Source organism: Magnolia sinica, chromosome 11 (genome assembly GCF_029962835.1).
Source record: "Magnolia sinica isolate HGM2019 chromosome 11, MsV1, whole genome shotgun sequence".
NCBI classification, from domain to species: Eukaryota; Viridiplantae; Streptophyta; class Magnoliopsida; order Magnoliales; family Magnoliaceae; genus Magnolia; species Magnolia sinica.
In genome coordinates, this window is record NC_080583.1 from 58,189,566 (window position 1) to 58,333,744 (window position 144,179).

The 144,179-nt window shown below is 39.2% G+C and overlaps 2 protein-coding genes, 2 long non-coding RNA genes and 3 other non-coding genes across 8 annotated transcripts; 3 read left to right on the forward strand and 4 right to left on the reverse strand.

Annotated features, from left to right (window-relative positions):
* Positions 1 to 12,479: 12,479 nt before the first annotated feature.
* LOC131219191 (uncharacterized) lies at positions 12,480 to 109,069 on the forward strand. 2 transcript variants are annotated; one of them, XR_009158039.1, is made up of 4 exons: positions 12,480 to 12,633; positions 108,106 to 108,198; positions 108,281 to 108,388; positions 108,475 to 109,069. It is a non-coding gene; the product is annotated as an uncharacterized LOC131219191 (long non-coding RNA). The 2 variants fall into 2 exon arrangements; XR_009158040.1 differs by lacking the exon at positions 12,480 to 12,633 and adding an exon at positions 107,503 to 107,718 and having other exon boundaries at positions 107,823 to 108,198.
* Positions 24,215 to 25,294, reverse strand: LOC131219190 (nodulin-related protein 1-like). The gene is made up of 2 exons (XM_058214201.1): positions 24,684 to 25,294; positions 24,215 to 24,631 (listed from the first exon to the last, which is right to left on the reverse strand). Exon 1 carries the CDS (start codon positions 25,133 to 25,135, stop codon positions 24,689 to 24,691), a length of 447 nt encoding a protein of 148 aa, XP_058070184.1. The 5' UTR covers positions 25,136 to 25,294; the 3' UTR covers positions 24,215 to 24,631; positions 24,684 to 24,688.
* LOC131219655 (small nucleolar RNA R71) lies at positions 69,217 to 69,323 on the forward strand. Its single transcript, XR_009158302.1, has one exon. It is a non-coding gene; the product is annotated as a small nucleolar RNA R71 (small nucleolar RNA).
* On the reverse strand, positions 87,944 to 89,633 carry LOC131219192 (uncharacterized). The gene is made up of 5 exons (XR_009158041.1): positions 89,599 to 89,633; positions 89,021 to 89,205; positions 88,747 to 88,822; positions 88,097 to 88,364; positions 87,944 to 88,008 (listed from the first exon to the last, which is right to left on the reverse strand). It is a non-coding gene; the product is annotated as an uncharacterized LOC131219192 (long non-coding RNA).
* Positions 109,070 to 117,003: 7,934 nt separating the features above from the next.
* LOC131219193 (nodulin-related protein 1-like) lies at positions 117,004 to 117,776 on the reverse strand. The gene has a single exon (XM_058214202.1). It carries the CDS (start codon positions 117,633 to 117,635, stop codon positions 117,189 to 117,191), a length of 447 nt encoding a protein of 148 aa, XP_058070185.1. The 5' UTR covers positions 117,636 to 117,776; the 3' UTR covers positions 117,004 to 117,188.
* A 20,032-nt stretch (positions 117,777 to 137,808) lies between these two features.
* LOC131219678 (small nucleolar RNA R71) lies at positions 137,809 to 137,915 on the forward strand. Its single transcript, XR_009158324.1, has one exon. It is a non-coding gene; the product is annotated as a small nucleolar RNA R71 (small nucleolar RNA).
* Positions 137,916 to 141,790: 3,875 nt separating this feature from the next.
* On the reverse strand, positions 141,791 to 141,897 carry LOC131219756 (small nucleolar RNA R71). The gene has a single exon (XR_009158401.1). It is a non-coding gene; the product is annotated as a small nucleolar RNA R71 (small nucleolar RNA).
* Positions 141,898 to 144,179: the final 2,282 nt, after the last annotated feature.

The window sequence follows — 144,179 nt, forward strand, 5'->3', positions numbered from 1 at the left end:
TTATAGGACCTGACCCATTGAAAACCTAATTTTAGTTATGTAATTACCTTAAACATATAAAGGAGGATTGCATGATCTCCATATAACATCACGTGAAATCTCTATCCAATATTCCCTCATCATCTCCTTCCTTTTAAAACCGTTGCAAATATCTTCATGCACATCTCATATGGTTATACTTTAACGATCAAGCAACAAAAAGAATTCACTTAAAAATCTTTGTATAATGTTTTTTAATAGAAGATAAGCAAAACTCTTTATTTCCAAAGAATGAGATCATTTTATAGAATCATCCAAAAATGATCTCGAAAAATAGATAATTCTATCCAAAGAACGAGATCATTCTATTTTTAAGCTCTTGGCCCACCTAAGTCATGGATTGACTTTCTCCATACCGTTCAATGCTTTTCTTGGATCGTTTTAAGATATTAACCAAAAAATGGGGTGGGTCCAAAGCTTAAGTGGACTACAAAGTAGGGATTGAACGTCCACCATTAAAAATAACATTCATAGAAGTGTTGGATCAAGCTGATGTTTGTGTTTCTCTTCATTTATATCTTTTTGATATTATGAACATGTTGGATGTCAAATAAACATTAATGTGGACCCAAGGAAGGTATCAACGGTGGAAATCATTATTCAACACTGTTTCGCGTGGCATGGTAACTTGAGTTTTGGATTTACCGAAAATTTAAGATCAACCCACACCGTTCATCCATTTTTCGAGATAATTTTAGAGAATTATCCAAAAAAATGAATCATATCCAAAGATTAAATGGACCACACCACAAATAAGGGGAATGGATTGGCTACTCCCCTTGACACCATCCAATGGCTGGTGGTTGGTGCTCTGTGGGCCCTACCATGATGTATGTGTTTAATCCATGTTGTCTATCTATTTTTAAAGATCATCTTATGGCATAAGATAAAAAATGAGGCACATCCCAATATGAAATGGACCACATTGCAGGAAACAGTGTTGAATGAGCGTTAACCATTTAAAACATTTTGGGGGCCATAACAGTTTTAGATCGAGATGATTTTTGTTTTTCCCGTTCATCTAGGCCTGTATGACCTAATAAATAAATTGGTTGTCAAATAAACAGTACAATGCATTTGATGGGTCCCCTTCAAATTATGGAAAAGGTTCTATACGTCGAGCTCATGAGAACTCCCAATGTGGTTGAGCTATGTGGGCCCCACCATAATGTGTGTCAAACATCAACACCATGCATTTAATGGGTCCCCTTTAAATTATGAGATATCCAAAAAATCAACCATGCACTTGGTGGGGCCCCACCTGAAATTTGGATGCGTCTAAAACTTGGTATGACCCCTCATCCAAGTGGCACACACATAATCCATGGGCTGGATATGTGAACTACATCTATGTGGGCCCAAAAAATAATTATGAATGTTTTAATGGAGGGTAACCCCTCTCAACTTTTGTATGTGGTGTGGCCCACACAAGTCATAGATTGATTTGATTTTTAATCCTTGGGCCCACCATGGGATGGTGCATCTGACTGATGGGTTAGATGTTTGACACGCATCATGGTGGGGCCCACAGAGCCATACTAGATCCATGCCTAAAATTGGGCGGGCGCTCAAAACAGAGCTGCGCCCAAAAATCCCAAAATTTCTCTATTTCTCTCTCTCTCCTCTCTCTCTCTCTCTCTCTCTCTCTCTCTCTCTCTCTTTGTTCCCTAATCCTATCTCTCTTCCGATCTTGCTCCAGCTCTCTCATCTTCCTCCCTCTCTCTATTCGTTCCCCAATCTCTCTCTCTCTCTCTCTCTCTCTCTCTCTCTCTCTCTCTCTCTGTGTGTTCCCCAATCTCGTGCACCATCTCTCTTTGTTTCTTATTCCATCTCCCTCTTCGTCTCATGCTACCTCTCCCTCTCTATCTCCCTCTCCCTGTCTCATGCTAGCTCTCCCTCTCCATCTCCCTCTCCCTGTGTCGTGCTACCTCTCCCTCTCCCTCTCCCTCTTGGCGCATTGTCTCCATTGCCACCATCATTGTCTCCAAATCTGGTGCGGCCAGCAGCTCCCGCCCTTCACATCTTCCCCGACAGGTACTCATTTATCTCAAATAGAGATTTAGATTTATTTATTTTTTGTTTATAGATCTACAAATCCATAGATTATAGAGAAACAATATTAGAATTAGGTTTTTTGCTATATAATAGTAGAAAATAGTTGTTTTGTTACCCTTTTTCTTTGAGAAATTGGTGCCAGCATATGTGAACACACACACACACATGCGCCAGTAGGTGTTTGTGTACATAGGTCACATATACGTGTATGTATGTATATCCGTGTGTGTATGTATGTTGTCCAAGCACATGAGTGCAAAAGGGAGACATCTTCATGGTACACCATGTGCCAAGGTGGCAGACTTGTTTGATATCCAGTCAATCTGGGTGAGTCCCAAGTCCTAACTTGTAGATGAACTATCTTAAAAATCAGGTCAGTCCACCCATCAAACAGCCCCTACAAGCAAAAGGATAGCTAAGAAAAATCAGGTCATTTGCAGTTTTGTAAAGGGTAGCCCAACTGATCTTGATTTTTGGTCAAGGACACTTCCATGGTGGGACCATCTGATGGATGGTCTGGATGTTGTACACATGAGGTGGCATGTATCTAGGCTCCATCGTACACAAGTGTGGTCTTAACAAATCTCATACACTACATACATATATGCACAGGTGCACACATACATGCACACATGCACATGTATATATGCATGCAGTAGCATAGATTATAATTTACACTATTTTATCACAATATGCCCCTATATGTTTTACATGTGTGATTCATGTCATGCTTTATAATCTAGTTTTAGTGGACATTTTGAGTATATATTCTTGATTCATGTCCTTTCCCCCTTCCATGTGGTTTTACATTATTTAGAAAAATTAATAATAATAAACAAAGTCTTTATTAGTTCCCTCTATTTTAGAACTACTATAGGCCTCCAAATTTCTATTTGCTAGAAGTACTTATCTTTACTGTAGTGTGCTCATCATTACCACCTCATATGGCTTAGTCTTTTGAATTGAAAACTCTTTATAGATTTTTTGAAATGATCACCAGTTGACTATTATTTTCCAAATCAATGCCAAATCCTTTAATTTACTCCCACAGGTCAGTTTACTTTTTTCAGAAAACTCTGCCATAGAGTCCCTGACTTGCTTGATTGACTATATTCCTAATTCAAAAATGGTCGCTAGTCTGTTGACTTGTATGTAAACAATGGGCAAATGATCTCATGTGTGCGTACATGTGAGCTATACCATAGTGGAAATGATGCTAACTTTCGCTGACTTGATCCACATGCTAACCACCTTTTTAGAAAAACTTATTTCATTGCCTTCTGTTGCCTAAAATTGTCCTTGCAAACCTTAATGAGCTTGTATATTACATTTTTTTGTCTTAAATTATTATTGTGATTAGTTAGTTTATAGTTGTGACTTATAATTGTGATTTGTAAGTTAGATAATTAGTTACCCGTTTGAGGGTTTCTATAGGGTCATACATAGATATGGTGTGTTTTTGGTGGCATAGAAATTGCTCAAATTGTCCCATTTTGGACAGTTCAAGGTTAGATGGATAGTATGCTTTCATATAACTTATTTAAATGTTCATGCCTGATCTGCGGTCCATCTCCTCATTTCTCTCTAGATTTTTTTCTTCCGTTCTGTATTCAATGCCGAATATCTTCACATTGTTTTAGATATTTAACATCGGAATGTAACATAAAATCAACTTATCTGGAAAGGCATGGGGAGATACTGTCGGATTTTCGGTGTAGACTAACAAATGAAAATATGAAAGTATTACAATCTATCCAACCTTTGATGGGTAACTAATTTAGGATTTAATTGAGCGTGGGTCCTTGGAAGGTGGGAACCACTGTTATGACCATGATGAGTAGCTGTTCATTTCCTATGGATAGCAATATGGGTGGCTTGGCCATTTGGACAGGCCCGTGTTTATGTATTAGCTCAAAATTGGTGGAGCAGACCCGAATGTATGTCAGAGCTATCCGGATGCTGAGAGGGGGTCTCTGGAAGGTGGAAACCGCTGTTATGACCATGATGAAGCTGTCCATTTTCTATTGTCAGTATTGGAGTGACCTGTTCATTTGGACAGACCCTATTTATGTATTTGCTCGAAATTGATGGAGCAGACCCAGATGTGCGTTGGAGCTATCCAGATGTTGAGCGGGGGTCCTAAAAAGATGGAAACCACTATTATGACTATAATGAAGCTGTCCATTTCCTACAGATAGCATTAGAGGGCCTAGCATTTTGGATAGGCCATATTTATGTATTAGCTCGAAATTGTTGGAGCAGAACCTAGTATAACCCTAAACCTAAACCTATAACCTAAACCTAAACCTTAACCTAAAAATTAAACCTTAACCTATAACCTATAACCTAAACTCAATTCCTTAAACCTTAACCTATAACCTAACTTAAACCTAAACCTATAACCTAAACCTAAACCTATAACCTTAACATAAACGTAAAACCTAAACCTAAACTTAAAACTTAAATGTATTCTTAAATACCTAAACCTATAACCTATAACCTACAACATTAACATAAACTTATAACCTACAACATTAACCTAAACCTATACTTATAACTTAAACTTATTCTCAAATCCCAAAACCTATAACCTAAACCTAAACCTAAACCTTAACCTAAACCTAAACCTAAACCATAACCTAAAACCTAAACCTTGACCTATAACCTATAACCTATAACCTAAACTCAATTCCCTAAACCTTAACCTATAACCTAACCTAAACCTAAACCTATAACCTAAACCTGTAACCTTAACCTAAACGTAAAACTTAAACCTAAACCTAAAACCTAAATGTATTCTCAAATCCCAAAACCTAAACCTAAACCTATAACCTACAACACTAACATAAACTTATAACCTAAACCTATTACGTACAACATTAACCTAAACCTATACTTATAACCTAAACCTATTCTCAAATCCCAAAACCTATAACCTTAACCTAAACCTAAACCATAACCATAACCTAAACCTAAACCTAAACCTTAACCTATAACCTAAACCTTAACCTATAACCTATAATCTAAACCTATAACCTATAACCTAAACTCAATTCCCTAAACCATAACCTATAACCTAACCTAAACCTAAACCTATAACCTACACTTATAACCTAAACCTATAACCTAAACCTAAACCTAAAACCTAAATGTATTCTCAAATCCATAAACCTAAACCTACACCTAATCCTAATCTCAACTCCCTAACCAAAACCTAAACCTAAACTTGAAAACTAAAACTTAAACCCGATCCCAAACCCGAACCCGATTTCCTAAACCTAAACCTTAACCTATTCTCAACTCCCTAAAGCTATAAGTTATAACCTATAACCTATAACCTATAACCTATAACCTAAATGTATTCTCAAATCCCTAAACCTAAACCTTAACCTAAACTTGAAAACCCAAACCTAAACCCGATCTCGAACTCAAACTCGATTTCCTAAACCTAAACATTAACCTATTCTCAATTCCCTAAAGCTATAACCTATAACCTAAACTTAAACCTAACCTAAACCTTAACCTAAACCTAAAACCTAAATTTAAACCTATTCTCAAATCCCAAAACCTATAACCTATAACCTAAACCTTAACCTATAAACCTATAACCTAAACCTATAAGCTATAACCTAAACCTAAACCTAAACCTATAACCTAAACATAAAACCTAAACCTAAACCTAAACCTAAACTATAAATGTATTCTCAATTCCCTATTATAACCTACAACATTAACCTAAACCTATACTTATAACCTAAACCTATTCTCAAATCCCAAAACCTATAACCTTAACCTAAACCTAAACCTTAACCTATAACCTATAACCTATAACCTATAATCTAAACTCAAATCCCTAAACCTTAACCTATAACCTAACCTAAACCTAAACTTATAACCTACACTTATAACCTAAACCTATAACCTAAACCTAAACCTAAATCCTAAATGTATTCTTAAATCCCTAAACGTAAACCTACACCAAATCCTAATCTTAACTCCCTAACCTAAACCTAAACATAAACTTGAAAACCCAAACCTAAACCCGATCCCGAACTCGAACCCGATTTCCTAAACTAAACATTAACCTATTCTCAACTCCCTAAAGCTATAACCTATAACCTATAACCTATAACCTAAACTTAAATCTAACCTAAACCTTAACCTAAACCTATAACCTTAACCTAAACCTAAAACCTAAAACCTAAAACCTAAACCTATTCTCAAATCCCAAAACTTATAACCTATAACCTAAACCTTAACCTATAAACCTATAAACTAAACCTTAACCAATAACCTAAACCTAAACCTATAACCTATAACCTTAACCTAAACCTAAACCTATAACCGAAGCATAAAAAATAAAACCTAAACCTAAACCTAAACCATAAATGTATTCTCAATTCCCTACTATAACCTACAATATTAACCTAAACCTATTCTCAAATCCCAAAACCTATAACCTAACCTAAACCTTAACCTAAACTTAAACCTATAACCTAAACCTATAACCTAAACCTAAACCCAAAACCTAAACCTACACTTATAACCTATCACCTAAACCTAAACCTAAAACCCATACGTAAACCCGATCCCGAAACTGAACCCGATTTCCTATACCTAAACTTATAACCTTAACCTATACCTATTCTCAAATCCGAAAACCTATAAGCTAAACCTAAACCTTAACCTATAACCTAAACTTATAACCTTAACCTAAGCCTATTCTCAAATCCCAAAACCTATACTTATAACCTATAACCTAAACCTAAACCTTAACCTATAACTTAAACTTATAACCTTAACCTAAACCTATTCTAAAATCCCAAAACCTATACTTATAACCTAAACCTAAACCTTAACCTAAACTTAAACCTTAACCTATAACCTAAACCTTAACCTATAACCTAGAACCTAAACCTATAACTTATAACCTAAACTCAACTCCCTAAACCTTAACCTAAACCTAAACCTAACCTACACTTATAACCTAGCTATAACCTAAACCTAAACCTAAACCTAAACCTAAAACCCAAACGTAAACTCGATCCTAAACCCGAACTCGATTTCCTAAACTTAAACCTTAACGTATTCTCAAATCTCTAAACCTAAACCTAAACCTACACCTAATCCTAATCTCAACTCCCTAATCTAAACCTAAACCTAAACTTATACCTATTCTCAATTCCCTAAACCTAAACAAATAACCTAAACCTATAACCTAGCCTAATCTGAAACCTATTTCCATAAACTGACTCTAGTCTTTTCATTGTAGAGATAGATAAGAGTTAGATGCGAGCTAAGAATAGGTTTGGCCCAGAGTATAAACAAGGGGTTCAAGAGTTCATGAAATTTGTGCAAAATTGGACAGATTTAAGGAATAGGATTAGGTGTCCATTCAAAAATGTAAGAATATGATATATAAGACTTTAGACAAAGTAGAGGACGATTTGTTCATAGTTGGGATTGACCAGGGTTACACTTGGTGGATCTATCACGGTGAAGATATCCGTCATAGAGTTGAGGCCACTGAAGTCTTTACTGACCCAATTATGTCGAATGACAAGGATGAAGACGTTAACGAAATACAAGATATCATAGGGGATGTGTTCAAGGGAACAATTGTGGATATTGATTTTACAGTGACAAGCAATAGCCAAGATATTCCTACTATGAGTGATGTCGAGTCAGAAAAGTTTAGTAGGTTGTTGAGGGATACGCAACGTCCACTTTATTTAGGGTGTGAGAACTTCTCAAAGTTGAATTTTCTTACAAAGTTACTTCATTTGAAGACAATAAATCGTTGAAGTTATAAATCGTTTGACATGTTGCTCACCTTATTGAAAGAAGCATTACGAAAGAAGCATTACCAGATGGTGAGACATTGCCTAAGTCTCATTACGAGGTAAAATCCTTGATGCAAGACTTGGGCCTTGGTTACATCCCCATATATGCATGTATAAATGATTATTTATTGTATTGGAAAGAGCATGAAAATGTTGAAGAGTGCCCAGAATGTAGATAGTCTAGGTAGAAGTATGAGAAAGCCAAGCGTAATAAAATTCCGCAAAAGGTGTTAAGGTACTTCCCATTAAAACCCAGGTTGCAAAGATTATTTATGCCCTATAAGACGGCTAAAGATATGAGGTGGCATAAGGAGAAACGCATTCATGATGATAGTAACTGAGGCACCCTGCGAACTCTGAAGTCTGGCAAAATTTTTGACAAGCAATATGACTGGTTTGCAGAGGATTCTCACAATGTTTAAATAGGTCTTGCAAATGATAGTTTTAATCCATTTGGTAATATAAGTAGCTCATACAGTATGTGGCCAGTGGTACTTATGCCCTACAATTTACCTCCTTAGTTATGTATGAAGGAGTCATTTTTCATGATGTCATTGCTTATTCCTGGACCCAGGTCACCTGGGAATGACATTGATATGTATTTGCAACCGTTAGTAGATGAGTTAAACGAGTTGTGGAGTCAAGGTGTACAAACGCATGACACATTTGTAAGACAGATATTTCGAATGCATGTAGCGGTCATGTGGACAATAAATACTTCCCCGCGTATGGGAATTTGTCTAGGTGGAGCACGAAGGAAAAGTTGACTTGTCTTACATGTGGTATTGAGACTTGTTCATTGTCATTGAAGTATGGTAGAAAAAATGTGTTATATAGGCCATCGTCGCTTCCTTCCGAGCGATCATAGTTGGTCAGAAGACGATCTTTGATGGCAAACAAGATCATAAGTCACCCCTGAAAGAGCTAGCTGGAGAAGATGTAATACAACAACTAAGTAACATTGGAGAAGTTAGATTTGGAAAGGCATCGCACTTGAAGAAGAGGAAATGTACAGTATTGGGTTATAACTGGAGTAAGAATAACATTTTTTTAGTTGCCCTATTGGAGTGATTTGAAATTGTGACACAACTTGGATGTCATACATATTGAGAAAAATATATGTGACAATCTCTTCAGAACATTGATGAACATAGAGAAGAAAACAAAGGACAGTTTCAAGGCTCGATTGGATCTACAAGCAATGGGTTTAAGGAAAGAGTTGCACTTGCAACCATATGAAAATTTATATACAATACCAGCAGCCTGCTACATACAAAACTAGAGAAAAACGTTTATGTGAATGGTTGAGATCAGTGAAGTTTTCTGATGGGTATACGTCAAACATATCTCAGCGCGTAAACGTTACGGACTATAAGTTAACAGGAATGAAAAGTCATGATTGTCACATCCTTCTACAACACCTATTATCGGTTACGATTCGTGGATTCCTGAGCAAGGATATCAGTGTGGCGCTGATTGAGTTGGGGATATTCTTTAAGAATTTATATTTGAAATCGTTGAATGTAGATGTTATTAAATGACTGGAGAAGGACATTGTCGTAATCCTTTGTAAAATTGAAAGAATATTTTCACCCGCATTTTTCGATGTCATGGTACACCTAGTGATTCACTTACCGCATGAGGTAAAACTTGCAGGCCTAATACAATATCGTTGGATGTATCCGATCGAAAGGTGGTAGAACCTATTGAAATTTTTATTCATTCCATAAACTACATATATCCATGTTTTCATACATATAACATAGTAGTTTTGTGTACAGATACCTTCACACACTAAAATGATTTGTGAGGAATAAGGCACGACCGGAGGGATTCATTGCAGAAGCGTACATTGATAATGAGTGCCTGACATTTTGCTCCATGTATCTCTGTGGCATAAAGACTAAATTTAACCGAGAAGATCGAAATGTCGATGAAGGGTAGGAGCATGAACAAGGACTCATATCTGTATTTGCACATAACGTTCATCCTTTAGGATTCCCGACGTTTTAAGATATGGACCATGGGGATCTACCAAAGGCGTAGTGTTGCATAATTGTGAGGAAATAGAGTCGTACTTAGAGTAAGTCTTCCCTCGATTATTGTTTTCTCTACATATGATGATCATAATGTTTCTTGCTGATAACGTGCTATTTATGTGTAGCGAACACATCGACGAGATGAAGTCCCAATTCTCGACAAATTATGATCGAATGCATCAGGATCAGTTTTCAGAATGGTTCGCAAAATGTGTAACATTTCACATTGTATCTCACCACCCTTAGAATTTTCATTGTATTGCACATTATTTGAACATAAGAAAATCCTTAAACAATTACATTCTATACATGATAATAGATGAAGACGTTGCGCACTAGTAACTCCGCGGATACGTCTGATGCACTATACTCAGTGTTGTGTGGCCCTGATAGACATGTATCTAGATATACAAGTTCTATTATAAATGGGATTTAGTTCCACACCAAAGAACGTGAGAAGTGTAGGACCACACAAAATAGTGGGGTGGTTGTGAAGGGAATGCATGAGGAGGTAGAAATTGACTTTTATGGTGTTTTGATGGATATTATTGAGCTGAGTTATTGTATGAGAAAGCAGGTGTACTTATTTAAATGTGATTGGTGGGACATTGGAAATAAGTTTGGAATACAGACTAACAACTACTTTATGAGCATAAATTTATCTCAGAAGTGGTTTAAGGACGACCCATTTCTCCTCACCAGCCAAGCCGAACAAGTATTTTACCTCGCTGACACCAAGTTAGGCGGCTCTTGGCACATGGTGTAGAGAATAAAGCCCAGGAACGTATTTGAAGTTCCCGTACTAGAAGTTGAAGATAGCAAGGACAAGGAAAATGAAACGTCTAGGGTTGAACAAGCATATCAAGAAGACATGCCATCTGGGCATATAGGGACTGATTCAAGTGTTAATATTGATGTGGTGCAATTGGACAGAGATGATGTGCCACCTAATCATGTTGATGCCTCAATAATACATGACATTGTTAGAGATGATAGCGGTTTCATTGATGATGACGTTGCAGACGATGAAGAGGAAATACTGATCAGCGATAGTGATGGTGAAGAAGAAATAGTCCTAAGCGATAGTGATACAGACGACGATTATTAAATGTACACATGATTTACATGTCATTTTTCAATTCGAATAATATATGTATTCCATGTATACGTGAAAATTAGAAGTCATGATCTATTCCTTTAATTGACTTGTTTATAATTCACATTTTCAGTAGAGTCAATTTCTGATCATGTCCTCCTCAAACCAGAGCGTAGCAGAAACACGCAACATACTTCATCAGTTGTTGCAAATGGACGTTATGGTCTTATCTTCTTCTGGTAGGGCCAAAGAGATGCCCGATCTGGTCGATGAGTGTACCACGGAATATATCGACAATGACTCATATGAAAGATTATACCATCTCAAAGGAATTCCAGAGCTGATGGAGATATGGAAGATCCGATTCTGTCACTTGCACATCTGAATGGAGTCCCAAGAGACCAGATTTCTCCTATTATGACTGGCATGTTGGTTGTAAAAATGTCGAGTGTTTCACACAACATGACATATGCTTTTGAAGCATACGATAACTTACGCAGGGAGTACTTCGGATAGTTTACCTCAAAGTTGTTTCGTATTACAACGAAATATATGTATTTAATATAGAATGACAATGTGTAATGGAATTTTTTCAAGGGTTATAGATTAAAGTTTACAATTTTATTATATTCTGCTTGCATTATAGTGTAATAATCTAATCACATTTTAATCATCTCTCTAAGCATAAGCACAAATGCATTGTACCATCAACACTACTTGTATAATATTTTAGTATATTCCACTTGTATTGACATTATTTAAATTTATAAGTTCGTAGTTCGAATATATTCAGTGATGGCACCAGGTGGGAGACCACGTTGTTCGCACACTGGATCTACCCCTTCTACCCGTGATGCGATGGAGACAGCATCACCGTCACATGTTACATTGCAGGCATCTAATGCCTCAGTCGCGCATACACCGGGTACTGCATGTAAGTCTAGACATATATTTCTTTTAATAACTTCTATTTATGTTTAGACTTACTTACATATTTCTTTTGCAACAGCATCGTCGACCAGCCAACGAGGACGTGGACCCACGCATAGGTTGCTTTTAGAGCGACTTATGCCTAAGGGTAGGGTAACGGTAGAGTTCCCACAGGACTGCATTAGACCTGTTGGGAACAATGCCAGGTTGTTTACGTCAGAGGTTGGTGTCTTATGCCGATCTCTAATCTCCCCCACCACCTCCCATTGGGCAGATGTGATAGATAATGTACGGCAGCTCATCCGTCAGTGCCTTCAGGTAAATGTTAGCAAATTAAAATTTATTTTACAAAAGTTTATTTACGGTTAAGTTATTTTCTTAATAAGTTTATTACTTTAATCTATTATTTACGAAACTGCAGGATAGATTTGACTTGGATTTGAGTGTTTCGCACATTTTCTATGCCGTCGACGACATGATCAAGGAGCGGTTCAAGGAATACCACAGTAAGTTACACAAGCGGTACAAGCAGTACATGAGCCATGAGGAGGGCGCATTGTCCGCACCGCCTCACGTGACCCATGACGACTGACGGATACTCTGTGATAGAATTTTGTCTGATTCTTTTCAGGTAATATTTACATATTTATGATATCTTAAAGTAACAATTAAATTCACAATTAATAATAATGTATTATGAATAATGTGTTTAGAAGAGGAGCAAAATAAATTCTGACAATAGGGGAAAGTTAGAAGTGAACCACGTAGCTGGTTCAGAGTCATTTATACAACTTCGTCACGACATGGTAAGAAATTAATGGTAATTATTTAGTTGATATATTCTTTCCATGCATTTATATTAACTCTATTATCCTTTTAATTGCACAGTGAGATTCCGTCACTGGCTAGGAGCCCGGACAAGTAGACCTCTACAGAGGGACTCACATCGGCAAGCGACGGGATCTTGAGTACATCCTAGAGCTAGTGAGATTTGGGTAAAAATCCTTACATTGTAAAATTTAATTGCATTGAATTATAATAATATCATTTGTTATGAAAATTCATACGTTTTTATTACAGGCGGCGATGGACACCTTACGTAGTCAGCTCACTCCCGATGGTACTCAGCGGAGTGAGCCAGAGATTCTGAGTGAGGTGCTTGGCACCCGTTCTGGATATGTGCGTGGGCTTGGCCATGGTACCAAGGTCATGGCACCCGCTAGAGTTGCCTCCACCTGATCCATCATCGCTGGCGAGAGCGTCATACGCCGAGCTGATATCGCAGAGAGAGAGGTTCAGCAGCTACAGATCGTCGTCCATGACATTAGAGAGCAGCTGAAGAGGCAAAGTGAGCAGCTGGAGAGGCAGAGGGAGGAGCAGAAGAGGAGGATGGAGGAGCTGGCGAGGCAGAGGGAGGAGTAAGAGAGGAGGATGGAGGAGTAGGCGAGGCAGAGGGAGGAGCAATAGAGGAGGATGGAGGAGATGCTGGTGGAGCATGAGCAACGGATGATGGAGATGTTTCAGGCTCTCACTATACACTTACCCACCGATGCCCCACCACCTCCACATTCATATTTGTGATTTTTTTTAATGATGTTAAACTTATATGTATTTATGCATGAATGAATGTGATGTGGATAAAAATAGTTTATGTTTGGATCGATGTATTTTATGTTTGGATGGATTTACGTACTTTGGGTTTAAATGGATGTGAATGTGAATATGATGAAATATATTACATAACAGGTGTATATCAGGAAGAATATGATAAAATATATTGTAATATCAGGATTTTGTGCTGGAAAATTGAAAAAAAAAAGACACTTTTACCTATGAAACTTTTTGTTGGTAAAAGTCTCATCCATGTTTTTACCTATGAAACTTTTCGTAAGTAAAAGTTTTGTAAATATTTTTACCTACGAAGCTATTCATAGGTAAAAGTTTCATAAAAGTTTTGTAAATATTTTTACCTACGAAAATATTCGTAGGTAAACGTTTTGTAAATATTCTTAGCTACGAAAATATTCGTAGGTATAAGTTTTGTAAATATTTTTGCCTATGAAATATTTGTAGGTAAAAGTTTTGTAAATATTTTTATCTACGAAAATATTTGTAGGTATAAGTTTTGTAAATATTTTTCCCTACAAAAATATTCGTAGGTAAAATTTTTGTAAATATTTTTACCTACGAATATATTCGTATGTAAAAGTTTCTTAAATATGTTTAGCTACGAAAATATTCGTAGGTAAAAGTTTTGTAAATATTTTTACCTACGAAAAAAAGCGTCGGTAAAAGTTTTTACTGACAAAAAAATTTGTCAGTAAAAGTCTTAACTTTGCCGATGAAAATTTATTTTCGTCGGTAAAAGTTTTTTCCGTCAATCTTTTACCGACGAATTTACCGACAAAAATTTTCGTTGGTAAAAGTTTTTACCTACGAAAAAAAAGCTTTTAGCAACGAAAATTTTTATCAGTAAAAGTGGGTTTTGTTGTAGTACTGGTTTGAGGTAAACTTAATCTGAAACCTCTGTTAGTGAAATCCGGTACACTCAAGGGTTGAGTGCGTCCGTCGGGAGTGGAGTAGGCATATACCCAAACGACTATAAAACGACTGTGTTTGATATTGTTATTTGCATATTCTTTTATTGTGTACATTGAGCACATGATGCATGATTATTTAAAACTGATAAGTATCACATCTCACACAGTCACTCAATGCATCCATCATAAACTAAATTTATATATTGTTTAAATATTGAATAGTCTTGTGATTAGATCCTCTATTTGGCTTGGAAGCCATTAGAGTTAAGTTGAAGATATCTTGATAAATTGTTATATTAGATCAAGATAATAGTAATAGGATTTTAAATTGTCATAAAATTTTATAAAGTCCTATTCACCCCCCTCTAGGACACTTTAACCTATTCCTACTTCTATTAGAGCAGTCATTACCTCAATTTTAAATGATACAAAAGGGGCTCAATCTGACAAGTTGTCAAGTGTTAGAGTCCAAATACTCTTTTTCCTTGTGTAGGATTGACGGTAAGAGTTTGTAACCTAAACTCAATTAGGTTCTTGTATAGGACCTTGGCTCTTGTATAGGGCCTAAATCCACATTCTTTTGTAGAACTGAGGTTGTTAGTTAGCCTAAGGAAAACGAACTAAAGTCTCTTGAGGGAGCCACTGGCAGGAGCGTACGTTAGTAGGTTTTTGTGTAGGAACAAGGTTTGTGGCGAGCCTATAGATAACCACGAAAATTACTTTACAGGATCTGGTCCTTGTATATCATTGTAAATGTTAGATGTAATACTGATTAAAGACCTCCGATAGTGAAATCTAACATACTCATGAGTTGAGTGCATCCACTGGGAGTGGAGTAGGGAAACCGAACCATTATACATGCTTGTGTTTCGGATTGTATTTGAGCACTTGTTTAATTATCCTTATGTGGTGAATGTTTTAATATATGTATGCATGATTAGATGAATACTAGGAGTTGATAGTTAGCACATCTCACACATACACACACATGTACATTATCATGTTATATAATAGTTGCTTATTGGCATATCCTTTGCTGTCTAGGTGATTGGACTAGATCCTACAAAGGAATTTTTGTGTCAAAATGAGTACACTAACAAAAATAACTTTGTTGGTATGGTCCTTACACATGCGACCCCCTCTACCCTTACAAAGGTTACCTCAGGAGGACCCACCTACATTCAATTTCACCCAACCCAGGGTTGGCTGGGACCACTTAATAATTTCGATAACATTTTCACCCTTATTATTGCTGATCTGGAGGCTAATTAACTGTAAACAAATCTTCTCAATAAAAGAGTTGCTACCTTCATTTTGTAGACATAACCCCATCTCCTTAAGCCACCTAGAGTCCTTGGTGATGATTGCACCCACCAACACCCTTCTTCTATCCATAACTCCCAAATAATAAAACACGAGATCATTCCATGGAATAAGGACTAAATAATATTTTTGCCTTTTAAAGCAAAATTGCCTAACTTAAAATAATATACATCTTAAACTAATCAAGGCAATTAACTTGAAAGCTTCCAAGCCATTAGAGGGTCCAATCACATAGACAACAAAGGATATGCCAATAAGCATCTATTATATAACATGATAATGTACATATGTGTGTAAATATTAGATGTTTGCAGGATTTGGTCCTTGTGTATCATTGTAAATGTTAGATGTAAAACTGATTAAAGACCTCCGATAGTGAAATTCAATATACTCATGAGTTGAGTGCATCCACCGAGAGTAGAGTAGGGAAATCGAACCACTATACATGCTTGTGTTTCGGATTGTATTTGAGCACTTATTTAATTATGCTTATGTGGTGAATGTTTTAATATATGTATGCATGATTAGATGAATGCTAGGAGTTGATAATTAGCACATATCACACACACATGTACATTATTATGTTATATAATAGTTGCTTATTGGCATATCCTTTGTTGTCTATGTGATTAGACCCACTAATGGCTTGGAAGCTTTAAAGTTAATTGCCTTGATTAGTTTAAGATGTGTATTATTTTAGGTTAGGCAATTTTGCACCCCCCCCAAAGGACATAGCCATCATTCCATGGAATGACCCCGTGTTTTATTATTTGGGAGTTATGGTTAGGGTGAAATGCTTACAAATTGGATAGAAGAAGGGTGTTGGCAGGTGCAATCATCACCAAGGACTCTAGGTGGCTTAAGGGGATGGGGTTATGTCTACAAAATGAAGGTAGCAACTCTTTTATTAAGAAGATTGGTTTGCAGTTAATTAGCCTCCATATTAGCAATAACAAGGGTGGAAATGTTATCGAAATTATTAAGTGGTCCCAGCCAACCCTGGGTTGGGTGAAATTGAATGTAGGTGGGTCCTCCTGAGGTAACCTTTGTAAGGGTAGAGGGGGTCGCATGTGTAAGGACCATACCAGCAAAGTTATTTTTGTTAATGTACTCATTTTTACACCTTGGTTTGTCAATCATGTTAGCCGTTATTTCTGTAGTTGGTTAAGCCTTTGAAAAGTGAAGATTAAAGACACAAGCAGGGTAGAAGCATCAAGGAGCATGTACAGGTAAAAGAAATGCCTTGGTGATCCGAACCCTTAACCAAAACAACCCTATAACCTCTAGATGACCTCTAGATGATCTTATCTCAAATAGGAATATAAAATTGACCATCCCTCAACCTTAAGAGACTAAGAAAAATATGTTAAACAAGACTACAAGAGGTGCGAATCTACTATGTAAAAGATAAGCCCAAACAGTTGAATTCGATTGATGCTCGATGGCATTGAGCTGGCATCGAACAGTCTTCGATGGCATCAAAGACCTACTCACCGACATCGATCAAGAGTTAGAGATGTCCAACAACCTACTAGATTTCCTTCTGAAATTCTCAATGACATCGAGGTCCCTTCGATGACATTGAAACTTGACATCAAAGCCTCCTCGATGACATCAATTGAGAGTCAGAAAATGTCCACCAATCAAACTAGATTTCTCCCTGGAATTCTCGATGACATCGAGCTCCCTTCGATGAAATCGAAACATATGTTTTGATGGCATCGAAGACCTCTCGATGGCATCGATTGAGATTTATACTCTTCGATGACATCGAAGCTTGATGTTTGATGCAATCGAAGGACAGTTCGATGACATCGAAACTAGTCTAGATCTGTCTAGCAAGAAAGTACCATATTTGTCTGGATTGTTCGATGAATCAAGGAACCCTTCAATGACATTGAAGGTTTCTTCGATGACATCAAAAGGCCTTCAATGTCATCGACAAAGCTATTTTTTGTCCATTTTTTTTTATCATTAGAGCTCGAACTATTTATAAAGGGCATTCAGTTCTTAGGCTTTTTGATAGGTTTTTGGAGCAACCAGATGTAAGGTGATCCAATAGACAAATCCTTTGCCCTATGCCTCTATTCTTATAGTTTCAAGCAATCTTCCTTGCGATTTCACCTCTAACGAGGATTCTAACCTCACCATTGGAGATGTGCATGAACTCCTCCATTTCCTAGAGATCAGACTTAAACATCTTAGTAAATCATTATCTAGATCTTCTAGAAGACCCATCTAGTTGAATCCCCTAGGAAATTAACTACATATTATTTGTTGGAGATTCAACCCACTCCTATCACCTTAAGCATATCAAAGGAGCATCTTAAGCAAGGTAATTGATCGTGAAGCTAAAGTCATGGCAAAGATGTAGTAACATGATCGGGGGAGCATCAGGGAGCTGATTGAAGCACAGGAGAGCAGAGAATAAGTAATCCACAATGCGCGACAAGCGAGGCTCAATCAGACAAGTGATTTTTCATTTTTAGAGTCTATTATTGTATTCCTTCCTTGTGAAGGTTGGAGTACAAGAGTTTGTGTTCAAACTCACCTAGGTTCTCTCATAGGACATTAGCTCTTCCATGTGGCATAAATCCCGTGGTTCTTATATAGGACCAAGGTTGTTAGTTAGCCTAAGGAGAAAGTAACCCAAGTCCTTTTCTAGGCTTCCAATAGGAGTAACGTGTCGGGTTTGGGATTAGGACCTTTGTCCTTGTTTAAGGCATAAACCTCGGGTTCTTCTATAGGACCTTGGCCTATGTGGCCTAAATTGTCTAGGTTCTTGTGTAGGACCTTTCCTCTTGCATAAGGCATAAAGTCTAGGTTCTTACGTAGAACCGTTGCTCGTGTAGGGCATAAATTGTAAAGTCCTTGTGTAGGGCTTTAAAGGTTTGAGGTGAACCTGATTTAAAACCTCCGATAGTGAAATCCGGTACACTCATGGTTTGAGTGCATCCGTCGGGAGTGGAGTAGGCATGTAGTCGAATCACTATATATGATCGTGTTTGGGATTTTCATTTACACAATTGTTTAATTACGCTTATGGTTTTGAATGTTAACATTATGTTAGCATGATTAGATAAATGCTTAATGATTGATAGTTAACACATCTCACATACTCATATACACTATCTTATATACATTAGTTGCTTATCTTGCATATCTAGTGTAGCCTATATGATTGGACCCTCTAATGGTTTGGAAGTCTTAAAGTTATATTACCTTACTTAGTTTAATTGCAAATTAGTTTAAGTTAGGCAATTAATGTTCTTTAATGGGTGTAATTGTTAATCGGTCCTAATCACCCCCTGTAGGTCTTAGTCAACATTCTATAGCTCCACCAAAATCTGTACTTAAACGCATTGAGGCCATCCAGTGCAATTTCAATATATTTTTATTCTTTTGCATTCCATCATTTCCATCGTAAATTTTTCAATACAATTGTTGAAATATAGACATTTCTAAATGGGATTAAGCTCTATTGCAAGTTGGGATTATCTAATGTCATTGTGAAGTCTAACTATCACATTATGTTAAGGCAACCTCTAATCTCTTGACCCAAATCACTTAGAGCATTTGGTACTATTTGCAGGCCATAAATCATTAATCTTAGTTGTCTCTGAATTTTAAGACCTCTTATATCTTACTAGAAGGCAAGTACATTGCATATTTCCTAGCGAGGTTGGGTAGTAGCAGATATCTAAATCAGTATTTAGTAAAGTAGATATTCAGTAGGACATCTAGTGTAACGCCCCAAATTTTGAGGGTCGAGCAAAGCTTGACTCCCGAGATTCCGGACATCACTTATGCTTTGCGAAAGCTAGTTTCTCAATTACTTCTACATTAGGCAATTAAGCATGTATAAGATTATACTAAATAATGTATCATACTCCGGAATAAACATAATTAAAGTAGAAGATTAAATTGAAATGCATGTAGTATGATTATCCAAAGTATAGGTTCAGCTGGGTCCAATATACAATTCCAAAATCAACAAAAATGTGAAAAGCTGCCTTCTAACTAAGCCTGATCGCTCGACTCTCCCTGTCGAGAAGTGCACAGCCTACATCAGCCTATCGAAAAGCTGGAAGTAAGAGAACTCCTCCTCATCCATGCCCACCGGGTCCAATGCATCGGCCTCGGTAGTCCCTGTATCTATATAAGCATCTGATTAATGTTTTAAAACACCGTCCCAGAGTGGGAGTGAGTGATTAACTCAGTGGTTCCATAAAGCATGGGTTACACATGTTATCAAGTCTATCAGCATAGGAATGATAAAGCAATGTAAAACAATCACTTCCTAATTATTCTTATTAATGTAAATAATGGAGTTTATGAAATGATGCATGTTCTCACCAATCAACACTCCCTCAACACGCGACTCCGACCACCTACTTCGCAAATGCTAACACTTCCTCAATATACGACTTCAATGCCTGTTTCACCACATTCTAAACTAATGCGATGCGGTGAATGATCATGTTAGCCGAGTAGTTAATTATGCCTATTCATCCAGTAGTTTGAGGAAGCAAGGCACTTCCCTTTTAATCATCGGTCTCAACTGAATTACTAGGTGTGGGATGACCACAACGGTCCTATGCTTGCAATTCTTGATCCGTCTGGGTTCGTCACTCCCAATTGAATACATACAAAATGCAAGTTGTAAAAGTCAAGCTCGAAGTCACTACGAGGAGGCTTGTCACCCCAGTGTAGGCCGACAGCACAGACACGGTGTCCCATACCACCATGCCCAGCTCACGAGTCTTGAGGATCGCGACGGTAATGGTTAATAGTAGACCTTTACAAATGGTAAGGGGGTGTCCCAAATTTAAACAGTTGTAATCATACATGGTGAACATATATAGGGTTAGCTGATTTTTTTGAAAAATTTCGGTTGATACGGGAGAACACAGGCATATCTGAAATAGAGTGTGTAAGCACCCCGCGTGGCCCAACCACTGTCGGCCGTCCGTGTTCGACTTGAATTGATTGAACTTGCCTAAGGTGGCCAAACTAATTTGGTTAACCCATATTCAAAAATTTACCGACTAATCAGACTACTCTTATAATTCTACTTCTTAATCTAATCAAGTCAATGAACATTAAAGATTATTAGATTTACATTTAATCATTAAAATCAATAATCTACTCATTCAAGCTTTTCATCGAACACGCAGGTGTCACTACCTTAAGATTTGTAAATCATGGACTGAAATCAAAATACACATAGCTTATCATGCAAATTCTAAGTTGACAATCATAAATCATTCACTGAATAGTAAAATTAATAAACCGCAACCTAAACATTAATGGTCCGCACCTTAAGAGGGGATTTTTAATATTTGAGCTCCTAAGATTGAAATTTTGGGAAAATTCACTAATTCCTAATGTAAATGAATGAAGTATTGTTAATCATAAGTAAAGTAGGTATAAGTTATGAAATCAAATGGTTGAAGGTAAGTCTTACCTCCACTTGCAAGTGGCGGTAGGTTCGACAAAGGAATCGATAAGTTAAAGGGTTTGATCGATGAACTACTAACCCCCAAGCACTAAGGTCATTCCCTCTCTTTCACAATCTCTCTTCCTCTTTCTCTTCTTCTCTTTCTTATTTTTCTTTTTCTCTCTCTCATAAGGTATGAAATTCGTATGGGAGCAAAGGAGGCCCCCAAATGCCCTATTTATAGCACTAGATTTTGTACATATGGCCCTAATGGCCCTTTATTCATTATACTAACCCTTGAGGGGGTTGTTTATAACATTTGGCACCCACTATGGGGTGTAGGGGTTGATATACACCGTATGATAGTTAGCCATAATGATGATCTACGTATACATATGATCAACCCATCATTTGGATGCACTAATCGACAGATATAATTAAAAGTTTATTCAACGGTCATCGATGGTCAATCGTGGCCGCGGTTATATGGATATGTTTGGAGAAATATCTTTAGTTGGTACCCTGATTTTGGCTATGAAATGACGATCTGAAAGTTACAACCTCGTGAAAGAGCAATGGGTTAGTTTCACTTAAGTTCCAGATTTTCATATAAGATATTCGCACAACCTAAGCACTCGTCTTGCGAGTCCAAGTTTAACAATTCGAGACCCGATCTCGGCTTGATGTTCTGTGATGGACGTGAAGCCCACTAAGACGAACATATTTCTATAGTCTCGGGTATAGTGGCTCGCTAATGAGCAATCTAGAGCTTGTTTGGATAATCAAGGTATTTTCGGAATGCACTGGGTATGGAGATTTCTTATGCACAATTATTAGGATTTGGATTAGCTAAGTTCATAGTGTGTCCTATTCGTAACTAGCGGAAATAATAATTCAAATATAATCACCCTAAACCGTTATTCTTAGGTTAAAATGATACTGGGTCAGTTTGGTTTGTTAATTAAGATTCGACCCTTAGTTGTCTCGACTTTGAGTAGATCTTTGATTTAGTCATGGTCTTCTTGATTAGTCAATGATAGGTCGACTAGATTTGGGCCCTATGTGAACAAATCACGAGACTAAACTCAATGCTTAAGTGATTGGGCGGATTCGTTGTCTTTCTACGGTTGATTAATCAAATTTGTGCAGTTCTTTATGGTACCGCCTACATATAAGCTCACCACAAGCATTAAGGGTCGGTTGGTGACAATGCGAGCTAATTATATCGAAAAATTTTCAAGGGTTTTTAGAATTCCAAACAGTGAAAATTCAGGACGTTACATCTAGATATTGTGGTCTTAAACATGAAGGTTTGGGGGCCATTAGGAAAATAATAAACAAAAATTTAAAATTAGAAATTAAATAAACAAAGAAAATAAAATAAACTAAGATTAACTTATTGTTTTAAATCAAGGCATGACTGAGTCACTCCGCTTGAAACCAAATTTGCCCTCCTTTGACCGCGTCCCAAGTGCAACGGGAATCACAAATGCACTCGTCTACACGGGGTTGAACCAGCTACAAAGTTTTAACCAAAGTGAGTTGACTTGATGGGAAACTCAATTTACAAACAACCCAGAGATGGTTTTGAAGAAGTAGAGAAAAAAAAAAAGATTTTTTTTAAATAAATAAATCAGATTAGAGTAGATCTTTTTATAGACCTTGATTAGGTGCTTAAAGCACCATTTTAAATAGGTAAGATCATTGAGTTTAAACTCAACTGCTATGACTATCCAAAGAGATGCATCATTAGTCTAAAAATTCATGCAAAACCAAAGTTGCGAGTATATTCTAGGAGCTAAACCGTTAAGGTGAGTGTACTCTCAATCTACATATAGATAGAACCTCACCCCAACGAGCTAAACCGTTAAGGTGAGTGTAGTCTTAAGTCTGCATATAGATACAAACTCACCCCCAACGAACATCATACGAACACAGTTCGACATGCACTAGTGTGATCCAAAGCATAGATTAGGACTAATTGCATAGGCCCCCACATGACCAAATTCACAGTACTCCTGAAAGGGGCTCAAGCCTTATACAAAAAACCCTTCTTATATACATGAAAATTTCTATAGTCATTTACGACATGGTACAAGAAAAGTCATTAAAAAACAAAACAACTTTTCCAAATTCACACACACACACACACACACACACATATATATAATGGGGAAAATTTTTAAAACACCAATTTAATTTTTAAATAAATAAATAAATTCCTTTTAAATACAAAAACATTCCTCCAAGCAAGGATTGAAAGAGAGACGGGGGCATTAAAAATCTTTCACTAGAAGCTGTTTGTTTTGTTCTCCTTTAGGTTTGGCTTTTCTTAAACTGTGTAATACATGGGGCAAGTTGTGGTTTAGTTCATGTAATAGGCATGGCCCTTTTCTTTTCGTGGGGCTGTTAGAGGTGCCCTTCCACCTTTTTGGAAAGAAAAAATAATTGCCTTCCATACCAACAATCTGAGAGAGAGAGATACTCAAATAATATGAGAAAGAGAGAGATACTCACTTGTGCACCTTCTTACGTGTGCACCATTCGCACCTTTGCACACGTGTCATGGTCCTAGAATCTAAACGGTTCAAAGAATGTGGCACCCATTGAAACTCTAGTCTGCCATAGCAAAGAGAAATGCAAATTAAAGGAGGAAACTGTTTCCCTTTGCCGTGGCCCACTGGAGTTTTGTATCGGGTTGTAAGTTGGGATAGAGTGGTTTCAAGGGGTTCTCCATCATATAGACCATTTATATTCTGAGACCATGACACGTGTGAAAAGGTGCGTATTCCTCTCTCTCTCTCTCTATATATATATATTGCTGACGTGTGTGTTAAAATGTGTTTTTCAACAAACTATTAGTCTATAAATTAAATAATTAACACATCAATCACACTGAGCACTAAACAAACACGGAAAGATAAAAATATATAATATATCAAATACCAACCATTGTGCCGTATGGTCAAATCAAGAGATAGAAAGACACAGTCACTAGAGAGGAATTCCGGAATATTGTACAAAAGGAACAGTCCAGAGCATTGGACCCATGGTTCAAGTGATATATGTCAACAGTCTATTGGGCCACATAATATATGGACGCTAATTATATAAATCATCCATGTAGCATCCAATCAAAAGGAGATTTTGGAGTCATGGACCATCAACGGTGATGGTCCCAATAGACTAACAATCAGGATCACTTACCCATGGGCCCCACCAGTATAAATGGAAACCCCGTGAACACAATTTGCATATCCCAGGAAAATACAATTTCACATAAAACACCCAACACATTACAATAATAAAATGCAAGTAAAGAAGAAGTGACTCAGTTCCACCTAAAACATACAATAATAAAATGCAAGCAAAGAAGAGGTGACTCAGTTCTTTTTCAAGAACCCTTGGGCCATCTTCAAGTAATCCCCATAACCACTCTCAGACTTAGTTCCATCACCACCATCTCCTCCGCTGCTGCCGTAACCGGAATGATGAGTTGAAGAGGAGTGTGTTGTGGTAGTGGTTGTCGCGGAATTGGAAGAGTGGTAATGGTGCAGATACTCCTCAGCTTTCTCAACGTATTTCCCAAAGCTCTTCTCCTCAAGCTTCCCATAGTGAGAAGCGGCAGCCAGCAGATCGCCCGCGGCACCTGCCACCTTGGCTTTGTCTACCTTATGTGTTTCATGGTGGAGGGCTGAAGTAGCAGCCTCGGCTACCAGCTTTGCACTGGAGAGGAGTTGGGTTGAGGAAGGAGTACTGTGTTGGTGGCTTTCGGTGTGGCTGTGGTTACTGGGTTTCCTATGCTGGCCTGCACCTGAATATTCTTCCATGGATTTCTAGAACCCAATAGATAGAAAGGAAAGAAGAGAAGAGAGGATTTTTGGGAGTTGGGTGGAAATAGGAAAGCTTGATGATTATTGAATTGGGTGTGTGGATGTTGAAAAGGAGTGATAACTGGCTTTTGAATTATTTGGGATTGGAAAGATGACGAGAAGATTGTCGCAAGGTGTGATGGATCACACGCATGCACTTAAAAATGCACACGTAGGATGTATTTAGTCAACTTAAACCGTCCAATTATGCCTACGAATGTAAATGTATCATGCATCAAAAACTCAGATTATTTCATCATTGGGCTATCAGCATTACCGGACATGAAAAAGTTATACAAGTTTTTTCATCTATATACTTTTCTTTTAAATTGTGTGGCCCATCTGTAAATTGGAACAATCTTCTTCTTTTGCAGTAGCACCTACATACAATTTCTCCTCAAATGAATGGATCAGATCACATTCTAATTTGTCATACTGGCACATGTGTTGCGTGTACATGATCTAGCTTACACATGCGGGTAGCCAAGGAAAACCTCCACTCACCCTTCCACTGCCCACGCTACGCGGATTGCCCGCGACTGGTCCTCGTCGAGAACACGGATTGCCAGCGACAGGAAGATAGGTGGGGACCACCATGATTCTTGTGAGAAATCCACCCTGTACATCGGTTTCTCAAGATCATGTTAGAACACGGGCTCAAAAAGAGGAAATACAAAATACAAGTGGACCGCACAACTGGAGGCAGTAAGGATTGAACGCCCACCGTTTGAAATATTCGTAGAGCCACAAAAGTTTTGGATTAGGCTAATGAATTTCTGTTTTCAGTTCATCCCATTAGTAATGACCTTATAAACGGTATGGATGGCATATAAACTACAAGTTAGAGTCAAGGAGGTTTCAACGGTAGGCATTTCCCTAACCATTTTTGCCTGCCGTGCGGTGCACTCAAGTTTTAGTTCTACCTCAATTTTCGGACCTTACACTAACGTCATTTGGAAAAACGGATGGACGGAGTGGATTTATCACAAACATGAGGGGGGGCCTCACCTAGCTTTCAATGCAGGAAGTTTCTACGACAGGCTGTCGGAGGCAATTGGCGTTCTTCAACGACCCATTAATATCGGAAGAATTCTAAGTATACACGCTGGGTTGAGAGGGGCAGAACTGTGCATTAGATCTATGAATACTGTATACATATTCAAGATCAGAACTACTAATAAATGTTAGAACATTATGAAGATAATCTGGAACAAAAATTAGATCGTTCAATATACTAAAGTAAGCCATACACTAGTAAGGAAAATGCGTGGTTGAAAATTAATAGACAAGTTTCCATATTCAAAAATACTAGAGTAGTCCACCTGATTTATATTCTATTAAATGATGATGCTGAGACCCATTGTAGAATGGCCTTGATATTGCAGGCATGTACCAATAGCCTATCCATAGCTAGAAACCCTTTCTCTAGTTGAAGCGAGCGAGTACTAACAAGCATTTCGATCCAGAGAGGGTGAACCACGCACTCTTTTTTTTTACTTTTTCATTTTTTTTTTTTTTGAGTGGATCCGGTGAGACCCCGCACGCATCCAAGACAGTACGTCCATTACCGTGGAGCCCACATTGATGTATGTATTATGTATCCATGCTGTCCGCCATATTTTCATATCATTTTAGAGCATTATACTAAAAATGAAGAAGATATAATTATCAGTTGGGCCATACCATAGGAAACAGTGGTGGTTGACCATCACTGGGCCAAAAAGTTTTGGATCAATCTGATATTTGTGTCTTCCCTTTTTCTAGGAATATGTGACCTTATCAACAGATTGGATGGAAAATAAACACCACAGAAATATTATAGTATTCCTATGAAGTATTTAATGGTAGGTCATTCAATCAACACGGTTTCCTATGGCATAGTCTACCTGATAATTGAATTGTTTCATTTTGGGGCAAATATACTAAAATATCTGGAAAAAAAGGATAGACGGTGTGGATATAGAATAAATAGATCAAAGTGGACCCCACAGTAAGGGCCGCACCATCTTCTCTGAATCCGGGATCTCACCTGATCCGCTCCTTTTTCTCTTTTTTTTTAGTTTTGTTTTTTGGTTCCTCTGCAGCTTCCGAGGTAAACGTTGGAGATTTCTTCAGGAGTTGGGGTTCCGTGTGCGTTTGATAAAATTCCAATAAAATTTCATAATTCGGTGCCGACACAAGTGACATAGATGTAAGCCATCCATACATTCCAAATCATAGCTCCATTGAGTTGATGCGCACGACCCAAATTGACATTCATCCGGCGGTCCCAACCATCTAATTGGTGGTCATTAAAATAGATGGTTCACAAGAATTTAGTTAGGGATGTAAATCAATTTAAAAATGCGATGGTTAACGTAGTTTATTAGGGGGAAACACGTCCGAGCATGTGATAGCGTTGAAAGTGGCACACTCTGGCACCTCTCCGAGCAATAAATGCGGCAGTTGGATATTCACGTGGCACAGTTTGATGGATTGCCACCTCTTTGATCAATGAATTGGCAGTCTTTTCAATCACACGCACGGAGCGTGCCCGAAAGGGACGCAGCTAAGGTGGATCCCCCGGATCCCCCAAGGTGGGTGGGACGACTTACAGTGATGTATTTGTCTTGAATTCACACCGTCCAATCATTCTGACAGCACAATTTAGGGCATAATCTCAAAAGTGAAGCTGATCCAAATTTTAAGCCGACCACACCAAAGGAGAGAGTGGTTATTGAATCCTCGCCCAGACCAGACCTCCCACCCCTAACATTATTTTTTTTATAACCTTAGTTAAGCTTCAATTAAAAGCATTCTCATTTGACTTCTGAGAATGTAATGGTACGTAGTATTAAAGCAGCATTAATTTTTTAAAAGTTAAAAATGAAAGAAAAGCAATTTATTGAGAACGGCGTAGGACCGTTTCTATCATATGCCTAATTACCAACCAGCATTCGCCGTGTCCTGTGGCTGCCTAATTGTCTTTATTATGTGATTGTAGGTGCGAAAACGCTTCTCAAAGGACCGTAATCAGGATTTTACTGCTTATTTATGCAGCTGGCTACAAACAAACACAAAAATAGAAGTGGGCATGCCTGACCCGATCAAGCCCGATCTGACCCGTTCCGATCCGAACCGATGGCCTAGAACTGTGTGGATTAAGTGTAGCCATCCAGATCCGATTGTTTTTCGGGTCGGGTTCCAATAGTGGTCTATTCAGACCAATATGATCCAAAAACTCAATCTGAAAGGATCCAGACTGATCCGATTTGACCCAATCCGAAGCGGGTAGTCGAGTTCCATACAAAACCTAATAATCTCCTTCTCTGATACCCTCTTCTCTGCCTTCTGATTTTTATTTTTTATTACACGCACACACACCCCCACACACTCACGCCGTAGTGGGCTTTCACCACCTATGGATACTCGAACCCATGACCGGGTGTTGAAACTCCCGAGAGTCTACCACCCGAGCAAGAGCAAGGATGACACTTTGGTATTCATTGTCTAGTACACATCTCCTTAGAATTTGGTCTGGACAATATTTGAACAAATACGGATCATCCCAAAAAAATTTGCGTACCTCGACGAAGAATTTTTTCTTATCTTGCACAGTCCAATGTGTTAGTGTGAAAACCTATGGCAAAGTAATTAACAATATCAGTAAACTAAGGTAAGTGGGAAAGTTTAAACAGTTGTTCGTTAGGGAACATGTCGTTTATGGGTGTTGTGTCACGCCCCAGACTCGGTGACCAGACTCACAAGGAACCCGATAACCAGTTCCAGCCGCAACAACCGCCGTAGTACCCCATTCTCGGCTCCTGAGACAGGTTCTAATCCTAAGATCTTAGAAGGAGGATTTCTATATCATAAATCCGATTTAATCGAGCATACCCAAGATCATAGCATGTAAATCTCATAAATTAGCCATAGGAACGCATTGTAAAATCCACTAGAAATTTAAGCTCTTATAGTTCAAAAGGACATACATAAGATAAGAAAGAGAAAAGTCAACAACGGGTCCTCAGTACGCTCCAATCAAATGCCTCACCGCTACTGTGCTGACCTAGAGTCACCTGCACGCGTCAATCGTGTATAAGCTTATAGAAAGCTTAGAGGACGGTGTAAGTATGTGTAGGACAAACGTCGTGAATGTAATGATAGAATACAAAGGATATGCTATAAGAACCATAAACACTACTAGTCATAATAAGGCTATGAACTGTAATGCAGGGATACCGGCAGCCTTCCCAAGGCAAACAATACAATGCAAGGCTTATGGAGCCAATGCCATGTGCAACATGCAATGTGATCAAATTCATTTATCAATCCAACGAATCAGTATAGTTTTACTCTGGGGAATCCACTGGGGTCAAATGCACTATAGATGGACTGCCGCTCTCCTAGCCGCACAGCCCAACAAGTGTAAGAGACCTCGCCACCGGCCTGCGGTCAGTCAATTGCAAACAAGGCTCGTCGGTAGTGGATCCATTTATGAGCTGGTCAGACTCAGCGTAGCTATTGCTCCCTCACTCAGGCGGGTAAGGCCAAACCCCATCTCAACCGACCTCGCAATATTGAGAGTTGCATCCTAATGGTATAAGGTACTCAGGCGCTCATGATTTTCACTCGGTCTCAGCATTGAGGTGTCTCCTGGTACCATGAAGGTTTAGGGGCTTTCACCCAAGGACATCCTACGTGCTTAAATACTCAAGTAAACATTTTCGGTGTCCAAATCTAGCCATCCACGACATACCTGTGGAAGCTACAGCCCTGATGGAGCAAGGGGCAAATGTCAACGTGCTATGCAATGTTAGATGCATGAATCACACCAATTAATCATGCATCCAATCCTGCGCATCCAGCGTGCCAATTAAGGGACAACTACATCACCTTGGGAGTCCCATACAACTTGCCCAATGGCATAAATCATGACCGATGACATCAAGCACACATATGATGCACATGGAAATGGGTCATGAAAATAACCAAGTATGTCATGCAGTGATGTTGTACTCTCTTCTAACAAGGTTAAGTCTAGATACTTAGACAATTTCCCAAAATGTGGAGGATACACACTACTAGTGGGGGCCCAAAAGTTTGGGGTGGCCCACTAGGCTAAGAAGACAATGCCATGGGCCTAAATGGTAATAAAGGAGTGGGTCTAGTAAGAGACTAAGGTGGGCATTCAACCACACTTAGATACAATGGGCCTAGAGGGGTCCAAATAGGGACTTTCAACCACCATTTCCCCAAGGCAATCCAACAATAAGCCATAAAGATACAAGGCCCAAAGCCTAGATTAAAATACAATGGGTGACCACATACACATATCTCACATAAAGGGGCATGAGGAAAATAGTCAAATCAACATACAATAATATGGGTCAAAAAGGAAATCATGGCCCAAGAACAAAGCTACCAAATCCATACATTATGTTGGACTAAATGGGTAGCCCATGAACCCAAGTACATGGCCCAAAATCATGTCTAAGTTGGGTAAAACGGGCCTCACAACATCAACCTAAGAACTGGTAATATAAGTGGGCAACCAAGGGCCCAATTTCACCCATAACTCAACCCACAAGTCCAGCAAAATGGTGGAAAACAGCCCAAGCATAAGGTTGGGCCAAAGGTGGACGTCCAATGATATATGGGCCTACTGGGTGGCCCAAAAATCTAACCTTCTATGGCCCTCAAGATCATCCCAAAGGTGGGCCTCAGAGGGCACTAATGAAACCCAAAAATATATGAGAAATGAAGGCAAGGTTTGTATGCAAAATTCTCACAATCTGGTGGCCTCACATCTCCAAACAATACCATCAAATGCAGCAGTTTTGGGCCCCTTGCTGGAAATCCAGCCCACCTACATCCTGGGCCTGCTGGCGTCCAGCAAATTAATTTATTTAGAGAAAATAGTTATTCCATGGTGACCCTCACATGTCACAGTGGGCCCCACCAAATGAAAGAAGTAATACAACCCATATACCAAGTGGGCCTGCTGCTGGTCTATAAGCCCACCAGCACCACAAATAGACTAGGCGTCCCAAGGGCTGGGCGGTCCATTGGGTTGGGTGGCTGGCCCTCAATCAACACTAAGGCGAGCCCCACGTGAAGATGTTCCACCAGGAGGGTGGGCCATGCCCAAGTGGGCCACACAATGAGGGACGGCATGGATGACATACATCAAAGTGGGCCATATAGAGGAGGGACGACTAACCCATGGCTAGACGTCAACCCAGTTGGAACGTCCAGTTGTGGGCTACTGGCCCAGCTGCAAAAATCCTCAGTAATGGGTGGAAATGGTGGCCCACACCTTCCTGAGGTGGGTCCTTACATGATGGACCACCAAATGAGTAATTAGGGAGGCCATAAACTCAAGCAAACATGAGACAAAGATATGGGCAGCAAGGTCTTAAGGTAAAAGCCTGCTGTAGAAATGTTGTTGTCCTCAACATTGTACATCCATCAGAGTTGGCCTAGGGCTGCCTAGAAGGGAAAAAATGGGTCGCCAATAATTACCCTTAAAAGTATAGCAAGGTGGGGTCCACAAAAGTGGCCCACCACTCAAAAAAAAATAAAATCAAGCCGATAAAAGTGGTTTCCCCTCATATAGCATGGCTAGACGGTCCAGAAAAGTGGACCGCCCACCCCTATGGGCCTACTCCTTTGGGTACATTGTCGAGGGCAGATGGAGATGGGGTTCAACATACATCAAGGTGGGGTCCACTCCTCTAAGGGACACTCCACATCAAGGAGAAAAGAAGCTACAAACACGGGTAAACTCCATGCCAAAAATCAGCTACATCAGTTCATGAAACAGTCCAGAATTTTCTAGACAGCAATATGTAGCTGGACATACCGGTCCATAAGATGAAGGATAAGGAGAAATACATTAGATAGGACATAGTGTGGCCATCTTTAGTGAGCCCCAAAAATATCTAGACCAAAATCCCAAGCCACAATACCTTGCACACAACAAATAGGCAGCAAGTAGGACACCCATGTCCAGGAAATGAACAGCCTGGGCGTCCCACCTTGCTGAAATTTCTGGACGTCCTAGGCCCACCAAATGGGCCACACTCATCAGGAAATAAATAGGGGAGAGTGAGTGAGTGAGAGAGAGAGAGAGAGAGAGAGAGAGAGAGAGAGAGAGAGATGATCCGGCCATAAGAAGGGCTCCGCCACTATGAGTCCTTCAAAATCAATCACAACCATACATCATGCATACATTAACAAATACATCTTAGATCTTAAACATGCATGGGTCTAGAATCAAAATCTAAGGTGGGGATGCCACCCCCACCAGGGATCTAGGGTCTAGATGACCTAATCATGCCATGATATTAAGAAAACTACCGTGATGGGGCCCATAGAGAATGGCCTCATGCATGGATCATGCATGCACAAGGTGGGCCATTGGCCACACCCATGGGATTATGTAGGATCTCCACCATTGATTGGTGGGTCTTACAACTCCCTCATGAAAGAAAGATGAAAATCTAAGCAAGAAAATTAGAATTTCTATTCTAGGAGAGCACCCACCTCTTGGATCTTTAAGCTTCTACCATCACCATGTACCTTAAGCTTTAAAAGGTCATGAATCTGTGGCCAAGATGGGATTGTAATGGTGAGATGGAGGGGAAATAAGGAAGAAAAGGGGCTAGAATGGAGGGAAGATGAGCTAGACGTCCAAGGCTAGCAAGGAAAGAAAGAATAGAAAAATGAAAGAGAAGGGAGAGAGAGAAGTTGTTGTAGGGGAGTTATGATTGCATGTAAAGTTTTGGGAAGTAAAAAACAATGATGGATTTTCTTGTTTAGAGAAGCAATGATAGGTTTTGGGGAAGAAAACTCATCATGAGTTGCTAGGCTCTAGGTAGGCTAGGTAGCTAGCTAGGGTAGCCTTTATGGGAGAAGGTGCATTAGGGTGGGCCCCATGGGAAAACATGTACACCCTACTAGGTGGGTCCTACAAACATAATCAAAGATTCAAAATGATACGCACCTACAACTTATGATCTACAACTCAGATGGATGCACGGGACGCGGCAACGATGCGGATAAGATGGCATAGGTTTCGGGTTGATCTAAGTCGGGTCAACATGACCGTACCCAAGGACGGCCGTAAACATGACCCGAAGGTCGCGGGTCACTAAGATTCGACCGGTAGGACCGCGTGACCTAAAGAAACGGTGTGCATACTTGGGTTAGGGTCTTACATGTCGTCTCAAGGGAATCAGGCAAATCAAGTCGTGAAAGATGGTCAGCAACTACGTTCTCTACTCCCTTTTTATCTTTTATTCCAAGTCAAATTATTGGAGTAGAAAGATCCATCTTATTAAGCGGGGCTTAGAGTCATTCTTAAAAAGAAGATACTTGAGTGTCACATGATCAGTGTAGATGATGATCTTGGATCCAATCAAGTAGGACCTAAATTTGTCCAGACCGAATACTACAGTTAAGAGTTCTTTTTCTGTTGTAGAATAGTTCACTTAGGCAAGATTTAAAGTTCTACTTGCATAATAAATAACAAAGGGCTTCCTTTCTTTTCTGTCCTAACATCACCCCAATAGCATAGTCAAACACATCACACATGATCTCAAAAGGCTTCTTGTTTACTTTTAAATTTTCAGATTGTGGTTGTAGGTTTGTAAATTAATCCCTATTTCAATAATGGAATTACCAGGAGTATTTTCAAGAAGGATGAGCTAGGCTTGGAGATTGCACGGATTGCAATACCTGCGAGAAGAGGCCAAATCACTCCTGCGGACGTCGCTAAGAATCTGATGCCCAAGTCCAATCCAATCCGACTCGGTTTTCCTGACCAAGTCGAACTCGGATCGGTTTAGGCCAACAAGGGTTCGGATCGGTCCGACTCAGATGACCTGGACTTGGTCCTAGATCGGTCCGAGTTCGGGTTGGGCCATGTAGAATCCGGACCAAGTCGAGTTGGACCCAGTCGGATCCGACTTGGTCCGATGCCCAGCTCTACACAAAAAGGAGAGAGAGACCACATGGAGAGGGAAGCGGATTGGCTAGTGTACCACACACCATCGACCTGGCTGCTGGGTTGACGTCACCAAATTTCGTGGGTCCCATCATGAGGTATGAGTTATATCCAAACCGTCTGTCCACTTGGCGAGAGCATGTAGTAACGCTTGAGCTGAAAATAAGATAGATCCAAAGATCAAGTGGACCACGCTTATAAAAAGCAACGAGGGATTGAACGTCTACCATTAAAACACTTTTACGGTCATAGAAATTTTGGATCAATATGATGTTTCTTTTCCTCTTCATCTAGGTCCTTGTGACCTTATGAACAGATTAGATGGAAAATAAATGTTATGGTGGGCCCTAAGAATGTTTTAATGTTGAGAATCATTGCCCCACCACTATTTGTGGTGTGGTCCACTTGAGTTTTAATATAAATTATTTTTTGAATCGAGATCTAACATGATCTCGCTAAATGGATAAAGGGGGTGGATATAATATATACATCATTGTGGGGCCCATGTAATTTTGCTCTCCTTTTAATCGTTGGTACAACTTGAGAGCTCGAGGTACCTCAACCCTCATCTTTCGAGCATAGATTAGGTACTACCCCCACCTGTTCGGAGCTCGGGATAGGCAAAGGCTCCGAGGGCCATTGACGAGCCAACGTGATGTATGAATATTATCCACACCATCCATCCATTTTTTTTCATATCATTATAGAATACAGGACAAAAAATAAGGTAAATCCAAGTCTTAGGTGGACCACACCATAGGAAGTAGTTGTGATAAGGACCCCCACCGTTGAAACCTTCTTAAGGCTCACTGTGTTGTTTATTTTCCATCCAACCCCTTAATATGGTCATATATATCTATATGAAGCAAAAAAATAAATATCATCTTGATCTAAAACTTCTGTGGTCCCTAAGATTTTTTCAACGGTAGAAATTTAATCACCACTGTGTGGCCCCTTTAAGACTTAGATCTTCTCTATTTTGGGGATAATATTCTAAAATAATAAGAAAAACAGAATGGACGGTGTGGATAAAGTTCATACATCACGTTGACCCATCAGTGGCCCTTAGAGCCTCCGCTTATCCTAAGCTCTGAACAGGCGGGGGTAGTACCTAATCCATGCTCTCATCTTCCCGCGACACGGGAAGTGGATTGGCTGGTGTAGCACACACCAACTATATAACTAGGGTACTGATATCAGCAAGTTTTGTGGGTCTCATCATGAGGTATGTGTTATATCCAAACCGTCCATCCATTTTTTGAGATCGTATTAATAAGGCTTGAGAAGAAAAATAATACAGATATAACTATCAGGTGGACCACACTGCAAAAGGCAGTGGGAGATTGAACGTCTACTATTGAAAACCTTTTAGGGGTCATAGAAGTTTTGGATCAATATGAAATTTGTTTTTCCTCTTCATCTAGGTTTTTATGACCTCATGAACAGATTGGATGGAAAATAAATGTTATGGTGGGCCTTACAAATTTTTTAATGGTGAAAATCATTATCCATGCTGATATTTGTGGTGTGGTCCAGTTGATCTTTAGATATGATTCATTTTTTGGATAATGCTCTAAAATGATCTTAAAAAATTTATGAATAGCGTGGATATAATAAATGCATCACTATGGGGCCCATGTAACTTTGATCTCCTTTGAACTGTTAGTACAACTCGGAGATCAAGGAGTGTCAGCGCTCCTCTTCACCTGACAAGTACCTACACCAGCTATATAACTGGTGTGTGGTACACCAGCCAATCCACTTCCCACAACACATACCCACACTAGCTAGGTTCGTGTGTGTGGTACATCAGCCAATCTGCTTCCCAAGGAGTGATAGAGAGGGCCATGGGAGGCAGAGAAGTTGTTAGGGAAGCTCTAGGGCCAACCGCGGTCACATTGATCCAAGATTAATCCGGCATGTGGTCATTTACTTATTACACATGCTAAATCTCCCATGCTCCTTGGTCCCTCGAGGAGCTATTTGATTTTCTAATTACAGTGGTAACTCTAAGTGATTGGGTAATAATTATTTACCTTTGTATTTTCTGTTGGATTTCCAAGGTGATGATGACAACCACCTTCATTTATAATACTCCTCACATCACTGGATGAGAAAAACTTTAAATCGTGAAGCCGGCCATGATGTGTGTGTCTTATTCACACTGTCCATCCATTTAGCCAGCTCATTTTAGGGCATGAGCTAAAAAATGAGGCAGATCCAAAGCTCAAGTGAACCACACCACATGAAACAATGAGAATTGAACTCCTATCATTGAAAGCTTCTCGAGGACCCCATAAGTTTTAGATCAAGCTGATATTTTTGTTTCCTTTTATCCATGACTTTGTGACATTATAAATAGGTTGGATGACAAATAAACATCAATGTGGGCCTTCGGGAGAAAATAACTTTCAACTGTTGATGTCTTTATGATCATTATTCCCTAAGGTGTGGTCCACTTGAGCTTTGGATTTGCCTCATTTTTGGGCTCATGCCTTAAAATCTGCTGTTAAAAATGATGGATGGTGTGGATAAGTCACATATATTGTAATGGGGCTCACATATTTAAATAGTTAATGAGATGGTTTTTATGGACCGAATTTCAAAACATAATTCCTAGCTAATTTCAAACAGGTGGAGTAAGTCATTGTAAGTGCCATAGTTTATAGCCCTTTGTGTTGTCAAATTTGTGGTGCCAAAGACACTACTATGAAGCTTAACTTTGATTAACAAGCACTGTTCATAAGTCAAGACTCGAGAAAGTTGAGATTGTTTGACAAGATCTCAAGAAGCTTTCAAGTTCAATCTCGAGATCTCAAAAAGCTCTCAAGTTTAAATGACATCAAGACTTCAAGCTCCATTACTTTCAAAGGTCACTCATCTCTAAAGTTTCAATGTCCTTACTTCACTATTGAGGTATGACAGACCATAGGTTGACCTTTAGAGTATGTCATTCTGGATACATAATTCATATGTTTTTTATATGTGAGTTTGGTCTGTTCTAAGACTAGTCCTGAACTTTGTTCGACTAGTCCTAACACTGCTTCGACCTGTCTAAACATTTCCTTGATCAGTCGTAAGTTTGTTACAAAAATCAAAAATTTTCTATTAGGCTTCGACTAGTCCTGGGGACTGTTCGACCAGTCGTAGGTACAATGTCAACTGCATCTTCGACTTATCGTAGAGCTACGACTCAATGTACAATGCTGAAATTCGACTAGCTTCAACTAGTCGTGTGAAACCTACGACCAGTCGTAGGAGACCCACGACCAGTCGTAGACCACCTACGACCAGTCGTGAAACTGCCAAATCTTATCATGCCCAAATTTTTAAATATCTGTTGGCTCTACGACCAATCGTAGAGGTCCTTAGACTAGTCAAAGACGTGATTTAATCACCTATAAATAAAGCACGAATCTTAGAATAAATAAGACAATTCAAGTTAATTTAATTCGGTCTTTTGAGAGATAAGTCGGTGCTCCATTTAAGCTAAGTGTGCATATTTAATATTCTCTTTCTTTAGCTTTGTTAATTGATTTTGCTTCTTGCATTCCAATGTAACCTAAAAAGAGGAATTGTTGTTTTCCTTTTTCTGGAATCAAAATCAATTAGAGCTAGCCCTTTTGTTTTAATTTAAAATCTATTAGAACCTAGAACATTATAAAGTGAGTATTGGACATTGAACTTTGACATTCAAATCTCTACTCCGACTTGGTTCTTCTGGGCTGCTACAACGAAGAAGAAAATCAGGTATTTTACATTTTGTGTAATTTACATTGTTTGGTTTTGTTTGAGGTTAAGCCAGAAAAATCTCAAAGTTATTGGTTATCTGAGGAGAGCCAGAAAACTCAGAAGTGAGGTTTTTTGAATTGTGTAAGCCCTTTGAAAAAGACACAATTGTGAAGGTTTTGGGTGAACCTGTGAAAACCTATTTGATAGTGAACGCTAATATCTCCTGTGTGAGGATATTAGGAGTGGAGTAGCATTCTGTGTGGCTATTGTTTAACAGTTGGTGAACACACAGGCGAATCACTATAATTCTTTGTATTGTAGATGTGTGATTTATATTTCCTATCTTTTTTATCATTCAGAATTGTGGAATGTACGTGTGAACGTGAATATTTTAATCATTTCATTTCAAGCACAGTGGGGAATGTTGTAATAATTTAGATTTACATTTCAGCATTATATTTTTGCTATCTCTTTATTACATTGAGCTTCTGTTTCTCTATTTGTTTTAGAAATAAGGTTGTCCTACCATAAACTTTGGTTTTTGGTGTAAGGTTGTCCTTAGAACAATTTTTGTTTCTATTTCTCTATTTTAGGTTGCTTTCCATTCCTATTCTGTGATTGGTGTATAGTGCTATCTATTCTTTATTTCATATTCCGCAGTATTTATTTTTAATTTGGCATAGTCCCCCCCTCCAAGACATAGAGCTTGGCCATTTCAAGTGGTATCAAAGCCTAATAGCTCGCTTTTATTGCTTTTTATTTGGATTTAATTCCTGAGCTAACGATCTAAACTATATATAAGATGTCAAATTTTGATAGCCTATCAGTCACAAGGCCTCCACCCTTTGATGGCTCCAACTATGCCTAATGGAAAGCTAGGAAGAGGATCTTCCTCAAATCCATGGATGAAAGTGTGTGGCTATCCACAGTGAATGAATGGACCCCTCCTACCATTGAAGTAACCGGGATTGATGGTTCAAAATCTATGAAAATTACACCATATTTCTCTTGGACCACACTTCAGAAAACTGAGAGTAGTGCAAATGCTAAAGTACTAAATGCAATTACTTGTGCACTATCATCGAATGAATTCAAAAGAATTATATCTTGTGATTCTACAAAACATGCTTGGGATATATTGGAAATGACACATGAGGGTACTTCAATTGTCAAGAAATCTAAGATAAAAATCCTCACAACTAAATTTGAGGAAATACGTATGGAAGAAAATGAAATGTTCAAGGACTTCTATACCAGATTAAATGACATTGTAAACTCTATGTAGGGTCTAGGCGATAAAATTCTTGAAAGCAAGATATGTGCTAAAATACTATGCTCACTTCCTGAACGGTTCAATTCTAACGTAACCGCAATTCAGGAACTTCGTGATACGGACAATATGAAGGTTGAAGAATTAGTTGGCTCATTACAAACTTATGAGTTAACCTTTAAAGCTTGAAAAGGTAAATCTATTGCTTTAAAAACTTCTAAAATTGATTCAAACTCAGATTTAGAAAACTCTGAGTATGATATGGCTCTTTTGGCAAAGAGATTTTATGAAATTTTTAAAAGTAAAAAGAGGGTTGATTTTTAAAAAGAATTTGATAAAAAGAAGCCTAAATCTAAAACTAGAAAATCTTTAAAAGCCAGTCAATATGACAACTGCCATGAGTATGGGCATTTGGCTAACAAATGTCCTAATAAGGGTAAGTCAAAAAAGAAAACTATGATGGCTACTTGGGATGAGTCCTCTAATTCTGAAGTCTCTTCTGAATCAGAAGATTCTGAAACTGAGTCAGGGTGTGATGTTAAGGCCCTTATGACTCTAGCCAAATTCACTTTTTCAGATAATGATGACTCGACTAATGAAGAAAATCTGAATAGTGAATATGAAAATGAAGATGATCTTCAAGATGCTTACAATGCTCTATACAAGGAAAGTTGTAAAATTGCTGTGAAATTAAAACTTCAAAAAGAGAAATTTTCTAAACTCAAAGAAATTTATGAATCTCTTGTTTTAGAAAAGTCCCATATTTCAGACTGTTTTGAAAAGACAAAATGTGATTTGGATTTTAAAACCTTCCAGGTTGAAAATCTTAAATCTGAAAACGAACAACTAAAACATGAAGTCTCTTCTCTCTTGAGTTTAAAGGAAACCTGGAAATATGCCTAAGGTGATCTTAAATTTGAAAAACTCTTATCTGGATCAAGAAAATGTGGCGATCGATCCAGTCTGGGCTATGACAAGAGTGTTCCTCCTAAACCGAAGAATACTTCTCCCAGGTTTGTAAAGGGAGAGATCTTAAACTCAAAAGGGAAAGATCAAATGTTTTCTAAAAACTTTAGGTCTTTTCAAAAACCTAAAAGACATATCAACTATAAAAACAAAACCAAAGTCCTTTGGCAGAAAAGATAGTTGATCTACTTAAGGAGCTTCTAAAGTCTAACTCACTAGGTCATACTTATAACTCTTACAATCGAAAGAAGACCTACTATCCTCCTAAACCCAAAATGGTTATGAAATGGGTTCCAAAGGTCACTTGCTTTTTCCCACACCGCTTTCAAAGCAACAAGCTATTCTAAGTGGTACCTAGATAGTGGATGCTCCAGGCATATGACAGGCGACAAGGCTTTATTCACCGATCTCACAGACATAACTGACGGTTCAGTCACATTTGGAGATGGCAGCAATTGCAAGATTATGGGCCAAGGTACGGTTCAACTTTATAACCTTCCTTTGATTAAAAATGTATTGTATGTTGAAGGACTAAAACATAATCTTTTAAGCATATCTCAGATTTGTGATAATAACCATAGTGTACGGTTTTCTAATCAAAGCTGTGAGATTCTAAACAACAAGGGTTCAGTAATACTAACTAGATGTAAAACATCCGAAAACTGCTTTATTATTAGCGAATCGAGCTCATCTAATCAATCATGTTACATTGTCCAAACAGACGAGATTGATTGGTGGCACAAACGTCTTGGACATGTACACTACCGAAATCTATATAGATTGAGCAAATGGGAACTTATAAGAGGTCTACCCAAACTACAAAAATTAGATAAAATATGTGGTGAATGCCAGATTGGCAAACAAACAAGGAACTCACACAAAAAGGTGAATTCTAATACCACATTAAGACCACTCGAGCTTTTCCATATGGATCTAGTAGGACCTACTAGGACGAAAAGTCGAGGTAGCAAAAGATATATCTTGGTAATAGTAGATGACTTTACTAGATATACATGAGTTATCTTCTTAAGGGACAAATCAGAAACCCTTGAAGAAGTAAAAAAGGTTCTCAAAAGGATTCAAACTGAAAAAGGTTCTCAAGTCAGTAAGATTCGTAGTGATCATGGATCTGAATTTGAGAATAGCGGTTTTGAGAAGTTCTGTAGCGACCAGGGAATATTACATGAATTCTCAGCGCCCAAAACTCCACAACAAAATGGAATAGTTGAAAGGAAAAATAGAGTGCTTCAAGAAATGGCTAATGTCATGTTGAATAGTATGAAGCTCTCTAAGAATCTTTGGGCTGAAGCAGTCAATACAACTTACTATATTATTAACCGAGTTTACACTAGTAAAGGTAATAATAAAACGGCTTACGAAATGTGGTTCGATAAAAAGCCTACTGTCAAATACTTTCGAGTTTTTGGCAGTAAGTGCTATATTTTACGAGATCGTGAACATCTGGAAAAGTTTGATACGAAGAGTGATGAAGGGATCTTTTTAGGATACTCTTTAAACAGTTGAGCTTATAGGGTTCTGAACAAAAGGACAGGTGTGATTCAAGAGTCCATCAATGTGGTCGTTAATGATCACTTAAAGACACCTGTCTCAAGTTCAGATAATGATGAAGTTCTCGTAATTGATAAACCTAATACTTCATCTAATCAGACTGATTCTAAACTAAGGACTGTTAAAGATCATCTAACCACACAGATTCTTGGAAACCCTCTCACTGGTGTTCGTACCCGTAGACAACTTAAGGATATATGCAATTACATATATTTTACATCCCAGATAGAACCATCTAACGTAAAAGAAGCTCTTACTGATGAAAACTGGATTGTTGCGATGCAATAAGAACTTAACCAATTTGTGAGAAATGATGTTTGGTATCTCGTACCTAGACCTAAAGATAAACACATCATTGGAACCAAATGGATTTTCAAAAATAAGTCTGATGAACTTGGTAATATAATTAGAAACAAGGCTAGACTAGTGGTACAAGGTTACACTCAAATTGAAGGTATTGACTATGATGAAACCTTTGCACCAGTAGCACGTCTTGAATTAATCAAACTCTTTATATCCATTACGTGTTTTAGAAAGTTTAAAATTTACCAAATGGATGTGAAAAGTACATTTTTAAATGGCGATCTGCATGAGGAAGTTTATGTTGAACAACCAATGGGTTTTGAAGACCCCAAAAATGCTGATCATGTGTATCGTCTTAAAAAGGCATTTTACGGTTTAAAACAAGCTCCTAGGGCATGGTACGAGAAACTAACAAAGTTTCTATTAAGCCATAATTTTCAAATGGGATGTGTTGATAAAACTCTGTTTATTAAAAAATATAATAATCACATCTTATTAGTACAAATCTATGTTGATGATATCATTTATGGATCTACCTGTACTGACATGACTATTGAGTTTGCAAATTTGATGAAATCTCAGTTTGATTGGGGAATTGAATTATTTCCTTGGGTTACAAGTAAAACAAAAACCTGATGGAATGTTCATTTCTCAATCTAAATATGATATGAACTTAATTAAGAGATTTGGATTTAAGAATGGTAAGAACTTTGATACTCCTATGAGTACAACCTTGAAACTCTCAAAAGATTCTACAGGTAAAAATGTGGATCTAAAATTATATCGGAGTATGATTGGTAGTCTATTGTATTTAACTGCTAGTAGACCCGATATCCCTCTAAGTGTTGGTATTTATGCTAGATATCAGTCTGATCCTAAAGAGTCGTACTTGACTGCTGTCAAACGGATTATAAGATATATCGCAAGTACTGTTAATCTCGGTCTCTGGTATCCACATGAGACTAGTATTCAATTAGCTGGGTACTCGGATGCTGACTGAGCTGGTAATCTTGATGATCGAAAATCAACCAGTGGTGGTTGTTTTTATATCGGAAACTGTTTAGTTTCTTAGTTTAGTAAGAAACAAAGTTCTATATCACTTTTAACAGCTGAAGCTGAATATATTGCAGCTAGTAATGCATGTACACAGCTTGTTTGGATGAAACGTATGCTAAGTGATTATGGAATTAAATAGTATTCTATGTTATTATATTGTGATAATTTCAGTGCCATAAATATTTTGAAAAATCCAATTCAGCATTCTCGTACTAAGCACATTGATATTAGATTTCATTATATTCGGGAATTAGTTGAAGAAAATGTTATATCTCTGGAATATATTCCTACCGAGAATCAACGTGCTGATATTTTCACTAAACCGCTTGACAAAAGCAGGTTTAACAAAATGAAATTTGATCTCGGCATATGCATTTTAAAATAATTAATTATGCCTATTTGTATCATATTGTATATATTAGCTAGTTTAGTCTTCAAATTTTGAAAAATATGTAAAAATTAGATTTTTTGGGCATGTACTCGACCAGTCATACTACGACCGGTCGTGTATATCCATGACCAGTTGTGAATCGCGTGGATTCACTTAAAATTTAGGGAAAATCATCTTCTTCATTTCAACTTCACTCTCCAGCGTGACGGCACACGACTTGTCGAACCTATCTTCCAAAATCTTCAAGGTTAGTGTTTCATTTGCATTTTGCTTGTAAATGTGTCTAGATTGCTTTTATTTCCCTCTTGGAGTCGTCTATTTCGAATTTAGTTGAGATTTGGAGATTTTCTTTCGAAAAATCTGATTTGAGAAAACCCATTTCTCAATCCATTGTAACTCTTTATATACTTGAAATCATTATTGCATATGGCTTCTAGAGGAAGAAAATCAACGTCCCGTGGTCCGTCTTCTTCTTCCAGATCAGCCCCTATCACTAAGCGTCATCTTAGAGCTCCTGAGGATGATCCATCTTATGTTCGGGACATCCGATTGCATAATGTTATTGTTGAGCATCCAGTTGATATTAATTATGTTGCTCCTTTTGATATTTTTCCTATGCTTCAATCTGTAGGTTGGAATAACTTATTGCTTTGGGGTGGGCCAGCATACCGGTCCATTGCCCAATCCATGTTTGCATGCATATGTGCTTTCTCACTCAAAAATTTAACTTTTTCTATCTCCATAAGAGAAGGGCTATTTGAAGTTGATCGACATTTGATTTCAGCCCTTATAGATATTCCAGTGAATGATGAGGGTATTCCTATCCATACTTTATATGATAAACTCTCTGTCACTAAAAAACGTATGCTGACTAATGTCTTACGCAATTTGGATGTACAATGGACGCATAAAGGGAATACGCTTCCCTCAAGGTATTTGTTACCCAAATATAGAATTCTTCACAAAATCTTTGTGTCTAATTTTTATCCTCGGTCGGGTAACAAATCTGAATTGACATCCTTCATGGTTCGTATTCTTCATTCTGTTGTTAGAGGTGTTAACATTTGTTTACCATCCTTGATTTGTCACTTCATCATTCAGTTTCATCTCCATCCTGGTCATACTGACATTCCTTTTGGATATTTGATGACTGTGTTGGCTACACATATGTCAGTCGACATGCCGGTTGGAGAGGCCCCTATCCATCATCTGATATTTAACAATTCCAATATCAATAAGATGAAGCTGGATTTTCTTCCTGGCCAAGGTGATGGTGTTGGCGGTGCTAAAGCTGTACATGAGGAAAAAGCTGGTGATCTTCCTCCTGATGATATTAACATGGATGATATTTTTGAAGAACTTGAGTCAGATTCTACAAATGATCCAGATTATGAGCCTTCTTCATTTGATGCACGTCTGAGTGCATTGGAAGATAAAGTTGAGAATCTAAATGTTAAAATGAAAAACATGTCTGTTGCCCATGATTTATAGTTCAAATATGTGCGCAAATATCTTAGGCGCTTGAACGAAGGCATGCATCAACTTGATCCTTCCATTCCTGCTCCTTCATCTGAGTCAGATTAGTTTTTTTTAAATTACTGGTCTGTATTAACTTTATTACTCCTAACTAGTTTTTTAGTTTGTCACTCTTTTTAACTTAGCTCAGTCTATGAATTATGTGTGTTGCTTATGTTATGTTCTCATATCTTGACTAGTTACCTCTCATATTTCTCATTGATTATTTCTCCTCAACCATCTATTTTGTACTTCCTTTGTCCTATTGTGACAAAAAGGAGCAGTATGGATATGTTATGGATATGTATATGGATATGGATGTTGTCATGAGGGAGTAGCATAGCATTACATGGTGTTTTATGAGTATGTTACTCAGGGGGAGTATGTGCAGAAGTGTGCAGAGGTGGACTGAATATTGATTTACAAGTCCGCAGGATGCTGGTTGATAACAATTCGTGCATGATTCTTTAATCAGATATTATGTGTTATGAAACATATCTTGAAAGTGTGTTTTGTCACTAATTTGACAAAGGGGGAGATTGTAAGTGCCATAGTTTATAGCCCTTTGTGTTGTCAAATTTGTGGTGCCAAAGACACTACTATGAAGCTTAACTTTGATTAACAAGCACTATTCATAAGTCAAGACTGGAGAAAGTTGAGATTGTTCGACAAGATCTCAAGAAGCTTTCAAGTTCAATCTCGAGATCTCAAAAAGCTCTCAAGTTTAAACGACATCAAGACTTCAAGCTCCATTACTTTCAAAGGTCACTCGTCTCTAAAGTTTCAATGTCCTTACTTCACTATTGAGGTATGACTGACCATAAGTTGACCTTTAGAGTAGGTCATTTTAGATACATAATTCATATATTTTTTATATGTGAGTTTGGTCTGTTCTAAGACTAGTCCTAGACTTTGTTCAACTAGTCCTAACACTGCTTTAACCTGTCTAAACATTTCCTTGATCAGTCGTAAGTTTGTTACAAAAATCAAAAATTTCTGTTGGGCTTTGACTAGTCCTGGGGACTGTTCGACCAGTCATAGGTACAGTGTCGATTGCATCTTCAACTTGTCGTAGAGCTACGACTTAATGTGCAGCGCTGAAATTCGACTAGCTTCGACTAGTCATGTGAAACCTACGACCGGTCATAGGAGACCCACTACCAGTTATAGACCACCTACAACCAGTTGTGAAACTGTCAAATCTTATTGCGCCCAAATTTTTAAATATCTGTTGGCTCTACAACCAGTCATACAGGTCCTTAGATCAGTCGAAGACGTGATTTGCTCACCTATAAATAGAGCAGAATCTCAGAATAAATAAGGCAATTCAAGTTAATTTAATTCGATCTTCTGAGAGATAAGTCGGTGCTCCATTTAAGCTAAGTGTGCATATTTAATATTCTCTTTCTTTAGTTTTGTTAATTGATTTTGTTTCTTGCATTCCAATATAATCTGAAAAGAGGAATTGTTGTTTTCCTTTTTCTGGAATCAAAATCAATTAGAGCTAGCCCTTTTGTTTTAATTTAAAATCTATTAGAACCTAAAACCATTATAAAGTGAGTATTGGACATTGAACTTTGACATTCAAATCTCTACTCCGACTTGGTTCTTCTGGGTTACTATAACGAAGAAGAAAATCAAGTATTTTACATTTTGTGTAATTTACATTGTTTGGTTTTGTTTGAGGTTAAGCCAGAAAAATCTCAAAGTTGTTGGTTATCGAGAGCCAGAAAACTCAGAAGTGAGGTTTTTTGAATTGTGTAAGCCCTTTGAAAAAGACACAATTGTGAAGGTTTCGGGTGAACCTGTGAAAACCTATTTGATAGTGAATGCTAATATCCCTTGTGTGAGGATATTAGGAGTAGAGTAGCATTCTGTGTGGCTGTTGTTTAACAGTTGGTGAACACACAGGCAAACCACTATAATTCTTTGTGTTGTTGATGTATGATTTATATTTCCTATCTTTTATCATTCAGAATTGTGGAATGTACATGTGAACGCGAATGTTGCAATCATTTCATTTCAAGCACAGTGGAGAATGTTGTAATAATTTAGATTTACATTTCAGCATTATATTTTTGCTATCTCTTTATTACATTGAGCTTCTGTTTCTCTATTTGTTCTAGAAATAAGGTTGTCCTACCATAAACTTTGGTTTTTGGTGTAAGGTTGTCCTTAGAACAATTTTTGTTTCTATTTCTCTATTTTAGGTTGCTTTCCATTCCTATTCTGTGATTGGTGTATAGTGCTATCTATTCTTTGTTTCATATTCCGCAGTATTTATTTTTAATTTGGCATAGTCCTATTCACCCCCCCTCTAGGACATAGAGCTTGGCCATTTCAGTCATAATTACTTATTTTCATTTATTTACCAGGGAAATTAAAAATCAAACAACCCTTAAAAGCCTAACTCCTTTGTTGCTCTGCCTAACTAAAAACATAAATATTCAAAGTCAAAGAAAGCTACTAAAGTGAAAAGAGTATGGTTAGAATTAGGGACATTTGACTATCCTTTTGTAGAAAAATTGTATTAAGTAAGTCTTCCATTTTTCTTCTCAAATTTCAAATCAACTTCCATTTTAGTCTATATATTCCAAACACACAAGCAGTACTCACTCACCTTTTTTTTTAAAAAAATCATTTCTCCTTTTTTTTTTTTTTTCATTTAGCTTGTCTACCCGGAATCTTAAACCTAGCGAAGTAAGACTAAGTTCCATTTATTTTTTAGTTACGTATCTGAGGTCGTAAACCCTGTTGTAAACACCCCACCCAGGTTAACAACTTGATGAAGCATGGATGATCTTTAGGAACTAAACCTAAACCCTAAACCATACTTAAAACCTCAACCATTTTCAAGACTAAGTCAAACCCTAACTGAACCTAAGCCATTACCTAAGCTGAGCCATACCCAAGCCACTACCCAAGCCGAGCCATACCCGAGTCGTTTCCAAGCTAAATCCTCAAACCCAAGCCTTTAATCGCTCTCCAGGTAAGAACAAGTCAGCTGACCGAATTTAAAAAATGAACAGTATGAGGTGGTAATCCAATTACTGCCGGTGGTAATCCAATTACCGCCTCATCTCAGAAAATGTACCCAGAGCTACAACTGTTGTTCCCCTGGAGGACAACTTTGTTAGGACCAACTTAACCCCTAAAATTCTCACTATTTATCTTTTTATCAATCCCTCTAACCAATAAAAAAGTGTCACATGGCATCTCCCTTCCCTCCACCAATCCAAAGCTGTCACATCATCATTTACCCTTAAATTACCTAAAGATCATCCTAAGGGGTTATAAATACCCCCCTCATCTCTTCATTTTACACCAACCAAATAACCAACAAAGGGAAGGAGAGAGAGAGAGAGAGAGAGAGAGAGAGAGAGAGAGAGAGAGTGCTTGAGTTCTCAACCTCCCATCTCCCCCCAACCTCTTCCAACCCTCTCTTAGCCTCCTAGTCCCAATTAGGTCAACCCTTTCAACGATGGCGCACCTAAAACTTCAAATCATTTCAAGTGCAAGCCAAGGATCATGCCATCATCACTAGCATTTATACTTTATACATCACAAGTTGTAATTGAGGGTGCCTAACACCTTCCCTCTCTGTAACTGAGGTCCCTTACTCAGAATCATAAGTTGTAGATCAGAAGTCAACTTCAAGCAAGAGAGTTTCCAGATTCTCTGGCTTTTATAGATTTTACAGGTTCTATCCGACTGTGGGATTTTGAACAATTGGCTAGTAGCGACTTCAAGTCTACTACACCAATCCAAATCATCCCATACAACCTCAAAACAAAGACAAAAAGCATAGGTGCCAATTTTCAGAATTCACAGAATGGTGACTCCGCTGGGGATTTGCTAGCTCACACTAACTGAGACCCGACTCGAAAGAGTGTGGTAAACCAATCTTAGGGGATATTTTACATGCAAACATTTGCATTCATACTTTGCATTAAAAAAGAAAAAAGAAAAAAAGATGAGCATCATTCTTCGGCTTGCACCCATTCAAGGCTTCCACTCACCCCATGATTACTTGATCCAAAGTTGCCATGGAAAACCAAGAAGAATAAATCAATACGCCTAAAAGGCACACCCTGGATCACCTGAACTTATGACTAATAATACAACAACCACCACATCCATGGCCAATATGGCTCAAAATCTCAAGACTCGCAGGACCTTCTTGCCCAATATATTCAAAGAGGGGTTACCCAAACTATACAGATATCATCTCCTAGTGCCCCAATCATCTCAACTTTCCAGTATCCTCCCCACAACAGGAATCACCTTCAAGGCAAATTTTTCATAGTCAAGAATCTTGTATAAGAACATCTCACTAATGAGAACTACTACCAAAATCAATCTCCCACAACTAGGAATCTTAGCCAATTCCAACATCCTCTTCCTAGTAAGAGATCTGGTCAATTCTAAGGGGCAAAACCCCTCTCATATGGTCCCTCTGAAATCGAAGAGCTCCAAGAGAAATTGCGAGAGATACAGAGGAAGCTGCGGCAGCAGGGAGTGGATCTCTCATCCACCAAGTTCAAGGATATTTGTCTCTTCCCTGATACAAAGGTACCTCATGACTTTAATGTACCAAAATTCAAAAGATATGATGGTACAGGGTGTCTTATGACCACTTAAGAGTATTTCGTGAAGAGCTTAATATTGTGGTTGATAATAACGGAGCGTTAATCCATCTATTTCAGAAATCCCTGAAAGGCGATGCATTAGATTGATACATGTCATTAGACTACCATCGAATCAAAACTTGTGAACAACTTTCCCAAGCATTCATCAATCGTTTCATGTACAAGCATTCTCTCTGGATTTCATGCACTCCTTCATGGCTTTTCTTTAAGCACATTTGGATAATTGTCTTTATTTGTTTTAGATGATTTTATCACTAATATTAAATGACATTATATCCTTATGTTCTATATCGTTGATATTCATGTTGCATACTGTCATGCCCAAAACTCGGAAACTGGGCTCATAAAATTTTCGTTCGCCGAATCTGGCGCCGACCCTCCGTAGTTCCCCATTCTTGGCTCCCAGCACCCATATACCAGGTTTCGATCCTGGGATCCTACATGAATGATTTTCAACATGAATTTGATTCGCAATAAGCATAACCATAAGCATAACCCACAAACAACAACCAACAATATCATCACAAATCCACTAAGATCAAAAACTTTGAGTACAATGCGTAAGGGAAATATAATATCGATAATCAAAAGCTCTAGAAGTCGGCTGTACGCTCTAAGCTCAATGCTACCGCAGTGTCCTAGCGTCACCTGTACGCATCAATCATATATAAGTTTATAGAAAGCTTAGAGGGTGGTGAAAGTGTGTGCGCATGGTAGAAATACAAGTATGCAATATTAGAGTAATGCAGAAATACTATTAAGTTCATGAATGTCATCAGTTGTACCTGTGAAACCCGTATCCTAGCCCGTACCATTCCGTAGGCCTCTGCGGTCCTCCCAGTCGAATTCCGATGACCCACAATCTATTATCGGTATTTGCGCGTGATCCTGAGTCATGTCCCGTATATCAGAGTCGGCTCGACCCGAGACTTATATCCTTGCGACTACACCGTCGCTACGGTTCCGACTCCGCATCTCGCTCGCCAAGGCGATACTCAGGCTAGGAGATGTGGGCTCGCGTTCAGTTCAAGGAAAACGTCGCGTGATTGCAATCCCAAGAGAATGCCCCATCAATCACATCAATCAAGTACACATCTATCACTTCACATGTCAAGTACAAGCAACCATCCTCTCTCTTACATAAGTACCCGAAAGTCAACTCTCTCCCTTACACAAGTACATCCATCCATCACTCACCATCCCTCTCTCCCATCATCCCTCTCTCTCTCTCATTCTCTCTCTCTCAATTTTCAAGTAACCCCAAGGAGAGGAGAAACTCCAACATCCAAGCTCCACGAAAGAAGCTTGGTATGACCCACTTCCTACAACTCAATCCCACCATCCAAAATCAATCTCAACCGTTAAATCTTGTTGCCTTGGAGCTCTAGAACCTGTTGGTGGAGGAATGAAGAAGAGATCTTGAGGTGGGTGATCTTTATTTTATTTTTTGTGATTTAAGGGCCCACATTTGGTGGGACCCATCTTAATATATGTATTATATAGGGAGGGCCCATAGTGGCGGGGTCCCTCCCCTCCTCACCGTCTCTCTCTCTCTCTCTCTCTCTCTCTCTCTCTCTCTCTCCCATGTATTGTGGACCCCATGTGATGTGTGTGTTCTATATCCATGTCGGCCGCCCGTGTGACCCGCCTTGCCAAAGTCCAGCGAACCGGCCCACCTTGGCCATCCGTTTTGGATGAACCCTGATGAAGGGAAACATAAATATTAGTTTGATTCAAAACTCTGGTGGGCCACACATGGGGACCACCTGAAATGGGTGTGGTTTGGTTGGGATACCTCACACCAGCTATATAGCTGTTGTATGACAGCAAGCTAAGTAGGTCCCACCGGCTGTATAGATACCCTTGTGACTACAGTAAGTCGGCCTGCTCATAAGGCATGTGATATACCTACACCGTCCTCCCATTTTAGCCTGATCACGAGTCCACTTGATCCTAACCGTCCAGGTATTGGACGTCCAACTGCCGTTTGAAGGGAAAACAGATGTCAGCTTTATCCTCACTAGTGGGTCCCACACATGTGGATCCACCAATGATGCATGCGTCTCATCTATGTTATGGGGCCAGCGGTGATGTATGTGGGCCTATCCACACCGTCCAGACCTTGGACGGTGGGGGCCACCATTGATGTATCTATATATCCACACCGTCCAGCATTTTCTGGACGGTGAAGGCTACTGACACGTGTGATCTACACCATGTGTAATCCACAGCATGCATGTATAACCCACCTTGATGTACCTATTTTAAATTTAGTCCGTTCATCTGCCCTGGATGCTGGAACTTTTGAATGTAAAATATAATATTATATGTATATAATATATATAATATTATAATAAAATATCATGGTGGGCCCCACATGGGATTCACCTATCGTTGAAACGAATCTCGAACTTTTAAATGTATAATATAATACATACATACATACATATATATATATATATATATTATAATAAAATATCATGGTGGCCCCCATGTGGGACCCACCTATCGTTGAAATAGATTGGCTGGTGTATTCCATAACAGCCATATAGCTAGCTGTATTAACATTAGAAGGGGGGGTCTGAGATCATGAGGTATATGTTTTATCCCTACCGTCCATCCATTGGACGTAAACCCCACCATGGCAGCGTGTGGGGCCCACCTTGTACTGATGTGTTGCATCCACACCGTCCAATCCATGGACGGTGGGTGTGGATTGGTTGGAGTACCTCACACCAGCTATTTAGCTGAGGTATTGACATCAGTAAGTTCTGTGGGTCCCACCTAAATTTAGATCCATCTCATTGTATGCGTGGGACTCGCCACTGATGTATGGGTCCTCTCCACATTGTCCATTACTTGGACGGTGGGACCCACCCCACGTGTGGGGCCGTACCTTGATATATGTGTTACATCCAAACCGTCCATCTGGATGGTGAGCTCGTCTTAAGGCTTGAGACTTAAAAATAAGACAAATCCAGTTATTAGGTGGACCACATTACAGAAAACAGTGGGTTTGAATGTCCACCATTAAAACCCTTGGGTTACAGAGCTTGGACCAATATGATATTTATTTTTCCTCTAAATCTAGGTCCTTGTGACCTTATAAACAAACTGGATGAAAAATAAACGCTATGGTGGGCCCATTGAGGTTTTAATAGTGGAAAAATCATTATTTCCACCGTTATTCGTGGTATGGTCCATATGATCTTTTAATATGATTCATTTGTCTGGATAATGCTCTAAAATGATCTCTATAGATGGATGAATGGTGTAGCTGGAGTGGCCCATTTGATATGTCCTATTTGATGTATTTGGGGCCCATTTGGAAGGGCTCGATGTGATGTATTTGGGGCCCATTTGGTGAGGCCCGATGTGAGGTATTTGGGGCCCATTTGGTGAGGCCCGATGTGATGTACTTGGGGCCTATTTGATAAGGCCTGATGTGATATATGAGACCCTAGTTGATGCCCATTGTGACGTATTTGGGGCTCATGGGTTAAGGCCCATTGTGATGTATTTGGAGCCCATGGGTAGAGGCCCATTGTGATATATTTGAGACCCATGGGAAGTGGCCCTTTGTGATATATAGTAGGCCTGTGCCAGAGGCCCATTGTGATGTATCTGTGGCCCGTATGACAGGGCCCACCTGCTTGAATCTGAGGCCCATGGGCAAAGTCCATTGTGATGTATTCAAGGCCTATGGGCAAGGCCTATTGTGATGTATTCGAGGCCCATGGGCAAGGTCCATTGTGATGTATTTGAGGCCTATGGGCAAGGCCCATTGTGATGTATTCGAGGCCTATGGGCAAGGCCCATTGTGATGTATTCGTGGCCTATGGGCAAGGCCCATTGTGATATGTATTAGGCTCACATTGGTGCGACCCATTTGATGTATTTGAGGCCCAATGTAATGTATATAAGGACCATGAGTGGGCCCAATGAAACATATGTGAGGCCTTTGGGTGGGCCGAATGTGATGTATATGAGGCTCATGGCGATGTATATTAGGCCCTTGTGCGAGGCCATGGGCCCACTATACGTATGGCTCTATGTGGACCACTTCTTAGGAGCAATGTTGGTTAAATGTCCATATTGATGGCAATGATGGTTTAATGTCCACATCGTGACCTTCCCTTAGGCCTTGTTCAGCTGATTGTCAAAGCCGATTCCGATTGACGAGGCCAATTTCGATTGTCGAGGCCGATTCTGATTGTCGAGGCCGAGTCCAATTGATGAGGCCGATTCTGATTGTCGAGGCTAATTCTAATTGTTGAGGCCGAGTCTGATTGACGAGGCCGATTCTGATTGTCGAGGCCAATTCCGAGTCCGATTGACGAGGCCTATTCCGATTGTCGAGGCCAATTCCGATTTTGATTGTCAAGGCCGATTGTCGAGGCTGATCCTGATTGTCAAGGCTGATTTCAATTGTTGAGGCCGATCATCTAGGCTGATTCTGTTTATCGAGGTCGATTTCGATTATCGAGGTCGATTCCGATTGTCGAGGCCTAATGTAATGTATATAAGGCTCATGGGATGTGGCCCTTTGTGATGTATATTAGGCCCGTGCTAGAGGCCCATTATGATATATATGTGGCCCATGTGATGCAGCCCACTTGATAAATATGAGGCCCAATGTGACGTATTTATGGCCATCCATTGAGGCCCACCTTGATGTGATGCATAATGGACCCGTGTGAGATGCCCATTGCGATGTGTTTAGGGCCCATGGGTTGTGGCCCATTGTAATGTATCCAGGGCCTATGGGACGTGGCTCATCCGATGTATATAGACCCATTATGACTATATGAGGCCCATTGTGTATAGGGCCTATTGTGATTGTATGGGGCCCATCGTGACTATGTGAGGCCCATTGTGATTGTATGAGGCCTATGGCATGAGACTCAATATGATTGTGTGAGGCCCATTGTGACTAGATGAGGCCCATTATGATGTGAGAGGCCCATTGTGATTGTGTGATCGATCATTGTTAAGTTTGATAATCATGCATAGCTTCATGTTACATGTCATACGCATTATATGTATACGTGTTATGAGGAGTGATCATAGCACATGCCATTAGGTGGATTATTGCATGACTGGGTGATATGATGTATATATCTCAACATTTTGTGATATGAGCACCATATGCCTTAGCGCCTCCACAGGCATGTCGTGGATGACCAGTTGGGACAACAAAAATGTTATCGAGCATTTAGGGCACTTAGGATGTCCTTGGGTGAAAGCCCCTAAACCTCCAAGGTATTAGGAGACACCCCCACGCCGAGACCGAGTAGAAAACATGAGCACCCGAATGCCTTTACCTTTAGGCCACGTCTCTCACTGTAGCATGGTCAGTTGGGAGGGGGTGTGGCCCTACTCGCCTGAGTGAGGGGGCATAACTAGGTTAAGTTTGACCAGCTCGTAAATGCGTCCTCTACCATCGACTCTTGTTGGTGATTGGTTGTCCACATGTGGGTAGTGAGGTCTCTTACGATAGCTAGGCTATGCGGCTTGGAGAGCGGCAGTCAGCAGGTAGTGTGTACTAGACCTCGGTAGTGATCTTAGAGATGTACAGTTTTAGATATTGTGATGACTCGTCACTGTTACACAAGTGGGTGGATGCTGATGTGGGCAGGTCCTAAGGGCTTGGGCCAGCTACCAGTGGTTGGCAGGCTACCGTGCTAGCAGGCCACTGTGCACACAGTGAGGCCAAACTTTATCCCACATTAGACGCCGTGGAGGTCACATGTGGGCTTGCTAGTTGGAGTTGCATATTTAGCTCTTGATCCATTTATTGATTCATTCACTATACACTCAGGTTGGTGATGCGCAACCAATCATTATGTGTATCTTCGCAATGGCTAGGATTTCGATTGGGCGTGCGACCAACCTGAGATCAAGAGTTTACCACATTGAGTCTAGCTATCCAAATTTAGGAATGAGACTAGATTGGATAGAAGTCCTTTGTGATGGACCCCTATCGCTTCCGATATTACATGTTATCCTCCTGATTACACACTTCAGCTTGGTTATCCGCATTGCATACTCTGATATCATATGATTCATCCTCAGCACATAACATTTGGTTTACTATGTTTTTGCATGGCCTAGATGAGGCCGATGGTATTCGTGGCTCGTTAGGTATTGTATGTTGTATTGTATTTTTGGTGATTAATATTTGGCTTACTATATTTCTACATTTGCATAACTGATCAACATTACTTTCTCAGTTCATGGCACTGGCTTATTATGTATTTGCACTACATATCCTGGATATTATTGTAATATTTTTACAGACTTGTTAGTATTTTTTCTTACTCTGATATTTGTGTGCTTGGCACTTATCTCGTGCACACACTTACACCACCCTCTAAGTTTTCTATAAGCTTATACATGATAGATGCGTGCAGGTGACGCTTGGACAGTCGTAGCTGAGCAGGAGTAGGAGCATGCATCTGAGCTTTATGGAGATTTTGTTATATGCATGTATTGTCTTTCAATATTGTAATCAACGATTTATTATTAGTGGATATATGATGATGATGTTGCCAATATGAATTGGGTACACTGGCTTATTATGTATTTGCACTACATATCCTGGATATTGTTGTAATATTTTTACAGACTTGTTAGTATTTTTGCTTACTCTGATATCTGTGTGCTTGACACTTATCTCATGCACGCACTTACACTACCCTCTAAGCTTTCTATAAGCTTATGCATGATAGATGCGTGCAGGTGACGCTTGGACAGTCGTAGCTGAGCAGGAGTAGGAGCATGCAGTCGAGCTTTGTGGAGATTTTGTTATATGCATGTATTGTCTTTCAATATTGTAATCAACAATTTATTATTAGTGGATATATGATGATGATGTTGCCATTATGAATTGGGTACACTGGGTTATTATGTATTTGCACTACATATCCTGGATATTGTTGTAATATTTTTACAGACTTATTAACATTTTTGCTTACTCTGATATCTGTGTGCTTGACACTTATCTCGTGCACACACTTACACCACCCTCTAAGCTTTCTATAAGCTTATGCATGATAGATGCGTGCAGGTGGCGCTAGGACAATCATAGCTGAGCAGGAGGAGCATGCAGCCGAGCTTTGTGGAGATTTTGTTATATGCATGTATTGTCTTTCAATATTGTAATCAATGATTTATTATTAGTGGATATATGATGATGATGTTGCCATTATGAATTGGGTACACTCGTGGTTATACCAAAAAAAAATCGCTTACAAATCCTCCTTGTAGGATCCCAGGATCGAAATCTGATGTATAGGCATTGGGAGTCGAGAAATGGGGTACTATGGAGGCTGTCGGCGCCGGATTCGGCAATCAGGAACTCTGTGAGCCCGGTTTCTGAGTTCGGGGCATGACAGTACCAAGACTATGGGATGTAAGGCATGAATGCTATCGGCCATATCAAAGCCATGCGATTCAAGGCGTGAATGATGTCGGCCATAACAAGGCCATGCGATGCAAGATGCAACTCAAGCATACAGTCCTCATCTGAATCCACATATCCATGCAGCTCATCACTAGAGCATCAAATATCAATACAGTTCTCATGCTGGACAATCACCGGGGTCTAGTACACTCTACGCCAGCTTGCTGCCCCTATCCAAGTGCATAACTGGGTAAGTGGAAGATACCTCACTATCCGCTTGCCAATATCGGGCCCGACTCGTCGATAGCGGACCCATTCCTCAAGCTGGTCAAACTCAACCTAAATATTACCCCCTCACTCAAGCAGGCAAGGTCACACCCCTTTCCAACCGACCATGACACAGTGAGAGACATTGCCTATTGGTATACGGCCCTCGTGTACTCATGTATCCACTCGGTCTCGAAGTTGGAGTCATCCTCTGATACCATCGGGATTAGAAATTTTCACCCAGGGACATCTATGGCGCCCCGATGCTAGTAACAGTATTTTTGATGTCCGATCATGCCATCCACGATATGCCTGTGGAGGCCACAGCCCTGATGTCACAAGGTGTAAAGTAATCATGTCACACAGATGCAAAATACATGAATCACACTATCCAATCATGTAGCAATCCTACACGTACTGTGCGCTCATGTGGACAACTCCTATCAGTGAGTCCCATAAACAATCTTCCCAATAACATATACTATGATTAGTCATTCCTCATATCAAGCATACATATGATGCATATGGGAATGAATCATGGAGTCATACTAAGTATGTTATATGGTGATGAACTATCTTTATAGCGAAGACGCACCTAGATGGCTTACACACAACAAGTATGGGCCTAACAATGGGCCCTAGGGAGAGTTATAATGTGGACATTTAATCATCATTGTTCTTACAATGTGGACGGCAAACCATCATTGCTTCCAAGGCATGGCCCGCCTTAAACATCACTACATACATCATGGTGGAATCACACATCACAATAGACCTCATATACATCAAGTGGGTTGTAATACATGGGCCTCGTATACATCAAATGGGTCGCATCATATGGGCCTCATATACATCAAATGGGCCGCATCATATGGGCCTCATATACATTAAATGGGCCACATCATATGGGCCTCATATACATCAAATAGGCCGCATCATATGGGCCTCATATACATTAAATGGGCTGCATCATATGGGCCTCATATACATCAAATGGGCTGCATCATATGGGCCTCATATACATCAAATGGGCTGCATCATATGGGCATCAAATACATCTCATTGGGCCTTGTAAATACATCTCATTAGGCCTCATCAAATTGTCATAAGTACATCGCATGGGCCTAATTCAAAGGCCATAAATACATCACATGGGCTTAATCCAAAGGCCATAAATACAACACATGGGCCTGATTCAAAGGCCATAAATACATCACATGGGCCTGATGGGGCAGCCCATGGTTTAACAAAAACAGATGGACAACGTGGTTAAAACATACATCACAAGTGGGATTTCTATGTGGACGGTATGGATATTCACACATCTCAAGGTGGACCCCACCTGTCCCACGACAAAACAAATGGACGGCTGGATATAGAATGCATGCATCAAGGGGCCCACCATCCCACAAAATAGATGGGCGACACTGCTGCAAAGCACATACATCATGGTCGGCCCATATAGCACTGTCCAGATGGACGGTGTGTATATAGAATACATATATCAAGGTGGGCCCCACCCCCCAACACGCTGCAATGCCGAGCGGCATGGTAAAATACATACATTAAGGTGGATTTCCACCATCCAGATCACTGGATGGTGTGGATGCAAGGCACATATATCAGAAATGGGGGCCACGTCCCAGGTGGATAGATGGTCAGATAAAACACATATATTATGTGGGACCTATAGAACTTGGTAACGTCACTACAACAGTTATGGCTGCTCGTCCAGTGGGTGGACAGACGGTCTGGATCATTGCTGGCCCCACATGTGGGTGCCACACATATATTCCAGTGGGCCTCACCATCCAGCCCATTTGTACGCCAGGGATAAAACATATATATCATGAGGGGACCCCACAGATGTACGATTGGGATATAAAACATATCTCATGTGGGCCCCATGCTTGCTGACGTAAATATAGCAGCTATATAGCTAGTGTGAGAGGCACCAGCCAATCCGCTTCTAAGAAGGTGGGGCCCACGATATACACATATGATATATATAATATTATATTATTATTATTATTATTATTATTATTATTATTATTATTATTATATTTAAAAGAACCAACTTCCAGACCCTGGACATTTGGACGGATGGTGTGGATTTAAAACACATGCATCATAAAGGGTCCCATCGTCTAGGGGTCTGGACGGTGTGGATCTAGCATAGCATCAAGGTGGGTCCACACGTGTGGCCCACCTCAGCTTTAGATTAAGCTGATATTTTTGTTTCCCTTCATCCAGCGTCCAAGATGGGCAACATGGGTAGAACACAGGTCAGGGCCCTACCGTCCAAAGCATCTGGACAGTTGGATGGCATAGATGAAAGGTATACATCAGGTGGGCCCACACGACTTGTACGGAATGGATCAAGTGGGCCACACCCATCATAAGAGAGAGAAAGAGATGGTGTGTGTGAGGGAGGAGCTCCACCACTATGAGCTCCTCTCAGTTTACAATACATACATCAAAATGGGTCCCACCACAAATGGGCCCTCACATCATCAAGATCAATGGTAGAAATCCTTGATCACCCACCTATTGGCCTTCTTCTTGGTCCCTTGGCTTTCTTAGCTCCTATGTTCAACCTTTGATGGTGGATGATGAAGTTTGGATGGTGGAGATGATAGGTTTTGGGGTAGGGAAGTGGACCACAGTTGGCTCTTTTAGAATAGCTTGGACGTTGGCTCTCTTAGGTTGTTTGGGAGATGGATTTGAGAGAGAGAGAGAGAGAGAGAGAGAGAGGTGATGGGATGAAAAGGGATGGGTGAGTGACGGGTGATGGGTGATGGGTGTAAGTAAGGGATGGGTGGAGGGAGAGAGTGGACTTTGGGAATGGAAGAGGTATGGGTGTTGTAAGGCGAGTGATGGGATGTGTACTTGACTTGAGGTGATTGATTGATGTGATCGGTTGTAGAGATTCTCTCAGAATTCGCAACGCGTGACGTTTTCCTCGAAATAAATGCGAGCCCACAACTCCTGGCCTGGGTATCGCATCAGCGTGTAAGACGCGACATTAGAACCGCGGCGGCGATGCAGTCGTTAAGGTACAAGTTTCAAGTCGAGTTGTCATAGATATACAGGATGTGACTCAGAGTTGTGCTTAAATGCTATCTACATGTCACGGGTAGCCAAAATTCGACTAGGAGGACCGTGGAAGCCTACGAAACGGTACGGTCTAGGATATGAGCCTTACACATACTTCACTTAATTTTTCTTCCTTTGTCAACTTTTGACAAAAAGGAGAGAAAATGGTTATGGATATATGAGATATGAACACAACTCCTCACTTGAATGAATATCCGAGCACCTGCACTCACATGTATGAATTGTATGGAATTATATATATTTTTGGCATGTGATAAAGTATTGAATTGTATGGAAATATATTCAATGTGACTAAGTGCCCAGGGGGAGTTACGAATGATAGTACTGAGAGGGAGCATCAAGATTTTCAAGATATGGTATCACTAGTGGTGTACAGTGTTCACAACCCCAAATGTAAAGTTGCGATGTAGTAATAATCTCAGTGAGACCTACTAGAAGAAGATCTACATTTAAATTCAGAATATAAGGAAGTAATTGTGAAAGGGATTTCAATAATCAAAAGGGAACTAGAGTGCCAAGTTTTCACTTGTAGCAATTGAGATGCTACCTTGCTTGATTTAGGAATTCCAACTGGAATTCGAGTCCTATCTTATCCAGTTGGAAAAAGAGACAGTCAAATCTTTGAACTTCTCATTAATCTAGCCTCAATGGAGGAGAATTGTAAAGAGTTGGAAGGGATTCCATCACCCACCCATGCCCAGGAGACAATGGCAAATAACAAGATTTACTAATCCCACAATCTCAAATAAGAAAAGAATATACTCAAAGCTATCGCAGATCTACTGTAATTTGCATCATAATAAACCATTAAAAAGTGAAAGTATTCCTTAAAATCAACTAAAAATCAAAGAGGTTCAACAAGAACAAGAATCTAAACAAGAAAAACATTATAATCGCACTACAAGCTTCACCTCTTGGCCCTAAGTAAGAGGTCTAGCCAACTATAGACATGATTGGATCAATAATCCTCAAAGAAAGCATTAAAAACAAACTAGGAAAGAAGAAAAACTCTTGAGATGCTCCTCCACCCTTTGGCTCTGATCCTTGAAACCCTAGATATATCTATAAGTGTTTAGGAAACCCATATTTATAGCCTTGTCCGTGTAAAATCAGAAAACCACATCAAATTTACATAGTCCGCGTAACGCCTTCGATGTTATCGAAGGGATTTGAATCCGAAAGTCGTGCCTTTACGCACTGTGTAACTCCTTCGCACTACGTAAGTCTCTATGTCATCAAACCTTCCTTCAATGTCATCAAGCTACCTTCGATGTCATTGAATGATATTGGAGGAATCGAAAAAGTGTAAAAAAAATCCAGCGAGTTTGTTCAAAATTCTTCAGAAAATTTGATGCCATCGAACAGACTTCGATGTCATCGAGCAATTCTTCGATGTCATCGAAAGAGGCTTCGAGTACTCGAGAATTACATCTAATGTGTCCAACAACTAACTTGATTTTCATGTAAAAATTTGATGTTATCGAGTTGTGTTCGATGTCATCGAACTTTGGCTTCAATGTCATTGAACAGTGGTCGAGAACAAGATTAGTTCAGATGTTGTGAATTTCTGTACTTTGCACTGTGAATTTCTTTCATTCTCCACCTGGTTTCCTTAAATCTTGGGGTCTTGAAATATTCAATTTTGGTCTCCTAATATCCATCCTTTGCCTTGGTGATTCTTAAGCATCAAATTCATGCTTTTAACACTCTTTCAATCCAAGCTCTTAAACTCACTTTGTAACACAAACATGTATAAAATATACCATTAAATCTTATCATATTTGTAAAACCAAGATATAATTAGGGAAAAATATGTAATATTTGACACTCAACACACTCCCCAACCAGCATTTTGTTAGTCCGAAGAAAAACATGCATGAAATAATCTTTCATCTTTAAAGTTCAAAACTTTTTCAAAAATCAATCCTTTGTGCAATCAAGTTGAGTACAATTAAGATGAGAAAGTGGGATTTTGAAAACCTAGAAGCGAATCACATAAGCAATCAATCAAATAAATTCTTTCTCAATTACATCAGAGCATAAGTTCATATATCAAGTTTTTTTCAATGTGCTTAGTGAAAATCAACTTACTTCTCATGAGAGTACTAATATTTCATAATGTTAGCCATTCTCACCATATCAAGATTTATTGAATAATCAAGTTCTGATTCCAAACTTATCCCCTTTTACTTCTTTTTCCAATTTTTTATTTTATATCGATAGTCATTTATACATTCTTTTCACATTTTGTATTCTTTTTCGTTCTTTTCAGATTTTTCATGACCTTTTTGTCGATCTCACTATTTTTTAACTGGTTCTTTTCATATTTTAAGGTGAATAAAATTCTCCAAACTTAATTCTCACATCTATCAATGATTCCATGCTAACGATCAAAGATTCTAGTACAATTCATAAAAAGTGATTTGAGGAGGCTTGTTAATTAGTTAATCATGATATTCAAACTTCTTCTTAATTAATTGAATGCGAGAACCGTAAGTGATAGGTTACTTAGTTGATCAAACTCCAACAATTCAAATTCAGTCTCAATCTTATCATCATACTGAAAACATTCTTATGTGCAAAAATTATCGTTTTCTAAATAGATTTCAACTTGAAACTTGAAATTTTTTGAACTTTTTGCTCAACGAGTAAGAAAACACTGATTAGTTTACCTAATTCACACCCCCAACCTAAAATTTACTTTCTCATCAATGTAAAAGAAAAAAGCATGCAATGCATATGAGGCAACGAAAGAAATGGAGTAGTGATGGAAAAGTAGTACTTAGAGAAAATTTCCAATATTTCCAAGGATCTCAACATAAAAATGGGTTAGCACAAAAGCTAGATAAACTGAAAGCAAACTATTTTAATCCTAAATTTTATAAAACTAATAAACCTAACTATACCTCCATCAGATTAGGAGGTCAATCCAGGTAAACAGGATTAATTAGAGGTATGGACATGTCCTATGAATCAAATTTCTCAAGAAACGGCTTTAACTGATGTTCATTCACTTTGAAAACATTGCCATTTGTTGGATTCTTTATCTCAATGGTCCCATGAGGATAAACATTACTAACTATGAAAGGACCGATCCAACAAAATCGGAGTTTACCTGAAAAAAGATGTAACCGAGAATTATACAAAAGGACTTTTTGACCAGTCAAAAATGATTTTCGAAAAATGTTCCTGTCATGGAACACCTTCATCATGTCCTTGTAAATTCTTGAGTTCTCGTATGCGTCATTCCTGATTTTCTCGAGTTCATTTAAGTTTGCGCAGCGAGCCAGCATTATCCAAATCAAAGTTCAAATTTTTAATAGCTTAGTAGGCTCTATGTTCAAATTCCATAAGCAAGTAGCAAGATTTTCTATAGACGAGTCTAAAGGGAGACATTCTAATAGGGTCTTAAAGGCTATGTGGTAAGCCCACAAAGCATCGGTCAAGTGGATTGACCAATCTATGCGATCCGGGTTAACTGTCTTTTCCAAAATATGTTTAATTTTCCTGTTGAAAATCTCAGCTTGCCCACTTGTTTGTGGGTGGTATGGAGTGCTCACCTTATGAGAGATGTCATATTTCTTCATTAAATTTGCAAATGGCCTATTATAGAAATGTGAGCTTCCATCACTAATGATGGCTCGAGGCATTCCGAACCGAAAAATGATGCTTTCTTTTAAGAATTTAATGACCGTCTGATGGTCATTATTCTGACACGGGATCACTTCGATCCATTTAATGACATAGTTTACTACCAACAAAATATATAAATTCTCAAAGGATTGCGGAATGGTCTCATAAAATCGATGCCCCAATAATTAAATGCTTCAATGGTAAGAATTAAGTTTAAAGGCATCATATTTTGACGGGACAATGATCCCAATTTTTAACAATGCTCACAAGCTTTGCAAAACTCATGAGTGTCCTTGAACATAGTGGGCTAGTAAAAGCCACACTGTAGAATTTTGGCTGTGGTCTTTTTGGCAGAAAAGTGACCACCACAGGCCTGAGAATGACATAAGGAGATGACACTTTGGTGTTCATTGTCTAGTACACATCTCCTTAGAATTTGGTTTGGGCAATATTTGAACAAATTGGATCATCCCAGAAAATTTTGCGTACCTCAATGAAGAATTTTTTTCTTATCTTACGCAGTCCAATGTGTTGGTGTGAAAACCTATGGTAAAATAATTAGCAATATCAGCAAACCAAGGTAAGTGGGAGAGTTTAAACAGTTGTTCGTCAAGGAACATGTCGTTTATGAGTGTCGTATCAAGGGAATCAGGCAAATCAAGTCATGAAAGATGGTCAACCACTACGTTCTCTACTTGTTTTTATCTTTTATTTGTAAGTCAAATTCTTGGAGTAGAAGGATCCATCTTATCAAGCAGGGCTTAGCGTCATTCTTAGAAAAAAAATACTTGAGTGTCGCGTGATCAGTGTAGATGATGATCTTGGATCTAATCAAGTAGGACCTAAATATGTTCAGAGTGAATACTACAGCTAAGAGTTCCCTTTCTGTAGTGGAATAGTTCTCTTAAGCAGGATTTAGAGTTCTACTTACATAATGAATAACATAGGGCTTCCTTTCTTTTCTCTAGCCTAACACTGCCCCAATAACATAATCAGACACATCACACATGATCTTAAAAGGGATGCTCTAATTGGGTGGCTGCATGATAAGTACGGTGATCAACATGCCTTCGAGCTTCAAAAAAGCTTCCTGGCATTAGAGGTGGGCATGTCTGACCCGATCCGGTGGATCTGACCTGATCAGGCCCAATCCGACCCGTTCTAAACTAAATTGATGGCATGGATTGGTGCAGATTGAGTATGGCCATCCAGATCCGTTTGTTTTTCGGGTTAGGTTCGGATAGTGGTCTATCCGGACCAATCCGATCCGAAAACTCGATCTGAAAGGATCCGGACCGATCTGATTCGACCCAATCCGGATCAGGTAGTCGGGTTCCCTACAAAACCCAATAATCTCCTTCTCTGATACCCTCTTCTCCGCCTTCTGGTAATCTTCTTTCAAGCTAATGAACACGCATGGAGACTTGGAAGAGGACATCCGTCAATTATTGTGATCTGATGATTTTTCACTTGTTTTCTACTTTTTCATCTATGATGAATCTAGAAGAAGAAAGAATTGCGCTGTCAGAAGTTGAGTTTTGTCTTCTTCCCTTGCAGTTGTTGTCCTCAAGAGGAGTTGGTTATAACAGATGGACGCTCCAGCTACACCTAAGGCGACTAAGGCTGCAACAGCTATGCCAAACGACCCAGAAGCCCCTGCGATGCCTGAGGACACTGACGTTGATTCATCTGGAAATATTGGACTTAAGAGACCCTTTCATCTTTTTCTCATGGATGCAAGGTTACCATTTCCCTCTGTTCTTCAAAATGAAAATTCAAATCTAAAGATATGCAATGAAGTAGATTCATCTAATGCTAGGGGGTTTATCTCTCAGGCTTCTTGATTCATCATCATCATATATAATCAATTAATTGGAATTGTCTACTAATTGCTTTGGATTCATCATCTAAGCCTTATTTCCGGCTTCTTGATTACTTTTAAATTTTCAAAGTGTGGTTGTAGGTTTGTAAACTAATCCTTATTTCAATAATGGAATTACCAAGAGTATTTTCAAGAAGGATGAGCTAGGCTTGGAGATTGCACGATTGCAATACCTGTTGGAAGAGGCCAAAATCACTCCTGCTGATGTCGCTGAGAATCTGATGCCCAAATCCAATCTGAACCTTGCCCAATCCGATTCGAGTTGGTTTTCCTGACCGAGTCAAACTCGGATTAGTTCAGGCCAGCAAGGGTTCGGATCAGTCTGAGTCAGATGACCTGGACTTAGTCCAGATCGTCCGATGCCTAGCTCTACCTGGCATTGCTTAATCCACTTATATGGTATGTCCTTTTGAAGTAGATTGCATAGAGGACGAGAATGGTAACTAAAGTCCTTTATAAATCTTCTGTAAAATCCAATATGTCCTAAGAAGGATCGCACGTCTTGTATGGTCCTAGGTGAAGGTAGGTTAAAGATAAGATCAATTTTAGCCTTATCTACCTCTATTCCCTTGGACGAGATGATATGTCCAAGAACAATTCCCTTACGAACCATGAAATGGTACTTCTTCCAATTTAGTACCAAATTCTTTTCTTTACATCACTTCAGCACAATTTTCAAAATATCCAAACATTCGCTAAAGGATGGACCAAAAACAGAGAAGTCGTCCATGAAGACCTCTAAATATTGCCCCACCATGTCAGAGAAAACACTCAACATGCATCGATGAAAAGTAGTTGGGTCATTACACAGTCCGAATGGCATCATTCGATAAGCAAATATGCTATAGGGACATGTGAACGTTGTCTTTTCCTGATCTTGAAGTGCTATCTCTATCTGATTGTAGTCCGAATATCTATCAAGGAAGCAATAGTAAGAGTGACCAGCTAGCCTTTTTAAGATTTGATCAATGAAGGGCAAAGGGAAGTGGTCCTTCCTCGTGATGGTATTCAACTTCTTGTAGTCAATGCACATTCTCCAACCAGTAGTGACTATAGTTGGTACAAGTTCATTATCGACATTAATTACGATAGTGATTCCAGAATTCTTAGGAACCACCTGAGTTGGACTCACGCATTGACTATCGGATATAGGGTAGATGACACCCACGTCCAACAACTTAAGGACATTAGCCTTAACCACTTCTTTCATGTTTGGATTTAATCTACATTGTGGTTGCCAGGAGGTCTTCGCATTATCCTTAAAATGAACGCAGTGAGTACAAATTAAAGGGTCAATTCCCTTGAGGTCCGCAATCGACATCCAAGGGCTTCTTTGTGCTCGATGAGAGTAGAGATAAGCATACTCTCTTGTTCTTACTCAAGGTGGGAAGAAATCACAACCGGATATGTCTCATCTTGACCTAAGTAGACATATTTAAGATTAGAGGAAAAAAATTTTAAGTCAAGCTTCGGCGCTTTAAAGCTAGATGCTAGAGGCACTACATCAGTTTAGGGCAACTTTTCAAATTGTGGCCTTCACCTGTTAACTTCAAGTACCAACACAGTATCAAGCATGACACTCATTTCCTTAATCGTGTCATCATCTAAATTATGGGAGTGGGCTAAGCACATCTCTAGAGGGTCTGAGTATATAGTCAAGATTGCTCTATCTTCCACGAAATAATCAATCATATTAATATTGTGGGCATCATCGTCATCATCTGCCTGTTTGCTAATATTAAAAAAGATATTGAGCTCCAATGTCATCTTTTCAAAAGATAAGTTTATAACTTCATTCCTATAATTGATGATTACATTTGATGTGACAAAGAATGGGCAATAAAGAATGATAGGAATTTGAGTGCTCATATCCACGATGGGTTGGGTATCCAGGATGATAAAATCTACTAGATAGTAGAACTCGTCAACCTGAACCAATACATCCTTAATTATCCATCTCGGTACACGAACTGAGTGATCGACAAGTTGTAGTGTGATCCGGGTGGGTTTTAATTCACTCAAACCCAGTTGTTCGTAGACCGAATAAGGAATCAGATTTATGCTCACTCTTAAGTCAAGAAATGCATGCTCAATCCGGTAGTTCTTAATTACATAAGTGATGGTTGGGCCACTGGGATCTTTGTATTTTTGTGGCACATCTTGCTTTAGGATGACACTCACTTTTTCTTTCAAGAAGATTTTCTTTTGAATGTTTTACCGTCTTTTGGTCGTGCATAGATCTTTTAGAAATTTAGCATAGGAGGGAATTTGTCTCACAGCATCCAGAAGAGGGATGTCGACCTTCACTTGTTTCAATACCTCTAGAATATCCTGTGAGTTGGCTAGAGGTTTTAGTGCAATCAACTGTTGGAGGAATGGAGCAATCAACTTGCTTAGAGGTTCCGGTTCTAATCCATGTAGAGTAGTACTAGGTCTATCATTCATGTCCTCTTCCGGGTCCTTAGACTTTTCAGCCCTTACTGGAATAGATTTGTTAATTGCTTTTCCACTCCTAAGAGTGGTGATAGACTTGGCTTGCTCAATTGAATTTGAAGATCTTGGGTCACTAACTCCGTATTGTGGTTTAGGATTGGAGATAAGTTGAGGTGGAAGGATCCCTTTCTCCATAACTGTAATCGTGAGTTTATCTTTTGTATAGCCTTAATAAGTTCTCGTAAGGCTTGACGAGTACTTTGTTAGATGAGCTCTTGAGTTTATGTGGGATTTTGAACCGATTCCTCTTAAGGTTTCCCTTGATTTAAAAATTGGTTAGGGACTCCTTGAGGAGTAGCAATTTGTCCATTCCTCCATCTGAAGTTTAGATGATTTCTCCAACCTAAGTTGAATGTGTTTGAAGTGAGTCCTTTGAGAGGCCTTTGGTAGTTGTTTACGGCATTTGATTGCTCATTCAATATTTCTTGAAAAGCAAGTATTGTGGGATAATTTTCAGTCGTATGAACATTACAAGTACAAATACTATAAACAACTTCCTTAGCCTTACATTTCTTAAGTTTCATGGCCTCGAGTTTCCTTGTGAGATTGGCCACTTTAATATTTAGATTGTCCTCCTCTTTTAACAAGTATATTATGCCTCTCTCCTTTGATTGAGTAGGCTTAAAAGTGGTAATGGGTCTAGGGGAGATGTCCCATGATTGTGTTTTTAGCAAGTTTATCAAAATAGTCTCACACATCATTGACATCTTTGCTCATGAATTCCCTATTGCACATTGTCTCGACCATTTGGTGCATGGGAGATGTTAATCCATCGTAGAAACTTATTATGTGCCACATTTTAAAACCATGTTGTGGGCATGAATTGACAAGATCCTTGAATCGCTCCCAACATTGGAAGAATATTTCATCTTCCTTTTGAGCGAAGTTCATGATCGACTTTCTTAGGGTGTTCGTTTTATGATATGGGAAGAATTTCTTTATAAAATCCCTTGTCATGTCGTTCCATCTGCCAATATATCGTGGACGTAGTGAATGCAACCATGTCTTAGTTTTTTCTTTCAAAGAGAAGGGAAAAAGTTTCAGCTTGACTATGTCCTCAGACACATTAGAAAAATATAAAGTAGCTATTATCTCATCAAACTCTTCCATGTGTAAATACGGACTTTCAGATTCAAGTCTATGGAACTTTGGAAGGAGTTGGATCACTCCGAGCTTGATATCCATGCTTCCTGTATTTTTTGAAAAAACTATACAGGAAGGCGTGCTCACCCTCGCCGGTTGTAAGAAATCTCATACTGTATGAGGCGGGGGTGCATTCTGCACCTCATTTTCATCCTGAATTTCCTCAACTAGAGGTTGAGGTGGATTTGCAAGTTGATTTGTAGCCATCACTTTTATCAACTTTGAGGATATCTAGTTGTGTCTAATCCTATGATGGATAGGCAACCCTTTGACCAATCCTCCATCACTTAAGAGACGTCGAGTGTTGTCATGAACCCACTTATGCATGAAACACTCGAAGCCTTCAAGTAACTAAACCTAAACCTAAGAAGGAAAACTAGAGAAACTAAAATAAATGAGAGATTTAAAATAGAGAGATAATTAAAAAGAGGTTACCATATTGGAGATTGTTATGTTAGAATCCTACAAAATAGAAAAGTAAGTTAGTTTCTAAAAGCAAATCAGAAAAAATCCTAACATAGAAATAAAACAAAAGGTCAGCCTTAATCTTAACCTAATTATAAAACTAATTAAATTCAGAAAAATGAAACCGTTAGTCCCTAGAAACGGGGCCAAAAACTTGTTCACAACCCCAAGTGTAGGGTTGCGATGTGTTAATAATCTCAGTGAGACCAAGGTCAAATCCACAGGGACTAGTCTTGTGTAATTCTAAAAATAACTAGAAGTAGAATAAGAGGAAGATCAAATTTTAATCTGGAATATAAGGAAGTAATTGTGAAAGGGATTTCAATAATCAAAAGGGAATTAGGGTGCCAAGGATCCACTTGTAGCAATTGAGATGCCACCTTGCTTGATTCAGGAATTCCAACTGGAAATCGAGTCCTATCTTAACCAGTTGGAAAAAGAGATAATCAAATCTCTAAACTTCTCATTGATCTAACATCAATGGAGGAGAATTGTGAAAAGTTGGAAGGGATTCCATCACCCAACCATGCCTAGGAGACAATGGCAAACTACAAGATTTACCAATCTCACAATCTCAAATAAGAAAAGAAGATACTCAAAGCTCACTACAAGAAATATGGTTTTTACCGACGAAATTAATTTTCATAGGTAAAGATGACTTTTACCGAAGAAATTGATTTCGTAGGTAAAAGTCATCTTTAAAGGGTGTTTCCAATTTTTCTACTTACTAAAAAACGAAAAGTTTACTTTTCCCAACGAAAGTTAATTTAGGTAAAGGGTGTTTTCAATTTTTCTAAATACAAAAAAAAAAAAAAAAATTACCTACGAAATGTAATTAAAAGCCATCTTTACCTACGAATATTTTCGCAGGTAAAAGGTTTTTTGAATTTTTCAAATACCAAAAAAGTTGAAAAGTTTTCTAAGTTTACTTTTACCGATGAAATTAACTTTCGTAGGTAAAAGTCATATTTCCCTACGAAATGCAAAGAAACGAAAAGTTTATTTTTACAAAAGCATCTTTACCTACGAATATATTCATAGGTAAAAGGTGTTTTGAATTTTTAAAATTCATCTTTCCCTACAATAATTTTCGTAGGTAAAGGGTGTTTTCATTTTTTCAAAATATAAACAAACAAAAAGTTTACTTTTACCATAAAAGCCATCTTTACCTACGAAAACTGTCGTAGGTAAAGGTGTTTTGATTTTTTGAAAAAACCATAAATCGAAAAGTTTACTTTTACCTACCAACGGTTTCGTAGGTAAAAGAAAGTCTATGAGACTTTTACCTACGAACATGTTCGTAGGGAAAAACATATATAACACATTTGCCTACAAAATATTTCGTAGGTAAAAATATAATATTTAACTTAAATTGCAAACGTAGATAAAAATATAATATTTAACTTAAATTTCAAGCGTAGATGAGACTTTTACCTACGAAAGATTTCGTAGCGAAAAAACGTGTAGGGGACTTTTATATGCAATAGTTCGTAAGTAAAAATATATCTCAAACTTAAATGTTGAACGTAGTTGAGACCTTTACCTACGCAATTTTTCGTAGGTAAAAAACGTGTATCAGACTTTTACCTGCGAAATGGTTCGTAGGTAAAAATATAATATTTAACTTAAATTTCAAACATTGACACTTTTGCCTACGAAAATTGTCGTAGGTAAAAACGTTTCTGAGAATTTTACCTACGAAATATTTCGTAGGTAAAAAACATGGATTAAACCTTTACCTACGAAATATTTTGTAGGTAATAGCTCAAAATTCCTGATATACACCTCTTACAATATAGTTCATCATATTCTTCCTGATATACACCTGTTATATAGTATATTTCATCATATTCACATCCATCTAAATCCAAACTACGTAAATCCATCCAAACATAAACTACATTCATCCAAACATAAACTACATCCATCCAAACACAAACAATCTTATCCACATGACATTCATCCACGCATAAATACATATAAGTTTAACATCATAAATAAAATACAAAAAATTATTCATAGGGTTAGGGAATTGAGAATAGGTTAAGGTTTAGGTTTAGGAAATCGGGTTCGGGATCGGGTTTAGGTTTGGGTTTTCAAGTTTAGGTTTAGGTTTAGGTTAGGGAGTTGAGATTAAGATTAGGTATAGGTTTAGGTTTAGGGATTTGAGAATACATTTAGGTTTTAGGTTTAGGTTTAGGTTTTAGGTTATAGGTTAAGGTTTAGGTTTTAGGTTTAGGTTAAGGTTAAGGTTAGGTTATAGGATATAAGTTTAGGTTATAGGTTATAGGTTAAGGTTTAGCTCATAGGTTTTGGTTTAGGTTAAGGTTATAGCTTTAGGTTTATGTTTAGGTTATAGGTTTAAGTTATAAGTTATAGCTTTAGGGAATTCAGAATAGGTTAAGGTTTAGGTTTAGGAAATAGGGTTCGGGTTCGAGTTCGGGATCGGGTTTAGGTTTGGGTTTTCAAGTTTAGGTTTAGGTTTAGGTTAAGGACTTGAGATTAGGATTAGGTGTAGGTTTAGGTTTAGGGATTTGAGAATATATTTAGGTTTTAGGTTTAGGTTTAGGTTTTAGGTTATAGCTTTAGGGAATTGAGAATAGGTTAATGTTTAGGTTTAGGAAATCGGGTTCGGGTTCGGAGGTTTAGGTTTGGGTTTTCAAGTTTAGGTTTAGGTTTAGATTAGAGAGTTGAGATTAGGATTAGGTATAGGTTTAGGTTTAGGGATTTGAGAATACATTTAGGTTTTAGGTTTAGGTTTAGGTTTTAGGTTATAGGTTAAGGTTTAGGGTTTAGGTTTAGGTTAAGGTTAAGGTTAGGTTATAGGATATAAGTTTAAGTTATAGGTTATAGGTTAAAGTTTAGGTCATAGGTTTTGGTTTAGGTTAAGGTTATAGGTTTAGGTTTAGGTTAAGGTTTAGGTTTAGGATATAGGTTTAGGTTATAAGTTATAGCTTTAGGGAATTGAGAATAGGTTAAGGTTTAGGTTTAGGAAATCGGGTTCGGGTTCGGGATCAAGTTTAGGTTTGGGTTTTCAAGTTTAGGTTTAGGTTTAGGTTAGGGAGTTGAGATTAGGATTAGGTGTAGGTTTAGATTTAGGTTTGGGGATTTGAGAATACATTTAGGTTTTAGGTTTCGGTTTAGGTTTAGGTTTAGGTTTTAGGTTTAGGTTAATGTTATAGGTTTAGGTTAGGTTTAGGTTAGGTTTAGGTTATACGTTATAGGTTATAGCTTTAGGGAATAGAGAATAGGTTAATGTTTAAGTTTAGGTTTAGGAAATCGGGTTCGGGTTCGGATCGGCTTTAGGTTTGGATTTTTAAATTTAAGTTTAGGTGTAGGTTAGGGAGTTGAGATTAGGATTAGGTGTAGGTGTAGGTTTAGGTTTAGGGATTTGAGAATACATTTAGGTTTTAGGTTTAGGTTTAGGTTTAGGTTTTAGTTTATAGGTTTAGGTTATAAGTTATAGCTTTAGGGAATTGAGAATAGGTTAAGGAAATTTGGTTCAGGTTCGGGATCGGGTTTAGGTTTGGGTTTTCAAGTTTAGGTTTAGGTTAAGGAGTTGAGATTAGGATTAGATGTAGGTTTAGGTTTAGGGATTTGAGAATACATTTAGGTTTTAGGTTATAAGTGTAGGTTATAGGTTTAGGTTTAAATTAGGTTATAGGTTAAGGTTTAAGGAATTGAGAATAGGTTAAGGTTTAGGTTCAGGGATTTGAGGTTATAAGTGTAGGTTATAGGTTTAGGTTTAAGTTAGGTTATAGGTTAAGGTTTAGGGTATTGAGAATAGGTTAAGGTTTAGGTTTAGGGATTTGAGAATACATTTAGGTTTTAGGTTTAGGATTAGGTTTTAGGTTTAGGTTTAGGTTTAGGTTAGAGGTTATAGGTTATAGGTTATAGCTTTAGGGAATTGAGAATAGGTTAAGGTTTAGGTTTAGGAAATCGGGTTCAGGTTCGGGTTCGGTATTGGGTTTGGGTTTCGGTTTTCAAGATTAGGTTTAGGTTTAGGTTAAGGAGTTGAGATTAAGATTAGGTGTAGGGATTTGAGAATACATTTAGGTTATAGGTTTAGGTTTAGTTTTTACGTTTAGGTTTAGGTTATAAGTGTAGTTTATAGGTTTAGGTTTAAGTTAGGTTATAGGTTAAGGTTTAGGGAATTGAGAATAGGTTTGGGTTTAGGTTTAGGAAATAGGTTCGGGTTTAGGTTCAGGTTTAGGTTTAGGCTAAGGAGTTGAGATTAAGATTAGGTGTAGGTTTAGGTTTAGGGATTTGAGAATACATTTAGGTTTTAGGTTTAGGTTTAGGTTTTAGTTTATAGCTTTAGGTTATAGGTTTAGGTTTAGGTTTTAGGTTTAGGTTAAGATTAGGTTATAGGTTATAAGTTTAGGTTATAGGTTATAGGTTATAAGTTAAGGTTTATGTTATAGGTTTTGGTTAAGGTTATAGGTTATAGCTTTGGGGAATTGAGAATAGATTAAGGTTTAGTTTTAGGAAATCGGGTTCGGGTCGGGATCGGGTTTAGGTTTGGGTTTTCAAGTTTAGGTTTAGGTTTAGGTTAGGGAGTTGAGATTAGGATTAGGTGTATGTTTAGGTTTAGGGATTTGAGAATACATTTACGTTTTAGGTTTAGGTTTAGGTTTAGGTTTTAGTTTATAGGTTTAGGTTATAGGTTTAGGTTAAGGTTATAAGTTTAGGTTATAGGTTATAGGTTATAGGTTGAGGTTTAGGTTATAGGTTTTGGTTTAGGTTAAGGTTATAGGTTTTGGTTTAGGTTTAGGTTTAGGTTTTAGGTATAGGTTAAGGTTATAGGTTTAGGTTATAGGTTTAGGTTAAGTTTAGGTTTATGTTATAGGTTATAGCTTTAAGGAATTGAGAATAGGTTAAGGTTTAGGTTTAGGAAATCGGGTTCGGGTTCGGGATCGGGTTTAGGTTTGGGTTTTCAAGTTTAGGTTTAGGTTTAGGTTAGGGAGTTAAGATTAGGATTAGGTGTAGGTTTACGTTTAGGGATTTAAGAATACATTTAGGTTTTAGGTTTTGGTTTAGGTTTTAGTTTATAGGTTTAGGTTAGGGAGTTGAGATTAGGATTAGTTGTAGGTTTACGTTTAGGGATTTGAGAATACATTTAGGTTTTAGGTTTTAGGTTTTGGTTTAGGTTTTAGTTTATAGGTTGAGGTTATAGGTTTAGGTTTAGGTTTTAGGTTTGGGTTAAGGTTAGGTTATAGGTTATAAGTTTAGGTTACAGGTTATAGGTTATAGGTTAAGGTTTAGGTTATAGGTTTTGGTTTAGGTTTAGGTTTTTGTTAAGGTTTTGGTTTCGGCTATAAGTATAGGTTTTGGAATTTAAGAATAGGTTTAGGTTAAGGTTATAAGTTTAGGTTAAGGTTATAAGTATAGGTTTATGTTATATGTTATAGGTTTAGGGTGTAATTTAGGTTTAGGGTGTGGTCCCTGCAAATACAGATATAAACAAGATATAAACACGGTCTATCTAAATAGCCAGGCCCTTCAAATGTTGTCCATAGGAAATGGACAGCTTCATCATGGTCATAACAACGGTTCCCACCTTCCAGGGAACTCGCTCATCCGGATAGCTCCGACGCACATTCGGGTCTGCTCCATTAATTTCGAGCAAATACAAAAACACGGCCTGTCCAAATGTTCAGGCCCCTCCAATGTTGTCCATAGGAAATGGATAGCTTCATCATGGTCATAATAGCGGTTCCCACCTTCCAAGGACCCCTGCTCATCCGGATAACTCCGATGCACATCCGGGTCTGCTCCATTAATTTTGAGCAAATACATAAACACGGCCTGTCCAAATGGCCAAGCCCCTCCAATGTTGTCCATAGGAAATAGACAGATTCATCATGGTCATAATAGCGGTTCCCACCTTCTAGAGATCCCCGCTCATCCGGATAACTCCGATGCACATCCGGGTCTGCTCCATTAATTTTGAGCAAATACATAAACACGACCTGTCCAAATGGCCAGGCCCCTCCAATGTTGTCAATAGGAAATGGACAGCTTCATCATGGTCATAATAGAGGTTCCCACAGTCCAAGTACCCCTGCTCATCCGGATAGCTTCGACGCACATCCGGGTCTGGGTAGGCATTTGTATATATGCATGAACCAGTATGTACCTCAAGAAGTCCAATGATGATTTGGAGTTTGTCTTGAATCCATGCATGTAAACAACTTGATATCAGTCTCAAAGAGATAGTGGCTGACCATTGTCTGTACTCATTACATACTGAAACAACCATTTCAGTAGAAACTTTGATGCAATATATGTTACTGCATGGAGGCAAAATCTGATGATACCAAGAGATGCTACATGAAATTAGTACGAAGAACTCATTAGTTTTAAAACTAGGTAGAGAAATAAATTCACAAGTGAAAGAGAAACTACATATATATATCATGATGGAGATTCTAAGACTGTTTTCCACAATTAAAAATATATGTGCCAGAGAATGTAATGGCTAGTTTAAACTTAGTATCAATTTATGATGAAAAAGGAAAAGTAAAGAAACTATCTGATTGAGTCCCTTCCAATCTGTGATTCTTTGATGAAGTTGGTGCGCTTACCATTGACCTAACTGAGCTATTGAATAAAAAAATCTGGAGTATGGGCAAAGGTTTTGAATATTGAATGACAAGAGTATCATTTTCAATAAAAGTTCAAGAATCATTTGGACAACCAACTAAAATTAAAAAAACTTTTATGATTATGATTATGATTATGATTCGAGGTATTTATATGACAAACTGAATTTAAATACCTTTAGAATCATTCAAAAAAATTAGAAGACTTTTGTTTCTTAAACTTCAACAGCCTCATGTACATATCACCATATTTGTTTCTCTGTGTTTCTTAAACTTCGACTTATACCAACTCACTCCATCTAACCATTGCAGTTCTTGGTCTCTCCATTACATGTGACCAAACAATTTGTCTACTTTCCCTCATTTTATTACCTATTGGTACTACTCCTAAATTCCCTTGAATGCATTCATTTCTATTTCTATCCTTCCTTGTCTTCCCACTCATTCATCTCAACATCCTCGTGCCAGCTACACTCATCCTATGAACACATTCTTCCTTAATTGCACAACATTTTATCCCATACAGCATGGCTGGTCTTATAGCCATTCTATAAAAATTCCATTTTAGTTTGACTGTTACACGATGATCACATAAAAAACTCTCAAGGCACATCTCCATTTCTTCCAACCCACTTGAAGTCTATGGACAACATCCTTCTCAATCTCTCCACTCATATGAATAGTTGAGTCAACTAGTCAAATATCTATTTTATTAATTTATATTGTCATGGGAACATCATGAGTCAGACAGGTTGGACCGTTTTTGGAATTGCACAGCCCATAAAAAACAGGTTGGGGTCTGGACCAGGTTCTAGATATTAGTTCCATCTAACATCAAACACCAATTGGGTGAAACTGGCATATATGGCATGACAGGAAACCAACAAAAGAGATGGTTGTGAGATTGATGATTCAATTATAACATTATCCAAATAAGCCAATTTATCAACACCAAATGAGAAGCTGTAGACCATTATTACTAAAATGTGTTTATCTCGTGTATCCCTAAATATAAGCATCATGTGTTAAGGAAGTTCATAATGTTAGCATCTAAGCAAGTGGATAAAACAAACCGCTAATCTAGACAAAACATTAAATTCTAGTGACTCGAAAAATAAATAAATAAAACAAGGAACCAGTCCTAAAATAAAACATGATACAGAAAACATCCCTAGAAAAATTAACCATTTGACCAGCAACCAGTCTTAGACTAAAACATGATAAAGAAATCATTCCTAAAAAAACTAACCATTCAACCATATTATATGACTCATTTTCTAGAAATGATGATACAAAGTCATGGGACCTTTCTTACAGTTCCCTATGTAAGGTGAGAACAGTATAAAATAGAACACACAACACTAATGGTTCAGTTTTATCATGATATGCCACTCCTGTTCATTAAAGGAAACAATAAAAAAAATAAAAATAAAATAAAATGCTGCTCTTGTTGGCAAGCTAGTTGTCTCATGACTCTCAACAAGGTTGAAGATCCATTTTTGCTCTCAAGGCCATTCAAGAAATGCATTGATTTGTCCTTAGGGATGAGGAGACCCATCAATACCATCCTATGGAGGTTAAACTCCAAAACCCTCAGACCTCTAGATGTTTAAACAAATTTAAATCAGCTAAAATAACCTGCAATTAGATGCCTTACATTGTTACTCCAATCATCATCATGTCCTTGTCCTAACTATTTGGAGTCACCTTTACAAATCATGTATTGCCAATCATTCCTATCTAAGGCCCTCTCCTTGAAAAGTGAATCCACCCACAAAGATATAATTTAATGAAGAAAAGATAATATGGAATACAAATATAAATACTTAGAAACATGGGCTACACCCCCAAGTTAGTTTTTGCACCATTTAAAAATGGGAGTGGCTCTTCTTCAACTGCATGCATGGCATAGTTGTATGGCAATCCAAACTGTCCAAATTGCTGACCCAAGTACCAAAGGAGCATAAACAACAGATTGCATCGAGAAGATACTATTAACCAACAGATTGTATGGTGTACGCTTTTCTCTTTAGCCAATGAAACAAGCCATGCAAAAGATTCATTAGCTCCACATACATGGATTGAAAATTGCTGGGCTCATCAAGGCAAAAAATTGCAGAATTTAGAGATTATGGATTGAAAAATGCTATGTGTTCAAGTTTAAGAAAAAACCCATCCATCCAAAATTACAGAATTAAGATATTATGTGAAGGATGTTTTAAGGCCTGTTTAGATTAGTGGAATCTCGTTTTCTACTTTAGAAAGAAATTATTTTCCTCGAACACGGCTTCTGTTGTTATTTGCAGAAACAAAATCAGCAGTGGAACTCTCCATTTCAACCATTATCCTCAAAAATTGGTGATTTCCGTTTGTTAAAAAAAAAAAAGAAAAGAAAAACAGAACTGAAGATATGGATTTTTAAATTTTTTTCGAGATGGGGCTCTCACTTTTCGATCATTGACCTATTAACATTAGCATGAAAAATAAGAAATGCTAAAATAAATAGGTTATTTAGAATTCTTTTTTGTAAAATTCTTTTTCCACACAAATTTTATCCGATATGACAATTTCCTTTTCAAATATATAGAAATGAGTTGGAATAAGCCCACATAAGTCATTTCCACTCTATCAAATTGAGTTATTTCAATTCAATCAATTGGGTTTCCAAACACATTGGCAATGAGTCACTAACTACTTGCAAAATTCTGTTTCTTTTTAACAAATTCAAGCAATTTCATGGACATGTAACCATTATTGTAGGAGGAACGAAGCATGCCCACTAAAATAAACAACCAAATTACAACAAATTACACTAATCTCAACATTCGATTTCAATTTATTTTTTTTAATAAATCGTGGAAAAAAAAAAACAGAAACTCCTAAATCCAAACATCCAAATTTTGGAAATAAACAATAAAAAATTGATTGAGAATTTCTACATAAACTAACCTTTCCTTAAAGAGATTGTTTGGTGCTATGCCTATGACTTTTGCAACAAGTAGCAGAGAGAGCTCTACTTTCAGATCTATCAGTGGAAAGGGGTTTTTTATTTTTTGTGAGTGGGAGTGAGAGAGGGTTTTCGGGTCTTTCAGCAGAGGGAGGTTTCAGATCTTTCGCCATCACAGAGAGAGAGAGAGAGCATGAGAGAGAGAGAGAGAGGAAGGAGAGGGTGCGAGAGAGAGAGAGAGAAGAGGGAGAGGGTCGGGCGGGCGGGTGGGCGTGCGGCGGGTAGAGAGAGTAAAGGGAAAGGGGGCTAGGGTTGGGTGGGGTCGGTTGGGGTTGGGAAAGGGTTCTGTACGGTCGAGCTCATGGGAACTTCCTACGTGGTTGAGCTGTGTGGCCCCACTGTGATGCATGTCGACCATCAACACCGTGCATTTGATGGGCCCCCTTTAAATTATGGGATATCCAAAAATCAGCCATATACGGAACTTAGGTAAGCCATACCATCTAAAATCATGTGAAGAAATGCCTAAAACATATAAAATCACTTGGTGGGTCCCAACTGAAATTTTGATGCATATGAAACTTAGTCTGACTACTCATCCAAGTGGGACACACATAACGGATGGGCTGGATTTGTGAACCACATCTTGGTGAGCCCAACAAATGATTATGAATATTTTAATGGAGGGTAACCCCTCTCAACTTTTATATGTGGTGTGGCCCAAAAAAGTCACGGATTGACTTGATTTTTAAGCCCCAGGCCCAACATGGAATGGTGCATTTGACTGATTAGGCAGATGTTCGACACCCATCACGGTAACACAGTAGTAGGTGTTACCCCTACCGTGGGCCCACCTTGATGATGTGTTATATATCCACTCTGCCCAACCATTTTTCCATCAGGATTTTAGGCCCACTGTGTTTGTGTTGCTGAGTTTTTCACTGAAGAAGTTTATTCTTAATGTTTAAATTAAGTTATTACTCCGTATTATAGATATTTTGAATTTGTGGGCCCACTTTTATAGCCCACTTGATGATTGGTTTAGCTTAATAAATATCTCAAATATTCATCTTGATTGGCTTAACAAAATAACATAAATTGAGTTATTACTCCATACCTGTAAGTAACTTTCACTTGTAAGTGACTTACGGGTAAGTCACTTACAACTTAAAAGAACTTACAGGCATTCAAACAGGCCCATCAATATTTATATACCTCTCATTTTTGGAATAAATCCCTTATTTCATGTCTTTTTTAACTTTTGGACAAGTTGGATTTCAAATAAACATTGCGATGGGCCTTAAGATAGTTTCAACGGTGGCAATCACTCTCCCCGCTGTTTTCTGTGGTGGGGTCCACTATAGAGTTTTTATCTACCTCATTCTTTGGCTCATGACTTAAAATGATATCTCAAAATGGATGGACGGTGTGGATATAACAAATACATCGTAGTGTGTCCACACCATAGGAAACAATGGACCACACCATAGGAAACAATGGACTTGAACTTATACCATTGAAAATTTCTTAGGGCCACGTAAGTTTTGGATCAAGCTTAAATTTTTGTTTCTCATACATATGTTTGTATAATCTTATAAACTAGTTGAATGACAAATAAACATTACTGTCGAGCCTAGAAAGGTTTCACAAGTGGAAATCATTATCCTAATTGTCTTGTGGTATGATCCACTTCATTTTTGTATATGCGCCAATTTTGGGCTTAACCCCTTAAATTAGATGGAAAAACGGATGGATGGCATGGATAGACCACATACGTTCAAGGTGGGCCGCACTATGTTTACTCGGTGCGATAAGAGCGTACCGAGTAACTCAGTACTCAATCCGATTTACCATCCAACCTATTGACAATGAAATCAGATCTTTTATCATACCGAGTAAATTTAGTTGGCCCACGATGAATGTATATGATTTATCCATGTCGTCCATCCATTTTTCCAACTTATTTACGGGATTGAGACCAAAATTGAAGCAAATCCAGAGCTCAAGTGGATCATACCACATGAAACAGTGGGAATATAATGATTACATTTGCATTGATGGAAATTAGCATTATTATTGGATAATGATTATATGTCTAGAAATATTATGGTTTCCCAAACATTTTCATCTCATGTTTGGGATCAGAATTGAAAACACCACATCACCGAGTTTGGTGAGGGACACAATTTGAGGTACCACCATAGACATGTATGGTTCATCTCAGGTGTTGGGCCAAGGCCCAACTCTCTTCAGCATAAACAGCTAATTGTCTTAAATGTAGCACACATACAGTGATTAGAATTTTTGGTCACGTGGGCCATAGATGCCCTAATTGCCTGATATGTGTAATTTTTTTACTTAAGGAAGCTGCTGGTGATTTTCTCAAGGACTGACTTGACTTGATGATCTTTACAAAATCTCATTCTATGTGAATGGGGCTTCGGTGGATCCTTGACTATGGGGTGTGGTAGGTCCCACAGTCAGGGATCCACCTAATCCATGTCCATTCTCTATGCATCTTTTTCTTTGAATAATTGAAGTTAGTAAGTTTTGTGGGCCCCATCATGATGTTTATCAAACATCAATACCGTGTATTTGATGTGCCCCCTTTAGGTTATGAGATATCTCAAAAATCATCGGTAAACGAAACTCAAGTGGGCCATACCATTTAAAACTATGTGAAGACATCCTAAAAAATATAAAAGCACTTGATGGGGCCCACATGAGTTTTGGATGCGACTGAAACTTGGTCTGACCCCTCGTCCAAGTGGGACACACATAATGAGTGGGTTAGATATGTGAATCACATTTAGGCAAGCCCAATATAATGAGTTGGAACTAATGCTTAAGTTGACCACAAAGTGAGGATTGAATGCTCACCATTAAAAACTTGCTGGGACCTGTAGAAGTTTCCGATCAAGTTGATATTGGTGTTTTCATTTCATCTGGGTCTACATGACCTTATGAATAGGTTGGTGTGTTGAAAAAACCATCATGGTGGCCCTTCCAAAGGTCTTAATTGTGTGCATCATTATCACTGATGCTTCCTTTGGCGTGGCTTACTGGAGCCGTGGACCTGCCTCAATTTTTCCATACTACTGTATATAGATGTAATAAAATGGATATCATTTGTTACATATCATTTTATGACTTGATCCCCTGCCACCAGCCATTGGCTAGTGGTCGGTGCTCTGTGCGCCCCACCATTACAAGAAACAGTGTTGAATGAACATTACAAGAAAAAATGAGGTATAACTCAATCTCAAGTGGACCACATTACAAGAAACAGTGTAGAATGAACATTGACCATAAAAAACTTTTTGGGGACTATAAAAGTTTTGGATTGATATATATTTTTTCCCTTCATCTGGGTCTTCATGACCTAATCAACAGATTGGATGTCAAATAAACAGTATAGTGGGCCTTAAGAGGATTTTAATGGTGGATATCTAATCATTATTGTTTTCCAGTGGTGTGGTCCACTTAAGATTTATATCCCTATCATTTTTTGTAACAATCCCTAAAATGATATGTAAAAATGGATGAAACACATACATCATGGTGGGCCCATAGAGCACCGACCATCAGCCACGTGGCGGGTGAGTAGCCAATCCATCTCCACCCAATTCATGCTCAAAATTTCACCGTGCGCCCAAAAAAAGCTAAACCTATGTCTCCCTTTCTCCGTTCCCTTATTCCCTCTCTCACGCACCCAATCTCTGTTCCCCCCCCCCCCCCCCCCCTCTCTCTCTCTCTCTGTCGATCTTTGTCCTGATCTCCTTTCCCTTTCTATCTCAAGCCCTTCAAGCAGAGGAAGCCAAAGAAGAAAGTAGAAGACAAGGTTCGTCTCTCTATCTCTCTCTCTCTGTCTCTCTCTCTGTGTGGTTCTCGGAGCTCTGTTCTGTTGTATATGTATGGATGTATGGATGTATGTATTGTGTGGTGAATGCTAACATTCCCACCTTCATGCCACATTAGCAACATCCGCAACTCTGTTCTTCTTCTTCTTCTTCTTCTTCTGACAGATTTTTCATTTGGGTCTTATCGGAAACTACCAGAGAACAAAGTTAAGAGGACCATTCCAGCATGTAGCATATACCCTTAATGGCTATTGAATGCCCACGCATGCACTGCAACTCTAGACCATTGCTCTTCAAATAAGCTAAGCAGCTGTTTGGGGTGAGGGATTTATGAAATACATGGATTTAAAATTTCCCATGTCTGTTTTCTGTTGGGGATTTCCCATATTAGTCGATTTTCCAAATCCCCCCAAGGAAAAAAGGCAAACCCACAAAATCTGACTCTCAAAATCAATAAAAGCTATGTCCTTGCAATAAATGCTTTGCTATTGCAATAAATTCTCCCAAAATCCATGGATTTGGAGCTTGCCAAATGGTGGATGTTTTGATTTGCCAGATCCAATTCCAATGCAAATCCATGAATTTGACATTTACGAATTGCATTTGTTAACCAAGTGTTGTTGCAGTACTATGACTCAATTCATCAACAGGTTTAAAAGCAGTTATTAATCATCTGTTAGATTCAAAAATGAAAATATGTACTTGTCATTAGCAACACAAATTCAACAACAATTAGTCAATTTTTAAGTTCCCTGGTACAAGTATAGGCTCTAGTTAATCAACCAAATCCATGACATCCTTCTTGGAACTATAGACCTTATCAATGTACTTTTCTTATTCAACTTCTACACTGTAAAAATGGTTGCTTGGGTTCCCATTGTCATCATCCTTACATGTCAGTTCAAAAGCGGAATACATGTTTTTATGTTGTTTTCTATTTACAGATGCAGCCTAATCAATCACGGCAATACACACTAAAAACTCACTTGACAACATTGCTATGGTACCCAGATCCTTCAAATCCCTTGAAGTACCCCCCACGTAGGCATGGCAATCCGCATTGGATATAGCTCAGTTCTTCCTGTATATTTTATATATAAAAAAAATTAAAAATGGAACAACACGTATTTAAAGATCAATAGGAGCATTTTAAATATAAATGTTGAGTTTGTAAGTCTTGTCTCAGTACCTTAACAAGTGAATACAACCACAACCATGCACAATACGAGTACCTGTGCCCGAGTAACGTAGCACCTTTGATTGCAAGTCCATTATCCATCAAATTCTCCTTTCTAGATATATGGGGACATCCTACTTGGGGTATTAAGGCCTTCATGTCTAGAACTTGGTAACCAAAGGAAAAGTTGTAAGAAGGGAACTAGCGTGGTGCCATGGAAAAAAAAAAAGAATAAGAAAACTTATGACCAGAAACAACACTTCTGAAGGCTGAAACCTCGACTCGACTTGAAGTCTGGTCGAGTTGACCTATTCGACACAAATCCATATTAAAAACTCGATAAGTAATACTTATTCTAAATATGACAACGAATTTTTATATCTAACCTTTTCTTGGTCCTTGATTACAGGTTCATTTGAGTGATATACTTGGTGGCTTGCTTTTGTAATCTCCATCTGTGGACGACTTTAATCAAAGAGAAATATTTTGCCTCTATCTTTTTCCTAGAAACACTAAGAATAGAAAGGTGTGTTCACATCGGTCCACTGCCTTTTTTCCTTTTCCTTTTTCAATTCATTTTTTCAATGTTCTATTTTATCCAATTATCTGTCTAATTGTGTATTTGTGATGGTTTCTGCTTAAACTAGTTAATGCATGACTTCTTACTTTTTTGTGGCTGTATTTTGTTGGGTCACAATTTATGGATTCTATTCATATTAGAAGCCATGTTAGTCTGCATTTGTCATAGAAGCCATTACTTCCAAATGTCACAATTAAGGAGTATAGATTTGTCCACACTACTTGGAACATTTTCAAATATGCTGCCAAAGGGTTTTTATGTAGAATCTAGGAATAGAGGCCTGCACAACCTGCAAGAATCTAAGGCTACTTTTCTCTTGATCTTTTATTCCAATTGCCTTTTAAATGAAGTTCTGTCTTCTTCCTCGGATTGAAGTTGATATCTTCTCACATATGCCAACTATACTATACTATAGGTCATTGATCGATGGACCACCCAACTATACTGTGGTGTAAAAATTGGGCCAATTATTTCATTCTTGTTATATGAAATTGTTGTATATATCAGACTATGCACGCCACTATCTTACATATATATGTAATGAAGACTGTCTATACCTTAACTTGTATAAAAATAAGAGAGACGCAACTAAAATGAGCTAGGCTTGATAAATATAAATTAAATTTACCTATGATGATTTCTTTAGCTTCATCCAATGTCTTAGTTATGATTTCTTTAGCTTGATAAATATACCAATGCTATACACAGTATCTGTACTGAAACAGCCTTAACAAATAATATTGTTAAGGCTTAGCAAACTAATGAAGTCAGTCTGCTTAAATCAGTCTACGCTACTTGGACATGTGTTTATGTTGCTTAAATCAATCCACTTGGATGTCTGGTAATGATGCAAATATCAGCCCACTAGAACATGTGTTTGTTTCTAATGCTAAAATCAATCCACTTGTCCACTTGGAATATGACACTCATACGCATATAATCCAATTGTACACGTGGCATAATATATAAACACAAATTAACCACATACTACTCAATAAAAAATTTAGTGTCATGCATGCATTGGATGTACAAATATTGAATTCTTAACAACTAACTTAGCATTTGCGTTTGACATGAGATATGTTTTCTAATACTGACTTGTGACGTAGTTCGAAATTGATTGTTTAATTTGACTAATATGGATTTGCTTTGCATCTGAATTTGAATTTACATTATTTTTCATTAGGTTATTGCTGATATGAAGAATGTATTTCTTGTAGCAGAATATTTTTAGGATAAATTATTCATATATAATTTTCTTATCATAAATTATTCATATTTCAGTTTATAGTTGTGACTTGTAATTTATAGATTTGTAAGTTAGATAATTAGTTACTCGTTTAAGGATTTCTATGTGGCCATACATAGATATGGTGTGTTTTTGATGGCATAGAAATCGTTCAAATTGTCCTATTTTGAACAGTTTAAGGTTAGATGGATAGTATGCTTTTATATAATCTATTTAAATGTTCATGCCTGATCCGCGGTCCATCCCCTCGTTTCTCTCTAGATATGTTTCTTCCGTTCTATATCCAATGCCAAATATCTTTACATTGTTTTAGATATTTGGCATCGGAATGTAATGTAAGATCAACTTATCTAGAGAGGCATGGGGAGATGCTGTCAGATTTTCGGCGTAGACATTTAAATGGGAATATGAAAGTATTATAATCTATCCAACCTTGGATGAGTAACTAATTTAGGATTTAATTGTATTAGCTTAGAATTGATGGAGCAGACTCGGATGTGCATCGGAGCTATCCGGATGAGCGGGGGTCTCTAGAAGGTGAGAACCATTGTTATGACCATGATGAAGCTGTCCATTTCCTATGGACAACATTGGAGGGGCCTAGCCATTTAGACAGGCCGTATTTATATATTTGCTCGAAATTAATGGAGCAGACCCGGATGTGCGTCGGAGCTATCCGGATGAGCGGGGGTCCCTAGAAGGTGGGAACCGCTGTTATGACCATAATGAAGCTGTCCATTTCCTATGGATAGCATTGGAAGGGCCTGACCATTTGGATAGGCTGTGTTTATGTATTTGCTCAAAATTAATGGAGCAGACCCGGATGTGCGTCGGAACTATCCGGATGAGCAGGGTTCCCTGGAAGGTGGGAACCGCTATTATGACCATAATGAAGCTATCCATTTCTTATGGACAACATTGGAGGGGCCCGACCATTTGGACAGGCCGTGTCTTTATATTTACTCGAAATTAATGGAGCAGACCCAGATGTGCTCGGAGCTATCTGGATGAGCGGGTTCCTTGGAAGGTGAGAACCGCTGTTATGACCATGATGAAACTGTCTATTTCCTATGGACAGCATTGGAAGGGCCTGGCCATTTGGACATGTCATGTTTATATCTTGTTTATATTTATATTTGCAGGGACCACACCCTTAACCCAAATTACACCTTAAACCTATAACATATAACCTTAACCTAAACTTATAACCTTAACCTAAACTTATAACCGTAATCTAAACCTAAACCCGATCCCGAACCCGAACCCGATTTCCTAAACCTAAACCTATAACCTATAACCCATACTTATAACCTCAACCTAAACCTATTCTCAAATCCCAAAATATTAACCTATAACCTAAACCTAAACTTATAACCTATACTTATAACCTTAACCAAGACCTTAACCTAAACCTATAACCTATAACCTATACCTATACCTATAACCTAAACCTTAACCTATAACCTAAACCTATACTTATAACCTTAACCTTAAACCCTAAACCCTAGACTTATAACCTTAACCTAAACCTATTCTCAAATCCCAAAACCTTAACCTATAGCCTAAACCTAGACCATAACCTTAACCTATAACCTATACTTATAACCTACACTTATAACCTAAACCTATACCTATAACCTAAACCTAGAACTTAACCTTAAGCTATAACCTATACTTATAACATATAACCTAAACCTAAACCTAAACCTTAACCTATAACCTAAACCTAGATTTATAACCTTAACCTAAACCTATTCTCAATTCCCAAAACCTTAACCTATAACCTAAACCTAGACCATAACCTTAACCTATAACCTATACTTATAACCTATAACCTAAACCTAAACCTTAACTTATAGCCTAAACCTAGACTTATAACCTTAACCTAAACCTATTCTCAAATCCCAAAACCTTAACCTATAACCTAAACCTAGACCGTAACCTTAACCTATAACCTATACTTATAACCTATAACCTAAACCTATACCTATAACCTAAACCTAAACCTTAACCTATAACTTAAACCTAAACTTATAACCTTAACCTAAAACTATTCTCAAATCCCAAAACCTATACGTATAACCTAAACCTAGACCTTAATCTTAACCTATAACCTATACTTATAACCTATAACCTATAACCTAAACCCAAACCTAAACCCGATCCCGAACCCGAACCCGATTTCCTAAACATAAACCTTAACCTGTAACCCATACTTATAACCTTAACCTAAACCTATTCTCAAATCCCAAAACATTAACCTATAACTTAAACCTAAACTTATAACCTATAATTATAACCTTAACCTAGACCTTAACCTATAACCTATACTTATAACCTATAACCTAAACCTATACCTATAGCATAAACCTAAACCTTAACCTAAACTCAAATCCCTAAACCTTAACCTATAATCTAACCTAAATCTATACTTATAACCTAAACCTATTCTTAAATTCCAAAACCTATACTTATAACATAAACCTAAACCTAAACCTAAACCTATAACCTAAAACCTATAACCTAAACCCAAACCTAAACCCGAACCCGATTTCCTAAACCTAAACCTTAACCTATAACCCATACTTATAACCTTAACCTAAACCTATTCTCAAATCCCAAAACCTTAACCTATAACCTAAACTTAGACCTTAACCTTAACCTATAACCTATACTTATAACTTATAACCTAAACCTAAACCTTAACCTATAACCTAAACCTAGACTTATAACCTTAACCTAAACCTATTCTCAAATCCTAAAACCTTAACCTATAACCTAAACCTAGACCGTAACCTTAACCTATAACCTATACTTATAACCTATAACCTAAACCTATACCTATAACCTAAACCTAAACCTTAACCTATAACCTAAACCTAGACTTATAACCTTAACCTAAAAGTATTCTCAAATCCCAAAACCTAAACGTATAACCTAAATCTAGACCTTAATCTTAACCTATAACCTATACTTATAACCTATAATCTAAAACCTAAACCCAAACCTAAACCTGATCCCAAAGTCGAACCCGATTTCCTAAACATAAACCTTAACCTGTAACCCATACTTATAACCTTAACCTAAACCTATTTTCAAATCCCAAAACATTAACCTATAACCTAAACCTAAACTTATAACCTATACTTAACCTATACTTATAACCTTAACCTAGACCTTAACCTTAACCTACAACCTATACTTATAACCTATAACCTAAACCTATACCTATAGCATAAACCTAAACCTTAACCCAAACTCAAATCCCTAAACCTTAACCTATAACCCAACCTAAACCTATTCTCAAATCCCAAAACCTATAACCTAAACCTAACATTTCCCTAAACCTATAACCTACATTTATAACCTAAACCTATACCTATAACCTAAACCTAGACCTTAACCTTAACCTATAACCTATAACCTATACTTATAACCTATAACCTAAACCTATACTTATAGCATAGACCTAAACCTTAACCTAAACTCAAATCCCTAAACCCTAACCTATATAATCCAACCTAAACCTATATTTATAACCTAAACCTAACCTTTCCCTAAACTTATAACCTACACTTATAACCTATACCTATAACCTAAACCTAAACCTAAACATATAACCTATACTTACAACCTTAACCTAAGCTTATAACGTAAACCTTAACCTATAACCTAAACTTATAACCTAAACCTAAACCTATTCTCAAATCCTAAACATATAACCTATAACCTATAACCTAGCCTAATTTTAAAACTATTTCCGTAAACTGACTTTAGTATTTTCATTGTAGACATGGATAAGAGTTGGATGCGAGCTAAGAACAGGTTTGGCCCAGAGTATAAACAAGGGGTTCAAGAGTTCATTGAATTTGTGCGAAATCGGGTAGATTCAAGGAATAGGATTAGGTGTCCATGTCGAAAATGCAAGAACATGATATATAAGACTTTAGACAAAGTATTTATAGGAATAGGATTTGTCATGCCCCAAACCTGGAAATCGGATTTACAGGAATCTCGATCGCCGAATCTGATGCCGACAGCCTCCATAGTACCCCATTCTCGGCTCCTAGTGTTCATACACCAGATTTCCAATCTTGGGAACCTACGAGGAGGTTTTTTTAATGTACATTTAACTCGTAATAAGTATAATCACAAGTATACCCAAATCATAAAGGCAACATCATCATCACATATCCACTAATATAATCATTTGAATACAATGCTGAAAGGGAAATACATATGTTAAAAATCAGAGCTCTAGAAGTCCGCTGCACGTTCCAAGCTCAACACTGCTGCTGCAACCTAACGCTACCTGCACGCATCTATCATGCATAAGCTTATAGAAAGCTTAGAGGGTGGTGAAAGTGTGTGTACAAGGTAAGTGCTAAGTAAGCAATATTAGAATAATCAGAGTAAGCGGAAATACTGACAAGCCCATAAATCATACAATATCAGAGAAATACGAAAACATGCTAAAAGGCCCATAAATACCATCGGCCTTATCCAAATGATGAGATGCAACAATATAATAAAAACAATATCATGTACTTATGAAGCAATGTAGATCAGTTACGCAAAGTGGAGACAATAAACCAAATATTAGATGCCATGCAATGCAATATGCGATGCGAATGAAATGACTAAGCTGGAGTGAAGTTGGGATGATAATACATAGTATCGCAGGTTATGGGATCCATCACAAGGGGCTTCTATCCAAACCAGTCTCATACCTAAATTTGGATAGCTAGACTCAATGTAGTAGACTCCTGATCTCGGTTAGTCGCGCGCCCAACCAAAATCCTGGTCATGCGAAGGTACACGTAACAAATAGTTATACACCACCAACCCGAGTGCATAGTGAATGAATGAATATGCAATTCCTACTTAATAAGTCCACATATCAGTACGGTTTCTCTTTGGAAAATCACCGGGGTCTATTACACTCCAACCAGATTGCTGCCCCATCGCACGCAACAAGGTGAGTCCAAGAGACCTCACTATCCGCCTGCCAATATCGGGCCTGGCTCGTCGATAGCGGACCCATTCCTCGAGCTGGTCAGACTCAGCCTAGCATTGCCCTCTCCTCTCGAGCAGGTAAGGCCGTACCCCCTTCCAATCGACCATGACACAGTGGAAGATGTGGCTTAATGGTATACGGCCCCCATGTGCTCATGCATCCACTCTGTCTAGACGTTGGAGCAACCTCTGGAACCAATAGGGTTTAGGGACTTTCACCCAAGGATATCTATAGCACCCCATGTATAACAGATTTTCGGTGTCCCATCTGGCCATCCACGATATGCCTGGGGAGGCTACGGCCCTAATGTTGCTAGGGCGTATAGTAATCATAATGCAAGATGCATGAGTCATACAATTTAGTCATGCATCAATCTGCGCATATCGTGCGCTCATGTGAGATAACCTCTGCCTATCAGGGAGTCTCATAACAACATGCTCAATGACATATGTAGTGATCAACCTCATTTCATAACAAATATGCAGATGATACATATGGGCATGTATCATGATGCTATGATGTCACATACTTATAATCGGCATCAACAATCGATCTCGACAATGTGGACATTTAACCAACATTGCCCTCGAGGAATGACCTACATAAAGTCTAATATATAGTAAACTCATGGCCTCATAAAAGGACCTAATATACAACACCATGAGCCTTACTCAAGGGTCACATATACATAATAAGTGGGCCCTGCTCATGGGCTTCAAATACATGACATGTGGGCCCTACACATGGGTCATGAATACATCAAACATGTCATACATCATGGGCCTAATACATATCACAATGGCCTTGCCCGTAGGCCACGAATACACAACAATGGGCCTTGCCCATGGGCCATGAATACATCACAGTAGGCCTCAACTATGGTTCGCATCTACATCATATAGGTCTCAACAATTGGAATCAACACTTGGAATCAGCCTCAACAATCGAGGTCGTCCTATACAATCGACCTCAACAATCGGAATTGGCTTCAATACTCGGCCTCGTCAATTGGGATCGATCGATAATCAGAATCGGTAAATCGGTCACGACAATCGAATCGATCAACAATCAGAATTGGTAAATCGGTCACAACAATTGGGATCAATCGATAATCAGAGTCGGCAAATCGGTCACCACAATCGGATCGATCGATAATCAGAATCGACAAATCGGTCACGACAATCGAATCGATCGATAATCATAATCGGTAAATCGGTCACGACAATCGGATCGATCGATAATCAGAATCGATAAATCGGTCACGACAATCGAATCGATCGATAATCAGAATCGGCAAATCGGTTACGACAATCGAATCGATCGATAATCAGAATCGGCAAATTGGTCACGACAATCGGGAACGATCGATGATCAGAGTCGGCAAGTCGGTCGTGATAATCGGATCGATTGATAATCAGAATCGGTAAATCGGTCACGACATCAGAATCGGCAAATCGGCATGACAATCGGATCAATCGATAATCAGAATTGGCAAATCGGTCAAGACAAGCGGATCAATCGATAATCAGAATCGGTAAATCCGTCACGACAATCAGGAACGATTAATGATCAGAGTCGACAAATCGGTCATGATAATTGGATCGATTGATAATCAGAATTGGCAAATCGGTCATGACATCAGAATCGGCAAATCGGTCACGACAATCGGGATCGATCGATAATCAGAGTCGACAAATCGGTCACGATAATCGGATCGATCGATAATCAGAATCGGCAAATCGGTCACGATAATCAGGATCAATCGATAATCAGAGTTGGCAAATAGGTCACGATAATCTGATCGATCAATAATCAGAATCAGTAAATCGGTCACGACAATCGGGATCGATCGATATCAGAGTCGGCAAATCAGTCACGACAATCGGATCCATCAATAATCAGAATCGGCAAATCGGTCACGATAATCGAAATTGGCAAATCGATCACGACAATCGGAATCGGCTTATACTATCAGCCTTAACAAATCGAGATCGATGAGAATGGGCCTAACAAGACCCAAGGGAAAGTCACAAAGTGGACATTCAACCATCATTGCCCATTAATGTGGACATTTAACTAACACTGCTCCCAAGGAGTGGCCCACATAGGGCCAAACATACAGTGGGCCCATGGCCTCACACAAGGACTTAATATACATCACAATGGGCCTCACTCAAAGGCCACATACAACTACCATGAGCCGTATCAATAGGTCGCACCAACGAGCCTCTTATACACAACAAGTGGGCCTTACCCATGGGCCATAATACATATCAAGTGGGCTACATCCACGGGCCGCACTAAAGGGCCTCAAATATATCCGGGTGGGCCTCATGGATGAGCCGTAAATACATCAAGGTAGGGCCCACCATAACATTTGTTTTCTATTCAATCTATTCATACGGTCACAAAGACCTAAATTCAAGAGGAAAACAGATATTATATTGATCTAAAACTCCTGTGACCCAAAAAGGATTCCAATGGTAGCCGTTCAATCTCCGCAGTTTTTTATGGTGTGGTTCATCTGGTAGATCGACGGTGTGGATCTCACGTATTCTACCAAGGTGGATCTCACCGTCCAGTATTATGGACGGTGCAGATACAACAGATACATTAGGTTGGGGTCCACAGATGTGACCCACCAACAAAAGGATGGACGGTGTGTAAACAACACACATGTCAGAGTGGGAGATGTCCCGCCCTTCTGGGGTAGATGGACAAACACTGGATATAAAACACGTACATCAAGGTGGGTCTCATACAATCTGGATGGCCCAGATAAAATACATAAATCATGGTGAGTCCCACAGACCATCCACTGAACGGTGGTGGATCAAAGCACACGTCAGGTGGCCCTGCAGCTGCTGGACTTCACTCCAACAGCATGCACAAATAGATGGTCATGGATGAAACATACATCAGTGGTGGGCCTGTTGTCTGCTGACCCGCACGCTGGCCGTTGGTCCTAACCCTAAAATGATTTGGAAAACTAGATGGCCAGTGTAGATGCATCCCACAATGGTGTGGGGCCCATGCTAGTGGACCGGATGGCATGAATAAAACACTTACATAATGGTGGGTCCCACGTCCATACAATGGATGGCGAGGACAGCACAAATACATCAGGGTAGGTCCCTGAAATACATAAATCATGGTGGGTCCACGTGGAAGTGGCCCACATAAATATATATTATATTATTAATATATATATATATATTACATATATAATATTTATAATATATTATATATATAATATTTATAATCTAATGTTACACCATCCAGTCCAGCGTCCAGATTTTCCGGACTAGCTGGACTGACGGTGGATGCAAGGCACGTACATTCAAGATGGGTCCCACGTATGTGCTGGCCACACGTGCAATTAAGGTGGGTCCCACGTATGTGTGGACCACGCATACCATCAAGGCCAGCCCACAGCTGCTAATGGTGTAGATTTAAAACACATACATCGTACATCATGTGGGCTACATCCACATAAATCGCTGATGTCGCTGTAATGGGCCCACAGTCCAGAAATCTGATGGACGGTAGAGATGAAATGCATATATCATGGTGGCCCCCACCTCCACACGTGTCACACGTGTGGAGTGGGTCCCACGGTCCAACAAAGGTGAGAATGGTATACATGAGGTGGGTCTCACGTGATGGCCACCCTTCCCAATAAAGTAATACTATAATATTATATATTATAATAATATTATATATATATATATATATATATATATATTTTGCTTTCTTTTGTTGCAGGTGGCTAGTACACCCCCACTGTCAGTTCACACTTCATTGCTGGCCACGTCCAGCGTCCAAGACAGTGTGGATATGTACGCCTCAAGGTGGGTCCCACCGTTCTACTGTGTGGATGGTGAGGATGAAACACAAACATCAAGGTGGCCCACCCCTTTCACACGTGCAGGGTGGGTCCCGCACAAACCACGTGGACCCACGCTGTTGGCAAGCAAGCTGATATTTATGTCTCCCTCTCAACTGGCCCTGTCTAGACGGACGGGCAGCTGGCCTGCTTGCTGGACAGGCTGCAAAAGGTGGGCGCCACACGTGGGCGGTGGAGATAAACCCATACATCACAGTGGGGTCCACGTATGTGGGTCACTCGACCAAGATCAAGCCGATATTTGAGTTTTTCCTTTCATCCGGGCGAGTCCAAATGGACAGAAAGATAGGCCAGTACATGGCAGCGAGGTGGGCCCACTTGGATAGCAGTGTAGTCCACGTAGTGGACGGCATGGATAATAAAAAAAATACATCATGGTGGGCCGCAAAATGGAATAGAGAGATAGAGAGGGAGAGAAAAGCACCCACCTTCCTTATTCCTCCCTAATGCTCCGAAGCTCCAATGGGGCTCCTTCAACGGTGGAGATGAGTTTTTGATGGCAGGATATGGGGGATCTAAGGTGAGAAAGGGCTGGGAATCTTGGAGAGCTTGGGACGTCCAAGGTCTTGCTACAATGGTGGAAATAGAGAATGAAAAAGGGAAGAGAGATGAAGGGGAGAGAGTAATGATGATAGCTCTCTCTCACTCTTAGCTAGGTAATAAGTGTATTGGGGAAAAGGGAGTAATTATGGGATATGGTCATTATTGCTTTGACTAGTAATTATGGATAGCTTAGGGTGATGTCATCCTAGCCTTGGGAAAAGTGCCATTGTGATAAGTGGGTTCCACCAAAACACAATCAATGGTCCAAACAGAGCGCGACCTATATCCTTTGATGTACAACTCGGATTGCCGCATGGGACGCGGCGTTGGAATCACAGCAACGATGCAGTCGCAATGACATAGGTCTTAGGTTAAGCCGACTCAAAAATTACAGGATGACACTCAAGGTCGCGCGCAAATGCTATCTACGCGACGCAGGTCGCCGGAATTCGACCGGGAGGACCGTGGGAGCCTATGAAATGGTACGGGCTAGGATACAGGTCTCACAGCTCTCCCTTCCTAATAAAAATTTCGTCCTCGAAATTTACTATCACGCATGACTAAGCGAGGGAAGAGGAAGCATTGACATAAACATATTGAAGGCATAATCAATCTATAAACAAATGGAGATAGCATTCTCTAATCTCAGCCTTGCGCTCCTAGGACACCTCCTTAACAGGATGGTGAACCATACAAATCCTCGGATCCCTGATCAGAAATGATCAAAACAGGAATATCATGCAACCTCTTTATCTCAACGGTGGGGAGCTATATCAGAAAATCTCTAAGTTATTCGAATTCAGGGATCCAACCATTCTAAATTCTCAACAATCATAGAGTGTAGGGTACCTATCAGCAGATATGTGATGTTATCGTCAGGTATTCCCAAGTTATGCTCTGATACCAACTTCTATCACACCCCAAACCTAAAAATCGGATTCACAGGAATCACGATCACCGAATCTGGTGCGGACAGCCTCCATAATACCCCATTCTCGGCTCCTATCGTTCATACACCAGATTTTCGATCTTGGGATCCTACGAGGAGGAGTTTTTTTAATGTACATTTAACTCATAAAAAGCATAATCACAAGTATACCCAAATCATAAAGGCAACATCATCATCACATATCCACTAATATAATCATTTGAATACAATGCTGAAAGGGAAATACATATATCAAAAATCAGAGCTCCAGAAGTCCGCTGCATGCTCCAAGCTCAACGCTGCTGCTGCAACCTAACACTACCTGCACGCATCTATCGTGCATAAGCTTATAGAAAGCTTAGAGGGTGGTGAAAGTGTGTGTACAAGGTAAGTCACAAGTAAGCAATATTAGAATAATCAGAGTAAGCGAAAATACTGACAAGCCCATAAATCATACAATATCAGAGAAATGCGAAAACATGCTGATAGGCCCATAAATACCATCAGCCTTATCCAAATGATGCAATGCAGCAATATAATAAAAACAATATCATGTACTGATGAAGCAATGTAGATCAATTATGCAATGCGGAGACAATAAACCAAATATCAGATGCCGATGATGCAATGCAATATGCAATGCGAATGAAATGACTAAGCTAGAGTGAAGTCGGGATGATAGTACGTAGTATCGTAGCTTATAGGGTCCATCACAAGGGGCTTCTATCCGAACCAGTCCCATACCTAAATTTGGATAGCCAGACTCAATGTAGTAGACTCCTGATCTCAGGTTAGTCGCGCGCCCAACCGAAATCCTGGTCATGCGAAGGTACACATAACAAATAGTTACACACCACCAACCCGAGTGGATAGTGAATGAATGAATATGCAATTTCTGCTTAATAAGTCCATATATCAATACGGTTTCTCTCTGGGAAATCACCGGAGTCTATTACACTCCAACCAATTGCCGCCCCATCGCACGCAACAAGGTGAGTAAAAGAGACCTCATTATCCGCCTGCCAATATCGAGCCCGACTCGTCGATAGCGGACCCATTCCTTGAGCTGGTCAGACTCAGCCTAGCATTGCCCCCTCCTCTCAGGCAGGTAAGGTCGTACCCCCTTCCAACCGACCACGACACAATGGGAGACGCGGCCTAATGGTATACGGCCCTCATGCGCTCATGCATCCACTCGGTCTAGACGTTGGAGCAACCTCTGGAACCAAGAGGGTTTAGGGACTTTCATCTAGGGATATCTATAGCACCCCATGTAGAACAGATTTTTGGTATCCCATCTGGCCATCCACGATACGCCAGTGGAGGCTACGGCCCTAATGTTGCTAGGGCGTACAGTAATCATAATGCACAATACATGAGTCATACAATCTAGTCATGCATCAATCCTGCGCATATCGTGCGCTCATGTGAGGTAACCTCCGCCTATTAGGGAGTCTCATAAAAATATGCCCAATAACATATGTAGTGATCAACCTCATTTCATAACAAACATGTAGATGATGCGTATGGGCATGTATCATGATGCTATGATGTCACATACTTATAATCGGCATCAACAATCGATCTTGACAATGTGGACATTTAACCAGCATTGCCCTCGAGGAATGACCCACATAAAGTCTAATATATAGTAAACTCATGGCCTCCTAAAAGGACCTAATATACAACACCATGAGCCTTACTCAAGGGTCACATATACACAATAAGTGGGCCCTGCTCATGGGCTTCAAATACATGACATGTGGGCCCTACACATGGGTCATGAATACATCAAACACGTCATACATCATGGGCCTAATACATATCACAATGGCCTTGCCCGTAGGCTACAAATACATAACAATGGGCCTTGCCCATGGGCCATGAATACATCACAGTAGGCCTTAACTATGGTTTGCATATACATCATATAGGTCTCGACAATTGGAATCGACACTTGGAATCAGCCTCAACAATCAGGGTCGTCCTATACAATCAACCTCGACAATCGGAATCGGCTTCGATACTCGGCCTCGTCAATCGGGATCGATCGATAATCAGAATCAGTAAATCGGTCACGACAATCGAATCGATCGATAATCAGAATCAGTAAATCGGTCACGACAATTGGGATCGATCGATAATCAGAGTCGGCAAATCGGTCACGACAATCGGATTGATCGATAATCAGAATCGGCAAATCGGTCACGACAATCGAATCGATCGATAATCAGAGTCGGTAAATCGGTCACGACAATCGGATCGATCGATAATCAGAATCGGCAAATCGATCACGACAATCGGATCGATCGATAATCAGAATCAGCAAATCAGTCACGACAATCGAATCGATCGATAATCAGAATCGGCAAATTGGTCACGACAATCGGGATCGATCGATGATCAAAGTCGGCAGGTCGGTCGTGATAATCGGATCGATTGATAATCAGAATCGGCAAATCGGTCACGACATCAGAATCGGCAAATCGGTCACGACAATCGAATCAATCGATAATCAGAATTGGCAAATCGGTCACGACAAGCAGATCGATCGATAATCAGAATCGGCAAATCAGTCACGACAATCGGGAACGATCAACTATCAGAGTCAGCAAATCGGTCACGATAATCGGATCGATTGATAATCAGAATCGGCAAATCGGTCACGACATCAGAATCGGCAAATCGGTTACGACAATCGGGATCGATCGATAATCAGAGTCGGCAAATCGGTCACAACAATCGGATCGATCGATAATCAGAATCGGCAAATCGGTCACGACAATCGAGATCGATCGATAATCAAAGTCGGCAAATCGATCACGACAATCGGATCGATTGATACTCAGAATCGGCAAATCGGTCACGACAATCAGGATCGATCAATAATCAGAGTCGGCAAATCAGTCACGATAATCGGATCGATCAATAATCAGAATCGGCAAATCGGTCATGATAATCAGAATTGGTAAATCGATCACGACAATCGGAATCGATCGATAATCAGAGTTGGCAAATTGGTCACAACAATCGGATCGATCAATAATCAGAATCGGCAAATCGGTCACGACAATCGAAATCGGCCTATACAATCAGCCTTGACAAATCGAGATCGATGAGAATGGGCCTAACAAGACCCAAGGGAAAGTCACAAAGTGGACATTCAACCATCATTGCCCATCAATGTGGACATTTAACTAACACTACTCCCAAGGAGTGGCCCATATAGGGCCAAACATACAGTGAGCCCATGGCCTCACACAAAGACTTAATATACATCACAATGGGCCTCACTCAAAGGCCACATACAACTACCATGAGTCGTATCAATAGGTCGCACCAACGGGCCTCTTATACACCACAAGTGGGCCCTGCCCATGGGCCATAATACATATCAAGTGGGATACATCCACGGGCCGCACTAAAGGGCCTCAAATATATCCGGGTGGGCCTCATGGACGAGCCGTAAATACATCAAGGTAGGGCCCACCATAACGTTTATTTTCTATTCAATCTATTCATACAGTCACGAAGACATAAATTCAAGAGGAAAATAGATATTATATTAATCTAAAACTCCTATGACCCAAAAAGGATTCCAATGGTAGCCGTTCAATCTCCGTGGTTTTTTACAGTGTGGTTCACCTGGTAGATCGACGGTGTGGATCTCACGTATTCTACCAAGGTGGATCTCACCGTCCAACATTACGGATGGTGCAGATACAATAGATACATTAGGTTGGGGTCCACAGATGTGACCCACCAACAAAAGGATGGACGGTGTGTATACAATAAACACGTCAGAGTGGGAGATGTCCCGCCGTTCTGGGGTAGATGGATAGACACTGGATATAAAACACGTACATCAAGGTGGGTCTCATACAATCTGGATGGCCCAGATAAAATACATAAATCATGGTGGGTCCCACAGACCTTCCACTAAACGATGGTGGATCAAAGCACACGTCAGGTGGCCCTGCAGCTGCTGGACATCACTCCAGCAGCATGCACAAATAGATGGTCGTGGATGAAACATACATCAGTGGTGGGCCTGTTTTCTGCTGACCCGCACGCTGGCCGTTGGTCCTGGCCCTAAAATGATTTGGAAAACTGGATGGGCGGTGTAGATGCATCCCACAATGGTGTGGGGGCCATGCTAGTGGACCGGATGGCATGAATAAAACACTTACATAATGGTGGGTCCCACGTCCATACAATGGACGGCGAGGACAGCACTGATACATCAGGGTTGGTCCCTGAAATACATAAATCATGGTGGGTCCACGTGGAAGTGGCCCACATAAATATGTATTATATTATTAATATATATATATTACATATATAATATTTATAATATATTATATTTATAATATTTATAATCTAATGTTACACCATCCAGTCCAGCGTCCAGATTTTCCGGACGTGTTGGACTGACGGTGGATGCATGGCACGTACATTCAAGATGGGTCCCACGTATGTGCTGGCCACACGTGCAATTAAGGTGGGTCCCACGTATGTGTGGACCACGCATACCATCAAGGCCAGCCCACAACTGCTGATGGTGTAGATTTAAAACACATACATTGTACATCATGTGGGCCACATCCACATAAATCGCTGACGTCGCTGTAATGAGCCCAAAGTCCAGAAATCTGATGGACGGCAGAGATGAAATGCATATATCATGGTGGCCCCCACCTCCACACGTGTCACACGTGTGGAGTGGGTCCCACAATCCAACAAAGGTGAGAATGGTATACATGAGGTGGGTCTCACGTGATGGCCACCCTTCCCAATAAAGTAATACTATAATATTACATATTATAATAATTATATATATATATATATATATATATATATATATATATTTTGCTTTCTTTTGTTGCAGGTGTCTAGTACACCCCCACTGTCAGTTCACACTTCATTGCTGGCCACGTCCAGCGTCCAAGACGGTGTGGATATGTAAGCCTCAAGGTGGGTCCCACCGTTCTGTTGTGTGGACGGTGAGGATGAAACACAAACATCAAGGTGGCCCACCCCTTTCACACGTGCAGGTTGGGTCCCGCACAAACCACGCGGACCCACGCTGTTGGGAAGTAAGCTGATATTTATGTCTCCCTCTCAACTAGCCCTGTCTAGACGGACGGGCTGCTGGCGTGCTTGCTGGACAGGCTGCAAAGGTGGGCGCCACGCGTGGGCGGTGGAGATAAACCTATACATCATAGTGGGGTCCACGTATGTGGGTCACTCGACTAGGATCAAGCCGATATTTGAGTTTTTCCTTTCATCCGGGCGAGTCCAGATGGACAGCAAGGTAGGCCAATACATGGCAGTGAGGTGGGCCCACTTGGACAGCAGTGTAGTCCACGTAGTGGACGGCATGGATAATAAAAAAAATACATCATGGTGGGCCGCAAAATGGAATAGAGAGATAGAGAGGGAGAGAAAAGCACCCACCTTCCTTATTCCTCCCTAATGCTCCGAAGCTCCAATGGGGCTCCTTCAACAGTGGAGATGAGTTTTTGATGGCAGGATATGGGGGATCTAAGGTGAGAAAGGGCTGGGAATCTTGGAGAGCTTGGGACGTCCAAGGTCTTTCTACAATGGGGAAAATGGAGAATGAAAAAGGGAAGAGAGATGAAGGGGAGAGAGTAATGATGATAGCTCCCTCTCACTCTTAGCTAGGTAATAAGTGTTTTGGGGAAAAGGGAGTAATTATGGGCTATGGTCATTATTGCTTTGACTAGTAATTATGGATGGCTTAGGGTGATGTCATCCTAGCCTTGGGAAAGTGCCATTGTGATAGGTGGGTCCCACCAAAACACAATCAATGGTCCAAATAGAGCGCGACCTATATCCTTTGATGTACAACTCGGATTGCCGCATGAGACGCGGCGTTGGAATCGCAGCGACAATGCGTTCGTAACGACATAGGTCTTAGGTCAAGCTGACTCGAAAATTACAGGATGACACTCAAGGTCGCGTGCAAATGCTATCTACGCATCGCAGGTCGTCGAAATTCGACCAGGAGGACCGTTGGAGCCTATGGAACGGTACGGGCTAGGATATGGGTCTCACGCGATTTGTTCATAGTTGGGATTGACCAGGGTTACAGTTGGTGGATCTATCATGGTGAAGATATGACCCATAGAGTTGAGCCCACTAAAGTCCTTGCTGACCCAATTGTGCCGGATGACGAGGATGAAGACGTTAAGAAAATTCAAGATATCATAGGGGATGGGTTCAAGAGAACAACTACGGATACTGATTTTGTAGAGACAACAGTAGCCAAGACATTCCTCCAATGGGTGTTGTCGAATTAGAAAAGTTTAGTAGGTTATTGAGGGAAGCGCAATGTCCACTTTATCCGGGGTGTGAGAACTTCTCTAAGTTGAATTTTCTTACAAAGTTACTTCATTTGAAGACAATAAATCATTGGAGTAATAAATCGTTCGACATGTTCCTTGAGTTGTTGAAAGAAGCATTACCGGACGGTGAGACATTGCCTAAGTCTCATTACGAGGCAAAATCCTTGATACGAGACTTGGGCCTTAGTTATGAACTCATACATGCATGTATAAATGATTATTTATTATATCAAAAAAAAGATATAAGGCTGAAGAGTGTCATTTATGTGGAGAGTCTAGGTGGAAGCATGACAAAGCCAGGGGTAAGAAAATCCCACAAAAGGTGTTAAGGTACTTCCCATTGAAACCCAGACTGCAATGATTGTTTATGTCTCGTAAGACGGCTGAAGAAATGAGGTGGCATGAGGAGAAACGCGTTCATGATGATAGTACACTGAGGCACCCTGTGAACTCTGAAGCCTGAAAAAATTTTGACAAGCAACATGACTAGTTTGCAGAGGATTCTCGCAATGTTCGACTGAGTCTTGCAAGTGATGGTTTTAATCCATTTGGTAATATAAGTAGCTCGTACAGTATGTGACCAGTGGTACTTATGCCCTACAATTTACCTCCTTGGTTGTGTATGAAGGAGTCATTTTTCATGATGTCATTGCTTATTCCTAGACCCAGGTCACCTGGGAATGACATTGATATGTATTTGCGACCATTAGTAGATGAGTTAAACGAGTTGTGAAGTCAAGGTATACAAACGTATGACACATTTGCAGGACAGACATTTCGATTGCATGCAGCGGTCTTGTGGACAATAAATGACTTTCCCGCGTATGAAAATTTGTCTGGGTGGAGCACGAGGGGCAAGTTGGCTTGTCATACATGTGGTATTGAGACTTATTCATTATCATTAAAGCATGGTAGAAAAACGTGTTATATGGGTCATTGTCGCTTCATTCTGAGCGATCATAGTTGGCGCAGGAAGACGATGATCTTTAATGGCAAATAAGATCATAGGCCACCCCCCAAAGAGCTATCTGGAGAAGATGTGATGCAACAACTGATTAACATTGGAGACGTTAGATTTGGTAAGGCATCGCACTTGAAGAAGAGAAAACATACAGTATTGGACTATAACTGGAGGAAGAAGAGCATCTTTTTTGAATTGCTTTATTGGAGTGATCTGAAATTGCGACATAACTTGGATGTCATGCATATTGAGAAAAATATATGTGACAATGTCTTTGGAACATTAATGAATATAGAGAAGAAAACAAAAGACAGTTTCAAGGCTTGATCGGATCTACAAGAAATGGGTTTAAGGAAAGAGTTGCACTTGCAGCCACATGAAAATTCGTATACTATACCAGCAGCCTGCTACATGTTGACAAAACTAGAGAGAAAGCGTTTATGTGAATGGTTGAGATCGGTGAAGTTTCCCGATGGGTATGCGTCAAACATATCTCAGCGGGTAAATGTTACGGACTGTAAGGTAACGAGAATGAAAAATCATGATTGTCATGTCCTTCTGCAACACCTACTGCCGGTTGCGATTCGTGGATTCCTGAGCAAGGATATCAGTGCGGCGTTGATTGAGTTAGGGATATTGTTTAAGGATTTGTGTTTGAAATAGTTGAATGTAGATGTTATTAAACGACTGGAGAGGGACATTACCATAATCCTTTGCAAACTTGAAAGAATATTTCCACCTGCATTTTTTGATGTCATGGTACACCTAGTGATTCACTTACTGCACGAGGCGAAGCTTACAGGCCTAGTACAATATCGTTGGATGTATCCGATCGAAAGGTGGTAGAACCTATTAAAATTTTTATTCATTCCATAAATTACATATATCCATGTTATCATACGTATAACATAGTGGTTTTGTGTACAGATATTTTCACACACTCAAACGATTTGTGAGGAATAAGGCACGACCGGAGGGGTCGATAGCTGAAGCGTACATTGATAATGAGTGTCTTACATTTTGCTCCATGTATCTTCGGGGCATAGAGACTAGATTCAACCGAAAAGATCGGAATGCTGATGAAGGGCAGGAGTATGAACAAGGACTCATATCTGTATTTGCACATAACGTTTGTCCTTTAGAATCCCAGACGTTTCAGGATATGGACCATATTGATCTAGCAAAGGCGCGGTGGTATGTGTTGCATAATTGTGAAGAAATAGAGTTGTACTTGGAGTAAGTCTTCCCTCGCTTATTGTTTCTCTAATACGATGAACTTAATGTTTCTTGTTGACGACGTGCCATTTGTGTGTATAGCAAACACATAGACGAGATGAAGTCTAAATTCCTCAAAAATTATGATTGAATGCATCAGGATTAGTTTGCAGAATAGTTTGCCGAACGTGTAAGATTTCACATTGTATCTCACCACACTTAGCATTTTCATTGTATTGCAGATTATTTCAACTTATGAAAATATCTAAACAATTATATTCTGTACATGATAATAGATGAAGACATTGCGCATGAGCAACTCTACGGATGTGTCTGATGCATTATACTCACTGGCGTGTGGCCCTAACAGACGTGCATCTAGATATACAGGTTGTATTGTAAATGGGATTCGGTTCCACACCGAAGAACGTGAGAGGTACAGGACCACACAAAATAGTGGGGTGGTTGTGAAGGGAACAAATGAGGAGGATGAAATTGACTTTTATGGCATTTTGACAGATATTATTAAGCTGAGTCATTGTATGAGAAAGTGGGTGTACTTATTTAGATGTGATTGGTGGGACATTGGAAATAAGAAGTTGGGAATATAGACTAACAACTACTTTACGAGTGTAAATTTATCTCGGAAGTGGTTTAAGAACGACACATTTGTCCTCGCCAGCCAAGCCGAACAAGTATTTTATCTCGCTGACACCAAATTAGGCGGCTCTTGGCACGTGGTGCAGAAAATAAAGCCTAAGAACGTATTTGACGTTCCTGTACCAAAAGTTGAAGATAGCGAGGATGGGGAAAATGACACGTTTAGGGTTAAACAAGTATATCAAGAAGACATGCCATCTAGGGATACAGGGCCTGATTCAAGTGTTGATATTGATGTGGTGCAATTAGATAGAGATGATGTGCCACCTGATTATGTTGATGCCTCAATAATACGTGATATTGTTAGAGATGATAGCGGTTTCATTGATGATGACATTGCGAACAATGAGGAGGAAATACTGATCAGTGATAGTGATGGTGAAGAAGAAATAGCCTTAAGCGATAATGATACAGACGACGATTATTAAATGTACACATGATTTACATGTCATTTTTCAATTCAAATAATTTATGTATTCCATGTATATATGAAATTATAAATCATGATTAATTCTTTTTATTGACTTGTTTATAATCCATATTTGCAGTTGAGTCAATTTCTGATCATGTCCTCCTTAAACCGGAGCATAGCAGAAGCACGCAACATACTTCATCAGTTGTTGCAGATAGACATTTCAGTCATATCTTCTTCTGGTAGGGCCATAGAGATACCCGGTCTGGTCGATGAGTGTAGAGTGGAATAAATCGATGACGACTCAGAGGAAAGATTATGTCATCTCAAAGAAATTCCAGGGTTGATGGAGATATATAACTGCGAGAAACGAGATATGGAAGATGCGACTTTGTCACTTGCACATCTGAATGGAGTCCCGAGAGACTAGATTTCTCCTATTGTGACTGGTATGTTGGCCGTAAATATGTCGAGTGCTTCACACGAAATGACATGTGCTTCTGAAGCATACGATAGCTTACGCAGGGAGTACTTCGGATAGTTTACCTCAAAGTTATTTCGTATTACAACGAAATATGTGTATTTAATATAGAATGGCAATGTGTAATGGAATTTTCAATGCTTATAGATTAAAGTTTACAGTTTTATTATATTCTTCTTACATTATAGTGTAATGGTCTAATCATATTTTAATCATCTCTCTAAGCATAAGCACAAATGCATTGTACCGTCAACACTACTTGTATAATGTTTTAGTATATTCCACTTGTATTGACATTGTTTAAATTTATAAGTTCATAGCTCACACATATTCAGTGATGGCACCAGGTGGGAGAGTACGTCATTCGCACACTGGATCTACCCCTTCAACCCATGATGCGACGGAGCCAGCATTGCCATCTCATATTGCATCGCAAGCGTTTGATCCCTCAGTCGCGCATACACCAGGCACTGCATATAATTCTAGACATATATTTCTTTTAATGATTTTTGTTTATGTTTATACTTACATATTTCTTTTGCAACAGTGTCGTCGACCAGCCGACGAGGACGTGGACTCACGCGTGAGTTGCTTTTAGAGCGACTTACGCGCGAGGGTAAGGTAATGGTAAAATTTCCACAGGACTGCATTAGACCTGTTGGGAACAATGTCAGACTGTTTACGTCGGAGGTCGGTCTCTTATGCCGATCTCTGATCCCCCTCACCACCCCCCGTTGGGGAGACATGACAAATGATGTGCAGCAGCTCATCCGTCAGCGCTTTCAGGTAAATTTTAGTTTTTTAAAATTTATTTTATAAAAGTTCATTTTACGGTTAAGTTATTTTCTTAATAAGTTTATTACCTTAATCTATTATTTACGAAACTGCAGGATAAATTTGACTTGGATTTGAGTGTTCCGCACATTTCCTATGTCGTCGACGACATGATCAAGGAACGGTTCAATGAGTACCACTCCGTGTTACACAAGCGGTGCATGAGCCACGAGGAGGTCGCACTGTCCGCACTGCCGCACGTGACCGATGACGACTGGCGGATACTCTGCTATTGATTTTCGTCTGATTCTTTTGAGTTAATATTTACATATTTACGATATCTTAAGGTAACAATTAAATTCGCAATTAATAACAATGTATTATGAATAATGTGTTCAGAAGAGGAACAAAATAAATTCTGACAACAGGGGAAAGTTAGAAGTGAACCACGTAGCTGGTTCAAAGTCATTTGCAGAAATTCGTCACAACATGGTAAGAAATTACTGGTAATTATTAAGTTAATATATTCTTTCCATGCATTTATATTAACTCTATTGTCTTTTCGATTGCGCAGCGAGATTCTCTCACTAGCCAGGAGCCTGGACTAGTAGACCTCTACAGAGGGACTCACTGTTGACAGACGACGGGATCTTGGGTACATCGTTAAGCCGGCGAGATTTGGGTAAAAATTCTTACATTGTAAAATTTAATTACATTAAATTATAATAATGTCATTTTTTAGAGAAAATTCATATGTTTTCATTACAGGCGGCGATGGACACCTTACGCAATCAGCCCACTCCCGATGGTACTCAACGGAGTGAGCCAAAGATCCTAAGTGAGGTGCTTCGCACCCGTTCTGGATATGTGCGTGGGCTTGGCCATGGTGCCAAGCTCATGGCACCCGCTAGAGCTGCCTCCACCCGATCCATCATCGTTGGCGAGAGCGCCACCCGCCGAGCTGATATCGCAGAGAAAGAGGTTCAGTACCTACGGGTCGTCGTCCATGACATCAAAGAGCAGCTGGAGAAGAAGAGTGAGTAGCTGGAGAGGCAGATGGAGGAGCAGGAGAGGAGGATGGAGGATCTGACGAGGCAGAGGGAGGAGCAGGAGAGGAGGAGGATGGAGGAGCAGGCGAGGGGGAGAGAGGAGCAGGAGAGGAGGATGGAGGAGATGCGGTGGAGCATGAGCGACGGATGAAGGAAATGTTTCAAGCTCTCACTGCACGCTTACCCATTGATGCTCCACCACCTCTGCCTTCATCTTTGTGATTTTTTATATTTTATTTATGATGTTAAACTTATATGTATTTATGTGCGAATGAATGTCATGTTAATGGATGTAGTTTATATTTAGATGGATTTACGTACTTTGAGTTTAAATGGATGTGAATGTGAATATGATGAAATATTTATATAACAAGTGTATATCAGAAATTTTTTGCTGGAATATTGAACAAAAAAAAAAGACACTTTTACCTACAAAAATTTTCGTGGGTAAAAGTATCATCCAGGTTTTTTACCTACGAAACTTTCCATAGGTAAGAGCCTGATCCACGTTTTTACCTACGAAAATTTTCGTAGGGAAAAGTTCAGTATATATTTTAGCTATGAAAATATTCATAGGTAAAAGTTTTGAAAATATTTTTACCTACAAAAATATTCGAAGGTATATGTTTTGTAAAATGGTTTTACCTACCAAACAATTAGAAGGTAAAAGTTTCGTAAAAGTTTTCAGTAACGAAAAGACTTGCAGGCAAAAGTTCTGTAAATATTTTTTGCTACGAAAATATTCATAGGTAAAAGTTTTGTAAATGCTTTTAGCTACGAAAGTATTAGTAGGTAAAACTTTTGTAACAATTTTTACCTACGAACGAATTCGTAGGTAAAAGTTTTGTAAATATTTATAGCTACCAAAAATATTCTTAAGTAAAAGTTTTGTCATAATTTATACATACGAAAAAAAAATCATAGGTAAAACTTTTGTAAATATTTTTAGCTACGAAATTATTTGTAGATAAAAGTTTTGTCATAATTTTTACCTACGAAAAAATTCGTAGGTAAAAGTTTAGTAAATCTTTTTAGCTACGAAAATAATCGTAGGCAAAACGATTTGTCAATATTTTTTCCTCCAAAAAAAAAACGTTGGTAAAATCTTTTACCTACGAAAGCAAATCGTCGGCAAAAGTCTTATCTTTGCCAATGAAAATTTTTTTTCATGGGTAAAAGTTTTCTCCCTCAGTCTTTTAGCAATGAAATTGCCGACGAAAAATTTCGTTGGAAAAAAAGGCTTTTACCTACGAAAATTTTCATAGGTAAAAGTGTCTTTTCTTGTAGTGGCTATTGCGGATTTACTATAATTTGCATCACAATAAACCATTAAAAAATAAAAGTATTCCTTAAAATCAACTAAAAATCAAAGAGGTTCAACAAGAACAAGAATTAAAATAAGAAAAACATCTCAATCATGCTACAAGCTTCACCTCTTAGCCCTAGCTAAGAGGTTTAGTCAACCATAAACATGATTGGATTAAGAATCTTCAAAGAAAGAATTAACAAATTAGGAAAGACGAAAAACTCTTAGGAGGCTCCTCCACCCTTTGGCTCTGCTCCTTGAAACCCTAGTTTATAGCCTTGGTCGTGTAAAATCGGAAAACCGCATCAAATTTACGCAGTTCGCGTAACTCTATATAACACATTCGATGTCATCGAAGGAATTTGAATCCGAAAGTCGCGCCTTTACGCACTGCGTAAGTTTCTGTGTCATCGAACTTTCCTTTGATGTCATCGAACCTTCCTTCGATGTCATCGAATGATATTCGAGTAATCGAAAAAGTGTCAAAAACAGTCTAGCAAGTTTGTTCAGAATTCTTCAGAAAATTTGATGCCATAGAACAGACTTCGATGTCATCAAAAGAGGCTTCGAATACTTGAGAATTGCATCCAATGTGTCCAACAACCAACTTGATTTTCATATAAAAATTCGATGTCATCAAGTTGTATTCGATGTCATCGAACTCTGGCTTCGATGTCATCGAATAGTGGTCGATGACAAGATCAGTTCAGATGTTGTGAATTTCTACACTTTGCACGGCGAACTACCTTCATTCTCCACCTAGTTTTCTTGAATCTTGGGGTCTTGAAATCTTCAATTTTGGTCTCCTAAGATCCATCCTTTACCTTGGTGATTCTTGAGCATCAAATCTATACTTTTAGCACTCTTTTCAATCCAAGCTCTTAAACTCATATTGCAACACACATATATAAAATATACCATTAAGCCTTATCATGTTTGTAAAACAAAGAGATAATTAGGAAAAAATATGCAATATTTGACACTTAACATACAAATGTTCCTTTAAACCACAGATCATATTTGTATGATGAGTCTATGAGATATTGTAATATGTTATGATAAGTTGTATGTTTGTATGATGAGTTATGCATGATTGTGTTTTGTCACAAAATTAACAAAGGGGGATATTGTAAGTGCTTATACTTAAGCACAATCAAGATTGTCAAATTTCGTAATCTTGAAAGGAGCACAAGCACTCATGAAGATACGGTTTAAAAAATCATGAAGACATCGTAAAGACTCGATCAACATCTCAAGGACGACTCAACATCTTAAGCCTTTAAAGCCTTACTTGGTTCGAAGATCAGAACACTTTGTATATGTTAACCATCAGGTGGTATTACCTTAGATTGACCCTAGGTTAGGTGTATTTCACATAATATCTTGATAACATATTATTCTACGTAAAATACACTAAAGTTAGGTTAGCCTGACCTCAGTTTCGGCCAAACTAAACTACCTTCGGCTAACCCAACATTATTCGGACAAGTATGCAGCAAGACAAAAATTTTCCAAAGCAAGTTCGGCCAGCCCAACCTATCCGCTCGGCCAATTCAAAGGATGTTCGGTCAAGTTTCCAGCAAGATAAGATTTCGGATCTCATTGAAATTCTGCCAGCCGAACCATGTATTCGGCCAGCCAAAGTTTTAAAAGATTTCATCCCGCGAAATTTGAAAATCAATTGGAACGCAAATGTTGAAATTCGGTCAACCGAACCTAAAATCAAGTCAGCCGAATTTCCAATACCTTTGGCTATAAACAGAGGCTTTCTCTCACTCTTTCAAAGAATGAAAAATACAGATCCATCTTCTCAATAAAAGAGTGAAAGTACAAGCCTCCTTAAGCTATTTGAGCAGTAATTCTTATATTTGATTTAGCTAATTATATTCTCTTTCTCGAGTTTGTTTAAATTGTTTTAATAGAGTAATTCATACCTTAAGATTTAGATAATCGAATTTGCAGCATTATGGTATTATTTATTTCATTAAAATTATATTAGATCCCTACATTTTTTTTTGGGTTGAACACATTCACGGCTTCATCTATATCCCAAGAAAGAAGATCGCCGCATCCAAAGCTACAGTTACGTCTTCGACTCCCCAATTGAAGATAAGTATTGTTTTCCTTTTATTTTTATTTGGGTTTTTCTGAGATAGCCCAGAAATTTCAGAAGGTTTGTTTTGTGGTGAGCCTGTAAAAATCACAAAGTAGGTTTTGTTGTGGTGAGCCCATGAAAATCACACAGTGGGTTTTATTGTGGTGAGCCCGTGAAAATCACACAGACTGTATAAGGTTGTTAAGGTGAACCTATGAAAACCTTGAATAGTGAAAGCCAAAATTACAAGGGTAGTAATTTTGGGAGTGGAGTAGGTGTGGAGTTAAGCACCAAAACACTATATCTTCTTGCGCATTATAGTGATTGATTTATTCTTTATATGCTTTCTTTGTGATTAATTGTCTCTTGCTAAGTTTGATATTTTGATATCAAAGACGTCGTGAAATAAGATTGTCCTGCCTAAATCTTTTAAATGAAGGTTATCCTACGAAATATTTGATATCAAGAATTTAATACTCGAAGAAATTGAGTATATTTGGTTTATTATTCCGCATTGTATCGAAATATTTTGTATTGTCATATTTAAAAGTGCCTTGATTTGTCGATTAACGTGACAAGTGTATCATAAAGTCCAGTGAGCCCCACATGAAGAATACAAGCTAAAGACTCAACAAAGTGGATGTGTTTAAAGGTCTCGAAAGGTAAATGAAAACCTCACATCTCATGGCCAAAATACCTCATGTAAAAATCCCCTTAAAAATGCTCTAATATATCTCAAAACCATCTAGGAAAACATATTTAAAGGATTAGAAAATGGAAAACCAAGTTACAAGAACAGATGAAAATGTAAAAGTTTTTTCTGCAACTATCGATGACATCGAAACTCAAGTTTCGATGACATCAAGCTCTATTCGATGACATCGAAAATGTGCCCAAATATGTCCAGCAACCAAACCACATATCTGGGGAATTATTTGATATAATTGAACTCCATTCAATGTCGTCGAAATTCAAACTTCGATGACATCGAGGGAGGCTCAATGACATTGAAATATAGGCACAAAATGTCCAGCAAGCTCAATAGGAAAATCATGATTTATTCGATGAAATTGAACCACATTCGATCACATTGAATTTTAAACAACGATGACATCGAAATTAGAACCAATATGTCCAGAGAGTTTATAAAGAAAATCAGGAATTATTCGATGCCATCGAACTCCATTCGATGTCATCGAAATTCAAATTTTGATGACATCAATTTAGTCTCAATGACATCGAATTTTGAATCCCATAACTCTCGTAGCAAACCTCAACTACTTTCGGTAGAAAATCTCAATGACATTGAAGTCAGTTCGAGTCATCGAAGGAAACTTCGATGACATCAAACGACCTTCGAAGACAACGGAGTCGGTTCGAGTTATCGAACGATCTTCGATGACATCGAATGTAGACAAATTTCTGCCCCTTTTTTTTTTACCATTTGAACTTTATTACCTATTTAAAGAAGGTTGCTTCTTAGGTTTCAGATTAAGAAAGAGAGATATTTAAGAGAGTTATTACCATAATTGATCTACCTACCATCTTAAATCTCCTTTCTCATGAGAGTTCATCATTCAATCTCTTCTTAAATGTAATCATTAAAAATCAATAGATCGGATTAAAGAATGAACTCCATTATTCAAGGATTCTTCAGCAAAACATTTAATGTCAAATATATTGATTGATATCTAATTAATATTTTAGAATCTCTCCCTTACTTAATGACCAACATTTAATACAGAAGATTCCATAGAATACCTTGACCCAACACCAGCGACGTATATTAAAGCATTTATAGCTACGCGGATTAAGGGAGTTGAAGACACTTCATCAACAAGGAAGGTCATCTTAGCATGTGTTAATAACGGGACTCACCTACTCACAAGTAAGTCATTAAAATCTACTGACCCTATAGATCTTTTCTTATTTAGGACTGGTATTTAGTGGTTAATATATTAAGACGTTCATAGGTATCCGACAAGAGAATATGTTGAGTCCTTGTGTAGGACATTGTTGTCTTGTGTAGGCACTTGTGATTGCCTTGTGTAGGCTACGCCTTGTGTATGCACTTGTGATAGCCTTGTGTAGGCGTAAGTAGCCTTGTGTAAGCTCCTTATTATATCCTTATGTAGGACATGTTCGTCTTATGTAGGCCTCTAAGGTTGTCTTATGTAGACTCATTAGCTAACCTTATGTAGGTTGTGACCATTTGATAGTGAAATCTAGCACACTCTAAGGAGAAGTGCGTTAGTCGGGAGTGAAGTAGGCACATAGCCGAGCCACTATGTATGATTGTGTTTGGGATTGTCTTTGCGCATTTATTTAATTAATCTCATGTGCTCTGAATGCTTAACTATGATACGTGATTAAATGAATATTTAGTATTGATAAGCATCACATTCCACACACTCATATACACTGTCTTTATAGGCTAGTTGCTTTACTTGTATATCTACCATAGCTTATGTGATTGGACCATCTATTGGCTTGGAAGCCTTAGAGTTACGTTGTCTTACTTATCTTGATTAAAATTTAGGCATTGTATATTGTTATAAATAAATAAATTTTCAAAAGGTCCTATTCAATCCCCCCCCCCCCCCCTGTCACGCAGGACATCTATAGCTCGTCCTTTTAAAATATTAACATGTAAACCAAATAACTTAAATCGAAGTAAAATAAACATTAAAAAGAACTATAAAGTTCATTTCTTAACTCAATCTAAGAGATTAGCCAATCATACACATGATTGAACTAAAACTCAAACATAAAAATATAAAAAATAACTGAAACTGAATGATTAAGGAGGAGAGAAGATTCATTGAAGCTCTGCAACTCCTACCCTAATTCATGTTTAGAAACTCCTAAAACATTCTTTTATATAGCCTTGATTCGCACCGACTTTAAAACTGACTTGATTTTATGCAGCTATCGCCCCTTCGATGGCATCAAACTCCCATCAAAGATTCTTGGTGAAACCAGGAAACTATTCAGCGATGAACTTTCGAATTTGAATATTTTATTGATGTAAGTTGCGACTACCTTAAAAGCTACGTCTTTAGTTTGAAAATTCATGCAAAAATAAAGTTTCAAATATACTCTCGGAGCTAAACTATTACAGTGAGTGTACTCTCAGTCCGCACATAGACACAAACTCAGCCCAACGTAAGCCATACGGCCTAGACCCAAACTCAGCCCAACATACGTCATGAGGCCGTAGCTCAACATGTGTGAGTGTGATCAAAGGCATATGTTAGGGCTAATGGGAAAGATCCGCACATGATTAAATTTATGTGCCCATAAAAGGGGCCCCAGCTACATGCAGAAGATACCGTTCTTATATAAATGAAAATTTTCGTACTCATTTTTGACATGGAACAAGAAAAGCCTTTAAAAAACAAAACAACTTTTCCAAAATCAAAATAAATAAAATAATAATAATTTAAATACAACAACATCCCTCCGATTAAGTATTGGTAGAGCTCGGCAACGGTCCGAGTCGGATCGGATTAGGATCCATCCGATCCAATCCGAATTTTGGATGTCTTAATCCGAATCCGATCCGATCCGAGACCGGATCCGAGTCACCTGACCCAATCCGATCCTAACTGTACATTGAATGATCCCGATCCAATTTAACCCGGGTCAGATTTGGTCTAGATTTAATTTTTAAATTTTTCAAAAAACATACCAAGGATTTTTAAATTGAAGGAAGAACGTCCTTTCTTGGTGGGGTTTTCCTAAAATCTACAAATTTGTGAAGTAAAAGACTCGAATCATGAGTCAGGCCAGTTAAATAGCTGACTCAAGCAAACCCCATTTTCTTTTCTTCTCTTCTCTTTTTGAAATGAGAGAGAGAGAGAGAGAGAGAGAGAGAGAGAGCGTGGAAGAGGGTAATGAGGAATGGAAGGGAAGGAGAGAAATACCCGAGGGAGAGGGGATTTGTGTTTGTGAATCAGCTACTGCTGCTGCTTCTTTTATCTGATGTTGGGGAAATGGAGAAATGGTGTCTCCAGCGCCAGACCCTTCAAATGAAGGAGGCTGAGAGCAAAAGGTTAGATGTCCCTATCTCCTTCTCTTTCCTCTCTTTCTTAGATTATTTTAGGGGACGACTAAGGAGAAGGGTTTGAGTGATTTTAGGGCTTGGTTGCGGGTAGAGAGCGGCAGGTAGGTAGGGTAAAAAAAAAGGGGGGTGGGGGGGGGGGTAAAAGAGATATATAGGGGAGGGGCAAACTTGTCATTACACCCGGTCCGGTAAGGATCGAATCGGCTCGGATCAAAACGTATCGGATTTCGGTTCGGGTCAGGCGGTTTTGATGCTTATCCGAATCCGATCCAAACTGCATTGGGATATGCCCCTTTGTACCCGAACCTAACCAATCCAGCCTACCGGTCCTGTTCGAATCAGGGCGGATCGGATCCGCCAGATTGGACCCATTTTGCACACCCCTGTATTGGAAGGGAGACTGAGGCATTAAAAGTCATTAAAAGTTTTTTACCATAAGCTGTTCGTTTTGTTCTCCTTTGGGGTTAGCTTTTCTTTAATTGTGTAATGCTTGGGGTAAGTTGTGAGTTAGTTCATGTAATAGGCGTGGCCCCTTTATTCCAGTGGGGCTGTTACTGGTGGTGCCCTTCCACTTTTTGGAAAGGATAAAAAAAAACCTTCTGTAGCAATAATATTCTGAATACGTTGCTGATGCGTTGTTAAGCTGTGTTTTTCAATTAACTATTAGTCTATAAATTAAATCATTAACACATCAATCACAATGAGCACTAAACAAACGCGGAAAGAAAAAAAATATACAATATATCAAATACCAACCATTGTGCCATATAGAAAAATCATGAGATAGAAAGGGCCCCACCAGTATAAATGGAAACCCCGTGAGCGCAATTGCATATCCTGGTGACCAGGAAACTACAATTTCACATAAAACACCCAACACATTACAGTAATAAAATGCAAGTAAAGAAGAGGTGACTCAGTTCCACATAAAACATACATAATAAAATGCAAGTAAGAAGAGGTGACTCAGTTCTTTTTCATGAACCCTTGGGCCATCTTCAAGTAGTCCCCATAACCACTCTCAGAAGCAGTTCCATCACCACCACCTCCTCCGCTGCTGCCGTCACTGGAATTATGAGTTGAAGAGGAGTGAGTTGTGGTAGTGGTTGTGGCGGAATTGGAAGAGTTGTATTGGTGCAGATAGTCCTCAGCTTTCTCAACGTATTTCCCAAAGCTCTTCTCCTCAAGCTTCCCATAGTCAGAAGCGGCACCCAGCAGATCGCCTGCGGCACCTGCCACCTTGCCTTTGTCTACCTTGTCTGTTTCATGGTGGAGGGCTGAAGTAGCAGCCTCCGCTACCAGCTTTCCACTGGAGAGGAGTTGGGTTAAGGAAGGAGTACTGTCTTGGTGGCTTTCGGTGTGGCTGTCGTTACTGGGTTTCTTATGCTGGCCTGTACCTGAATATTCTTCCATGGATTCCTACAGCCCAATAGATAGATAGGAACGAAGAGAGGATTTTTGGGAGTTGGGTGGAAATAGGAACGCTTGGTGCGGATGTTGAAAAGGAGTGAATATAGGCTTTTGAATTATTTGGGATTGGGAAGACATTGAGTAGGTTGGAATTCAAGTGTATTTATAAAGAAAAACTCTAATATTTTGGCAAGGTGTGATGGATCACACGCATGCCCTTAAAATTGCATACGTAGGATGCATGTAGTCAACTTAAGCCGTCCAATTATTCCTACGAGTGTAAATGTATTATGAACAAAAAATTCGGTTTATTTCTCATCGGGCTATCAGCATTACAGGACATGAAAATGTTGTACAAGTTTTTTCAGCTGCACACTTTTTTAAAAAAATTGGTGTGATCCATCTGCAAATTTTAACAATCGTCTTATTTTGCAAGATCACCTACATACATTTTCTCCTCAAATGAATGGATCAGATCCCATTCTAATGTATCATAGTGGCACATGTGTTGCGTGTACATGAGCTAGCTTGTACACGCGCATAGGCACGTCAAAACTCTAGTCACGCGGAAACGGATTACTACTCCACTGCCACTCACCCTTCCACTGCCGACGCTGGATTGCCCGCGACTGGTCCGCGTCGAGAACACGGATTGCCAGCGACAGGAAGATAGGCGGAGCCCACCATGATTCTTGTGAGAAATCTAATCTGTCCATCCGTTTCTCAAGATCATGTTAAAACATGGCCCAAAAAGAGAAAATATAAAACATAAATGGGGTGAACAACTGGAGGTAGTGAGTATTGAACACCCACCGTTGAAACATTCGTAGAGCCACAAAAGTTTTGGATTATGCCCGTAGTGATTTTCTGTTTTCAGTTCATCCAGTAAGAATGACTTTATAAACGGTATGGATGGCAAATAAACAACGAGTTGGAACCAGGGAGGTTTCAACGGTAGGCATCTCCCTACCCACTTTTTATGCCTTGCGGTCCATTTGAGTTATGGTTGTATACGGAATCGGATTGGCTGGTGTACCACACACCAGCTATATAGCTGCTGTGCGTACGTGTCGCACGAAGACGAGCACGGACGCTCCTCAAGCTCCGAGTTGTACGAACGGTTCAAAGGAGGTCAAATTATTATGGGCCCACCGTGATGTATTTATTATATCTACACTGTTCGTCTAATTTTAGAGATCATTTTAGAGTATTATCCAAAAAAAACAAATCATATCCAAAGATCATGTGGACCACATCATAAATAGCAGCGGATGTAATGATTCTCACCGTTAAATAATTTATAGGGCCCATCATAACGTTTATTTTCCATCCAATCTGTTAATAAGGTCACAGAGATCTGAATGGAGAGGAAAAACAAATTTCATATTGATCCAAACCTTCTATGACCCCAAAAAGGGTTTCAATTGTAGACGTTCAATCCGCACTGCTGTTTGCAGTGTGGTCCACTTGATAATTAGGTCTGTCTTATTTTTCGTCTCAAGCCTTAAGAAGAGTTCGCCAACTGGATGGACGGTTTGGATAATACACATACCTTCTGATCAGACCCACGGAACTTGCTAACATGAATATAACAGCGATACACCAACAAATCCGCTCCCATCGTATACTTAAAGTGATTTGAAAGATCGAATGTACGGAGTGGATTTATCACGAGCATTTGGGGTGCGCCTTACCTAGCTTTTAAGGCGATTTTCAGTCTGTCGGGACAGTCGCGTTCTTGAATGACTCATTAATGTGAAGAATTCTAAGTATACACTCGGGTTGAGAGGGGTGGAACTGTGCATCAGATCTATGAATACGGCATACATATATTCGAGATCATAACCACTAATAAATGTTAGAACATTACGAATATGGTCTGGACTAAAAATTAGTTCCGTCGATGGACTAAGCAGGCCATACATCGTAAAGAAAATGCGTGGTTGAAAATTAATAGAAAAGTTTCCACATCCAAAATACCAGAGTAGTCCATCTGATTTACATGATATTTAAATACCGGCGCTAATACCCATTATACAATGGCTTTGATATCTCAGGCATTTGCCAACAGTGTACATTTGGCAAGAAACCCTTACTCTCGTTGAAGCGAGCGAATACTACCAAGCATTTTCGTCCTGACGTGCGAACGTGAACCGCGCACTCTTTTTCTTGGGGATTGGCTGGTGTGCCACCCACCACCTATATAGCTGCTGTAGGTACGTGTCGTGTGAAGACGAGCACTGGCGCTCCTCTTTGCTCCGAGTTGTACGAACGGTTCAAAGGAGATCAAAGTTACGTGGCCCTACGGTGAAGTATTTATCTTATCTATACTGTTCATCTATTTTTAGAGATCATTTTTAACCATTATCCAAAAAATGAACCATATACAAAGAATCATCTGGAGCACACCATAAATAGCAGTGAAGATAATAATTTTCACCGTTAAATAATTTGTAGGGCCCACCTTAACTTTTAATTTTCATCCAATATGTTCACAAGGGCACAAAGACCTGAATGAAGAGGAAAAACAAATTTCATATTGGCCCGAAACTTCTGCGACGCCGTATAAGGTTTCAATGGTATATGTTCAATTCCTCACTGCTTTTTTCAGTGTGGTCCACTTGATAGTTAGATCTGTTTATTTATACTCTCAAGACTTAAGATGAACTCATCAAATGTATGGACGGTTTGGATATAACACATATATAATGATTAGGCTTACAGAACTTGCTGACGCTTACAGCGGCTATACAGCTGGTCTGAGATACACCAGCCAACCCGCTTGACAGGTGAGACCCCGGACTCATTCAAGACGGTACGGCCATTACTAGGCCTACCTTGATGCATGTATTCTGCATCCAAGCCGTCCATCCGTATTTTCGGATCATTTTAGTAATTATCCTAAAATTGAAGTAGATCTAGTTATCAGGTGGACTATATCATACGAAACAGTGGTGATTGACCGTTACTGGGACAAAAAGTTTTGTATCAGTCTGATATTTGTTTCTTCCCTCCTTCCAGGCTTATTCGACCTTATCAACCGATTGGAAGGAAAATGAACACTAAAGAAATATTAAAGTGTTCCCTATGAATTTTTTAATGGTAGGGAATTCATTCACAACTGTTTCCTATGCCATAGTCTACCTGATCATTGGATTTGTTTCATTTTGGAGAAAATACACTAAAATGATCTGGAAAAATAGATGAACGGCGTGGATATAGAATATATTGATCAAAGTGGACCCCATGGTAAGGGCCGCACCATATTGGTTGAGTCTGAGAACTCACCTGTTCCGCTTCCTTTTCTTTTTCTTTTCATGTGGTTCCTCGTGAACGTTGGAGATTCTTCTCGAGTTGGTTTCGTGTGCGTTTGCTAAAATTCCAATAAATTTTGACAATACGATCCCCATACAGGTGACATAGATGTAAGCCATCCATACCGTCCAAATGGTAGCTCCATTGAGTTTATATGTATAACCTAGATTGATATGTCCAAATGGTACCTCCATTGAGTTTATGTGTATAACCTAGACTGACATTCATCCAGCAGTCCTAGCCATCTAATTGGTGGTCATTAAAATAGATGGTTCACAAGAATTTGGTTAGTGATGTAAATTGATTTAAAAAAGCGATGGTTAACATTGTTTACTAGGGGAAAACACGTCCGAACATATGACTCAACTAGAATTGGGCAATCCTGACCCGATTCAACGGATCCGACCCGATCCGATCAGATCCAACCCGACCCGAATCAATCCGATGGTCTAGATCGGTGCGGATCGAGTAGGTCAGCTCAGATCTGAAACTAACTTTTTTTAATCGAATTCGGGTCTATACCTACCCGGACCGTTCCAATCCGAAATCCGATCCGATTGGATCCGATCCGAACCGTTCGGATCTGGACCGGGTCTAGATAGCTCAGGTCCAGGGTTTTGATTTTCGAAAGGAAGTTCTGCATTTTATGATGGGTCATGACATGGTCATGCATGATGCATGTATGAGGGTAACGAGTAATGATGATTTGATGTTATTAGGAAGGTTGTAGAGACATCTGATAGAGAGAGGTGTGAAAGAGGTAAAATGTTCGATTTTTGAGTTAAAGGCTCGCTACTTTGTCCCAAAATTTTGATGATCCAAACCGTTGATGTACAAGGAAATAAATTAGAGGGACAGCATAAAAAACATCACGTCCATCAAAGATTTTACGTGTACAAGTTGATGTGATGAAAACGGTCGTCAAGAAATAGCAGCTTCTAATTGTCTTTGTATGTGAGTTACAGATTGAGATAGGATTATATATATATATATATATATATATATATATATATATATATATATGTGTGTGTGTGTGTGTGTGTGTGTGTAGAAAAAGGTACTATGCGCTCGGCCTCAGAGTCCATCCCATGAGGTCGAGTACTTCATGCTTTTTATCTCTTTTTTTTTTCGCGCAGAAGGAGCGTACTTTCTTTTCTCGAAAAGCGGGGTACTGAAATAGAAAGGAGTTGCAATTCAGTACTCTGCGAGATTAACAAAATAATAAGCGTTCACATCATTCTGCAATCGTGACATAGGTAAAATAAAATCAAAACCGTCCAATATATATATATATATATATATATATATATATATATATATATATATATATATTATCAGATTAATTATGAAAAATTATATAGAATAAATTAATATTTTTTTCTGATTCGATAAATGAACGGGTTAATAAAAAATTCAATGGTCCAAATATACCTGCTGATATAACTTATATTTCCCAACTCTTTTAATTCTTCACATATGGTCCATATAAAGTGGGTCTCATGATTTGAACGATCTAGATTTTCCTAAATTTTTCCAAATGTATAGTATCTGTGCGCATATGTATAGATATTCATACACTGCAAGCGACGCACCTTATTAAAGTTTCCATGAACTCTTTCAAATCTCCCTCCTGAAATCTCTCTCTCTCTCTCTCTTTCTCTCTCTCTCTAACACTCAGTTCGATTAAAGAACGCTCTGGTTTTCCCGATTTTCTCTCGTTTTACAGAAATTGCGAGTCTCTCAGAGAAATTAGGGTTTCAATTTTCTCGAAGAAATTCTAGTTATCTTACCAAGCAAATCCTATCCAAATACAAATACAAAAAACAAAAAAAAAAAAACTAGGCCGATCGGAGCCGTGCCCAATCCGATCCAACTCGGCTTTCCTGACCGAGTCAGACTCGGGTCGGATCTGGCAATACACAATTTGAATCGGTTCGGGTCAGGTGACCCGGACTCGATTCCAGATCCAATTGAGTTCGGGTCAAGCCGTTGTGATTTCGGATCGGATTGGGCACGGCTGGGACCCATTATGATGTATTGTTGTATCCACACCATTCATCCAATTGGAGAGATCATTTTAGGATTTAATTCAAAGAATGAGGCATATCCAAATCTCAAGTGGACCCCACCACAGAAAAAAGTAGGGATTGAACGCCTACCATTAAAAACATTTTTAAGCAACGAAAACTCGATCAAACTAATATCGGTGTTTTCCCTTATTCCATGTATTTGTTAACTTATAAACAGGTTGGATTTCAAATAAACATCATGGTGGGCCATATAAAGGGTTCAACGGTGGGTGTCACTGTCCCCAGTGTTTTCTATGGTAGGGTCGACTTGAACTTTGGATCTGCCTCATTCTTTGGGTCATGCCATAAAATGATCTCTCCAACTAGATGGATGGTGTGGATACAACACATATATCATGGTGTGGTCCACATAATGTGGTTACATCACTTCACTAGCGATACTCGCTGTTGCCAGGTTCAGTAGCTAATCCGCGTCCTTTATTTACCTATCCCTATTAACGGTCCTTTATAGGTGGCTACTACTTCTAGTTGGCTCTATGTTGCGGTCACTGCTGTGAAAAAGATTCTATTGAGGACTATAGTCATAATACCACAGCCTTTAAGCAGATCAAACACGAAGAGGAGAGAGATAGAGAGCGCATAAAAACAGTGAGGGTTGTGGGCAAAGAAGTTGCAAGAGAATATCCAAAGTCAGCTGCAATCATAGTATGTCAAAACCAAGCTAACAAATTGTCATCCACGTAAAACTACACATGCTAAATCTCCATTGCATCGTTATGTACTTAAACATACACATGCTAAATCTCTCTTACTCTTCTACTTTGTAAGATCACGAGTTTATCATGTTGGGTTTTGGTATGTGGAATCACATAAATATGGATCTAGAATGGCAATCTAATAGCACCAAGCAATCACAAGAGGATATAAAGAATTAACGCGAAAAACTCTTGCGGGAAAAAACTAGGACACAAATTGACAAAAATCCATTATGAAAGCATAAATTACAAAGAAAAATGACTTATCCGATTCAAACATGCTTGAATCTCACCCTTTCTACACCCTTTCTACACCCTAGAATTCCTTTTAGAAACCCTTTGAATACCTTTAGAATGCCTTAGAATACTTTAGAATAGCCCTAGGAACTCCTATTTATAGTTTAGGAAACCTCACTTACGCACCAACTTTGGAATAATTTGGAAACCGCCTTAAATTTATGCAGTCTGCTCGCAGTCTGCATAACCATCGACTAGTTAAGCCAAAGTTTCGACTAGTCGAGCCAGAGCTTCGATTGGTTGAAGGATCCCTTCGGCTGGTCAAGCGTCCCGAAAATCCCAAATACATCGTTGCTGTACTTCGAGTCAAACTTTCTTCGACCAGTTGAGGATTTTCAGAACTTTTCAGATTTAAGACATCTGTTAACAATAATCTTCATAATGTCTTCAATATCTTCAAACGTGTATCTTCTTGTCATCTTCTCTTATCTCTGCATCACATCATAGCTTCAATCAATGCTTCTTATGCACATTCCGTCCTTCTTTTACGCCATCGACAAGCCCAGAGAAGTTACACAAAATTTGAACTTCTCTGTAGGAACAACCTTGGCGAGCATGTCCGCCAGATTCATGCTGGTATGAATCTTCTCTAGTGTTACGCCTCCTTTCTCAAGCATCTATCGGATAAAGTGGTGACGAACATCAATGTGTTTAGTATGTGAGTGATCAATAAAATTTTTAACAAAATGATGGTGCTCTCGCTATCACAATTGACCGGCATGGCCTCCTGCTGAAGTCCCAACTAATTTATCATGTCTCTTAACCAAACACCTTCTTTAAACATTTCCGTCATTGCCATATATTATGCTTCGGTCGTGGAAAGAGCCACCACAGAATAAAGCTTTGACATCCAACTAATTACTCCACCCATTAGTATAAATGAATATCATAAAGTAGACTTCCTGAAATTCACATTGCCTGCCTAGTCTGAATCCACATACCCTACCAACTTTTCCCCTGTTGTTGAGGGTCAACTATTACATATCATCTCTCATTTATTACTTGGCTTTATGAACATGATAATGCTTAATGTTCTATTTTAATCATGGTTGTGTTGCAAGGTGAATTTAAGAGTTTAAATTGAAAAGGATGTTAAAAGCATGGATTTAACGCTCAAGAATCACCAAGCCAAAGATTAGATCTTAGAAGATCAAGAATGAAGAATTCACATGCCAAAGATCCAAGGAAACCAAGTCAAGAATGAAGAGAATCGAAATTTTAAAGTGAATTTACGTGATCTTCGACTTGTCTAAGCTTCTGCTCAACCAGTCAAGGAAACTTCGACTTGAACTCCAGCAACATTAGATTCTAAAATCCTGTCATCCTCGACCAGTCAAATGTTGTCCTCAACTAGTCGAGGGTTACGTAGGTTTTGTGCGGACTGCGTAAATTTGAGGCGGTTTCCAATTTTTTCTAAGTCGATGCGAAAGGAGATGATGCACAACTATAAATAAGAGTCCTCAGGGCGTCCCTAGGCATCTTCTAGGGTTTGAGGAGTAGAGAAAAAGTATGGAGCAGTCATCACCAAGAGTTTTTCTTCCTCTTCCTTAATCATTTTTATGCTTTTCTTAAGAGATTTTAGCGCAATCAAGTTTATGGTTGGCTAAATCTCTTAGTTAGGGCTAAGAGGTGAAGCTTGTAGCGTGATGGGATGTTTCTTTTACTTTAATTCATGTTTATATTGAAACTTCTTTTATTCTAGTTTGATTTTATAGGAATACTTTCAGTTCTTAATGGTTTATTATGACTTATGTAAGACCCGTATTCTAGCCCGTACTATTCCTTAGGCTTCTGCGGTCCTCCCGGTCAAATTCCGGCGACCTGCGATCTGTTATCGGCGGTTGCGCGCAACCTTGAGTCGTGTCCCGTATTCCAGAGTCGGCTCAACCCGAGACTTGTACCCTAGCGACCGCACCGTCGTCGTGGTTCTGATGCCGCGTATTACGCACCGAGGCAATACTCAGGCCAAGAGATGTGGGCCTATATTTAATTCGAGAAAAATACCGTGCGTCGCAATCCCCAAGAGAATCTCTACCCTAAACATCACATCAATCCATCAATGAAAGTCAAGTACATAACCTTACCTATCCATCCCTTTTTTACCAACAAGGAATGACACTCATTCCTCTTTCCACCCAAAGTCAATAAAAACCATCACCCATCACTCACCATCCCTCTCATCCCATCACTCCACCTCACCACTTCTTACCCTCCCATTTTCTCTCTCATCATTCTAAGAAACTCCCATGGGAGCAACCCTCGTCCAAGCAAAAAAACTCCATGAGAGGCTTGTGTGGCCCACTTCCTATCTCTCATCCTCACTCTCCAAAAACAATGTCAACCACAAAATTTCGTCCTTTAGAGCTCTAGATCGCGTTGGCAGAAGAAGGAATAGGAGATCAAAGGTCGGTGATTTATTATTTGATTTGTGATTTAAGGGCCCACATATGTGGGACTCATCTTGATGTATGTATTATATTAAGAGGGACCCATAGTGGCGGGGTCCCTCCGCTACTTCGATCTCCATCTCTCTCTCTCTCTCTCTCTCTCTCTCTCTCTCTCTCTCTCTCTCTTGGTCCACCTTGAAGTTGATCCACACCGTCCACGCTGATGTGGACCCATCATGATGTATTTATTATACCTGCACCATCCAACACAACTGGACGGTGGAGATCCACCCACCTAATGTGTGTGTGCAGTGCACTAGTCGTGGGGCCACCTTGATGTATATGCTTTATGCACACCGTCCAGCAGCCTGGACGGTGCAGCCCACCTGTCATGTATGTGTTTCACCCCTGCTGTGGGACCCTGTTGCTGACGTGTTGCAGCCCAGCAAGTGGGAGCCACACCTGGTTGATGTGTTTTATCCTTGCTGTGTTACAGCCATGGGACCCACACACGTGTGGACTCCACCATACTATATGTATTTCATTAACGTCATCCAAATGGTGGGCCCCACGTCAACAGCTGCAGCCGCTAATGCAGCAAGTCGGTACCATCATGGGGTCTGTGTTTCATCCAGACCGTCTGTTTGACCAATGTCCAACCTCCTAGACGCTGCCCCTTTCAAAAAAAAACAAAAAAAAAATAATACATAATAAGTATTATAGTATGTGATGTGGCCCACACCATGTGGGACCCACCTTGAATGTATCTACCCAGCAACACTGCTGCCTATTAGCGCTAGCAAGTTCTGGGTCCCACCTTGCGTACGTGTTCTATCAAGAGTACACCCCCTTTTTATTTTATTTTATCTTTTTTTAAGGGCAATACAGCAAGCTTTGTGGGCCCCACCACGAGGTATGGGTTTGATCTGCACCGTCCACCGATCCTCTGCTGCTGAGGGGATCACCGTGATGTATGGTTTGATCCACACCACCCCTGGTTCGGACGGTGGATCTCCGCCGTGATGTATGCGTATATCCACACCTTCCGTTCATTTCCCTGGGATGGGGCCACCTCACACGTGTGGTCCATGTGAGGATGGGCCCACCTATATGTATGTATTTTATTTGCATGCCTTCCATCAGTGTTCTATCAAAACCATCCATCCAAACGCCCAATGTCTGGACGCTGGACATGCTGGATGTTTTTAAATATTGTATTTTGTAATATAATATTTTATTATATATATAATGTATATTTTATATCATGTGGTGATGGCCCCCACGTGGGACCCACCTTGATATTGGAAATGGACTGGCTAGTGTACACCACACCCGCAAATAGCTGGTGTAGATGACGTCAACAGGTTCTGTGGGTCCCACTGGATGTATATGTTACATCCAAGCCATCCAAATGGTGGGACCCGCCGCTGGACTGACGTTAGCAAACTCTGTGGGTACCACGTGATGTAATTGTTTCATCCACACCATCCAAATCATCTGGATGATGCTGGACTTACTGGACGGTGTTATGTGGGCCACACCGTGATGTATCTGTTAGCCACGCCATCTATCTATATTCTGGACGGGCAGGGCCCGCTTTGATGACGTGTTACATCCACACCGTCCAGATTTGTACTGGACGGTGCTGGACATAGTTTGGATGGTGCTGATTTATATGGACAATGTTTGGGCAGTGTTGGTCCTTATTGATGGGCCATGAGCCCCATGGATTGATAGTGTATAGTGATACACATGATACACCTATAACTATTGAAATGATTTTGGTGTGGTCCAAGCCCACTTGAGGACCATTGGTGCAGCCCATCCATATGACCCAATATGATGTATTTTGGCCCATGGGCGGGGCTCACCTGGTTGTATTGTTAGGCCCAGATACATGGCCCATGTGATGTATTTGAGGCCCGGGTGTAGGGCCCACCTGTTGTGTCTTTGAGGGCCCATTAATGCGGCCCACTTGATGTGTTTAGGGCCCATGAAATATGACCCATGGGTTGAGGCCCATTGTGATGTAATTCCGACCCATATGATGAGGCTCATAGTGATGTGTATTAGGTCCTGGTGTGAGGCCATGGGCCTATTATATGTTTAGCCATGTGTGGGTTACTCCTTGGGAGCAATGTTAGTTAAACGACCACATTGATGGGCAATGATGGTTAAATGTCCTCATTGTGACCTTCCCTTATGCTGATTCTGATTTATCGTGGCCGATTGTCCATATCGATCAAGGCCGATTACCGACTCTGATTTGTCTTGGCCGATTACTGAATATCGATCGAGGCTAATTATCGATCGAGGCTGATTACCCATTCTGATTTGTCATAGCTGATTGTCCATTATCGATCAAGGCCGATTACCGATTCTGATTTATCATGGCTAATTGTCCATTATCGATCGAGGCCGATTACCGATTCTGATTTGTCTTGGCCGATTGTCGAATATTGATCAAGGCCGATTACCGATTCTGATTTATCGTGGCCAATTGTCCATTATCGATTGAGGCCGATTACAAACTTTGATTTGTCTTGGCCGATTGCCGAATATCGATCGAGGCTAATTGTCGATCGAGGCCGATTACCGATTCTGATTTATCGTAACTGATTGTCCATTATCGATCGAGGTCGATTACCGATTTGATTTGTCTTTGCTGATTGCCGAATATCGATCGAGGTTAATTATCGATTGAGGCCGATTACCGTTTTTGATTTATCGTGGCTGATTATCCATTATCGATCAAGGCCAATTACCAATTCTGATTTGTCGTGATCGATCGTCCATTATCGATCGAGGCCGATTACCATTCTGATTTGTCTTGGCCAATTGCCGAATATCGATCGAGGTTAATTATCGATTGAGGCCGATTACTTATTTTGATTTATCATGGTCGATTGTCCATTATTGATCGAGGCTGATTACCGATTCTGATTTATCGTGGTCGATCGTCCATTATCAATCGAGGCCGATTACCGATTCTGATTTGTCTTGGCCGATTGTCGAATATCGATCGAGGCTGATTATCGATTGAGGCCGATCACTAATTCTGGCTTGTCATGGCTGATTGTTGATTATCGATCAAGGCCGATTACTGATTTTGATTGCTGAGGCCGATTGTCGAGACCTATATGATGTATATGCGATCCGTAGTTGAGGCCCATTGTGATGCATTAGAGGGTCAGGTAATGGAGTCCATTGTGAAGTATATGAGGCCCATGTGAGAGGCCAATCGTAATATGTATTAAGCTTTAGAGTAAGGCCCATGGTGTCGTATATTTAGTCCTTGTGTGAGGCCATGGGTCCACTATATGTTAGGCTCTATGTGAGCCATTCCTTAGGGGCAATGTTGGTTAAATATCCACATTGTCGAAGTCGATTGTCGATGTTGGTTATTGATACTGATTATGAGTAGATGACAACATAACATCATGATACATGCCCATACGCATCATCTACTTGCTTGTTATGAGATGTGGTTGGCCATTGCATATGTCATTAGGCAGGTTGTTATGAGACTCCCAGATAGGTAGAGATTGTCTCACATGAGCGCACGGTATGTGCAAGATTGATGCATGACTGGATTGTATGACTCATGCATCTCACATTATGATTACTGTACGCCCTAGCGACATTAGGGTCATAACCTTCACAGGCATATCGTGGATGGCCAGACGGGACACCGAAAATTTGTTTTAGCATCGGGCTGCCATAGAAGGCCCTGGGTGAAAATTCCTAAACCCTCTTGGTATCAGAGGACGCCCTAATATCGATACCGAGTGGATACATGAGCGCCCGAGTGCTGAATATCAGGAGACCGCGTCTCCCACTATGTCGTGGTCGGTTGGGAGGGGGTGTGGCCTTACCCACCCGAGTGTAGGGGGTAATAGTAGGATGAGTTTGACCAGCTCGTAAATAGGTCCGCTATCGACGTGACGGATAGGTATTAGCAGACTATTGGCCAGGCGGATAGTGAGGTTTCTTACGCTCACTTGGACTGTGCTACTGGGAGAGTGGCAGTGCCATTTGGAGTGTATTAAACCCCAATAATGATCCCAGAGATGAACTGTACTGATGTGTGGACTTATTGAGCAGAAGTTGCATACTCATTCATTCATTCATTATTCACTATTCACTCGGGCTGGTGGTGCGCAACTATTTGTTACGTGTACCTCCGCAATGGCTAGGATTTCGGTTAGGGCGCGCGACTAACTTGAGATCAGGAGTTTACCACATTAAGTTTGACTATCCAAATTAGGTATGAGACTAGTTTGGATAGAAGTCCTTTGTGATGGACCCCATAGCCTGCGATACTACGTACTACCATCCCAACTTCACACTCCAGCATGGTCATTCCATTCGCACCGCAGGTTGCATTACATCCACGACATATAGCAATTTGGATTATCGTGTTTCTGTATTTATATGGTCTAGGTACAGCTGACACTATTTATGTTACTCATCAAGAATATATATTGCATTACATCCTCTGTATCTGATATTTGACTCTCTTTGACTCATTTGTATAGTTGATTTGTATTTCGTACTCTGATATTGTATGACTCGTGGACTTACTAGTAAATTTTCACTTACTTTAATATTATATCTTGTCAGTATTTATGTTTATTCCATTGTATGATTTATGGCATTGTATTGCATACTTGTTACTTACCTTGTGCACATACTTACACCACCCTCTAAGCTTTTATAAGCTTATGCATGATAGATGCGTGCAGGTGATGTTAGATTGCAGCAGCGTGGAGCTTGGAACATGTAGTTAACTTCTAGAGTTTTGATTTGGACATGTATTTCCCTTTCAGCATTATACTCAAATAATTATATTAGTGGATATGTGATGATGATGTTGCCTTTGTGATTTGGGTAAATTGTGATTATGCTTATTACGAGATAAATGTACGTTGGAAAATCTCCTTGTAGGATCTCAGAATCGAAATCTGGCATTTGTATGCTGGGAGCCGAGAATGGGGTACTACGGAGGTTGTCGGCACCGGATTCGACGATCGGGAATTTTGTGAGCCCGGTTCCCGAGTTTGGGGCGAGACAACTCAAATTACAATAGATCTGCAATAGCTTCGAGTATCTTCTTTTCCTGATTTTGAGATTGTAGGATTGGTAAATCCTGTTGTTAGCCATCATCTCATGGGCATGGTTTGGTGATGGAATCTCTTCCGATTATCATAATTCTCTTCCATTGAGAATTAGGTCAAGGAAAGTTCAGATTGACCTTAATTGTATATCTTCCAATTAGGAATCCAATTCTAATCATGTGACTTGAATCAAGTAAGAGGGCTCCCTGATCTTTAAAAGTGAATCCTTAGAAACCCTAGTTACCACCTTTGAATTTGTTAGTTTTAATCACTTTAATCACGATTACTCTCTCAATTAATTCAAATTTAGATTCACATTTTCTTTTAGTTCTAGTTTTAGTTACTTTCAGAATACACACGATTAGTCCCTGTGGATTCGACCTCAGTCTCACCGAGATTATTACTACATCACGACCCTAGGGTTGCAAACAAGTTTTTGGCGCTGATGTTTTATTTAAACCAATCTAATTTAAATGATTTTAAACTCGCAAGTATACGAATCAGATGTAGATATGGTACGTATTACGAGATCGTTCCCACGAGGATTGGTTGTCACAATTCGAAATTTACGACTCTTCTTAACTAATCCAACAAAGAGTTTAGCAAACTATTAAGTAAACTATCACAAATCTATGAAAAATAACTGAGAGCAATAAGAAAAATTCAATCAAGGGGAAGACTAGGACTTTCGAATCCACCCTTAATTATCCTAACCCTTGTTTTACCTGTTGATTCACCCTAATTCAGATTGATGTAAATAAATAAAGCACACTCTATATCCTTGGTTGGACACACAGAATGTATAATCCCTTAAAGCATAAGGATCACATCTTTCCATTCATGGTCAGGCATGAAGAGATGTAGATTTCTATTTCTTTCTCTATAGGAAACCTGTTCATGGTCAGACACAAGCACCTAGAATAAGATTTCAAACAACATCCACATCTAAACTTTGGTTAAGCTCATAGAATAAAGAAGCACGGAGTTTTCAGTTAAGCACACTAGAGAAAAACAAATCAATCAAATCAGATGAAATCAACACATAACAAGAGTTATTCAAATTAGGGGCTTCATCTCAGCCCTAGCTAAAAGATTAGCAATCCATGAATTCAAATAAAAAGAAAGAAAAATGAAATTGATAAAAGGAGAACATCCTTCTCTCTCTTCTTTCTTCCTCTCTCTGTTTCTCTTCAAACCGAGCTCTCCCTGGATCTCGTTCTCCCTTCTGCTGCCCCCCTGGTTTGGACGTCTCAGGCCCTTTTATAGATGTCAGGGGCGGTGGAGAGCTATGGATGAAAATAGAAACTGGTGGAGAACTGGACAGCTGTTTACGCAGCAACAGCAGAAGATCTTCCACAACAGCGTGCGAAAGGTTTCCGTTTGCGTTTGAAATGAGTTTTCGAGATGGTGCCCGTTCCGAACTTGATTCGGACACCTAGGATACGGTATTGGCCTCCCGATGAATCTTCTGAATGGTATGGATCATGCATCCGGTCGTCATTGAGATCACAAAATAGCCCGCAAGAGCCGGTCTGCGTCCGGCCGCGAAAACAGGGATTGTGCACTGATCGCGCTGCGACGTTGGTGGGGCCCACTTCGTTGCTATCTTGATAAATCCAAGCCGTCCATTGGATGAAGGATGAAATTTCGGTCGAGCATGGATGGTTTTTACTGTCTGTTGATGCAGCCCATGTGATTTCGCTTCTTGTCATCCATCCCACTTTTGAACGATTGAAAAACCAATCTTCATTATCTTTTTCAATTCTGTCACCTAGGCTTGGATGAGAGGGACCCAGGGACTCTGATGGACTGTCCGGATTGTTGGTTTGATGGACGGTGTGGACCCACAAAGATCACATACTTGTCCATTCGCAACAACAGAGAACGGCAGTTGCCGTTTTTGAAGAGGATACAGGTCAAAGGTCGGTTTGACCAGACTTGAGATGTAGTGTATATGAGAGCACTTGTACATGGTGCACACATCATGTAAGGTGGGGTCTTTTGTGATGTTTATGAGCAATCCAATCCATCCATTCATTTTTTCTCCCTATTTAAATAGTTGAGACCATAATTGAAATATATCCAGTTATCAGGTGGGCCTGAAATCATCAGTTTATGGGCTGACTTGTCCATTGGGCAACTTATGCAGGGATCCAATGGATGAAATTTGACATGTACGGTTAATTTATGGCCCCCAGGCCATGTATGAAGTTTCGGGCCGAATGGATAGTTTGAACCATGTGATCTTGCATTCTGGACCATTTTCGGGCCTCTTTAATGTGAACGGCTTGATTTCGTCGGATCCCTGGCGTGTGAATCAGTCAATCTTAGTACTCTGGAGTCCGTCCCTTGCTTTGGTGACTTCGGAGCATTAATTCCATGCTTGTAGTACTCTTTTTCAGTCCACGCTCCTAATTACTCCCTGCAACAAAAACACAATTAAAATATGACATTAAACATTATAATGTACGTAAAATTAGGTAATAACTGGGGTCTGATATGCAATATTTGACCCTCATCATAACCCCCAACCAGCATTTTGCTAGTCCCGAGCAAAACATGCGAAAAATAATTTCAGACATACACGACAATTCCTGTAAACCTGAGTGAAATAGTCGAGATGTGAGAATTCTAAGATTCATGAATGATGAATGGAATTTTCTCCTGGAATCAAGCTCACGGTAAACTTCATAATCAAGTTCAAAATATTAATCCATTAATTAGAAAATTCTAAACATTGAGTTTCATGAGTGTATAGTGTAATCTCGGCTTACAATCATTAAGAGATCCAATTGTCAATTTTATAATATCATTGGTGATTAACAATAGAATTCATGACGACCAAAATTGAAACCAACACTTGCCTTACAGATTAACTTTTCATTCGACCAGCCTTTGATTTTTTTTTTGAACAGTAACGCGAAGGAGGGGAATCAAATCCTCACCTATAGGGAGCAAACCTATGGTGAAAACTTGTCACCTAACTTTCTCTAAATGTCAATCATCGGGGATCGAATCTACACCTATAGGGAGCAAACCTATGGTGAAGATTATGCGACTTACCCTTTCAATTCTTCTTACTGAACATGAAAAAATAAAATTTATCAGGCTGGTTCCTTTCATGCTTAGTGATTACCAAGTTAATCATTCAATATCGAATCGGAACCTTCATGTGTAAGTGAGATGTGATATGTGAAATCATGACTTAATCAATGTTTACAACTTCTAAGCATGGATTAATAACTCAAACTCAACGGTGAAATCTAATAGACAATTGAATCCAAGAGTCATAAATTACCAACATCACGTATGTTTTAATTCTAAATCCAAGATGGCCATTAAAATCACTTCAAATTCACAAGAACTTCCAGAAAAATTTAAAAATTTTCACAATGTTTTTTTTTCTCAATACCAAGAAAATACTGATTAGGTAACCTAATCTCCCACCCCCAACCTAAAATCTACATTGTCCTTAATATAAAAGAAATAAGCATGCAATGCATATGGGATAACAAAAATAAAAGAGTGATGGAAAGATAGCACCTAGACGGAGAATCAAGAGGCTTTCCTAAAAATATCAATGTAAAAGCGAGTCAGCACAAGAGAGAAATCAACAAAAGTAAAATAACAAAAATAAAATCACAAAAAGAAGATCCTACCTATACTACTTTCGCAGGTGCTCTCGATTGCATTTAGCGTATGCAACAAGCCTTTAAACCCCTAGGTTGCCCCTAGTGGACGAGTTGTAGTCTCGTGAGGGTTTGCAGCAATGTTACCCATAAACATTAAACTAGAAAAATGAAATGGAATGAAAAGTTGAGTTACCTCCTAGGAGTGCTAAGTTTAACGTCTTCAGCCAGACAAGAATGGACCATGAATTAATCAATCTTGATAACCTGGGTCTGCCAACTAAATTTCCTCAACACCTTGATTAACCAATCCCAGACTTTGTGGGAACAACTTGAACCATGCTATTTGAAATAGGGTAAATGATAACATCATCTAATAATTTAAGCACTTCCGCTCGAACAACTTCTTCCATGTTAGGGTTAAGCCTCCTTTGCATTTCACGCGACGTTTTCACATTTTCTTCAAGATCATTACGATGCATACACACAGTGGGGCATACTCCCTTTATGTCTGCTATCGTCCACCCAATTGATGCCTTATATTCTCTAAGAACATTAAGCAACCTGCTCTCCTGTTCCTTCTCAAGGTTAGAAGCTATGATGACAAGAAGAGTTCAGAAGGACCTAAAAATGCATACTTGAGATTTGTAGGTAATTGTTTAAGGTCAAGGTTGGGTGGTTTCTCAACAGACGGGACCAGTTTAGACTCAGAGGGTGGAAGAAGTTCCACTTTAGCTTTCCATTTTGTAGTCCCCATTATAGGAGTAGAGTCAAGCAATGCATCGACTTCTTGGATGGAACTTTCTATGTCAAAATCCATGCCAAAATGTGATAAGCAAGTCTCAAGTGTGTCTTTGGAAGATTGAAGGAAAGATTCATGCACTAGACTCTCAATCATGTCCACTTCAAATATATCATCCGAGTCTGCTGGTTGTTGTCCAGCATTGAAAACATTGAGTTTAATCTTCATGCTACCAAAAGACAACTTCATAACTCCATTCCTGCAATTTATGATGGCATTGGATGTGGCTAAGAATGGACGTCCCAGAATAATCGGGATTTGACTAGTAGGATTCTGGACAGGCTGAGTATCTAAAACGATGAAATTCACTGGAAAATAAAACTTATCAACATGGATTAGCACATCCTCAATAACACCACGGGGCACCTTGACAGATCTATCAGCTAGTTGTAGTGTTATTTTAGTTGGTTTCAGCTCACCAAGTCCTAGTTGCTCATATACAGAATATAGTAACAAATTAACACTGGCCCCTAAATCAAGCAATGCCTTCTCAACCTTATGATCTCCTATGACGCAAGAAATGGTAGGAGCTCCTGGATCCCTAAATTTAGGAGGGGTGTTGTTTTGAATCATGGAGTTGAGTTGCTCTGCAAGGAAGACCTTCTTATGAACATTCATCTTACGCTTTTGAGTGCATAAATCTTTAAGAAACTTAGCGTAAGCAGGGACTTGCTTGATAGCATCAAGCAATAGAATGTTAATTTGCACTTGCTTAAACATGTCTAATATCTCATTAAAGTTGTTTCCTTTCTTAACTGGTGCCAGACGTTGAGGAAAAGGTGCTTTAGGCACATAGGATGACACATGAGTGGTACCTGGAGAGTCAGAGTGCTTTTGGGCTTTCGATGCATTAATATGTCTCTCCACTTCATTTTGATCTTCCGATTTGAAATTTGATTCTTCCCTATTCATCTCTACTTTGTTCTCAATCTGTTTACCGGACCTTAAGGGTAATGATTGATTTCACTTGCTCATGATATTATTCTTGGTTTGAATTAGAGCCAATCTCATACTGTCCTTTTGGATTTACCACAGGTTGGTTAGGAAACTTGCCTTTCTCTCTCTCACTCAATGTGGCAGCAAGTTGACCCAACTGTACTTCCAGCTTAGCAATAGATTGCGCATTTGCATGTAAGCTTTGCTGGTTAGCTTGTAAAGTTTGTTGGGTGTCTTTTTAAAATTGAAGAGAACTCTGCACAAACAGATTGAGTGTATCTTCAAAAGATGGTTTCCTTGATTGTGAAGGATGTTGTTGATATTACAGAAACTGTTGAAGCTGTTGACTACCAACTTGTGGGTGAGGTTGGATAGGAAGATTTCTAGATGGTTCTCCTTGTTGTGGTCCTTTTACCCAAGAAAAATTTTAATGTCTAGCCCACCCTGGGTTGTAGGTGTCTGAGTAAGGATCATTCCCAGGTCTCCGAAAGGTGTTCATAGCATGTACTTCTTCAGAGAGAAATTCTGGAAATAATGCACCAGATGGACAAGATTGCATAGGATGGGCGGGACTAGAACATAGGGCAAATGACTCGTTTTGAGTTGTTTGTGGAGGTCCATTATTCAACATCAAAGCATCAACTTTCTTTGTCAGGCTATCAATCTTGGCATAAAGATTTAGCGTAACTCCTATCTCATATATACAACCTTTCTTCTATGGTTGAGGACTTCTTTCACCTCTATTTGAATAGTCCCATTGCTGGGTGTTTTCACACAAGGTTTCAAAGAAATTCCACGCTTCGACATCACTTTTAGTCATGAATGACCCTCCACTGATGGCATCAACCATACGACGGTTTTGGGGTGTCAAATAGTCATAGAAGTATTGAACCTGTTGCCACTTCTCAAAACCATGGTGTGGACACTTAAGAAGCAAGTCCTTCCATCTTTCCCAACATTCATGAAAGTGCGCACCCTCTTTTTGTGTGAAATTAGTAATTTCTCTACGGAGAGCATTAATTTTGTGAACAGGGAAGAACTTGTTTAAGAACTTCTTAAATAGTTGGTCCCATGTAGTGATAGACGTTCTTAAATAGTTGGTCCCATGTAGTGATAGACCCAACTTCCAAAGAATTCAACCATGCTTTCGCCTTATCCTTTAAAAAAAAAGGAAAAAGGCACAAACGGATTGAATCATCTAAAAAGTTTTGGAACCTAAAGGTAGAGCAAATGTCTAGGAATTCTTTCAAATGATGATATGGATCCTCCTTATCTAAACCATAGAAGGAGGGCAACAATTGTATGACCCCAGGTTTAAGTTCAAAGTGTGCTGCCGTGGTAGCTGGGAACACTATCCATGAAGGCACATTAAATTGGATAGGAGCTGAATAATCTCTAAGAGCTTTAATACCATTCTCGTCCGCCATTTCAAATAGAATGTTTCTAAATCTTCTACAAAATGTTCTTTCTATTTCAGGATCCAAAGGTGCTAGTTCTATGTTCAGAGATCTACGCCCTAGCATAAACTATGTTATTGCAATGTAAGAAAGAAAACTAAACTAAGATGCAATATAAGAGAAATAAAACTAGAACTAACAATTATGAATTCCTAAAAACAAGATAAAACTATGTAAACAAGAATTGGAAGAAAGAACCCGGAAAAGGAGATGATCGATGACCGAAGATTTGGGAGCTCCTCCTTTTGGAGACAATTTTATTTCGCAGCTTCCTTCATCAATTCCTATAAACAAAATAAAAAAAAATAAATTAAATTTCCTAAAATAATGCTAGAAAAATCCTAAGGCTATGAATTATGATAAGAAAGAATCCTAAATCCAATTTGGACCGAAACAGTCCCCGACAACGGCACCAAAAACTTGATGTTTTATTTAAACCAATCTGATTTAAATGATTTTAAACTCGCAAGTATACGAATCAAATGTAAATATGGTATGTATTACGAGATCATTCCCACGAGGATTGGTTGTCACAATTCGAAATTTACGACTCTTCTTAACTAATCCAACAAAGGGTTTAGCGAACTATTAAGTAAATTATCACAAATCTATGAAAAATAACCGAGAGCGATAAGAAAAATTCAATCAAGGAGAAGACTAGCACTTTTGAATCCACCCCTAATTATCCTAACCGTTGTTTTACCTGTTGATTCACCCTAATTCAGATTGATGTAAATAAATAAAGCACACTCTATGTCCTTGGTCGGGCACACAGAATGTATAATCCCTTAAAGCATAAGGATCACATCTTTCCATCCATGGTCAGGCATGAAGAGATGTAGATTCCTATTTCTTTCTCTATAGGAAACCTGTTCATGGTCAGACACAAGCACTTAGAATAAGATTCCAAACAACATCCACATCTAAACTTTGGTTAAGCTCATAGAATAGAGAAACACAGAGTTTTCAGTTAAGCATACTAGACAAAGAAACAAATCAATCAAATCAGATGAAATCAACACATAACAAGAGTTATTCAAATTAGGGGCTTCATCTCAACCCTATCTAAAAGATTAGCAATCCATGAATTCAAATAAAAAGAAAGAAAAATAAAATTAATAAAAGGAGAACATCCTTATCTGTCTTCTTTCTTCCTCTCTCTCTTTCTCTTCAAACCGAGCTCTCCCTGGATCTCGTTCTCCCTTCTGCTGCTCCCCCCTGGTTTGGACGTCTCAGGCCCTTTTATAGATGCCAGGGGCGGTGGAGAGTTGTGGATGAAAGTAGAAACCGGTGGAGAACTGGACAGCTGTTTACGCAGCAATAGCGGAAGATCTTCCGCAATAGCGTGCGAAAGGTTTCCGTTTGCATTTGAAATGAGTTTTCGAGATGGTGCCCGTTCCGAACTTGATTCGGACACCTAGGATACGGTATTGGCCTCCTGATGAATCTTCTGAATGGTCTGGATCATGCATCTGGTCATCATTGAGATCACAAAATAGCCCGCAAGAGTCGGTCTACGTCCGGCCGCAAAAACAGGGATTGTGCACTAATCGCGCTGCAATGTTGGTGGGGCCCACGTCGTTACTATCTTAATAAATCCAAGCCGTCCATTGGATGCAGGAAGAAATTTTGGTCGAGCATGGATGGTTTTTACTATCTGTTGATGCGATCCATGTGATTTCGCTTCTTGCCATCTATTCCGCTTTTGAACGGTTGAAAAACCAATCTTCATTATCTTTTTCAATTCTGTCACCTAGGCTTGGATGAGAGGGACCCAGAGACTTTGATGGATGGTCTGGATTGTTGGTTTGATGGATAGTGTGGAACCACAAAGATCACATACTTGTCCGTTCGCAACAATAGAGAATGGCAGTTGCCGTTTTTGAAGAGGATACGGGTCAAAGGTTGGTTTGACCGGACTTGAGATGCAGTGCATATGAGAGCACTTGTACACGATGCACACATCATGCAAGGTGGGGTCCTCTGTGATGTTTATGAGCAATCCAATCCATCCATTCATTTTTTCTCCCTATTTAAACAGCTGAGACCATAATTGAAATATATCTAGTTATCAGGTGGGCCTGAAATCATCAGTTTAAAGGCTGATTTGTCCTTTGGGCAACTTACGCAGGGATCCAATGGATGAAATTTGACATGTACGGTTAATTTATGGCCCCCGGGCGATGTATGAAGTTTCGGGCCGAATGGATGGTTTGAACCATGTGATCTTGCATTCTGGACCATTTTCGGGCCTCTTTAATGTGAATGGCTTGATTTCCTCAGATCCCTGGCATGTGAATCAATCAATCTTGATCCTCTAAAGTCCGTCCCTTGCTTTGGTGACTTCGGAGCATTAATTTCATGCTTATAGTACTCTTTTTCAGTCCACGCTCCTAATTACTCCCTGCAACAAAAACACAATTAAAATATGACATTAAACATTATCATGTACGTAAAATCAAGTAATAACTGGCGTCTGATATGCAATATTCGACCCTCATCAGGTGCCGTTGCCGGGGACCAATGGTTGCATTTTTTTGAGGTTAACTAGTTTTAGAATTAGGTTAAGATTAGGGTTTGTTTACTTTCTGTTTTTAGGTTAGGTTTTTTCTGATTTATTTTTAAAAACTAATATACTTTTTATTTCTAGGATTAGAAACTTTCCTAATTTGTTTTTAGAAACTAGGTTGCTTTCTTATTTCTTTTTTTAAAAAAAACTAATTTGTTTTCTTTTTTTTCTTCTACAGGATCCCAATATAGAAACTTCTAATTTGATAACTTCTTTCTAATTCTCTCTCTTTCTATTTCTATATTTCTATTCCCCTCTTTCCTTTTAGGTTTAGTTAGATTTTGAAATTGAGGGCTGAGAGTGTTTCATGTTCAAGTGGGTCCGTGACAATACTCACGTCTTTTGAGTGAAGGGGGATTAGTTGAGAAGTTATCTATCCATCAAAGGATTAGACACCACTCGAGATCCACAGAGTTAACTGAAGTTATGGATGCCAACTAACCTCCAAATCCACCTCAACCTAGGGTTGAGGAAGTTCAGGATGAGAATAAGATGCATCAAGCACCCCCACCTCATACTTTACGAGATTATTTACAATTAGCGGGGGTGAGCACGCCCTCATGCATGGTTTTTTCAGAAAATACGAGATATATGGACATCAAGTCAAGGGTGATCCAACTCCTAAAATTCCATGGACTTGAATTTGAAAACCCATATCTACACTTGAAAGAGTTTGATGAGATCATAGCCACTTTATATTTTCCTAATGTGTCTGATAACACGGTCAGGCTGAAACTATTTCCCTTTTCTTTGAAAGAGAAAGCTAAGACATGGTTGCATTCACTACGTCCTCGATCTATTGGTAGATGGAACGATATGACAAGGGAGTTCATAAAGAAAATTTTCTTACATCATAAAATGAACACCCTTAGAAAGTCAATCATGAACTTCGCCCAAAATGAAGATGAAACATTCTTCCAATGTTGGGAGCGGTTCAAGGATCTTGTAAGTTCATGCCCACAACATGATTTTGAAATGTGGCGCATTACACACTTTTTCTATGATTGCCTGACATCTTCCATGCGCCAATTGATTAAGACAATGTGTAATGGGGAATTCATGAATAAAAAAGTCGATGATGAGTGAGATTATTTGGACAGACTTGTTGAAAACGCACAATCATGGGGCGTCTCCCCAAAATCGAGCACCACCTCTAGGCCCTCTCAATCAAAGGAGGGGAGCGGAATATACCTTTTAAAAGAGGATGATGACATCAATGCTAATCTGATAAGGAAATTCAAAGCCATGGAACTAAAGAAGGATAGGGCTAAGGAAACTATTTGCAGTATTTGTGCTTGCAACATTCACACAACTGAAAATTGCCCAATAATACCTGCTTTTCAAGAGGTACTAAATGAGCAATCCAATATCATAAATAACTACCGAAGACCTTTTAATGGACCCATCTCTAATACATACAATCCTAGTTGGAGAAATCATCCAAATTTTAGTTGGATGAATGGACAAACTGCTACTCCTCGAGGATTCGTTAATCAAATTCCAAATCAAGGGAAACCTTAAGAAGAACCAGTTCAAAATTCAACATAAACTTAGGAGCTTACCCAAGCAATATGAGAACTTACAAAATTTATGCAAAAGATGGATTCACGTGTTACGGTTATAGAGTGGAGGATGCTTCGTGCCCAACCTTTCCCCAATCCTAAACCGCAATCGAAATAAGTGATTCAAGCTCTTCAAATCAAATGAAGCCAGCTAAGTCTATCACCACTCTTAAGAGTGGAAAAATAATTGACAAATCTATTCCGGTAAGGGATGAGGAGTCTAAGGACCCGGAAGTAGATGAAACTGATAGACCTAACAACACTCCACAAGAGTTAGAACCGGAACTTCAAGAAGTCAATTGCACCATTCACTCAACGGTCGATTGCATCAAAACCTCTCTCTAACTCTCAGGACATTCTAGAGGTACTGAAACAAGTGAAGGTGATCATCCCTCTACTGAATGCGGTTAAACAAATACCTTTATATGCCAAATTTCTAAAAGACTTGTGTTCGACCAAAAGACGGCAAAATATTCAAAAGAAAATCTTTTTAACTAAAATAGTGAGTGTCATCTTAAAGCAAGAAGTGTCATAGAAATACAAAGATCTCAGTAGCCCAACCATCGCTTGTATAATTGGGAATTACCGCATTGAGCACGCACTACTTGATTTAGGAGCGAGCATAAATCTAATCTCATACTCGGTATACGAACAACTGGGTCTAAGTGAATTAAAACTCACCCGAACCATATTACAACTTGCCAATCGCTCAGTTCAAGTACCGAGAGGAATAATTGAGGATGTGTTAGTTAAGGTTGACAAATTCTACTACCTGGTAGATTTTATCGTCCTCAATACTCAACCCATCGTAGACATAAGTACTCAAATTTCAGTCATTCTTGGTCACTCATTCCTTGCCATATCAAATGCAATCATTAATTGTAGGAATAGAGTAATGAGTTTATCTTTTGGAAATATGACATTAGAGTTGAATATGTTTTTCAATACGGGAAAACAGTTGGAGGAATATGATGATTTCCATGACTTAACATAATTGACTCTTTCGTGGAAGATATAAAACTTTTGACCTTATCCTCTGACCCTCTAGAGACGTGCCTGGCCCACTCTCATGATTTTGATGATGATATGATTAGGGAGATGGGGGCCATGCTTGATACCGTGTTGGTACTTGAAGTTAACTGGTGGAGGCCATAATTTGAAGAATTGCCGCAAACTGATGTAATGCCTCTACCGTCTAACCTCAAGGCACCGAAGCTTGACCTAAAACCTTTGCCCTCTGATTTGAAATATGTGTATTTAGGTCAAGATGAGACATACTCGATGGTGATTTCTTCCCACCTTGAGCAAGAACAAGAGAGTATGCTCATTTATACTCTCATTAAGCATAAGGGAGCCCTTGGATGGTCGATTATGGACCTTAAGAGAATTGAGCCTTCGATTTGTACTCACCACATTTATTTAGAAGATAATGCGAAGACCTCCCGGCAACCATAATGTAGATTAAATCCAAACATGAAGGAAGCAATTAAAGTCGAGGTACTAAAACTATTAGATGTGGGTATCATATACCCGATATCCGATAGTCAGTGGGTGAGTCCAACTAAGGTGGTTCCTAAGAAGTCTGGAATTACCATCGTAGCCAATGCCAACAATGAACTCATACCAACTAGAGTTACTACTGGTTAGAGAATGTGCATTGACTACAGGAATTTGAATACTATCATAAGGAA

Bases quoted from the DNA above. Each gene is read 5' to 3' on its own strand.
- LOC131219190 (XM_058214201.1), bottom strand. From the start codon at position 25,135: ATGGAAGAATATTCAGGTGCAGGCCAGCATAGGAAACCCAGTAACCAC.
- LOC131219193 (XM_058214202.1), bottom strand. From the start codon at position 117,635: ATGGAAGAATATTCAGGTACAGGCCAGCATAAGAAACCCAGTAACGAC.